At 38.2% G+C, this 144179-nt stretch overlaps 4 protein-coding genes across 4 annotated transcripts; all 4 read left to right on the top strand.

Moving 5' to 3' along the window:
• The first annotated feature begins 11483 nt into the window (after positions 1-11483).
• LOC128999599 (uncharacterized) lies at positions 11484-13127 on the top strand. The gene has a single exon (XM_054426186.1). It carries the CDS (start codon positions 11484-11486, stop codon positions 13125-13127), a length of 1644 nt encoding a protein of 547 aa, XP_054282161.1.
• A 14845-nt stretch (positions 13128-27972) lies between these two features.
• On the top strand, positions 27973-32163 carry LOC128999589 (uncharacterized). The gene has a single exon (XM_054426176.1). It carries the CDS (start codon positions 27973-27975, stop codon positions 32161-32163), a length of 4191 nt encoding a protein of 1396 aa, XP_054282151.1.
• Positions 32164-35588: 3425 nt separating this feature from the next.
• On the top strand, positions 35589-36755 carry LOC128999580 (ATP-dependent DNA helicase PIF1-like). The gene has a single exon (XM_054426166.1). The coding sequence runs from the start codon at positions 35589-35591 to the stop codon at positions 36753-36755; it is 1167 nt and encodes a 388-aa protein (XP_054282141.1).
• Positions 36756-66647: 29892 nt separating this feature from the next.
• Positions 66648-143063, top strand: LOC128999567 (uncharacterized). Its single transcript, XM_054426144.1, has 6 exons — positions 66648-66715; positions 74438-74731; positions 113495-114109; positions 114417-115312; positions 142562-142725; positions 142884-143063. The coding sequence occupies exons 1-6, from the start codon at positions 66696-66698 to the stop codon at positions 143061-143063; spliced, it is 2169 nt and encodes a 722-aa protein (XP_054282119.1). The 5' UTR covers positions 66648-66695.
• Positions 143064-144179: the final 1116 nt, after the last annotated feature.

The following is a 144179-nucleotide window of genomic DNA, read 5'->3' as shown; positions in this document are numbered from 1 at the left end:
TTTGTAGAGCTTAAAAAAACAAATAATTTAGAATATTGAAGCGTTATTATGCGCCTAATGGTTACGGAGAGAATTTCAAAAAATTGTAAATTTAAAATTCCCATGTTATTCTTATGGAGAATAAGTAAACTGTTGTAGTTTGCTTGTTTATGAACATATTTTGATCGAATTTGGAAAATTTTTTATTTCTTACTAACTATTAGCATTTTACAAAAAAAAAAAAAAAAACAGTTTTACCCTCCCTGATGCAGCAAACCTAAGTACTTTTTAAACTAATTCTATTTAAATCTGGAATAAATGTTAAATTTTTAAGTAGACATTTCAGTGTAAATCCAATCAGTCAAATGGAAATTCGCTTAGTCTGCAGGTTTGCTGCGGCGGGGGTATTTTAACCTTGCATTAGCCCGTCCACATAGACTAAGCGCCCGTGCGTGGATCGTTTACAGCAAAGCAAGGGGTGAGCCGGTACAGGACAAAGGTGAACTGTACTGATAAAATTTAGTGGCAGTGACCAGGATCCGAACCCACGACATCACTGCCTTGGGCCCGAAGTCTGCGTGACGCTACCGACTGAGCCAACGACTCACCATTATTTGCCCCGACTCATGGGTTGATTTGCCCATACAAATAACATTATTGTGTTCACCAGTGACACCGGTAAGTATGCTAGGTGTGGGTGGACTGCTGGACTCTTTCATTATTGCGCTCATGTTCACTCATCCCGTTACGCGCAGAATAAGCGTACTACTAGTATAAATATATATGTGTAAATATATATATATATATTATGAATTTGAATGGATGGTGTTTGGGCCTCTAGTGACCTCAAAACAAAAAAGTAAATCGGTCTTGGGTCCAGGTCTTACAATGAGACCTACAGTAATAGTTTATTCCCTATTATGGGGAATTTGCTAAAACGCTGTTCTCACCATCGATATATAACTACTGGATTGCGCGCTGTCCATAAGCACTGTGGTTTGAAATCCGGTCGCACACACGAGTGTGATGCGAGAGAGTATCCATAGACGCGCAGGTGCTGACTGGGCAAGAACTGAGCGACAACCATGCGACTACATACAAACACTGGAAGTTTTTTTTAATATGATTGGATTAATAATTATGATGCGTAATGTAATTAGATTGTTTTTAAGTTTCCTTTGTTGTAAATGATTACTTTTATTGAAATGCCTTTACAAGTTTACTTAATTATCCTCCTTCATTTCCCACATTTAATTTCCCGCCTTTTAATGCCACATGCTAATCGTCAGACGCGCGAATGTGTGATTTGGCACCCTGGCTGTTTGTATTGGCGTCTACTACGAGAAAGACTAAGTTTTTGAAATACATGTGATAACTAGTGCCTAGTTTGTTTTTAAGTTTCAAAATGTTAATAAAATACAATGGTTAAGAGTTGCGCTGCATACAATTGAACGTAAAGATGGAGTAGAGGTTGCAACCTTTCTTTTTACAAGTAAGTATTAAATATTAATTTGGAATTGAATACTTGGAAATTCTCTCTTAAAGCATATGAATTTTTATTTATTTATGTTATTGTTACGAATCTGCCAAACAAATAGAGATAACTTTTACTAAATCAATCCAAGTATCTTTTAATTAACTTAAAAAATACGTTAACAACAATTCTTTGCACAAAAACACTACTCTATCTTGCAACCTTGCTAGATGCACCAATTTTTTTGAAATAACAGTGGATCATAAATTAACCTGGAAAACTCACTTAAAAACCGTCATCAAAAAGCTAAATAAAGCATATTTTGTAACTCATTCATTCTAGAACAGCTGATATTTCCACTCTTATGATGGTATACTATGGATATGTGTATCCTTATCTTAATTACGGAATAATATTTTGAGGGAATTCCGACAAAAGGGAAAAAATTTTTAAATAGCAAAAAAGAATCATTAGAACAATTTAGGCCTACTCTATCAAAGCTAGGGGTTCTTGTGAAAATACATTTAAAAGCAACAATATTCTTACCTTTCCCAGTCTGTACATCTATAGTTTGTTAATATTTATGAAACAAAATATTTCCAAATTTTCTGTTAATTCGGACAGTCATAAATATAATACCCGACACAAAAGCTGCATTTTATACCCTAAACACAAATCTTCAACTTTAAAATCTTCTCCCCACTGGTGTTATTCTGGTGTTGTTTTACGAATAAATCTGCAGCTTCCCTTAAATCGTTTAAAAAGCAGTTATTTAAGTTTTAATGCAATAAATGCTGTTTTAAGGTAAATGATTTTTTCCACTGACTCTTGTACAGTATTTTTAAGATATGTTTTGTCACTATTATTGTATTGACACTATTCTTGTATTTATGTGCAAAATGAATAAAGGATAATTTGATTTGATATTCCTAAAAGGAGACAAGAAATTAATTGTTGCATATGGAATAACTACAAGTACAGACCGTTTCACCGTGCTTGGCGTGTAGGGGAGGCACTGCGAGAGAGACAGAAAAATACAAAAACGTAAACATAAAGCAAACTAATTTGACAGCTGATGCTAGTTCACAACTTCAGTATTTGAACGTGACTGTACCGTACATCGAGGCGTAGTGGGGGAAAGCTCTCAATGCGCATGCTCCAGCGAGGCGCCACGCACCGTGACACTATCTGTATGTCGGTATGTGTGTACGGTACAAGTATGTATGTAATTAGGCCTACATTTTTTTTTTTTCAAGATCACCTTGCAAAAGGGAAACGGTAGAAAGAACAAAAAAGTCAAACTTGGGATAAAGGTAAAAATTGACAAAGACCATTTTGTTTTGTAACATGTGATCTGTGTGAGCGTTTAGTAATCGTTATAAAGACAGTTATGTTAAATAAACACTGGTTTTGTATTCAATTTTTGTTATTTCATCCTACTGCCATACAAAATTATATAAGTGATTGCAGCCACAGAAAACATACTACTATAACCCAGAATGCCAACCGCATGGTAAAAAACCATGCACTCAGCATAGCAACGCTGGTGGCGCTGCCTACGAATTGACAGGCAAAGCTCTCTCAAAACACTTTTTACACTTAATGCTTTTTACCATGCGGTTGGCATTCTGGGTTATAGTAGGTAGTATGTTTTCTGTGTTGCAACCCATGTTTACACAGATTTAATAAACAAGCAGAATCTAGTTGATAAACAATATCATCTTGTTAAATACGGAAGAAACCCTTAAGAATAATTAATTGTTAGTACTACTGTTATGTTTACTCATTACATTGATTATGATTGTGTAACGAGCCTTTTTCCTAGGGGGGTAAATATTTGCTATTTGGCCGCGCACCGATTGTTGAGGTAAGCAAGCGGCGGCGGCGAAACTGGCTAGCACCCTTTGACCCGGCTTATCAGTTCGGATAAGCTTGGGTATCCTGGGACTACCGGATAGCCGAGCAGGACATTCGAGTCGTGGATCCAGGACAGTGAGGTTAGCGTGTGTCTAGTGAGACGTCCAGTGATTTGGGTGACATCGGTGTCGTGTGAGATTGGTGCTCAAGGTGTGTTGGTGTCAAGTTGGGTAGTGAGTCAGTGACCCACTTGGGGTGAGTGGACGACTTGATATTATTAGTTTGAGAATATTAATATCTGATTTATTTGCGAGAGTTAGAGTTGTAACCGTGCTGGTCAAAGCCTGACGGTAGTTAGGATTTATATTAGTCAGGAACAATATTAAAGTGTATTCCTGACGGTTCTGGGCAGGTGCTAGAGCGCAAATAATATAATTTAATTGACTGTAGTAGATATTATTTTGTGTTGTACCTAGAGTTAGTTATATTACTAATAACTCTGAGGCCCGACAAACCTAGGCTGCACGATTTAGCGTGCGTAGTTGGATCAAGCACGAGGCCAGTAGGCTAGTAGCTAGTTTTATTAGCCTATTAACAGAAGCCCGGCTAAGCAATATAACGTTGATATAGTAGCAGTAGTGGTAGTAGCAGTAGGGTTGGTATTGATTAATCATTTAATTATTTTAATTTAACCTGAACAGCTTGCTTAGTAATCCAACACGTTAGCTTGGTAGCTTGGATAGCGGAGTACCGGCTATCAGATAATATGTTTATCTAGTGTTTGGAACGTATTTAATATTTATTTATCTGCTACTAAGTAGCTCAATATTTTAATAGTGCAATTGCCATTTAGTTTTGCTTGTTTGGCTTGGTATTTATTGAGACCAGCTACTAGTAGTGTAGTCACTCTACCTATAGGGTACTTGTATATTATTATGTGGTACGATTATTGAGTGAACTGTTTGATTCTTAGCTTGGGCATTAGAGTTGTGTATTGGACTATAGTGGCCTAGTAGACCCCGCCTGGTGATAACACGCGTTGTGGTTTTTATTGGCAAGTCGTCGTGTAACTCACCGTGTTTTAGGCACTCTGGGCTTAACTATTGGATAGTTAGGACGAAGCCCGAGTTGCGTAGTCAGCAACGACCCCCTAGGAGTGTGGAGAATCGGCGTAGGCCTGGTAGTGATTATTGCACGTTTGTTTTGGTGACTTGTTTTTGACTTGTTCACAGTGCCCGTGTATGAGCCAGTCCTATACCGGTTAGACCCGGCTTTTGGCCTAGTGGTTTCCCTGACCTTATCGCAGACCCTGGAACTTTACCCAGCCATCGTAGGCCGCGTTGCAAGATGGCGCCTGCGAACAGGGACTGAGGTTGGCAGTGGTGCCGAGTTGCTGACGTATTAACGGCGCCCGAACAAAATAATTTTATTTGTGCAGATTTGCTGCGGACTTGTGCAGATTGGCTGCGGACCTGAGCTGTTGAGCAGAGTTTCAGGCAGACCTGCTGTGATTTTATAGTCGGTTGGGTAGGCCTAACCTGTTTTCTGTTACATTAAATACATTGTTACAATAACTATACAGCCCGATGTGTAACTCACTCACTCACTCACTCACGGGGGATACAAATGTTTGAGCACTTCTAGAATAGCTAGAGATCTGAAATTTGGCACACTTGTAGGTCTTGGGCCCCAACCCACGGGAAAATCCTAAAAAGTTGCATTTTTTAACATTAACCCCCCCGTAATCTCGAATTTCCCCCCCATGTTATTCTTATGGGAAATAGCATTGAAAATTGCCAACATTAGTAAGATAAAATAAACCTCTTAGAAACGTGCTAGAGACTTGAAACTAGGTAGTATTGTAGTATGGGATCTTAAACTAACGGTGATATTCGCAAAAGTCCCATTTTCAAGTTTTAACCACCCTAAAAATCCAAAATGGCGGACCTCTGAAAACGACAAAACACGTTTTTTTCCAAGGGCTATAGCTCGAAAACGGTAAGAGATAGAAAAGATTTGAAAGTATATCCAGGAACAGGAATTAAATTTTATACAAAACCCTCTTAGGCGTTTTCCGAAAATCGCACTCCTTAACCCTCAAAAAACGCCCTACTTTCAAAATTTGGTAAATTTCTTTCAAATCTTTACCGGTTTTCGCTATTTTTTCATACTTAAATAATTAATTTTTTCAAATATTATTATTGCTTTGTATTCTCCTTTCTTTACTTTAAATTTTACTCATTACAGGTTTTTCGTAACTTTACTCCTTAACCACCAAAACTTAGGTTTAATGTCAAAATTTGAAAGTTTTTACGAGCCCTATGTTATTCTTATGGAGAATAAAATTGAAATTTAATGACTTTGTTATGGTCATCCGAATCGTATAGAAACGCGCTAGAGACGTGTAATATGGTAGTATTGTAGTATGGGATCCTAAATTAATAGTTAAATTTGCAAAAATCTCATTTTCAAATTTTACTCCCCAAAATTTGGCAAATTTATTTCTAACCTTTAATGTTTTTCTCACTTTTCTTTCCTCCGTAATTTTTTTTTCTTCAAATATTATTAATGCTTTGTATTGTCCTTAGATTACTTTTTATTTTACTCATTTCCCCCAAAAAATTAATAATGGCTGATTATTGGTAAAGCAGTACATCTAGTTGGTTCTCGCTCTTATTTCTGCTACCAAATTTGACTATACCTGGTGGGTAATGCAGTACAATGAGTTGGTTCTCGCTCTTATTTTTGCTACCAAATTTGACTATACCTGTTATAATCCAGTAACCTAACGCATTTTACCTTGCATGAAATGGGGTAGTAGGTTTCTTTTTTTATGTTGTTTGTAATAGTACCGAGTTGCTAAATCCAAATTTTCGACCTCGGCGACCATCCGGATCACCTCCAAAAAGCTTAAAAATCGGTAGAATTACGCACTATTTTTACGTTTGTCCGATTTTGACCCTGAAGCATCACTTTTTCATAAAGAACAACCACAATCATTTTTAAATTATATTAAATTACCTATCATATAAGACCAAAATGGTTATTACAGGCCTAATAGTTTTCAAGAGATGACTCCGCAAACAACGGCTAAAATTACCAAATTTTGAATTTTTTTAAAGTTTGGCTAACGTTAACCCTTAAGCATAACTTTATCGTTATTTTTCATTAAAACAACCATAATTACTTTGGAACTGCATTAAATTACTCACAATTTAAGACCAAAATGGTGATTATAGGCCTAACACATTGAGAGATATGCCTCTTCAAGGTTCATAAAATCTCCCATAAATGTTTGTATTTTAAGATTCAAGTTGTTCAATTTGATCAAATTTTATAAAAGAAACATAATAAGATTATAAACAAATTTATTTCATTTGAACAACATATTATAAGTTTTTTATGGAAGAAATCTATTGTAATTAAAATGTTTATACAGTACTATCAAGAGGAATTGATATAAAGAATGAAGATGCAACAGTGAAAAAAGGTTTCAACTTTGCTGTCGTTCTGCCATGCAATATATTACTTCTTTTATGCTAGGATTTACTGGCACTCCTCAGGACCTCCTGTCCTGTCTGTGCTGTATGAATTGAGCAGTAGTGGGAGGAAGGACCAACTTGTTCAAACTACAGCACTGACACTAGAAGGACATGGGTATAGGTATCCTTACATGAGCGTGATAATAGATAAGGAACTCTTACACTGGATCTGCCTGCCTGCATGCTTATGAATTTTAACAATTTCTTGATAAGAATAAGACTAAACAACCTTTAGGTATGCTATACCTTTAAGCATTAAATCAAGAGGACAAATTGTAACAAATTTCGAGAATTTAATTGAAAATAAGACTAATAATATGATTTTTTGGGTGAAAAAAGTGGTCTCAATTTTAAATTTCAAAGTCCTATAACTTTTGAACGCTTCAACCCATCAGTATGGGATTAACTGAAGGATGTATATAATTCAAATATCTACAATATCTGACCAAAAACTGTATGTCATCATGAGTCATATCATGGTTGTTTGTAGGTAATAGTGACAGGTGTCCATAGTCCCCTTGGCACTCTGCGTGGTCTTTACCTCTTTCCTGTGTTAAAACTTAATTCTTGCGTAAACTATAGGTTTTTATTGGTATTTTTTGGTTTCTTACCTTGCTCCAACTAGTACTCTTTTGATATATGAGGTTTTAAAAAGTCAATAGTGATTAATTTGAAAAATATTAACAAGTAATGTATGGTTTGCACAACAAAACTCGCTTAAATTCTTGTAAATCTGACTTTGTTTTTTAATTATGAAGCAAACTATTGACTTTTTATAGTCTAAATTGGTTCTATACCATTAAGTATATAGTCCTTTAGTGTAATAAAGCATTTTCAAGCGTTAAAAATATATAAACTGCAAGGAAATAAACAAATAAAGTAAAATGTTAGTAAAAATAATTTGAGTATTTTGTTTACGTAATGTTTTTCACTCATTAAATATGATTTTTATTTCTAAGTAAGAATTGTATTCCATTTATATACTCTTTGTGTAATTTATAATACCATAATCCGATTCAAAATTATTAAATTTTAGCTTTTTTGCCATTTTAAAGTTGAAATCAGAAAATCTGTTACGCAAAATCAATGTTTACGTAATGTTTTTCACCTATTAAATGAGCTTTATTTGTATATCTTATAGTTGTATTCATTTTATACGCTTTTTATGCAATTAAAAAAGCCATAATTGTATTCAAAATTATAATATTTAAGCCAATTTTAAGCATTTCAAAGTTTAAGACACAAAATGTGTTAGGCCAAATTAATTAATTAAAGTAATGTTTTTGACCCCTTAAATGGGGTTTATTTGGAAAAAATACGATTGCAATCCTTTTATACAATCTTTATGCTATTACAAAAGCCATATCTGTATTAAAAATCATAGTATTTAAGCCGTTATTAGGTATTTCTATGTTGTAAACAGTTTAATTTAAAAGAAAGTTGAATCTTAAAATACCAACATTTATGGAAGATTTTATAAACCTTGAAGAGGCATATCTCTCAATGTGTTAGGCCTATAATCACCATTTTGGTCTTAAATTGTGAGTAATTTAATGCAGTTTCAAAGTAATTATGGTTGTTTTAATGAAAAATAACGATAAAGTTATGCTTAAAGGTTAACGTTAGCCAAACTTAAAAAAATTCAAAATTTGGTAATTTTAGCCGTTGTTTGCGGAGTCATATCTTGAAAACTATTAAGCCTGTAATAACCATTTTGGTCTTATATGATAGGTAATTTAATATACTTTAAAAATGATTATGGTTGTTCTTTATGAAAAAGTGATGCTTCAGGGTCAAAATCGGACAAACGTAAAAATATTGCGTAATTCTGCCGATTTTTTAGCTTTTTGGAGGTGATCCGGAAGGTCGCCGAGGTCGAAAATTTGGATTTAGCTTCTCTGTACTATTACAAACAACATAAAAAAAAGAAACCTACTACCCCATTTCATGCAAGGTAGACCCTGATTTTTATAACAAGGTTACTGGGTTATTAAAGATTCACCATCACTTAATCCTATTATTTGGACTTGTGCTTTTTGCCAATTTGCGATACACAATTATTTGTTTTAAATTGGTTTGAAAGCATGGATTACACTTGTGTAGCTGCTGGTTCTTTCCATCAGGGAGATCCACGATTCACTGATAGTAACAACGCTCAGTGCGTGGCCAATGCAGCTTGTGCCCTTGCCTGGCAAGTGTTCTGCGGAGGTTTCAGTTCATCCGCCATCGACGAAATACTCATGGCCGGCGATCGCCTATATGCGAAATCTCGCCGTGAGTTTTGCGTTGTTGACAGGTTCCTGTTCCCCGAGGAACTGTCCAGGACATTTGATATTGCGGAGAAACAGATTTCCATTGAGGAAATTACGCATGTTTCTAACGGGTTGTACCCGACTTGTGTTGATGGCTTGGATGAGGCGGTCAAGTCTTTATCATCCAGTTTGGAGAATGCCATGCCCGCTGATTCTCTCGACGGCGGGTTTCTTTTCACGGGGCAACTGGTGACTGTTGCATTTTGGCGTCACCAAGATCATTTCTATTTATTTGATTCACACGCCGTGAATGAAACCCGCCGTAGAGACATTGAATCGGATAAAAATAAGGCTAGGTTATTCGTATGTGGGAGTTTCCCTACACTAGCCTCACTTTTATTGGTGAATTGTGCGTTCGTCGGCGGACAGTACAGCATCATGAAACTTAGGTTTTCAATTGACTCCACTGTCCGGTCGATCGAACGTATCGATAATGATCCACAACCTATTCCCCCCTCCCAGACAGTTTCTGCCCCTAAAAAATGCCCCGGAAGACCTAAAAAAGCCAAACGTGGACGTCCGAAAACTTTGGAAACCACAAGGGAAGAGCAAGTGAATGCGGCTAAAAAGAAGTATAGGGAGACACACTCTGATCAAATCAGGGATGACAAAAAGCAATACTCCCAAGATCACCCTGAGGTAAATAGAGCGGCTGTTGGGCGTTACAGCCAAACGCACCCTGAGGTCAACAGGGCTGCAGTTGGCCGTTATAGCCAAACGCACCCTGAGGTCAACAGGGCTGCAGTTGGCCGTTATAGCCAAACGCACCCTGAGGTCAACAGGGCAGCTGTTGAGCGTTACAGCCAGAGTCACCCTGAGGTCAACAGAGAGGCGGTTGGTCGATATAGCCAACGAAATCCTGATGCCTCTCGACAAAGGGTGCAGATTTTCCGGCTACATAATCCTTTGTTTTCCGAACTTCGCCACTTGCCAGCTTCACTTGCTCGAAGCATTTCTGATCACGGTCCAATGGGGTCTTGGAAGGGGGACTTGTTAAATGATATCTCAGCTTACAGTCTTAAAATAATTAGTCTTTGGGACAGTGATATTTTCAAGTGCATACACTGTGGCGCTCCACTTTTTGAGGAGGAAAAGAGTAGGAAGAAGTGGTGTTGCGGACAAGGGGCATATAACGTCCTTGATCTAAGTCCCCTTGATGCAGTCTTCTATTCTGATCGTCGTTTTCTCGACAGGGCTCGTGCCTACAACGACCTGTTTGCGTTTAGTGCCTTAGAAGTATCTGGTGGGTACAGACACCCCAGTGGTCTGGCTTTCTTTAAAATCGAAGGTCGAATGTACCACCAGATATACAACCTGTCCGACCCCGGTCAAAAGTTCACCACCAAGACTGGGGACGTTCAGTTTGTGAATCGCTCCCGTCTTTACATCGACGACGGTGAAGAACGGCGGAATATTGCCTTGGGTAGATCACTTGACGGTGACGTTGTTGACTCGATCACTCGATACCTGTCACAGCAGAATCCATACGTCGCTCACTATCGGCGTTTGGGTAGTGAGCCAGCTGTGAACGCACACTTGGATTTCCAAGTGACAAGTAGATCTACCCATGGTCCCGTTCTAGGCGACAGGCAAACAGGCGTTGAGGTGCACGCTGTCATAAGCACCGACGATACAGTGTACGAGCCCCGCAAGCTTTCCGTTTGGAAAGTTGGATCCGGAAGACCCACTTCTATCAACCTTTTTAGTCCTCTCATGGAGCCCTTCCAGTACCCTCTGCTCTATCCTCAAGGAACTTTGGGCTGGCATATTGGACGCCGCGACAATTTTAACAATAAGTTGTCCCAGTATGACTACTCCCGTTGTCTTCTGCTGTCTGAGCCTCGTTTCTCACACCTCGGCCGACTGTCTCAAGCTTGGCAGGTTGAAATGTATGCCAGATACGAGGACGAGAAGCTCAACTACATCAAGTTCACGCAGACGAAGGCAGCTGAAAATGCCATGAGGATAGGGCCGTTGGATGAGATTGAAGCGGCGAATCGTGGTGGACGTCAGGTCCTCAACGACATTAACAATGACGAGACCGTTCAGGGGGAGGGTGGGGTACAAGCTGGAAAGGTTTACCTCCCAAGTTCGTTTACCGGGGGGCCGAGATACATGAAACTTCGATACGAGAATGCTATGGCATTGGTCTCACGTCTCGGCTTCCCCACATTTTTTCTCACATTCACGTATAGTGCGACTTGGGAGGAGAACAAAAAAGCCTGTCCTTGAAATAGCGGTCGCAGTGATCCCAGCACGGCCTGCAGAGTTTTCTATATCAAACTGCTGGAACTCCTCCGCGATCTGCGCAGCGGAGCTATGTTCGGTCGGTCTGTCTACATAGTCCACGTCATCGAGATGCAGATGCGGGGCCTTCCACATGCCCACATCGTGTTTAAAATCGAAGGCGATGGACCTGTGCAGGCTTCCGACATAGACTCCCTCATCCGCGCTGACATTCCATCTCCGGAGGAGGCAGGAGGCCGATTAAGGGCGTTGGTTCTGCGTCACATGATCCACGGACCTTGTGGTACGGATCACAGGACCGACTTCCCTTGCTGGGACACTGCCAAAGGCAGCTGTTCTAAATTTTTCCCCAAACCACCCTGTGAATCAACCCATGTAGACGAGAGGGGCTTTGTAAAATATCAACGTGATTATGGTAACGAGGGGAGTATAACTTCAAGAAACAAATCGATTCCTGTACATGACGGCTGGGTCGTGCCGTACAACTCGGCATTACTACTTAAATACGAGGCACACATCAACTTGGAGGTAGCTTCCACTCGTCGTGTGATCAAGTATCTGTTTAAATACCTCATGAAGGGTGGCTCGCTTCAGAACGTCAAAGTTACTCCTCTTAGTAAACAAGACGATGAAGTTGAGCACTACGTCACGAAGCGTATGGTGGGAGCCAGCGATGCATGCTGGCGTCTCTTGGACTTTCCCATCTCAAAGTCTGAGCCCACAGTCGATTGTCTCCCTGTCCACCTAGAGGGAAAACAGACTGTGTGCTTCCGCCCTAACAACTTGACACACGCCACTTCTGGAGCTACCTCTGACCTGCTCTTGTATTTCAATAGGCCTCTTGACTCGGTATTCGACGATTTAACCTACCAGTCTTTTTTCGAGCAGTACGTTATTCATAACAAACGCCCTAGTAATGCTGAGGTGTACGACCATCCAGACGGCAAGCATTTCCTTACCTCAAGAAAGCGTGGTCAAAAGATCTGTCGTCTCTTCTGGGTCTCGCCAAACAGAAGCGAGCAGTACTTTCTTAGGCTCCTTTTGATGGTCATTCCGTGCCGGGGATACGCCGACCTGCTTGCTCGTGGTGGTGATGGTTGCACGACATATCAACAGGTTGCGCGCACCCTCGGTTTGGTTGAGGACGAGGACGAGTACCACCAAGCCCTCAAGGAAGCAGCTCGCTTCATGGTCGGCCCGAGGCTCCGCTCTTTCTTTGTCCTTCTGTGCAACATGGGAGCTCCTGCGGCCCTCTTGTGGGATGCTTTCCGTGACGCATTGTGCGAAGACCATTTGGAGCGGAATCCTCTTGATCACGAGGTTGCGTACAAGCTGGCTCTGATTGAGATCGATCGAAGCCTTCGACGTCAGGGATCCTGCTTGGCCGATCACGGTCTCCCTACTGTAGACGACGACACGACCGAACTGGGGAGGGAACTTCTCATCTACGGTGAAAATCGTCAGAGATCACTTGTAGATGAGTGGGAACCTAAACTTTCCCGCGACCAGAGGGCGGTCTTCGATTATGTTCGGTCTCTACTACAGGGCCAAGTCGATCGTCGATCAACAAAATTGATCTTCCTTGACGGACCCGGAGGCTACGGCAAGACATTCCTAATACACGTAATCCTCGCTTATGTCCGTAGTCGTAACCAGGTCGCTATTGTAACGGTCGTATTCCCCTTGGAATACGTACTGTTACTTTGGGTGACGTAGCTCAGGAATGAAACTCAGCACTCGCTTACAAAACCCAATTTTATTAAATACTCAAAACAACACAAAGAACACAAAGGTAGAGTAGACTGGAACTGTATAAATAATTTAGTAACTTAAACCCCAATTTGGAAAAGACACTAAACCCCAATTTTGAAAACCCTTAACATTTTCTTACCTGGACCCAAAGCCAAGGGCCTTGGGCTCCAGCTCCCCAGCAGGACCCTGTCCTCCGGTGCACCTCACAAACACTACCCACCAAAACTGACCCCTTGATCAAGTGCACTGGCCTACTTAAAGCAACAGCCTTCAGTAGGTCAGCACAACAAGTTATTGTTTAACAACACTACCAGCCTACTCACACAACATTGCCAAACACTTCCTCTTTACAATATTCGATCCCTTCCATTACATCCCCCCATTTCCTCCAGACGATGTCCCCAGCGTCTCAACTACATAGATACATCCACTCAGAGAGAAAAAAAAATTAATAACAAAAACTGATTAAAATCTTTTAAAATTGTACCTAAACAAAATTAAAATAAGGTTTAGGAGGGGAAGAACTGACCAACTGTTCGCGGACTTCCTCAGCAGTTGCGTCGATAAAGCCTCCTCGAACAGTCGTTGGTCTTCAGATGTTTGACCACAGCCATGTCTTCTGCGATGTCTCCCACTTCGGTGTCGATAGTCTGTAGTCCATCCAGCGTTCCTTGACAACATTGATGATGAATCGACTTTGGTTGACGATGATGTTGGACTGCTTTTGCCATTGATTGAGTGTACTGCAGCCTGAAGTGCTCCTCTTCTTAAAAGCCCTTGCCACCAGCTGCTTTTCCCCAGTATTCATTGAGTTTGACAAAGTCTCTTCCTCGGATCACGATGTTGAAGATAAAACAGCAAATCATGAAGTTCTTGTAGCCTTGTATACAGTTGGTCAGTGGGGATGGGTAAATAGGAAGCCTACACAAACATATAACTCACAAATACAACATATAATTTATAAAAAAACCCTAGACTTTTAAAGAAATTCTCAAACTCACATTAAGAACAAAACAACACAACCAACATTAAAACAAAAATTATTGAAACTAAGAGAAGTGTTTGGAATGTGTTACCTTAACAAATCATAGGCCTATACGATGAAATAACAAAACATTATAAATAATTTCAGATTGATTTACTTCAAATTCTTCAAATATAACCTTTTTCAAAGTATTTAAAACAATAAATGATGGAACAGTCTTTCATTTCTAGTATAATTTAATTTAATTCTGAATAAACAAAAATATTCAATTTGTCTCCCATTTAAGTCCCTGATAATTAAAAATCTAAACAACAAAATATATCTCAATAAAATATTCTTTTAATACATAATCTGTCTTTGTCTTTAAATTTTGTGAGACTATTAAATTCACTAAAGGACACTATTGCAACATTTAAAACATTATTTCCCAATACAGTTATTTTCGGGGAGTCATGCGATTTATCTCTTACCTAACAAAACAAAATCATCTCCCGAATCAAATTCAATTTTCCTTAGTATCTTTAAAAACACAACTAAAATTTATTACTATAAAAAATAATAGCTAAACAAACATTTCAAATCACTCCCTACTTTGCTTTGGTGTTAAAACAAGTGAAACATTTTACTTCAGTAGGCTACATTTTTAAATCACATACTTCAAAAACTTAAAAGGCAATACATAAATTCAGAAAATGAACTTGAAAAATTGCATGTGTAATTCTCTGATAAAAATTCAAAAACATGATTGCTGAAAAAAAAATGATTTGGGCCCAAATCGTTACAAACTAACCCATAAGCAAAACCAATTTCCCTTTTAAAATTTATCCAACAATCTATCACCTGTAAAAACAAAAATTTGTTCCCAAAATAAAACATTCATGCATTGCTGATTTCCCAAAGCAAACTCTAGAGCATCCGTATTAAAAGGTAAACATTGTAACAAAACACGGCCAGCACTCAGCAAGGTCAGGTCACAGAGAGGCCATTTACACCACACTCAGCATTCCTCAGCCTACAAACATGCTGACTTCTCTCACCGCAACTTTGCTCGTGCTATACTCTGAAATATCAACATGAACACCTACTCTAATCATTAACAGTATTAACCATTTGTAAAAATCCCCATCTGAAAAAAAATATATTACTATCAAATTAAAGTCTAAGCTCAAATATATTTCTAAAACAATACACCATAATACACTACAAATAATTAATTATCCCTCATACTACTTCTACAAAATATAATCTATTGATCCATTATTCACTGCATCTACTGCGCATAAAGAGCTGAAACAGACTAGTTTGACAACATGTGTCTGCCACATTATTCGCACAATATACACTCTAGAGTGGAAATAGCAGGTCTGCAACCAAAGAATCGCATCTTCGAGAAACCTGGGAACTACAAGATCCCAGATTCAACACAAATTTAACCAGGCAAATACACACACTTGTGCACAGCAACAACATCTGAAACACACATTACACATGTGCATCCAGCACAGGACCAATAAAAACCTTGTACAGCTAGCACATAGCATACAGCACCAAAATACATTATGCACTCAGCACATAACAAAAATTCATCTTGTGCTCCCAGCACATAACAAATGAAAACCCTGTGCAGCCAGCACAACACATAATACCTCGTGCATCCAGCACGTAACGCAATAACTCTCGTGCTTCCAAACACGACACACAATAAACTCAAGGAACACATATCGAACTCACGTGCAACCCGCACATGACGCAAAGAACACTCGTGTAACCCAACACAAACACATATCGAACTCACGTGCAACCCGCACATGACACATAGAACACTCGTGTAACCCAACACGAACACATATCGAACTCACGTGCAACCCGCACATGACGCAAAGAACACTCGTGTAACCGAACACAAACACATATCGAACTCACGTGCAACCCGCACTTGACGCTTAGAACAATCGTGTAACCGAACACGAACACATATCGAACTCACATGCAACCCGCACATGACGCATAGAACACTCGTGTAACCAAACACGAACACATATCGAACTCACGTGCAACCCGCACATGACGCATCGAACACTCGTGTAACCAAACACGAACACATATCGAACTCACGTGCAACCCGCACATGACGCATAGACTCACACAAAATAACACTGAAAAACTTCACATTTACGGCATTTTAGCCCTTCACTGATGTCCCAAAAACACTGAACCCCCAAATAGAACTGATTAAAAACTGCACCAAAGTGGTGATTACAAATAAAAAAAAAATATATTCAAAAACCAAATTTTTCTTCACTTACTGAACCCCAAAAAATAAAGCCAATTATCTTTTCTAAGAGGCTGTCGCTAGCTCCGGCATTGCCGCTGGTAATCTGCCTGGTGGCACGACAGCACATAGCATGTTTCGGCTACCACTCGATCTCGGCGATGGCACTGGATATTGGAACTTGACCAACGGATCTCAGCGGGCAGAACTCATCAGAGCCGCACAGCTCATAGTTTTTGATGAGGCCCCGATGGCTCACCGGTACATTTTTGAAATCATCGACAGATCTCTGCGTGACCTCATGAATTCACCTGAGCCATTCGGGAATAAGATCTTTATCTGCTGCGGAGATTTCCGTCAGATCGCACCAGTTGTTGCCAAGGCTCGTACTCCGGCCGACATTGCCTGTGTATCACTTTGTGCGTCATCTCTGTGGTCAAGTTTCAAAATCTTTTCTCTCTCCACTCCTCACCGGACTTCTGGGTCCACTGCCTACTCTGACTTCCTCCTTCAAGTAGGCAATGGAACAATTACATCTGTTCCTTTTGGGGAAGGCCGTGACTCTGTTTCCCTGATCCCACTGTCCGGTGTAAAATACGTGACATCCCTTCCCGACTTGATCGAGTTTGTGTTCCCTGCTTGTGACCTACAACACACAGACAGAATTGCTGGCAGGTCCATTCTTTCAACCATGAACGCCAATGTCCAGCAGATCAACAACACCGTTCTCAACCTGATGGACGGCGTCGTTCATGAGTTGAGGAGTGCGGATTCCGTCGACAAGGAGAACGACGATGGTATGGATGTAGACGTTCACTTGTTGAACCAAGCTACTGGCAAGGGTGTACCAGACCATGTCCTGCGACTCAAGATTGGCTCCGTGTGTCTCGTCATGAGGAACTTGAACATTGACAGCGGACTCGTAAACGGCACTAAAGTGATCGTGACTGCAATAAGACCTCGTCTGATCACAGTGCGACTCCCTGGACAACATGATCCGATTTGTATTCCCGGATTCAATTCGTTTTCCCGTTCGTCGAGGGGTCACCGCTTCGTGTCCGCCGTCTTCAGTTTCCTCTCATGCTGGCATATTCCATGACTGGCCACAAAAGCCAGGGCCAGACGATTGATCGCGTCGGAGTCGATCTTCGCAGTGACTGTTTCACTCATGGTCAGTTGTACGTCCTGCTCAGTAGAGTCAGGCATCCAGACCATATAGTCGTCCTTGTCCGTCCCGACCGTGTCCAAGGTGGAATCGCATACGCGAAGAATATCGTGTATGACGATCTCCTCCTCTAACCCTGACTTGACTTTCCCTGACTTGACTTTAGCTGTAGGTTGTTGTATATATTTTCTTTTGGTTTTTTCTTTAGAAATAAGTCGTTTTTCGTGTGTTTTTAGTATTTTAGTTTGGCAGTACGATAGGGGGCCTGCCTTATCAAAAGTCCCCGTTGTTGTATATATTTTTTTCTTCTTTTTATTAGTTAGTTAAGTTTTTGTTTATATTTCTTTAGGTACCTAGTTAGTAACGTTTACTAACTTGTACATTTGTAAATAATTGTAAATATGGTTCCGACGTTTCCTGGCCTCCTCGTGGCGGAACTGGATATGCCATAAAGTTTATGGCTAACCGACAGGGAAACAAACATTACTTGATCTATTTTCATAAATATATACATGAATATCTACTATAATCTATTTTATTAATATAACACTTTACTATTATCAACTTATTCACTTATCAATCTACTTATCTTATACAAAATTTTACTGACTTGTACATGTGTTAATAATTGTAAATATGGTTCCGACGTTTCCTGGCCTCCTCGTGGCGGAACTGGATATGCCTTGCAGTTTATGGCTAACCGACAGGGAAACAAACATTACTTGATCTATTTTCATTAATAAATTTATAAATATTTACTAACATCTCTTTACTTGAAATACTATAACTGTTAATATAAATAATTGTAAATTAATATGGTTCCTACGTTTCCTGGCCTCCCCGTGGCGGAACTGGATATGCCATACAGTTTGTAACTAACTGACAGGGAAACAAAAATAACTTCATCTATTTTCATAAACATATACATGAATATTTACGATGAACTATTTACTTAATATAATGCTTAACTATTCTCTACTTATCAATCTACTCGAATATTTTGTGAAATGGTTATTACTTCAATATCGATTTTCGCTATTACAACCCCACAAAGAATTTATAGATGCGGAGAGTGCTTTCTAGACCACTTCTAGGTGTGCTACGGGCTTGAAATTTCTCCGGCTTCTTGGTGATGGCCTCTCACCCCTTCCTAAATTTCTGAATGACGACTAACAGCTAGGGGGCCTGGGGGCGGAGCCCCCAGCGAGCCAAAGGCGAGTATATATATATATATATATGTGTCCGTTAGCACGATAACTCGAGCAAAAATGATCCGATTTTGATGAAATTTGGTACAAACGTGTAAACCTACGTTTATTCGAACGAGTTCGCGATCCAGCATGATCGGACCATGGAAACGGGGGTTTATGGGGGGTTTTATGGGGTAAAAATAGGTTTTTCCCATTTTTGACTCAAAAAACATAAAATTTTGCAATTTCTTTCTAAACCATTTTGTAGAGCTTAAAAAAACAAATAATTTAGAATATTGAAGCGTTATTATGCGCCTAATGGTTACGGAGAGAATTTCAAAAAATTGTAAATTTAAAATTCCCATGTTATTCTTATGGAGAATAAGTAAACTGTTGTAGTTTGCTTGTTTATGAACATATTTTGATCGAATTTGGAAAATTTTTTATTTCTTACTAACTATTAGCATTTTACAAAAAAAAAAAAAAAAACAGTTTTACCCTCCCTGATGCAGCAAACCTAAGTACTTTTTAAACTAATTCTATTTAAATCTGGAATAAATGTTAAATTTTTAAGTAGACATTTCAGTGTAAATCCAATCAGTCAAATGGAAATTCGCTTAGTCTGCAGGTTTGCTGCGGCGGGGGTATTTTAACCTTGCATTAGCCCGTCCACATAGACTAAGCGCCCGTGCGTGGATCGTTTACAGCAAAGCAAGGGGTGAGCCGGTACAGGACAAAGGTGAACTGTACTGATAAAATTTAGTGGCAGTGACCAGGATCCGAACCCACGACATCACTGCCTTGGGCCCGAAGTCTGCGTGACGCTACCGACTGAGCCAACGACTCACCATTATTTGCCCCGACTCATGGGTTGATTTGCCCATACAAATAACATTATTGTGTTCACCAGTGACACCGGTAAGTATGCTAGGTGTGGGTGGACTGCTGGACTCTTTCATTATTGCGCTCATGTTCACTCATCCCGTTACGCGCAGAATAAGCGTACTACTAGTATAAATATATATGTGTAAATATATATATATATATTATGAATTTGAATGGATGGTGTTTGGGCCTCTAGTGACCTCAAAACAAAAAAGTAAATCGGTCTTGGGTCCAGGTCTTACAATGAGACCTACAGTAATAGTTTATTCCCTATTATGGGGAATTTGCTAAAACGCTGTTCTCACCATCGATATATAACTACTGGATTGCGCGCTGTCCATAAGCACTGTGGTTTGAAATCCGGTCGCACACACGAGTGTGATGCGAGAGAGTATCCATAGACGCGCAGGTGCTGACTGGGCAAGAACTGAGCGACAACCATGCGACTACATACAAACACTGGAAGTTTTTTTTAATATGATTGGATTAATAATTATGATGCGTAATGTAATTAGATTGTTTTTAAGTTTCCTTTGTTGTAAATGATTACTTTTATTGAAATGCCTTTACAAGTTTACTTAATTATCCTCCTTCATTTCCCACATTTAATTTCCCGCCTTTTAATGCCACATGCTAATCGTCAGACGCGCGAATGTGTGATTTGGCACCCTGGCTGTTTGTATTGGCGTCTACTACGAGAAAGACTAAGTTTTTGAAATACATGTGATAACTAGTGCCTAGTTTGTTTTTAAGTTTTAAAATGTTAATAAAATACAATGGTTAAGAGTTGCGCTGCATACAATTGAACGTAAAGATGGAGTAGAGGTTGCAACCTTTCTTTTTACAAGTAAGTATTAAATATTAATTTGGAATTGAATACTTGGAAATTCTCTCTTAAAGCATATGAATTTTTATTTATTTATGTTATTGTTACGAATCTGCCAAACAAATAGAGATAACTTTTACTAAATCAATCCAAGTATCTTTTAATTAACTTAAAAAATACGTTAACAACAATTCTTTGCACAAAAACACTACTCTATCTTGCAACCTTGCTAGATGCACCAATTTTTTTGAAATAACAGTGGATCATAAATTAACCTGGAAAACTCACTTAAAAACCGTCATCAAAAAGCTAAATAAAGCATATTTTGTAACTCATTCATTCTAGAACAGCTGATATTTCCACTCTTATGATGGTATACTATGGATATGTGTATCCTTATCTTAATTACGGAATAATATTTTGAGGGAATTCCGACAAAAGGGAAAAAATTTTTAAATAGCAAAAAAGAATCATTAGAACAATTTAGGCCTACTCTATCAAAGCTAGGGGTTCTTGTGAAAATACATTTAAAAGCAACAATATTCTTACCTTTCCCAGTCTGTACATCTATAGTTTGTTAATATTTATGAAACAAAATATTTCCAAATTTTCTGTTAATTCGGACAGTCATAAATATAATACCCGACACAAAAGCTGCATTTTATACCCTAAACACAAATCTTCAACTTTAAAATCTTCTCCCCACTGGTGTTATTCTGGTGTTGTTTTACGAATAAATCTGCAGCTTCCCTTAAATCGTTTAAAAAGCAGTTATTTAAGTTTTAATGCAATAAATGCTGTTTTAAGGTAAATGATTTTTTCCACTGACTCTTGTACAGTATTTTTAAGATATGTTTTGTCACTATTATTGTATTGACACTATTCTTGTATTTATGTGCAAAATGAATAAAGGATAATTTGATTTGATATTCCTAAAAGGAGACAAGAAATTAATTGTTGCATATGGAATAACTACAAGTACAGACCGTTTCACCGTGCTTGGCGTGTAGGGGAGGCACTGCGAGAGAGACAGAAAAATACAAAAACGTAAACATAAAGCAAACTAATTTGACAGCTGATGCTAGTTCACAACTTCAGTATTTGAACGTGACTGTACCGTACATCGAGGCGTAGTGGGGGAAAGCTCTCAATGCGCATGCTCCAGCGAGGCGCCACGCACCGTGACACTATCTGTATGTCGGTATGTGTGTACGGTACAAGTATGTATGTAATTAGGCCTACATTTTTTTTTTTTCAAGATCACCTTGCAAAAGGGAAACGGTAGAAAGAACAAAAAAGTCAAACTTGGGATAAAGGTAAAAATTGACAAAGACCATTTTGTTTTGTAACATGTGATCTGTGTGAGCGTTTAGTAATCGTTATAAAGACAGTTATGTTAAATAAACACTGGTTTTGTATTCAATTTTTGTTATTTCATCCTACTGCCATACAAAATTATATAAGTGATTGCAGCCACAGAAAACATACTACTATAACCCAGAATGCCAACCGCATGGTAAAAAACCATGCACTCAGCATAGCAACGCTGGTGGCGCTGCCTACGAATTGACAGGCAAAGCTCTCTCAAAACACTTTTTACACTTAATGCTTTTTACCATGCGGTTGGCATTCTGGGTTATAGTAGGTAGTATGTTTTCTGTGTTGCAACCCATGTTTACACAGATTTAATAAACAAGCAGAATCTAGTTGATAAACAATATCATCTTGTTAAATACGGAAGAAACCCTTAAGAATAATTAATTGTTAGTACTACTGTTATGTTTACTCATTACATTGATTATGATTGTGTAACGAGCCTTTTTCCTAGGGGGGTAAATATTTGCTATTTGGCCGCGCACCGATTGTTGAGGTAAGCAAGCGGCGGCGGCGAAACTGGCTAGCACCCTTTGACCCGGCTTATCAGTTCGGATAAGCTTGGGTATCCTGGGACTACCGGATAGCCGAGCAGGACATTCGAGTCGTGGATCCAGGACAGTGAGGTTAGCGTGTGTCTAGTGAGACGTCCAGTGATTTGGGTGACATCGGTGTCGTGTGAGATTGGTGCTCAAGGTGTGTTGGTGTCAAGTTGGGTAGTGAGTCAGTGACCCACTTGGGGTGAGTGGACGACTTGATATTATTAGTTTGAGAATATTAATATCTGATTTATTTGCGAGAGTTAGAGTTGTAACCGTGCTGGTCAAAGCCTGACGGTAGTTAGGATTTATATTAGTCAGGAACAATATTAAAGTGTATTCCTGACGGTTCTGGGCAGGTGCTAGAGCGCAAATAATATAATTTAATTGACTGTAGTAGATATTATTTTGTGTTGTACCTAGAGTTAGTTATATTACTAATAACTCTGAGGCCCGACAAACCTAGGCTGCACGATTTAGCGTGCGTAGTTGGATCAAGCACGAGGCCAGTAGGCTAGTAGCTAGTTTTATTAGCCTATTAACAGAAGCCCGGCTAAGCAATATAACGTTGATATAGTAGCAGTAGTGGTAGTAGCAGTAGGGTTGGTATTGATTAATCATTTAATTATTTTAATTTAACCTGAACAGCTTGCTTAGTAATCCAACACGTTAGCTTGGTAGCTTGGATAGCGGAGTACCGGCTATCAGATAATATGTTTATCTAGTGTTTGGAACGTATTTAATATTTATTTATCTGCTACTAAGTAGCTCAATATTTTAATAGTGCAATTGCCATTTAGTTTTGCTTGTTTGGCTTGGTATTTATTGAGACCAGCTACTAGTAGTGTAGTCACTCTACCTATAGGGTACTTGTATATTATTATGTGGTACGATTATTGAGTGAACTGTTTGATTCTTAGCTTGGGCATTAGAGTTGTGTATTGGACTATAGTGGCCTAGTAGACCCCGCCTGGTGATAACACGCGTTGTGGTTTTTATTGGCAAGTCGTCGTGTAACTCACCGTGTTTTAGGCACTCTGGGCTTAACTATTGGATAGTTAGGACGAAGCCCGAGTTGCGTAGTCAGCAACGACCCCCTAGGAGTGTGGAGAATCGGCGTAGGCCTGGTAGTGATTATTGCACGTTTGTTTTGGTGACTTGTTTTTGACTTGTTCACAGTGCCCGTGTATGAGCCAGTCCTATACCGGTTAGACCCGGCTTTTGGCCTAGTGGTTTCCCTGACCTTATCGCAGACCCTGGAACTTTACCCAGCCATCGTAGGCCGCGTTGCAAGATGGCGCCTGCGAACAGGGACTGAGGTTGGCAGTGGTGCCGAGTTGCTGACGTATTAACGGCGCCCGAACAAAATAATTTTATTTGTGCAGATTTGCTGCGGACTTGTGCAGATTGGCTGCGGACCTGAGCTGTTGAGCAGAGTTTCAGGCAGACCTGCTGTGATTTTATAGTCGGTTGGGTAGGCCTAACCTGTTTTCTGTTACATTAAATACATTGTTACAATAACTATACAGCCCGATGTGTAACTCACTCACTCACTCACTCACGGGGGATACAAATGTTTGAGCACTTCTAGAATAGCTAGAGATCTGAAATTTGGCACACTTGTAGGTCTTGGGCCCCAACCCACGGGAAAATCCTAAAAAGTTGCATTTTTTAACATTAACCCCCCCGTAATCTCGAATTTCCCCCCCATGTTATTCTTATGGGAAATAGCATTGAAAATTGCCAACATTAGTAAGATAAAATAAACCTCTTAGAAACGTGCTAGAGACTTGAAACTAGGTAGTATTGTAGTATGGGATCTTAAACTAACGGTGATATTCGCAAAAGTCCCATTTTCAAGTTTTAACCACCCTAAAAATCCAAAATGGCGGACCTCTGAAAACGACAAAACACGTTTTTTTCCAAGGGCTATAGCTCGAAAACGGTAAGAGATAGAAAAGATTTGAAAGTATATCCAGGAACAGGAATTAAATTTTATACAAAACCCTCTTAGGCGTTTTCCGAAAATCGCACTCCTTAACCCTCAAAAAACGCCCTACTTTCAAAATTTGGTAAATTTCTTTCAAATCTTTACCGGTTTTCGCTATTTTTTCATACTTAAATAATTAATTTTTTCAAATATTATTATTGCTTTGTATTCTCCTTTCTTTACTTTAAATTTTACTCATTACAGGTTTTTCGTAACTTTACTCCTTAACCACCAAAACTTAGGTTTAATGTCAAAATTTGAAAGTTTTTACGAGCCCTATGTTATTCTTATGGAGAATAAAATTGAAATTTAATGACTTTGTTATGGTCATCCGAATCGTATAGAAACGCGCTAGAGACGTGTAATATGGTAGTATTGTAGTATGGGATCCTAAATTAATAGTTAAATTTGCAAAAATCTCATTTTCAAATTTTACTCCCCAAAATTTGGCAAATTTATTTCTAACCTTTAATGTTTTTCTCACTTTTCTTTCCTCCGTAATTTTTTTTTCTTCAAATATTATTAATGCTTTGTATTGTCCTTAGATTACTTTTTATTTTACTCATTTCCCCCAAAAAATTAATAATGGCTGATTATTGGTAAAGCAGTACATCTAGTTGGTTCTCGCTCTTATTTCTGCTACCAAATTTGACTATACCTGGTGGGTAATGCAGTACAATGAGTTGGTTCTCGCTCTTATTTTTGCTACCAAATTTGACTATACCTGTTATAATCCAGTAACCTAACGCATTTTACCTTGCATGAAATGGGGTAGTAGGTTTCTTTTTTTATGTTGTTTGTAATAGTACCGAGTTGCTAAATCCAAATTTTCGACCTCGGCGACCATCCGGATCACCTCCAAAAAGCTTAAAAATCGGTAGAATTACGCACTATTTTTACGTTTGTCCGATTTTGACCCTGAAGCATCACTTTTTCATAAAGAACAACCACAATCATTTTTAAATTATATTAAATTACCTATCATATAAGACCAAAATGGTTATTACAGGCCTAATAGTTTTCAAGAGATGACTCCGCAAACAACGGCTAAAATTACCAAATTTTGAATTTTTTTAAAGTTTGGCTAACGTTAACCCTTAAGCATAACTTTATCGTTATTTTTCATTAAAACAACCATAATTACTTTGGAACTGCATTAAATTACTCACAATTTAAGACCAAAATGGTGATTATAGGCCTAACACATTGAGAGATATGCCTCTTCAAGGTTCATAAAATCTCCCATAAATGTTTGTATTTTAAGATTCAAGTTGTTCAATTTGATCAAATTTTATAAAAGAAACATAATAAGATTATAAACAAATTTATTTCATTTGAACAACATATTATAAGTTTTTTATGGAAGAAATCTATTGTAATTAAAATGTTTATACAGTACTATCAAGAGGAATTGATATAAAGAATGAAGATGCAACAGTGAAAAAAGGTTTCAACTTTGCTGTCGTTCTGCCATGCAATATATTACTTCTTTTATGCTAGGATTTACTGGCACTCCTCAGGACCTCCTGTCCTGTCTGTGCTGTATGAATTGAGCAGTAGTGGGAGGAAGGACCAACTTGTTCAAACTACAGCACTGACACTAGAAGGACATGGGTATAGGTATCCTTACATGAGCGTGATAATAGATAAGGAACTCTTACACTGGATCTGCCTGCCTGCATGCTTATGAATTTTAACAATTTCTTGATAAGAATAAGACTAAACAACCTTTAGGTATGCTATACCTTTAAGCATTAAATCAAGAGGACAAATTGTAACAAATTTCGAGAATTTAATTGAAAATAAGACTAATAATATGATTTTTTGGGTGAAAAAAGTGGTCTCAATTTTAAATTTCAAAGTCCTATAACTTTTGAACGCTTCAACCCATCAGTATGGGATTAACTGAAGGATGTATATAATTCAAATATCTACAATATCTGACCAAAAACTGTATGTCATCATGAGTCATATCATGGTTGTTTGTAGGTAATAGTGACAGGTGTCCATAGTCCCCTTGGCACTCTGCGTGGTCTTTACCTCTTTCCTGTGTTAAAACTTAATTCTTGCGTAAACTATAGGTTTTTATTGGTATTTTTTGGTTTCTTACCTTGCTCCAACTAGTACTCTTTTGATATATGAGGTTTTAAAAAGTCAATAGTGATTAATTTGAAAAATATTAACAAGTAATGTATGGTTTGCACAACAAAACTCGCTTAAATTCTTGTAAATCTGACTTTGTTTTTTAATTATGAAGCAAACTATTGACTTTTTATAGTCTAAATTGGTTCTATACCATTAAGTATATAGTCCTTTAGTGTAATAAAGCATTTTCAAGCGTTAAAAATATATAAACTGCAAGGAAATAAACAAATAAAGTAAAATGTTAGTAAAAATAATTTGAGTATTTTGTTTACGTAATGTTTTTCACTCATTAAATATGATTTTTATTTCTAAGTAAGAATTGTATTCCATTTATATACTCTTTGTGTAATTTATAATACCATAATCCGATTCAAAATTATTAAATTTTAGCTTTTTTGCCATTTTAAAGTTGAAATCAGAAAATCTGTTACGCAAAATCAATGTTTACGTAATGTTTTTCACCTATTAAATGAGCTTTATTTGTATATCTTATAGTTGTATTCATTTTATACGCTTTTTATGCAATTAAAAAAGCCATAATTGTATTCAAAATTATAATATTTAAGCCAATTTTAAGCATTTCAAAGTTTAAGACACAAAATGTGTTAGGCCAAATTAATTAATTAAAGTAATGTTTTTGACCCCTTAAATGGGGTTTATTTGGAAAAAATACGATTGCAATCCTTTTATACAATCTTTATGCTATTACAAAAGCCATATCTGTATTAAAAATCATAGTATTTAAGCCGTTATTAGGTATTTCTATGTTGTAAACAGTTTAATTTAAAAGAAAGTTGAATCTTAAAATACCAACATTTATGGAAGATTTTATAAACCTTGAAGAGGCATATCTCTCAATGTGTTAGGCCTATAATCACCATTTTGGTCTTAAATTGTGAGTAATTTAATGCAGTTTCAAAGTAATTATGGTTGTTTTAATGAAAAATAACGATAAAGTTATGCTTAAAGGTTAACGTTAGCCAAACTTAAAAAAATTCAAAATTTGGTAATTTTAGCCGTTGTTTGCGGAGTCATATCTTGAAAACTATTAAGCCTGTAATAACCATTTTGGTCTTATATGATAGGTAATTTAATATACTTTAAAAATGATTATGGTTGTTCTTTATGAAAAAGTGATGCTTCAGGGTCAAAATCGGACAAACGTAAAAATATTGCGTAATTCTGCCGATTTTTTAGCTTTTTGGAGGTGATCCGGAAGGTCGCCGAGGTCGAAAATTTGGATTTAGCTTCTCTGTACTATTACAAACAACATAAAAAAAAGAAACCTACTACCCCATTTCATGCAAGGTAGACCCTGATTTTTATAACAAGGTTACTGGGTTATTAAAGATTCACCATCACTTAATCCTATTATTTGGACTTGTGCTTTTTGCCAATTTGCGATACACAATTATTTGTTTTAAATTGGTTTGAAAGCATGGATTACACTTGTGTAGCTGCTGGTTCTTTCCATCAGGGAGATCCACGATTCACTGATAGTAACAACGCTCAGTGCGTGGCCAATGCAGCTTGTGCCCTTGCCTGGCAAGTGTTCTGCGGAGGTTTCAGTTCATCCGCCATCGACGAAATACTCATGGCCGGCGATCGCCTATATGCGAAATCTCGCCGTGAGTTTTGCGTTGTTGACAGGTTCCTGTTCCCCGAGGAACTGTCCAGGACATTTGATATTGCGGAGAAACAGATTTCCATTGAGGAAATTACGCATGTTTCTAACGGGTTGTACCCGACTTGTGTTGATGGCTTGGATGAGGCGGTCAAGTCTTTATCATCCAGTTTGGAGAATGCCATGCCCGCTGATTCTCTCGACGGCGGGTTTCTTTTCACGGGGCAACTGGTGACTGTTGCATTTTGGCGTCACCAAGATCATTTCTATTTATTTGATTCACACGCCGTGAATGAAACCCGCCGTAGAGACATTGAATCGGATAAAAATAAGGCTAGGTTATTCGTATGTGGGAGTTTCCCTACACTAGCCTCACTTTTATTGGTGAATTGTGCGTTCGTCGGCGGACAGTACAGCATCATGAAACTTAGGTTTTCAATTGACTCCACTGTCCGGTCGATCGAACGTATCGATAATGATCCACAACCTATTCCCCCCTCCCAGACAGTTTCTGCCCCTAAAAAATGCCCCGGAAGACCTAAAAAAGCCAAACGTGGACGTCCGAAAACTTTGGAAACCACAAGGGAAGAGCAAGTGAATGCGGCTAAAAAGAAGTATAGGGAGACACACTCTGATCAAATCAGGGATGACAAAAAGCAATACTCCCAAGATCACCCTGAGGTAAATAGAGCGGCTGTTGGGCGTTACAGCCAAACGCACCCTGAGGTCAACAGGGCTGCAGTTGGCCGTTATAGCCAAACGCACCCTGAGGTCAACAGGGCTGCAGTTGGCCGTTATAGCCAAACGCACCCTGAGGTCAACAGGGCAGCTGTTGAGCGTTACAGCCAGAGTCACCCTGAGGTCAACAGAGAGGCGGTTGGTCGATATAGCCAACGAAATCCTGATGCCTCTCGACAAAGGGTGCAGATTTTCCGGCTACATAATCCTTTGTTTTCCGAACTTCGCCACTTGCCAGCTTCACTTGCTCGAAGCATTTCTGATCACGGTCCAATGGGGTCTTGGAAGGGGGACTTGTTAAATGATATCTCAGCTTACAGTCTTAAAATAATTAGTCTTTGGGACAGTGATATTTTCAAGTGCATACACTGTGGCGCTCCACTTTTTGAGGAGGAAAAGAGTAGGAAGAAGTGGTGTTGCGGACAAGGGGCATATAACGTCCTTGATCTAAGTCCCCTTGATGCAGTCTTCTATTCTGATCGTCGTTTTCTCGACAGGGCTCGTGCCTACAACGACCTGTTTGCGTTTAGTGCCTTAGAAGTATCTGGTGGGTACAGACACCCCAGTGGTCTGGCTTTCTTTAAAATCGAAGGTCGAATGTACCACCAGATATACAACCTGTCCGACCCCGGTCAAAAGTTCACCACCAAGACTGGGGACGTTCAGTTTGTGAATCGCTCCCGTCTTTACATCGACGACGGTGAAGAACGGCGGAATATTGCCTTGGGTAGATCACTTGACGGTGACGTTGTTGACTCGATCACTCGATACCTGTCACAGCAGAATCCATACGTCGCTCACTATCGGCGTTTGGGTAGTGAGCCAGCTGTGAACGCACACTTGGATTTCCAAGTGACAAGTAGATCTACCCATGGTCCCGTTCTAGGCGACAGGCAAACAGGCGTTGAGGTGCACGCTGTCATAAGCACCGACGATACAGTGTACGAGCCCCGCAAGCTTTCCGTTTGGAAAGTTGGATCCGGAAGACCCACTTCTATCAACCTTTTTAGTCCTCTCATGGAGCCCTTCCAGTACCCTCTGCTCTATCCTCAAGGAACTTTGGGCTGGCATATTGGACGCCGCGACAATTTTAACAATAAGTTGTCCCAGTATGACTACTCCCGTTGTCTTCTGCTGTCTGAGCCTCGTTTCTCACACCTCGGCCGACTGTCTCAAGCTTGGCAGGTTGAAATGTATGCCAGATACGAGGACGAGAAGCTCAACTACATCAAGTTCACGCAGACGAAGGCAGCTGAAAATGCCATGAGGATAGGGCCGTTGGATGAGATTGAAGCGGCGAATCGTGGTGGACGTCAGGTCCTCAACGACATTAACAATGACGAGACCGTTCAGGGGGAGGGTGGGGTACAAGCTGGAAAGGTTTACCTCCCAAGTTCGTTTACCGGGGGGCCGAGATACATGAAACTTCGATACGAGAATGCTATGGCATTGGTCTCACGTCTCGGCTTCCCCACATTTTTTCTCACATTCACGTATAGTGCGACTTGGGAGGAGAACAAAAAAGCCTGTCCTCGAAATAGCGGTCGCAGTGATCCCAGCACGGCCTGCAGAGTTTTCTATATCAAACTGCTGGAACTCCTCCGCGATCTGCGCAGCGGAGCTATGTTCGGTCGGTCTGTCTACATAGTCCACGTCATCGAGATGCAGATGCGGGGCCTTCCACATGCCCACATCGTGTTTAAAATCGAAGGCGATGGACCTGTGCAGGCTTCCGACATAGACTCCCTCATCCGCGCTGACATTCCATCTCCGGAGGAGGCAGGAGGCCGATTAAGGGCGTTGGTTCTGCGTCACATGATCCACGGACCTTGTGGTACGGATCACAGGACCGACTTCCCTTGCTGGGACACTGCCAAAGGCAGCTGTTCTAAATTTTTCCCCAAACCACCCTGTGAATCAACCCATGTAGACGAGAGGGGCTTTGTAAAATATCAACGTGATTATGGTAACGAGGGGAGTATAACTTCAAGAAACAAATCGATTCCTGTACATGACGGCTGGGTCGTGCCGTACAACTCGGCATTACTACTTAAATACGAGGCACACATCAACTTGGAGGTAGCTTCCACTCGTCGTGTGATCAAGTATCTGTTTAAATACCTCATGAAGGGTGGCTCGCTTCAGAACGTCAAAGTTACTCCTCTTAGTAAACAAGACGATGAAGTTGAGCACTACGTCACGAAGCGTATGGTGGGAGCCAGCGATGCATGCTGGCGTCTCTTGGACTTTCCCATCTCAAAGTCTGAGCCCACAGTCGATTGTCTCCCTGTCCACCTAGAGGGAAAACAGACTGTGTGCTTCCGCCCTAACAACTTGACACACGCCACTTCTGGAGCTACCTCTGACCTGCTCTTGTATTTCAATAGGCCTCTTGACTCAGTATTCGACGATTTAACCTACCAGTCTTTTTTCGAGCAGTACGTTATTCATAACAAACGCCCTAGTAATGCTGAGGTGTACGACCATCCAGACGGCAAGCATTTCCTTACCTCAAGAAAGCGTGGTCAAAAGATCTGTCGTCTCTTCTGGGTCTCGCCAAACAGAAGCGAGCAGTACTTTCTTAGGCTCCTTTTGATGGTCATTCCGTGCCGGGGATACGCCGACCTGCTTGCTCGTGGTGGTGATGGTTGCACGACATATCAACAGGTTGCGCGCACCCTCGGTTTGGTTGAGGACGAGGACGAGTACCACCAAGCCCTCAAGGAAGCAGCTCGCTTCATGGTCGGCCCGAGGCTCCGCTCTTTCTTTGTCCTTCTGTGCAACATGGGAGCTCCTGCGGCCCTCTTGTGGGATGCTTTCCGTGACGCATTGTGCGAAGACCATTTGGAGCGGAATCCTCTTGATCACGAGGTTGCGTACAAGCTGGCTCTGATTGAGATCGATCGAAGCCTTCGACGTCAGGGATCCTGCTTGGCCGATCACGGTCTCCCTACTGTAGACGACGACACGACCGAACTGGGGAGGGAACTTCTCATGTACGGTGAAAATCGTCAGAGATCACTTGTAGATGAGTGGGAACCTAAACTTTCCCGCGACCAGAGGGCGGTCTTCGATTATGTTCGGTCTCTACTACAGGGCCAAGTCGATCGTCGATCAACAAAATTGATCTTCCTTGACGGACCCGGAGGCTACGGCAAGACATTCCTAATACACGTAATCCTCGCTTACGTCCGTAGTCGTAACCAGGTCGCTATTGTAACGGTCGTATTCCCCTTGGAATACGTACTGTTACTTTGGGTGACGTAGCTCAGGAATGAAACTCAGCACTCGCTTACAAAACCCAATTTTATTAAATACTCAAAACAACACAAAGAACACAAAGGTAGAGTAGACTGGAACTGTATAAATAATTTAGTAACTTAAACCCCAATTTGGAAAAGACACTAAACCCCAATTTTGAAAACCCTTAACATTTTCTTACCTGGACCCAAAGCCAAGGGCCTTGGGCTCCAGCTCCCCAGCAGGACCCTGTCCTCCGGTGCACCTCACAAACACTACCCACCAAAACTGACCCCTTGATCAAGTGCACTGGCCTACTTAAAGCAACAGCCTTCAGTAGGTCAGCACAACAAGTTATTGTTTAACAACACTACCAGCCTACTCACACAACATTGCCAAACACTTCCTCTTTACAATATTCGATCCCTTCCATTACATCCCCCCATTTCCTCCAGACGATGTCCCCAGCGTCTCAACTACATAGATACATCCACTCAGAGAGAAAAAAAAATTAATAACAAAAACTGATTAAAATCTTTTAAAATTGTACCTAAACAAAATTAAAATAAGGTTTAGGAGGGGAAGAACTGACCAACTGTTCGCGGACTTCCTCAGCAGTTGCGTCGATAAAGCCTCCTCGAACAGTCGTTGGTCTTCAGATGTTTGACCACAGCCATGTCTTCTGCGATGTCTCCCACTTCGGTGTCGATAGTCTGTAGTCCATCCAGCGTTCCTTGACAACATTGATGATGAATCGACTTTGGTTGACGATGATGTTGGACTGCTTTTGCCATTGATTGAGTGTACTGCAGCCTGAAGTGCTCCTCTTCTTAAAAGCCCTTGCCACCAGCTGCTTTTCCCCAGTATTCATTGAGTTTGACAAAGTCTCTTCCTCGGATCACGATGTTGAAGATAAAACAGCAAATCATGAAGTTCTTGTAGCCTTGTATACAGTTGGTCAGTGGGGATGGGTAAATAGGAAGCCTACACAAACATATAACTCACAAATACAACATATAATTTATAAAAAAACCCTAGACTTTTAAAGAAATTCTCAAACTCACATTAAGAACAAAACAACACAACCAACATTAAAACAAAAATTATTGAAACTAAGAGAAGTGTTTGGAATGTGTTACCTTAACAAATCATAGGCCTATACGATGAAATAACAAAACATTATAAATAATTTCAGATTGATTTACTTCAAATTCTTCAAATATAACCTTTTTCAAAGTATTTAAAACAATAAATGATGGAACAGTCTTTCATTTCTAGTATAATTTAATTTAATTCTGAATAAACAAAAATATTCAATTTGTCTCCCATTTAAGTCCCTGATAATTAAAAATCTAAACAACAAAATATATCTCAATAAAATATTCTTTTAATACATAATCTGTCTTTGTCTTTAAATTTTGTGAGACTATTAAATTCACTAAAGGACACTATTGCAACATTTAAAACATTATTTCCCAATACAGTTATTTTCGGGGAGTCATGCGATTTATCTCTTACCTAACAAAACAAAATCATCTCCCGAATCAAATTCAATTTTCCTTAGTATCTTTAAAAACACAACTAAAATTTATTACTATAAAAAATAATAGCTAAACAAACATTTCAAATCACTCCCTACTTTGCTTTGGTGTTAAAACAAGTGAAACATTTTACTTCAGTAGGCTACATTTTTAAATCACATACTTCAAAAACTTAAAAGGCAATACATAAATTCAGAAAATGAACTTGAAAAATTGCATGTGTAATTCTCTGATAAAAATTCAAAAACATGATTGCTGAAAAAAAAATGATTTGGGCCCAAATCGTTACAAACTAACCCATAAGCAAAACCAATTTCCCTTTTAAAATTTATCCAACAATCTATCACCTGTAAAAACAAAAATTTGTTCCCAAAATAAAACATTCATGCATTGCTGATTTCCCAAAGCAAACTCTAGAGCATCCGTATTAAAAGGTAAACATTGTAACAAAACACGGCCAGCACTCAGCAAGGTCAGGTCACAGAGAGGCCATTTACACCACACTCAGCATTCCTCAGCCTACAAACATGCTGACTTCTCTCACCGCAACTTTGCTCGTGCTATACTCTGAAATATCAACATGAACACCTACTCTAATCATTAACAGTATTAACCATTTGTAAAAATCCCCATCTGAAAAAAAATATATTACTATCAAATTAAAGTCTAAGCTCAAATATATTTCTAAAACAATACACCATAATACACTACAAATAATTAATTATCCCTCATACTACTTCTACAAAATATAATCTATTGATCCATTATTCACTGCATCTACTGCGCATAAAGAGCTGAAACAGACTAGTTTGACAACATGTGTCTGCCACATTATTCGCACAATATACACTCTAGAGTGGAAATAGCAGGTCTGCAACCAAAGAATCGCATCTTCGAGAAACCTGGGAACTACAAGATCCCAGATTCAACACAAATTTAACCAGGCAAATACACACACTTGTGCACAGCAACAACATCTGAAACACACATTACACATGTGCATCCAGCACAGGACCAATAAAAACCTTGTACAGCTAGCACATAGCATACAGCACCAAAATACATTATGCACTCAGCACATAACAAAAATTCATCTTGTGCTCCCAGCACATAACAAATGAAAACCCTGTGCAGCCAGCACAACACATAATACCTCGTGCATCCAGCACGTAACGCAATAACTCTCGTGCTTCCAAACACGACACACAATAAACTCAAGGAACACATATCGAACTCACGTGCAACCCGCACATGACGCATAGAACACTCGTGTAACCCAACACAAACACATATCGAACTCACGTGCAACCCGCACATGACACATAGAACACTCGTGTAACCCAACACGAACACATATCGAACTCACGTGCAACCCGCACATGACGCAAAGAACACTCGTGTAACCGAACACAAACACATATCGAACTCACGTGCAACCCGCACTTGACGCTTAGAACAATCGTGTAACCGAACACGGACACATATCGAACTCACATGCAACCCGCACATGACGCATAGAACACTCGTGTAACCAAACACGAACACATATCGAACTCACGTGCAACCCGCACATGACGCATCGAACACTCGTGTAACCAAACACGAACACATATCGAACTCACGTGCAACCCGCACATGACGCATAGACTCACACAAAATAACACTGAAAAACTTCACATTTACGGCATTTTAGCCCTTCACTGATGTCCCAAAAACACTGAACCCCCAAATAGAACTGATTAAAAACTGCACCAAAGTGGTGATTACAAATAAAAAAAAATATATTCAAAAACCAAATTTTTCTTCACTTACTGAACCCCAAAAAATAAAGCCAATTATCTTTTCTAAGAGGCTGTCGCTAGCTCCGGCATTGCCGCTGGTAATCTGCCTGGTGGCACGACAGCACATAGCATGTTTCGGCTACCACTCGATCTCGGCGATGGCACTGGATATTGGAACTTGACCAACGGATCTCAGCGGGCAGAACTCATCAGAGCCGCACAGCTCATAGTTTTTGATGAGGCCCCGATGGCTCACCGGTACATTTTTGAAATCATCGACAGATCTCTGCGTGACCTCATGAATTCACCTGAGCCATTCGGGAATAAGATCTTTATCTGCTGCGGAGATTTCCGTCAGATCGCACCAGTTGTTGCCAAGGCTCGTACTCCGGCCGACATTGCCTGTGTATCACTTTGTGCGTCATCTCTGTGGTCAAGTTTCAAAATCTTTTCTCTCTCCACTCCTCACCGGACTTCTGGGTCCACTGCCTACTCTGACTTCCTCCTTCAAGTAGGCAATGGAACAATTACATCTGTTCCTTTTAGGGAAGGCCGTGACTCTGTTTCCCTGATCCCACTGTCCGGTGTAAAATACGTGACATCCCTTCCCGACTTGATCGAGTTTGTGTTCCCTGCTTGTGACCTACAACACACAGACAGAATTGCTGGCAGGTCCATTCTTTCAACCATGAACGCCAATGTCCAGCAGATCAACAACACCGTTCTCAACCTGATGGACGGCGTCGTTCATGAGTTGAGGAGTGCGGATTCCGTCGACAAGGAGAACGACGATGGTATGGATGTAGACGTTCACTTGTTGAACCAAGCTACTGGCAAGGGTGTACCAGACCATGTCCTGCGACTCAAGATTGGCTCCGTGTGTCTCGTCATGAGGAACTTGAACATTGACAGCGGACTCGTAAACGGCACTAAAGTGATCGTGACTGCAATAAGACCTCGTCTGATCACAGTGCGACTCCCTGGACAACATGATCCGATTTGTATTCCCCGGATTCAATTCGTTTTCCCGTTCGTCGAGGGGTCACCGCTTCGTGTCCGCCGTCTTCAGTTTCCTCTCATGCTGGCATATTCCATGACTGGCCACAAAAGCCAGGGCCAGACGATTGATCGCGTCGGAGTCGATCTTCGCAGTGACTGTTTCACTCATGGTCAGTTGTACGTCCTGCTCAGTAGAGTCAGGCATCCAGACCATATAGTCGTCCTTGTCCGTCCCGACCGTGTCCAAGGTGGAATCGCATACGCGAAGAATATCGTGTATGACGATCTCCTCCTCTAACCCTGACTTGACTTTCCCTGACTTGACTTTAGCTGTAGGTTGTTGTATATATTTTCTTTTGGTTTTTTCTTTAGAAATAAGTCGTTTTTCGTGTGTTTTTAGTATTTTAGTTTGGCAGTATGATAGGGGGCCTGCCTTATCAAAAGTCCCCGTTGTTGTATATATTTTTTTCTTCTTTTTATTAGTTAGTTAAGTTTTTGTTTATATTTCTTTAGGTACCTAGTTAGTAACGTTTACTAACTTGTACATTTGTAAATAATTGTAAATATGGTTCCGACGTTTCCTGGCCTCCTCGTGGCGGAACTGGATATGCCATAAAGTTTATGGCTAACCGACAGGGAAACAAACATTACTTGATCTATTTTCATAAATATATACATGAATATCTACTATAATCTATTTTATTAATATAACACTTTACTATTATCAACTTATTCACTTATCAATCTACTTATCTTATACAAAATTTTACTGACTTGTACATGTGTTAATAATTGTAAATATGGTTCCGACGTTTCCTGGCCTCCTCGTGGCGGAACTGGATATGCCTTGCAGTTTATGGCTAACCGACAGGGAAACAAACATTACTTGATCTATTTTCATTAATAAATTTATAAATATTTACTAACATCTCTTTACTTGAAATACTATAACTGTTAATATAAATAATTGTAAATTAATATGGTTCCTACGTTTCCTGGCCTCCCCGTGGCGGAACTGGATATGCCATACAGTTTGTAACTAACTGACAGGGAAACAAAAATAACTTCATCTATTTTCATAAACATATACATGAATATTTACGATGAACTATTTACTTAATATAATGCTTAACTATTCTCTACTTATCAATCTACTCGAATATTTTGTGAAATGGTTATTACTTCAATATCGATTTTCGCTATTACAACCCCACAAAGAATTTATAGATGCGGAGAGTGCTTTCTAGACCACTTCTAGGTGTGCTACGGGCTTGAAATTTCTCCGGCTTCTTGGTGATGGCCTCTCACCCCTTCCTAAATTTCTGAATGACGACTAACAGCTAGGGGGCCTGGGGGCGGAGCCCCCAGCGAGCCAAAGGCGAGTATATATATATATATATATGTGTCCGTTAGCACGATAACTCGAGCAAAAATGATCCGATTTTGATGAAATTTGGTACAAACGTGTAAACCTACGTTTATTCGAACGAGTTCGCGATCCAGCATGATCGGACCATGGAAACGGGGGTTTATGGGGGGTTTTATGGGGTAAAAATAGGTTTTTCCCATTTTTGACTCAAAAAACATAAAATTTTGCAATTTCTTTCTAAACCATTTTGTAGAGCTTAAAAAAACAAATAATTTAGAATATTGAAGCGTTATTATGCGCCTAATGGTTACGGAGAGAATTTCAAAAAATTGTAAATTTAAAATTCCCATGTTATTCTTATGGAGAATAAGTAAACTGTTGTAGTTTGCTTGTTTATGAACATATTTTGATCGAATTTGGAAAATTTTTTATTTCTTACTAACTATTAGCATTTTACAAAAAAAAAAAAACAAAAACAGTTTTACCCTCCCTGATGCAGCAAACCTAAGTACTTTTTAAACTAATTCTATTTAAATCGGGAATAAATGTTAAATTTTTAAGTAGACATTTCAGTGTAAATCCAATCAGTCAAATGGAAATTCGCTTAGTCTGCAGGTTTGCTGCGGCGGGGGTATTTTAACCTTGCATTAGCCCGTCCACATAGACTAAGCGCCCGTGCGTGGATCGTTTACAGCAAAGCAAGGGGTGAGCCGGTACAGGACAAAGGTGAACTGTACTGATAAAATTTAGTGGCAGTGACCAGGATCCGAACCCACGACATCACTGCCTTGGGCCCGAAGTCTGCGTGACGCTACCGACTGAGCCAACGACTCACCATTATTTGCCCCGACTCATGGGTTGATTTGCCCATACAAATAACATTATTGTGTTCACCAGTGACACCGGTAAGTATGCTAGGTGTGGGTGGACTGCTGGACTCTTTCATTATTGCGCTCATGTTCACTCATCCCGTTACGCGCAGAATAAGCGTACTACTAGTATAAATATATATGTGTAAATATATATATATATATTATGAATTTGAATGGATGGTGTTTTGGCCTCTAGTGACCTCAAAACAAAAAAGTAAATCGGTCTTGGGTCCAGGTCTTACAATGAGACCTACAGTAATAGTTTATTCCCTATTATGGGGAATTTGCTAAAACGCTGTTCTCACCATCGATATATAACTACTGGATTGCGCGCTGTCCATAAGCACTGTGGTTTGAAATCCGGTCGCACACACGAGTGTGATGCGAGAGAGTATCCATAGACGCGCAGGTGCTGACTGGGCAAGAACTGAGCAACAACCATGCGACTACATACAAACACTGGAAGTTTTTTTTAATATGATTGGATTAATAATTATGATGCGTAATGTAATTAGATTGTTTTTAAGTTTCCTTTGTTGTAAATGATTACTTTTATTGAAATGCCTTTACAAGTTTACTTAATTATCCTCCTTCATTTCCCACATTTAATTTCCCGCCTTTTAATGCCACATGCTAATCGTCAGACGCGCGAATGTGTGATTTGGCACCCTGGCTGTTTGTATTGGCGTCTACTACGAGAAAGACTAAGTTTTTGAAATACATGTGATAACTAGTGCCTAGTTTGTTTTTAAGTTTCAAAATGTTAATAAAATACAATGGTTAAGAGTTGCGCTGCATACAATTGAACGTAAAGATGGAGTAGAGGTTGCAACCTTTCTTTTTACAAGTAAGTATTAAATATTAATTTGGAATTGAATACTTGGAAATTCTCTCTTAAAGCATATGAATTTTTATTTATTTATGTTATTGTTACGAATCTGCCAAACAAATAGAGATAACTTTTACTAAATCAATCCAAGTATCTTTTAATTAACTTAAAAAATACGTTAACAACAATTCTTTGCACAAAAACACTACTCTATCTTGCAACCTTGCTAGATGCACCAATTTTTTTGAAATAACAGTGGATCATAAATTAACCTGGAAAACTCACTTAAAAACCGTCATCAAAAAGCTAAATAAAGCATATTTTGTAACTCATTCATTCTAGAACAGCTGATATTTCCACTCTTATGATGGTATACTATGGATATGTGTATCCTTATCTTAATTACGGAATAATATTTTGAGGGAATTCCGACAAAAGGGAAAAAATTTTTAAATAGCAAAAAAGAATCATTAGAACAATTTAGGCCTACTCTATCAAAGCTAGGGGTTCTTGTGAAAATACATTTAAAAGCAACAATATTCTTACCTTTCCCAGTCTGTACATCTATAGTTTGTTAATATTTATGAAACAAAATATTTCCAAATTTTCTGTTAATTCGGACAGTCATAAATATAATACCCGACACAAAAGCTGCATTTTATACCCTAAACACAAATCTTCAACTTTAAAATCTTCTCCCCACTGGTGTTATTCTGGTGTTGTTTTACGAATAAATCTGCAGCTTCCCTTAAATCGTTTAAAAAGCAGTTATTTAAGTTTTAATGCAATAAATGCTGTTTTAAGGTAAATGATTTTTTCCACTGACTCTTGTACAGTATTTTTAAGATATGTTTTGTCACTATTATTGTATTGACACTATTCTTGTATTTATGTGCAAAATGAATAAAGGATAATTTGATTTGATATTCCTAAAAGGAGACAAGAAATTAATTGTTGCATATGGAATAACTACAAGTACAGACCGTTTCACCGTGCTTGGCGTGTAGGGGAGGCACTGCGAGAGAGACAGAAAAATACAAAAACGTAAACATAAAGCAAACTAATTTGACAGCTGATGCTAGTTCACAACTTCAGTATTTGAACGTGACTGTACCGTACATCGAGGCGTAGTGGGGGAAAGCTCTCAATGCGCATGCTCCAGCGAGGCGCCACGCACCGTGACACTATCTGTATGTCGGTATGTGTGTACGGTACAAGTATGTATGTAATTAGGCCTACATTTTTTTTTTCAAGATCACCTTGCAAAAGGGAAACGGTAGAAAGAACAAAAAAGTCAAACTTGGGATAAAGGTAAAAATTGACAAAGACCATTTTGTTTTGTAACATGTGATCTGTGTGAGCGTTTAGTAATCGTTATAAAGACAGTTATGTTAAATAAACACTGGTTTTGTATTCAATTTTTGTTATTTCATCCTACTGCCATACAAAATTATATAAGTGATTGCAGCCACAGAAAACATACTACTATAACCCAGAATGCCAACCGCATGGTAAAAAACCATGCACTCAGCATAGCAACGCTGGTGGCGCTGCCTACGAATTGACAGGCAAAGCTCTCTCAAAACACTTTTTACACTTAATGCTTTTTACCATGCGGTTGGCATTCTGGGTTATAGTAGGTAGTATGTTTTCTGTGTTGCAACCCATGTTTACACAGATTTAATAAACAAGCAGAATCTAGTTGATAAACAATATCATCTTGTTAAATACGGAAGAAACCCTTAAGAATAATTAATTGTTAGTACTACTGTTATGTTTACTCATTACATTGATTATGATTGTGTAACGAGCCTTTTTCCTAGGGGGGTAAATATTTGCTATTTGGCCGCGCACCGATTGTTGAGGTAAGCAAGCGGCGGCGGCGAAACTGGCTAGCACCCTTTGACCCGGCTTATCAGTTCGGATAAGCTTGGGTATCCTGGGACTACCGGATAGCCGAGCAGGACATTCGAGTCGTGGATCCAGGACAGTGAGGTTAGCGTGTGTCTAGTGAGACGTCCAGTGATTTGGGTGACATCGGTGTCGTGTGAGATTGGTGCTCAAGGTGTGTTGGTGTCAAGTTGGGTAGTGAGTCAGTGACCCACTTGGGGTGAGTGGACGACTTGATATTATTAGTTTGAGAATATTAATATCTGATTTATTTGCGAGAGTTAGAGTTGTAACCGTGCTGGTCAAAGCCTGACGGTAGTTAGGATTTATATTAGTCAGGAACAATATTAAAGTGTATTCCTGACGGTTCTGGGCAGGTGCTAGAGCGCAAATAATATAATTTAATTGACTGTAGTAGATATTATTTTGTGTTGTACCTAGAGTTAGTTATATTACTAATAACTCTGAGGCCCGACAAACCTAGGCTGCACGATTTAGCGTGCGTAGTTGGATCAAGCACGAGGCCAGTAGGCTAGTAGCTAGTTTTATTAGCCTATTAACAGAAGCCCGGCTAAGCAATATAACGTTGATATAGTAGCAGTAGTGGTAGTAGCAGTAGGGTTGGTATTGATTAATCATTTAATTATTTTAATTTAACCTGAACAGCTTGCTTAGTAATCCAACACGTTAGCTTGGTAGCTTGGATAGCGGAGTACCGGCTATCAGATAATATGTTTATCTAGTGTTTGGAACGTATTTAATATTTATTTATCTGCTACTAAGTAGCTCAATATTTTAATAGTGCAATTGCCATTTAGTTTTGCTTGTTTGGCTTGGTATTTATTGAGACCAGCTACTAGTAGTGTAGTCACTCTACCTATAGATAGATAGATAGATAGATAGATAACAGTGCTTTATTTTTCTGAATCGTTTACAAATTTACAGATTGTATTATTTTTATGCACAAAAGACAATAGTCATTTGACCGTCTGTCTGGTTGGCAAAGTCCACTTCCACTATCTAAATAAAATCAACACTGCACTGATATAAAAAATAATAAACATAAAAGCACTCACTTAAAAGCTAAAATAAAATTTAAACTAATTTACATTCATTCCAATTTTTTGAACTGCACCAAGGATTCTAATCTATTGCCTACACATACTAATACACATACCTACACATCATACTAGGCTATACTGTAAATACATACATACACACATACACTCTACCTATAGGGTACTTGTATATTATTATGTGGTACGATTATTGAGTGAACTGTTTGATTCTTAGCTTGGGCATTAGAGTTGTGTATTGGACTATAGTGGCCTAGTAGACCCCGCCTGGTGATAACACGCGTTGTGGTTTTTATTGGCAAGTCGTCGTGTAACTCACCGTGTTTTAGGCACTCTGGGCTTAACTATTGGATAGTTAGGACGAAGCCCGAGTTGCGTAGTCAGCAACGACCCCCTAGGAGTGTGGAGAATCGGCGTAGGCCTGGTAGTGATTATTGCACGTTTGTTTTGGTGACTTGTTTTTGACTTGTTCACAGTGCCCGTGTATGAGCCAGTCCTATACCGGTTAGACCCGGCTTTTGGCCTAGTGGTTTCCCTGACCTTATCGCAGACCCTGGAACTTTACCCAGCCATCGTAGGCCGCGTTGCAAGATGGCGCCTGCGAACAGGGACTGAGGTTGGCAGTGGTGCCGAGTTGCTGACGTATTAACGGCGCCCGAACAAAATAATTTTATTTGTGCAGATTTGCTGCGGACTTGTGCAGATTGGCTGCGGACCTGAGCTGTTGAGCAGAGTTTCAGGCAGACCTGCTGTGATTTTATAGTCGGTTGGGTAGGCCTAACCTGTTTTCTGTTACAGCGTGGTGTGTTGTGAACCCTAATTTATTTAGTGGTTGTATACATAGATATTAGTTAGTAATTTTAATTTTGCTAATTAATTGAGCCTTATCATTGAATATTATTTGAGTAAGAACCCTTATTGTGTATTTGTGGTTTGACTTTCACACCCATAATTGGTTTGATTTATTATTTTGCTAATTAATTGAGCTTTATCATTGAATATTATTTGAGTGAGAACCCTTATTGTGTATTTGTAGTTTGACTTTCACACCTATATTTGGTTTGATTTATTATAACGGTGTTAAATATATTTTAATTGGTTTCGCTCTTATTTTTGGCGGATTAGTCGTGGTATTTGGATTTTAAATATGGTTGTGACTACGAGTACGACGTCTGTGCTAGGCGGTACGCCTATCACGTCTGCTATTGTTACAACTAGTTCTGGGGCTAGCTCGGAACTGTCGGTGATGACGACGTCGTCATTGTGGCCTGCGTCTTCGCCTGTTTGGCCGACTATTTCATCGGTCGTGGGTACGACGGTGACAACGTCTCTGACTTATTCCGCGCCAGCGACTATGTCCTTGGGGTCGCAGCCCCGGGACGGTCGTGTGGGTTGGATATATGACCTCTCGAAAGGGGAGCTCATGAGGACGATGGACCAGTATGGTTTGGTGACCACTGGGACTGCTGCAGAATTACGGCAGAGATTCTCGTCGTTTTGGAAGCAGCGGAATGCCCGTCGGTACAGCGATGACAGGCTGTGTACGGCTGGGGCTGCTGCACCGACATATGTACCGCCGGCTATTACCACTATGGGACTTCCTGACCCCCCGAGAACCGTACCCCAGGTACTGGGTAGTACTGAATCGGACCAAAGAGAGATATTCGGACTTAGCAGTGAGTTAGAGGCGATTAAAGAGATCCTTGGGTTGTCTTCGGAGACCGATACCCGGACTCTTAGAGAACATCTGGCATTGGTGGTGCGACAGGCGAGAGGCTCGCCGAGTAATGAGGTCGGCTATGGGTTCGAAAGACCCGCCAACCCTACGTCCCCTGTTGTGGCTGCTCCCATGCCAACCTTTGGGTTACCAAGTAGACCCGAGGGATGGCAGCGACCTAGTGATCATGCGGAGAGACCAGTCCGTCCTTCTAGCGTGGAGGTGCCACGTGGATCGGATATGCTCTCGAATGAGGCCAGCAGGGCGGAGCCGAAGGACTGCTCCAAGATATGTGACATGGTCCGAAAGTGGGGTTTGAAGTTTGATGGCCGTAGAGACCCTGTATCATTCCTGGAGCGTCTTGAAGAGCTGATGGGGTCCTATTCCATATCATCAGAGGACCTGCTCAGAGCGCTACCGGAGCTGCTGCAAGGTTCAGCACTTCTTTGGTACAGGAACTGCAAGGAGCTCCTGTATTCCTTCGAAGCTTTCCGGTATCAATTTGAGGTCCAGTTCTTCCCACCAGGATATTGGAGGAACTTGGATGAGGAGATCCGGAAAAGGACACAGGGTGAAGGCGAACACTTCCGAGATTATGTCGTGGCCATAAGTACCTTGCTTAGGCGTAGTGGTACGTTGTCGGAGCATGGTAGATTGGACTCGATCTACAACAATATGCGTCCCGAGTACAAGCTGATGGTACGCCGGCGTGATTTCAGCAACCTGGCCGAGATGGTGGAGTTGGCTGAAGACTACGAGGCCTATTTGCGAGAGAAGGCCGCCTTCCGACCTCCTCCTTCACCAAACGTAGCGCTGGTTTTGGAAACCGCCTATGTTCCCAAGAAGAAGGCTGAGAAGTGTTTTGAAACGGCCGCGGTTGAAAGACATAATTTTCAGAGGCCATCCCTTGAGGCCAAGTCGATTGGGCAGGAAGTGCATTTTAACGATAACTTGATCCGTGAACAAAGGCCCGTAATGGCTGGGAAAGTGGTAGATGGTGCAAAGGATGTACGTTGTTTTAGGTGCCAGGAGATTGGTCACTTTGCCAGAGGCTGTGGCAAACTGAGGACCGTCTCCTGTTTTGGGTGTGGGAAACCCGGTCTTACTGTGAACCAGTGTGGATGTCGTGCGGGAAACGGGAGGCCAGCTCAGACATCAGGAGGTCAACTGGGCAAGGCCACCGAAAACGAACGACCTCAGAAGAGTGGGCTCGGAAAACTAAACAGCCTGGTTGGTGGAGTAGACGAGGACCGGCTGACTTTGGACTCTAGGCCCTTCGTTGAAGTTGTGCTGATGGGCAGCGTTTTTTTGGCGTTACTGGACACTGGGTCCGTCGTCAACTTGGTTGGGCGAGGAGTCGCCGAACATCTTCAACGCCAGGGGATAGAGCCATGTAAGATTACCGCTCCTCTGAGGATGGCAGATGGGACACGGTCGAAGGCTGAGTATTCGTTTCGGCTAGCAGGAGAAGCTGCGAGAAGACGGTGGATAGGAGATGCCTTGTACGTCCCCACTCTCACCACAGACATGATTCTGGGTATGGATGTCATCCGAAACCTCGGATTGGTGACATGTGGGACCGAGGTAGTAAGAATGGGCGTGGGTGATGACTGTTCTGGCCAAGGTGGCCGCATAGACAGTGTCAAAATTGGTGACGAAGACCCCGAAGGCCCTTGCAATGGAAATCCCCGTCTGGTTCCTGATACCAAATCATTCAGCTCCATGTTAGCTGGTAGTGGCTAGTAGAAGAGTTTTTATTTGTTTTGAGTTTGAGACCTGTGGTGTAGGGTTCACCATTGGGTTAGAGGTTGGAGTATTTTGTTTTGGCCGAAGTTTAAGATTTTTTTTCTTTTTGGCCGTTTTCTTTTTTTTCATCCCGATGTAAGTGGGGGATGTAACGAGCCTTTTTCCTAGGGGGGTAAATATTTGCTATTTGGCCGCGCACCGATTGTTGAGGTAAGCAAGCGGCGGCGGCGAAACTGGCTAGCACCCTTTGACCCGGCTTATCAGTTCGGATAAGCTTGGGTATCCTGGGACTACCGGATAGCCGAGCAGGACATTCGAGTCGTGGATCCAGGACAGTGAGGTTAGCGTGTGTCTAGTGAGACGTCCAGTGATTTGGGTGACATCGGTGTCGTGTGAGATTGGTGCTCAAGGTGTGTTGGTGTCAAGTTGGGTAGTGAGTCAGTGACCCACTTGGGGTGAGTGGACGACTTGATATTATTAGTTTGAGAATATTAATATCTGATTTATTTGCGAGAGTTAGAGTTGTAACCGTGCTGGTCAAAGCCTGACGGTAGTTAGGATTTATATTAGTCAGGAACAATATTAAAGTGTATTCCTGACGGTTCTGGGCAGGTGCTAGAGCGCAAATAATATAATTTAATTGACTGTAGTAGATATTATTTTGTGTTGTACCTAGAGTTAGTTATATTACTAATAACTCTGAGGCCCGACAAACCTAGGCTGCACGATTTAGCGTGCGTAGTTGGATCAAGCACGAGGCCAGTAGGCTAGTAGCTAGTTTTATTAGCCTATTAACAGAAGCCCGGCTAAGCAATATAACGTTGATATAGTAGCAGTAGTGGTAGTAGCAGTAGGGTTGGTATTGATTAATCATTTAATTATTTTAATTTAACCTGAACAGCTTGCTTAGTAATCCAACACGTTAGCTTGGTAGCTTGGATAGCGGAGTACCGGCTATCAGATAATATGTTTATCTAGTGTTTGGAACGTATTTAATATTTATTTATCTGCTACTAAGTAGCTCAATATTTTAATAGTGCAATTGCCATTTAGTTTTGCTTGTTTGGCTTGGTATTTATTGAGACCAGCTACTAGTAGTGTAGTCACTCTACCTATAGGGTACTTGTATATTATTATGTGGTACGATTATTGAGTGAACTGTTTGATTCTTAGCTTGGGCATTAGAGTTGTGTATTGGACTATAGTGGCCTAGTAGACCCCGCCTGGTGATAACACGCGTTGTGGTTTTTATTGGCAAGTCGTCGTGTAACTCACCGTGTTTTAGGCACTCTGGGCTTAACTATTGGATAGTTAGGACGAAGCCCGAGTTGCGTAGTCAGCAACGACCCCCTAGGAGTGTGGAGAATCGGCGTAGGCCTGGTAGTGATTATTGCACGTTTGTTTTGGTGACTTGTTTTTGACTTGTTCACAGTGCCCGTGTATGAGCCAGTCCTATACCGGTTAGACCCGGCTTTTGGCCTAGTGGTTTCCCTGACCTTATCGCAGACCCTGGAACTTTACCCAGCCATCGTAGGCTGAGCTATCCCCGGCAAACGGTTGCGATTGCGACTGCACTTTTAATTTTTTTTTCCAGTGCAGAAAGTAGGTAGCGTCGCAATTGAGCATGTCAAGAAGATAAATGATTTGAAAAAAGAAGTCTCTTAAAACCTGTTTTTTAGGTGTATAACAGGTTAACATATGCCGCGACAATGCAGAAGCAATACGCTGCGTTGCGCTTTTGCCCACCCTTACCCTTCATTTCCTTGAACGCAACCACTGCGGGCGGCTCGGGCAGCGGAGCGGAGCTGCCGATCCAGTAGTTATATATCGATGGTTCTCACTGAACGATCATGCTGGTTCACAATCTTGTTTAAATAAACGTAGGTTCCCATTTTTGTACCAAATTTCATCTAAATCAGGATTTTTCTTTAGTTGTCGTGCTAACGTACACATATGTGTGTGTGTGTGTATTTTACAACCAGGTTTAACCACGAGACCTATGGTAATAGCTTATTCCCAATGTTGGAAATTCACTAAAACAACAGTTTGATCCACGTTATACAGAATCTGCATCTGTTTGTTGAAAATATAATCATGATGGATAAAGAAAGAGGCAGTGCTTAGAGAGGAGGTAAGTAAGCATTTAAACCAATCTTAAAACTTTAGGTAAGAGAAGGTATTAGCTGGCTTAGTGAAAGCAAATCTGTTGTTTTTAGTAAGAATTTACTGAGTCTATGTGTAACTGTTGGTTTTATTGGGCAAGGGGACATTCAAACAATACAATTCTTAAAATTCAGTAACTGATATTTAGTTTGTATTTTAGAAGCCTAGTTTGGTTTGAAATTTGTTTTTTTACCTGGGTAATTAATTTATTTGAATCACCAAATTCTAATAGATCCTTACCTCCATTAATTTAAGTTAAGATAATTGAAGTTATAATTACTCATATTAACTTTTATTCTATAAATCCAGGGCATGCACTTACTAATAAGAGACCCTACAATGTTCATTGTGATTGGCTTTCAAAAACTAAGGAAATAGGTTGGATTGGACCTTTTTTCTAAAATATGTATATTGTAGTAAAGGCTTATCAGTTTTCTTATTATGTTACTAGCTGTTGTGCCCGTGCTTTGCAACGGGAAGAGGACACAAAATAGAAACATTTTAATCTTTACATCTTCTTCATAGTGTTGCCAAATGGCTAAATCATTATACAAAATTAACTAATCACACAGTTTTTTTTAAAAAGCTCTATATTTCGGCATTAGCCTTCTTCAGGAACAAACAAACAAATATAAGTATTTACCACTCTGTGTCAGATGATTTAGTAAAAATCCAAAATACATATCTATCTATCTATCTATCTATACTATTATAAAAAAGAGGTGGTGTCTGTGTGTATGGGAAAAGTAAACGCGAAAACTACTGGTCGGATCGGGCTGAAATTCGGCATGATGATAGCTCATATTCCCGATTAACATATAGGCATATTCTTATTTCAAAAATCCTTTCGGGCTCCGCCCCAGTGGCTCAAACTCGAAAAATACTGGTCGGATTGGGCTGAAATTTGGCATGATGATAGCTCACATTCCCGATTAACATATAGGCATATTCTTATTTCAAAAATCCTTTCGGGCTCCGCCCCAGTGGCTCTGGAGTTTCCCATGTTAACCTTATGAGAAATGAAATTATTGAATCTTAACAGCTGTTTCAATTAAACAAGTTGGTTCTGTTCTGTGATGTTCAATAGCATTAAAGTTACAAGGATTACCAACAGGGTGCAGCACTAGCACTATTATTTCTTTTACATTTATAACAACAGCTAATTTGCAACCAAAAGGTGAGTGAGCGTAGCGAACGAACTTGAACCTGGAGGCGAGTGAGCGTAGCGAACGAGCTAACCTGAAGGCAAGTGAGCGTAGCAAACGAGCTAACCTGAAGGAAAGTGAGCGCAGCGAACGAGCTCCAACCTAAAGGTGAGTGAGCGTAGCGAACGAACTTCAAAAAGAATCGAAATTTCTTAAACCATGTCCTCACTCATAACTGCTATAAGCATTTGATACTTATATGCCAACCCCGTACGAAGGACGGGTACTCTGCTAGTACTATTATAAAAAAGAGGTGGTTGCTGTATGTGTGTATGTGTGTATGGGAAAAGTAAACTCGAAAAATACTGGTCGGATTGGGCTGAAATTTGGCATGATGATAGCTCACATTCCCGATTAACATATAGGCATATTCTTATTTCAAAAATCCTTTCGGGCTCCGCCCCAGTGGCTCTGGAGTTTCCCATGTTAACCTTATGAGAAATGGAATTATTGAATCTTAACAGCTGTTTCAATTAAACAAGTTGGTTCTGTTCTATGATGTTCAATAGCATTAAAGTTACAAGGATTACCAACAGGGTGCAGCACTATTATTTCTTTTACATTTATGACAACAGCTAATTTGCAACCAAAAGGTGAGTGAGCGTAGCGAACGAACTGCAACCTGGAGGCGAGTTAGCGTAGCGAACGAGCTAACCTGAAGGCAAGTGAGCGCAGCGAACGAGCTCCAACCTAAAGGTGAGTGAGCGTAGCGAACGAGCTCCAACTTAAAGGTGAGTGAGCGTAGCGAACGAGCTCCAACCTAAAGGTGAGTGAGCGTAGCGAACAAACTTCAACCTGGACGTGATTGAGCCATGCGAACGAGATAATCTTGAAAATTAAGAAGTTAAACGGGGCAAAGCCCGCGGGTTACAGCTAGTCATTTATAAAGAAGTAAAAAAATTTGGATAGAAAGTAAAAAAGAAAATATTTGTTATATACTACTCAAATTTAGACCAGATGGTGTTTTAGATTTAAGTATTAATTGATGAGCTTTCTCAAGCTGTTTAAATTTTAAGTCTGATGCTTCTTTTGCCAATTTTCTTATTCCTTTTAATGAATAACGTTGTTGAAAATTTTGAGAATGCTCTCTCGCATGAATAGCCACGGGTTTTTGTAATCAGGATGGTTTACATCATATCTGTGGCAATTCATACAAACTCTCCAAGCATTTGTGGTTTTGCCAATGTAGTCCTTAGGACAGTTTTTGCAGGAAATTTGGTAAATTACATTGGTAGAATCACAAGTGATGTTACTATTTATGTTACAAGATCTTTTAGTTTGGCTGCTAGTGAAGGTTTTCAATGGAATGATTGATTTACAAGTGGTTTGTGGCATTGATTACAGCCCGAAGGTTTTGCTGATGGTTGGTATTTTGTATAATCCTGTTGCATATAAAAGTTACACATCCGCCAACGCTTTTAGACACAAAATTTAACTTTTATGGCCTTAATAGAAACGTTAAAGTTATGACTTTTAAATCTGGTAAGTAGTGGATACCATCATTTTGGTTTTGATTAATTTTAAATCTTGTGTAGGCTGATATGAAAAAAACTTACCAAATCTTCGAATACAACTTTCACATACATGATTTACCTTCATCTGACTTAATTAAGTATGGTTTGCTCAAAGATACTGGAAATGTGAACAATACTGGCCTAAGGTGTAAATATTTAAAACTGAAATGTCAATATAAAAACTGTTTAAATGAAGCAAAGCTAGAAAAAAATGTTAAGTACATAGAAGAAAGTAATAACAGATGTAAAGCCGCATGGGAGGTAACAAAAAATAACTGTGAAATTAAAAAAACAGCTGATTTGCAAATTGAGCCAAATACTTTCAATCGTTTTTTTCTTGACAGTGTAGACAAGATCAAACAAAGTATTAAGACTCCAGGTATAATCACTTCTTATAATGAATTTTTAAAAAAATATGAAATTGATAGTTGTAATAAATTTTGTTGGTCAGCCATCATACCTAGTGATATTCTTAGTGCCACTAAAAGGATGAAAAGATCAGCTAGTGTGGATGTGTACAATATGTCAAACAACATATTAAAAGTAATTATTGACTCTTTGGCTAATCCATTGGCAATATGCATAAATAATCTTTTATCAGAAGGGGTTTTTCCTGATTTACTCAAAGTCTCTCGAGTCTGTCCCTTTTACAAAAAAGGCGCTAAGGACCAACCTCAGAGCTATAGACCAGTTCCAATTATACCTGTATTGGGAAAACTAATGGAAATAATTATTTACGATCAAATCAGAAATTATTTTGAAATACACAACATCTTTAACAACAATCAATACGGTTTTAGAAAAGGAAAATCTACTCTCAATGCATTGGACGATCTAGTCAGGCAAGTTCATCTCTCTTTTGAAAATAAAACTTATGCGCAGGCCACCTTCTGTGACCTCAGTAAAGCATTCGACTCTGTTGACAGCTATATTCTCATCTCTAAATTACAGTACTATGGATTTGATGGCCCTCCATTATCTTTTTTAAGAAGCTACTTGCAAAATCGGAAACAAGCAGTTTGTATAAAAGGAAGATGGTCAGATGAAGTGTCAGGGGGGAGTACCACAGGGTTCAGTCCTTGGCCCCCTTCTTTTCTTAATCTATATAAATGATCTACCCTCTTCTGTTGATTGTAAAACCATTCTGTACACAGACGATTCTACTTTTTTATGTACAAGTAAAAACTATAAAGAACTTGAAAAATTGGCTGATGAAACATTAAATAATGCACGAAATTGGTTTCATAGTAATGGACTTTTGCTTAACAAAGAAAAATCACAAAAATTAATATTTTCCTTAAATAATAATTTAAGAGAGTTGTTTGAGAACAGTGATAAGGTTAATACAGTTTTTTCAGCAAAGTTCTTGGGAATATACGTAGATAGTCAGCTAACATGGGATTCACATATAGACTATTTAAATACCAGACTTCCTCGTGTAATATTTTTACTAGGCCGTCTGAAAAAATGCATTCCACTAAATTATGTCCGAACAGCATATTTTTCATATTTTCAATCCATTTTCAGGTTATGGGCTGATTTTTTGGGGCAATTGTGCTAGGGTAGAGGAAATTCTTGTTTGGCAAAAGAAAGCGGTTAGAGTTATCTCTAATAAAGGCTCGAGAGACCACAGCAAACCACTTTTTAAAAATCTTCAAATTCCTACTATTATTAACGTGTATATTTATGACTTAATAGTTTATATCTTGGAAAATCAACATCTTTTAAAATTTAGACACAATACTCATAATCATAATACCAGAAATAAGAACCATACCTCAATAGAATTCCATCGTTTAAGTAAAACTCTAAATAGTCACATAGTTTTGTCACTTAAAGTGTATAACTTTCTTGAATCCATAATTAAATTATATACTATAAAGGATTTCAAGAATAAATTTTATTGTTGGCTGACCAATAACCCATTTTATAGTTTGGAAGATTTTTTTAACAATAAGATTCTTCAGTTGTAATTTGTTTTTTGTTTTGTTAACAAGTATTGTAGGCCTATATGTCTCCTTTTTTTAGTTAGCTATAAGTATTTAATAGATGAGTGAACGAAGTGAACGAATCTATGTATCGTGTATAGCGGAGTCGGAGAAAAGTTGTCCGCTGGAGTATGTGTGTGTGTGTGTGTGTTCGCACCTAAAACTCAAGAACCGTTGCACTTATAGCGTTCAAATTTTGCACAAATAGTTATGACACCAGTGTAAAGACACCATTAAAATTCTAGACGATTCCGCTCAGTAGTAATTATAAAATACTTAAAAAACATTTTTAAATTTGTCCCATAAGAATAACATTAGGAGCTACCTTCTTCTTCTTTTTATTTGTTTACGTTTTGCGACCAACAATTTTGTTGTCTACTTAAGACAGAGAGAACGACTTTTACTCTAAGCTCTTTCATTCATGGAGTAAACAGTTTGGCGTCTATGAATATATATCATTATAATTTCACAGCTTTCAGAATAATGTTATTTAAGCTAATTAAATCTCACAACTTTCATAATAATAAATTGAACTTAACAATATACCGTTTATGTTCAGTATTAAAATTTTGCCTTTTAATTAAAAGTATATAGGTATGTATGTACTTAGAACAAAGCAGCTTTTTACATTATTCAATTTAATGTTGGCATTGAATATTAAATATTCAAAAATGTTGGTATATTTTTATACTAAAATGCTATGCGAAGGGGGGGGGGCAGGTCCCCGACGTAGAGAGTAGTAAAGGAAGCGGAAAGGTGAGCAGTGAAAAGAAAGGAGTACGGAAACCCTTTAAGACTGTTAAATTAACGTATCTGTAATACTTAAATGCTATGGAAAGATAGGGAAACAGGTCTACGATGTAGGAAGTAGTGAAGGAAGTAGTCAAGGCGAGCGCTGCGGAGTGTGGGGGGCCTTTATGACAGTTAGAATAATGTATCTGCAATTCTAAAAATGCTATGGGAAGGGAGAGAAACAGGTCCACGACGTAGGAAGTGGTGAAGGAAGTAGTCAAAGTGAGCAAACCGGAGTGTGGGAAGCCTTTGTGACAAATAGAATAATGTATCTGCAATTCTAAAAATGCTATAAGAAGGGAGGGAAACTGGTTCACGACACTTAAAGTGGTGAAGGAAGTAGTCAAGGCGAGCATTCCGGAGTGTGGGAACCCTTTGTGGCAGTTAGATTAATGTATCTGCCATAATAAAATGCTATAGGAAGGGAGGGAAACAGGACCACGACGTAAGAAGCGGTGATGGAAGTAGTCAAGGTGAGCAGTCCGGAGTGTAGAAACCCTTTGTGGCAGTTAGAATAATATAACTGCAATTCTAAATCCAATAGGAAGGGAAGGAAACAGGTCCACGACGTCGGAAGCGGTGATGGAAGTAGTCAAGGCGAGCAGTCCGGAGTGTCGAAACCCTTTGTGACAGTTAGATTAATATACCTGCAATACTAAAATGCTATAGGAAGGGAGGGAAACAGGTCCACGACGTAGGAAGTGGTAATGGAAGTAGTCGAAGCAAGCATTCTGGAGTGTACAAACCCTTTGTGGCAGTTAGATTAGTGTAACTGCAATTCTACAATGCTATGGGAAGGGAGAGAAACAGGTCCATGACGTAGGAAGCGGTGATGGAAGTAGTCAAGGCGAGCAGTCCGGAGTGTAGAAACCCTTTGTGACAGTTAGATTAATATACCTGCAATACTAAAATGCTATAGGAAGGGAGGGAAACAGGTCCACGACGTAGGAAGTGGTAATGGAAGTAGTCGAAGCTAACATTCTGGAGTGTAGAAACCCTTTGTGGCAGTTAGTTTAGTGTAACTGCAATTCTACAATGCTATGGGAAGGGAGAGAAACAGGTCCATGACGTAGGAAGCGGTGATGGAAGTAGTCAAGGCGAGCAGGCCTGAGTGTAGAAACCCTTTGTGACAGTTAGATTAAAATACCTGCAATACTAAAATGCTATAGGAAGGGAGGGAAACAGGTCCATGACGTAGGAAGCGGTGATGGAAATAGTCAAGGCGAGCAGTCCGGAGTGTAGAAACCCTTTGTGGCAGTTAGATTAGTGTAACTGCAATTCTACAATGCTATGGGAAGGGAGAGAAACAGGTTCATGACGTAGGAAGCGGTGATGGAAATAGTCAAGGCGAGCAGTCTGGAGTGTAGAAACCCTTTGTGACAGTTAGAATTATATACCTGCAATACTAAAATGCTATAGGAAGGGAGGGAAACAGGTCCACGACGTAGGAAGTGGTAATGGAAGTAGTCGAGGTGAGCATTCTGGAGTGTAGAAACCCATTGTGACAGTTAGATTAGTGTAACTGCAATTCGAAAATGCTATGGGAAGGGAGGGAAACAGGTCCACGACGAAGGAAGCGGTGATGGAAGTAGTCAAGGCGAGCAGTCCGGAGAGTAGAAACCCTTTGTGACAGTTAGATTAATATACCTGCAAAACTAAAATGCTATAGGAAGGGAGGGAAACCGGTCCATGACGTCGGAAGTGGTGAAGGAAGTAGTCAATGTGAGCAGTCCGGAGTGTCGGAAACCTTTGTGACAATTAGAATAATGTATATGCAATTCTAAAAATGCTATGGAAAGGGAGGGAAACAGGTTCACGACACTTAGGAAGTGGTGAAGGAAGTAGTCAAGGCGAGCATTCCGGAGTGTGGGAACCCTTTGTGGCAGTTAGATTAATGTATCTGCCATAATGAAATGCTATAGAAAGGGAGGGAAAAAGGTCCACGACGTAGGAAGCGGTAAAGGAAGTAGTCATGGCGAGCAGTCCGGAGTGTAGAAACCCTTTGTGGCAGTTAGATTAATATACCTGCAATACTAAAATGCTATAGGAAGGGAGGGAAACAGGTCCACGATGTAGGAAGTGGTAATGGAAGTAGTCGAGGTGAGCATTCTGGAGTGTAAAACCCCTTTGAGAAAGTTAGATTAGTGTAACTGCAATTCTAAAATGCTATGGGAAGGGAGGCAAACAGGTCCACGACGTAGGAAGCGGTAATGGAAGTAGTCGAGGCGAGCATTCTAAAGTGTAGAAACCCTTTGTGACAGTTAGATTAGTGTAACTGCAATTCTAAAATGCTATAGGAAGGGAGGAAAACAGGTCCACGACGTAGGAAGTGGTATTGGAAGTAGTCGAGCCGAGCAGTCCGGAGTGTAGAAACCCTTTGTGACAGTTAGATTAATATACCTGCAATACTAAAATGCTATAGGAAGGGAGGGAAACAGGTCCACTACGTAGGAAGTGGTAATGGAAGTAGTCGAGGTGAGCATTCTGGAGTGTAGAAACCCTTTGTGAAAGTTAGATTAGTGTTACTGCAATTCTAAAATGCTATGGGAAGGGAGGGAATCAGGTCCACGACGTAGGAAGCGGTGAAGGATGTAGTCAAGGTGAGCAGTCCAGAGTTTTGGAACCCTTTGTAAAAGTTAAATTAATCTATTTGAAATTCTAAAATGCTCTAGGAAGGGAGGGAAACAGGTCCACGACGTAGGAAGTGGTGAAGGATGTAGTCAAGGTGAATAGTCCGGAGTGTGTGAACCCTTTTTGAAAGTTAAATTAATCTATTTGAAATTCTAAAATGCTATAGGAAGGGAGGGAAACAGGTCTACGACGTAGGAAGTGGTGAAGGAAATAGTCGAGGCGAGCATTCCGGAGTGTAGAAACCCTTTGTAATAATTAGAATAATGTACAGTATCTGCAATTCTAAAAATGCTATGGGAAGGGAGGGAAACAGGTCCACGAGGTAGGAATGGTGAAGGGAGTAGTTGAGGCGAGGAGTCCGGAGTGTGGCAACCCTTTGTGACAGTTAGATTAATGTATCTGCAATAATAAAATGCTATGAGAAGAGAGGGAAACAGGTCCACGACGTAGGAAGTGGTAAAGGAAGTAGTCAAGGTGAACAGTCCAGAGTGTGGGAACTCTTTGTGACAGTTAGATTAACGTATCTGCAATAATAAAATGCTATGAGAAGAGAGGGAAACAGGAAATACATTACGTATATTACCAATTACTTTGGTTAATTAATGGACGAGAAGTTAGGATTGTTGTTGACTGAGATTTGGTTTTTTTAAGAGGTTGGTCCAGCCTCTTTTAACCTCGTCCGTGCCTGGATCGTTTACAGCAAAGCAATTGGTGAGCCGGTACAGTACAAAGGTGAACTGTACTGATAAAATTTAGTGGCAGTGACCAGGATCCGAACTCACGACATCGCTGCCTTGGGCCCGAAGTTCGCGTGACGCTACCGACTTGAGTCACCGACTTACCATTATTTGCCCCGACTCATGGGTTGATTTGCCCATACAAATAACATTATTGTGTACACCAGTGACACCGGTAAGTGTGCTAGGTGTGGGTGGACTCTTTCATTATTGCGCTCATGTTCACTCATCCTGTTACGCGCAAAATAAGCGTACTACTAGTTAATTATTACTGACTGTGCTATAAGTTTGTTTAGCTGTATCATGACGTTGTCAATAATTTGTTAAAATTCAAAAGACAATAAAGCATACTGTATTTCATTTCATTTCATATTTCATTTCATTTCATTTACATATCTTTTTTCTGTATTTTTTGACATTTTAAATTTCAATTTTGAAGTTGCAAAAATACTAATTATTAAATTTAAATGAACATTGTTTTAATTGCATTAAATCACAAATCCTTCAGTTTCTTCACTCAAAATAAATCATTAGCAAAACTAAGTCAGCTGTTATAAACTTTAGAAATATTGTTGTGCCTTATCAATAGTCTTTTGAAATATTAAAGAAACAATATCTATACTATAAAAAATGTTAAACAAATAATTTAGCATTAAAGACAGCAGACAAAACTAATATGATTATCAAAGCATCAAGGACTAAAAAATGTAATAGCAAATACAGTATATGTATGACGAAATTTTAGGTTGAGAGACAAAATAAGATTTTTTAAATACGTAATAGTCGTCTCACCTGAAATTTGGTCACACCTTAAAATTTGTCCAGATAGCCTAGCCTGCAATGAGATAGTCCAGGACTCTAACGTGTTCGTTAGTTAATTATCGTTTTGAGTTTATTGGCTCAGAATATTAATTACAACACTGCTAACAACGTTTAGCTTTACTTTTAACAAGTGGTCATCACAGCCACTCGCAAAGATAATCTAAGCTAAATTTGGAATTTTGAATAAACTATCGTAGATGCGAATAACCCTAATTAATTAAATTGGAAACTTAAATAAGACGTGTTTCATTCGTTATACAATCACCAAAGTAAACGTGTCGGGAAAATTAGACTCGGTCGAACACCAGAGTCGATAAGGGGTTTCTTAGATTAAATTAACTAAGATTGTTCGGGGTAATAGAATAAGTTGTACGTAAACCGTTCTGGCAACTCAAATGATTTCCGAAGCTAGTAAGAGTCAAAAGGCTGTGTTCTCGTTCGTAAAAAAGGGTGCTGGGTGGGCGCGACTGCGGCACAATAAAATAAAAATTATAAAACTTCTCTAAAAATGAGATTAAACCAAATAAATTTGGTAGCATACTAACCTGATGCCTTAGGATTATACCAGGAATGGGGGAAATCTTTAACTGACCAGAATTTAGTAAGTTATGACTTTTGGATTTATCTCCAAACAGCAAGCGTATTGACGGTTCGGTAGCGGGTGGACAACTCATCCTGAGCTCTGCTCTTCTGGCCCTTCATCGCCATCGCCCCTGGCGGCGGGGTAGGTAACTAGCGTCCTCCCTTCTGCGATGACGTGGAACCGCTCCTAGCCTGCACCTACGATGCAACTGTCAGCGCAGGCGCGGTTTAGCCCAAACGTAGAAAATTATATTATCTTAAAATGAAACTTTAAAAATCTGATTTTTACCCCTCGCCGGGGTTTTTTTTTCGTTACATATGTTCCTTTGCATCTCCGATTCTACTCTACAAATAATATATCGACAAAAACTTAATATACAAACCAGTTCTTTTAATCAGTTCCATAGTCCGTTTTATCTGCCTTTACATTTTCACACTTACCATTAAGTAAACATAGTAACAGATATTTCATTGATTTTAGAAACAAAAGAACATGTGTACTGCTTAGTTTTATTATATTTTCCTTGGTTTAATTTAATCAGGGGTGTGGCAAAACAAATAATAAATTTATCAAATAAAGTATATGTGAACTGAAAGCTATATTAGGATAAAATAAGAGTATTTTGTATTACCATTTGATAATTAAATATAGTTACACATATACAACAGATTTTAGAACACAACAACCAACGACGTAAAGTTTAGTTATTGGTGATATTCTTTAGTTTAATTTAAGCATAGGTTTAGCAAAACACAATAACTAAATTTACCTAAATATACATGTATAAAAAACCCAAGTTATGTTAAGTAAATCTAACACATGTTAAGCAGTTCCAATTTATTTAAAGTAGCCTCCAAATTTATACAAAACATCTATACATTGTAATTTTCTTACTGTTTCCATGAAAATATCAATAAAACTTGTGTTATGAAACTAAGAATATTTTCATAACACTTTAAAAATTGAAAGCAGAGCCTGAGTTTGATACAGAAACGCTTTTAGGATATATTTTTATTTCTATAATCATTGACATAGTTTTTTTATGAATGATCTTTGATAAATTTTTAGATTAAATAAACCAACCACATAATTGTGTAAAATATTATATTTAACTAGCTGGCCCGACCGACGTTGTCCTGTCCTAATGTGGTTTTATGTCAAATGCTCGTTCATTTTTAAGATGAGCTCGTTCGCATGGCTCAATCACGTCCTGGTTGAAGTTTGTTCGCTACGCTCACTCACCTTTAGGTTGGAGCTCGTTCGCTGCGCTCACTTGCCTGCAGGTTAGCTCGTTCGCTACGCTAACTCGCCTCCATGTTGAAGTTCGTTCGCTACGCTCACTCACCTTTTGGTTGCAAATTAGCTGTTGTCATAAATTTAAAAAATAATACAGTAGTGCTGCACCCTGTTGGTAAATCTATTAACTTTTTATGCTATTGAACATCACAGAATCAAATAGTTTAGTTGAACCAGCTGTTAAGATTCTTTAATTCCATTTAAATATGAGTACTCATAAGGTTAACATGGGAAACTCCAGAGCCACTGGGGTGGAGTCCTTTTGACGGATCTGCACCAAACTTCACACAAGCTATCCTTGAATAATACTTAATAATGCCTGAAAGTTTCATTACAATCTGTCGAGCGGTTTTGGAGTCCATAAAGGACAAACAAACAAACATACATACATACAAACAAACATACATTGGATTATATATATATACTAGCTGACCCGGCGAACTTCGTATCGCCTAAGTTATAGGTTTCCCCTAAGACAGACCGATGGAAAGAAAGTACCGTTACGTTTAATTTTCAAGATGATCTCGTTCGCATCGCTCAATCACGTCCTGGTTGAAGTTCGTTCGCTACGCTCACTCACCTTTGGGTTGGAGCTCGTTCGCTACGCTCACTCACCTTTAGGTTGGAGCTCGTTCGCTGCGCTCACTTGCCTTCAGGTTAGCTCGTTCGCTACACTCACTCGCCTCCAGGTTGAAGTTCGTTCGCTACGCTCACTCACCTTTAGGTTGGAGCTCGTTTGCTGCGCTCACTTGCCTTCAGGTTAGCTCGTTCGCTACGCTAACTCGCCTCCAGGTTGAAGTTCGTTCGCTACGCTCACTCACCTTTTGGTTGCAAATTAGCTGTTGTCATAAATGTAAAAGAAATACTAGTGCTGCACCCTGTTGGTAATCCTTGTAACTTTAATGCTATTGAACATCATAGAACAGAACCAACTTGTTTAATTGAAACAGCTGTTAAGATTCATTAATTCCATTTCTCATAAGGTTAACATGGGAAACTCCAGAGCCACTGGGGCGGAGCCCTTTTAAGAATTTCGAAACGGGAAATAGTTTACGTCCAATTCGCATACCTACAGAATTTACACACCAAATTTCATAACGATCGGTGAAGTCGTTCCGGAGGAGTTTGCAGACAAACACTGTGACACGAGAATTTTATATATTAGATAGATTCATTGGATCAGCTGCCTTAAATAATTGTGAAATATGCAATTTGGCAGTTCTTCTTGATTACATTGAAACGTCAAATCAAATGTAAACATTGTGAGTACAGTAGAGTCTCGCAAACTCGGCGTAATGTGGACTGGAAGGGTGCCGAGTTTGTGAAATGCCGTGTTATCGGGAACTAGGGTTAAAAATAAGAAAGAACAATAAAATTTTTAAGATTTTTAACGGCCTTTTTATTTATATTTATATTACGTATTTATTATTACGGCTCAGGTCCGCAATCCTAGAACCTGCATTTGGACTAGTAATGACACCATTTGTGTGCCGGTTTTGGAATTTTGTTCCAGAGACATCACGACAGTTGAGACCAAATGCAAGGAGTCCGGACGGCGTCTTCTACTTGCATCAGTGTATATGCCGCAAGATGAGCCCACGCAGCCTCCGCAAGAAGAAGTCAGGAAGCTGGTCGAGCACTCGGCCAGAACCGGTGACGACCTTGTGCTGGGTTGTGACACCAACTCCCACAACACTGCTTGGGGATGTAGGGATAACAATGCAAGAGGTAAGGCACTTCTTGAATACTTAGCCTCTAGTGGTCTAATGATTGCTAATGTCGGTTCAGAACCAACTTTTCATAGCAGGGTTGGGGAATCTGTAATAGATCTTACTATAGCCAATGTGGGGATCAGTCACATAATTCTGGATTGGAGGGTATCCCAGGAACCTTCCCTCTCTGACCACAGACATATCATGTTCAACATTGCCAACTTTTCCTTGGAAAAGATTGAGTTTAGGAATCCCAGAAAGGCGGATTGGGATATGTACAGATCAACTCTTAAAGAGCGCATTAAATGCTTTGACACACAGTTCACTTGGGTCAGAGACACCAACACGCTAGACCTTGCCTCTGGATGCTTAGGTGAGGCCATTGACTCGTCCTTTGACGAGAGCTGCCCGCTAACGGTGAGGAAGCAGGGTAAAGTGAATTGGTGGACTACAGAGCTTGCCAGCCTGAAAAAGAGAGTCAGGACTCAATTTAGGTGGGCGAAGAGGACAAATAATTGGGATGGCTACCATAGATTGCTAACCCAATATAATATTGCAGTAAGGAGGGCCAATAGGCTCTCATGGAAACATTTCTGTAGCAAGCTGGAAAGTGTTAGAGATACATTCAGGATATACACTGTCCTAACAAAGGACAACTCCTCCAAGCTAGGCCCCCTCAAGGAGCCTGGGGGAGACATGCTGTATGCACCTAAGGAAGTGCTAAAGCTCATGGCGGCCACCCACTTCCCTGGTTGCATCATCCCAAGTGAGCCAATGGAGCCGGAGGATGAGGAACAAGCTGTTGCAAGGGCAAACAACACTCGGTGGAGGGTTGCGTGCCACATTGTGACACACAGTCGTGTGAGAGGGGCCATAAGGTCACTCATCCCATACAAATCACCTGGACCTGATGAGGTAAGACCTGTCTGTCTCCAGCAAGGTATTGATATATTACTTCCGGCAATGAGCAAGTTGTTCAGGGCCAGCTTGGCTATGGGACACATTCCTCCGGCCTGGAGCATTTCAAGGGTGGTCTTCATCCCTAAACCTGGTAAGGCTAGTTACACGGATCCCAAGTCCTTCCGTCCCATCTCTCTGTCCTCATTCCTGTTGAAGACCCTAGAGAAACTGGTGCTTAGGTATGTGGGGGACACAGTCCTCAGAGTCAATCCCCTACATAGAAATCAGCATGCCTATACCCCAGGAAGATCCTATGACTCTGCCCTACATCACCTGGTAAGCAGAATCGACAAGGCGTTTGAGTTCAAGGAGATTGCCCTCGGGGCGTTCCTTGACATCCAGGGCGCCTTTGACAACACTGAAACCCAGGCTGTCATCAATGCTGCCAGAGCTCGTGGATTCCATGAGGTGGTGTGCAGGTGGGTAGAGTCTCTACTTAGGAGGAGGAAGGTAAGACTCTCTCTTCACAATGAGGTTCTGGAGGCCAGGACCACACGAGGGTGTCCACAGGGTGGTGTACTCTCTCCTCTTCTCTGGAACCTTGTTGTGGATGACTTAATTAGATCTCTCAGTGACAGTGGTGTATTCGTTTAAGGATACGCGGATGACATTGTGATACTGGTCATGGGTAAATTCAACAACACGGTCTCCGACCTCATGAACACAGCCTTGAGGTCATTTGGACAATGGTGCACAGAGGTAGGCCTTTCTATCAACCCCTCCAAAGTGGCGGTTATCCCCTTCACGAGGAGGCGCGATCTAAATGGCATAGGATCTCTGAGACTACAAGACACAGTGCTTGAAATGCAGAATCAGGTAAAGTACCTGGGTGTGGTATTGGACCGAAAGCTGCAATGGGGGCCACAACTCCAAAAGGTCATTGATCGAGGTAATTGGTCACTCATGGCTTGCAGACGGATGGTGGGAGGAACCTGAGGGCTCAAGCCGGTGCTCATGCACTGGCTATTTGTCTCCGTGGTAAGGCCCCCCATGACATACGGCTCACTCGTGTGGTGGCCCAAGATGGACTCGGTGTGGGCGGTGAGAGATCTGGCTGCCGTCCAAAGACTCGCCTGTCTCATCATCACGGGCGCAATGAGCAGCTGTCCGGGAGCCTCACTGGACTGCCTTCTCAACCTCACTCCGATTGACCTGTATGTCAAGGTCACTGCGAGGAGGACTGCCTACAGACTCCAGTGTGAAAACCTTTGGTTGGATGTTGGAGGATCCCGAGGTCACTTTTGGATCACTCAGCAGGTAAGAGGGGAGGTAATGGACATGCCCTCGGATCACATGCCGACTCGATTCTTCTTCGCCAGACCATTCACTGTCCTTCTTCCGTCCAGGGATGAGTGGATGTCCGGTGGGAATCCTCTTCCACAAGGCGACCTTTAATGGTATACTGATGGTTCAAAGGTAAGAAGTGGGACTGGGGCTGGAATTCATGGAGTGCAGAACGGGGTGGACATTTGTCTTATTATGGGCACTCACCCAACTGTGTTCCAGGCCGAAATGACTGCGATAATGGTATGTGCTAGGGAAAACCTGAGGCTAGGCTTCAGGGACATCAACATTTCCATTTTTACAGATAGCCAGGCTGCGCTCAAAGCGCTCGACTCCTATGAATTCAATTCTAAGGTGGACTGCCTTTCTGCGGTATGTGACCTGGGCAGGCGCAACAAGGTAACACTCTGTTGGGTTCCTGGGCACTCAGGGATAGAAGGGAATGAGGTGGCTGACAGGCTAGCAAATGTCGCATCAGCCTCAGACTTCGTGGGACCACAGCCTTTCTGTGGAATCTCTCGTGGGCATGCATGTCACTCAGTCATGTCATGGGCTCAGGAGGAACACAGGAAAAGATGGGTTAGGCTTCAGCACCATAGGGTCAGTAAGCTCACCCTCTTCTCCCCTTCCCAGACGGTCGCCTCCAATGCTCTATGTTTAGACAGGAAGCAACTCAGACAGATCACAGGAAGGTCACTGGACATGGCTTCCTGAAATTGCACCTGCATCGCTTGAGGATCCACAATGGTGACACTGCGTGTAGGAAATGTGGGCAATCAGAGGAGACTGCTGATCACCTACTCTACGACTGCACAGCTCTGAATGAGGTAAGGGACAGTACTCTTGGTGCAATGACAAGGGGGAGACACCTTCCTCAGGAGGAGCTCATAGACAGGATGCTGGAGTTCATTAAGCAACTCAGGTTTGACAGACTCTGAAGTACCATGTGGGGAGTGCAAAAAGCACATCAGTGGCTGACGTGCAACAGGACAAGGTCCGCCCCTACAGAATCAATCAATCAATCAATCAATTATTACGACTTATTATTTATTAAGTCAGTATTAACATAGATAAAACATACTCCCTTAGTAGATTTCTCATCCTTATGAAACTGCTGAAGACAATTTTATTGTTAGTTCTGTACGGTTTATGTAGAGGTCGTGTTTTGTTTACAATGTGTTTCCCGTTATTACAGTCATTTAAAACCTCATTTAACCAATTAATACGATCTAATCATAAACAATAACTTGTCCCCTAGTTATATAACCATACAGTATTGTACAAATCAAGAAATTAACCCTAAAATTATAAAAACAACATTTCATTGACACTAGCGCCCAGTGTCAACGTACATGAACTAGACACGAAAAACGTGCTTCAAAATTTACAATGAGACGAGAAGTCTACTTGTGTTGTTTAGTTTATGGTATTTAGTCATCAGATATAGTACAACAAATCCTTGGTACGAGTTGCGAATGATTTGACTTGAGCTGGCTTGCATCCATGTTTAACTCGGACTCAAAAAATCCAGAGCCAGGTGATGGCCGAGCTATCCAGACTGCCGGGTTATCGAGTGCCGAGTTTGAGGGGCTCTACTGTATTCTCATTGCTAGCAGCCATGGAGACCAATCAATATTTACTTTTAAAATCCTCACCTCAGAACTTTTAAAGCCAAAGGGGCAAAGCCCACGGTCAGTATCGAAGTGTGAATAGTCCTATAATGGTCCTTGGTATAGTAGCTATATTTTTTTTAAATTTAAGCCCAGTTGGTTCAGTAGGTTTTGCACCTATTAGTAATACACATACAGACAGACACCATTAGATTTTAGCGAATTTCCCATATAGGGAATAAGCTATTACCGTAGGTCTCATGGTAAGACCTGGACTCGGGACCGATTTACTTTTTCATTTTGATGTCCCCAGAGGCCAAAAACACCATCCGTTCAAATTCATATATATATATATATAAATATATTTATATATATATGTGTCCGTCAACTCGAACAAAAATTATCTGATTTTGATGAAATTTGGTATAAACGTGTAAACCTACATTGATTTGAACGAGTTCGCGAACCAGCATGATCGGACCATGGGAACAGGGGTTTATGGGGGGTTTTCGGGGGTAGAAATGGGTTTTACCCATTTTTAACCCTAAAAACATAAAATTTTGGAATTTTTTCTCAACCATTTCGTAGAGCTTAAAAAAGTAAATAATTTAGTATATTGAAGCATTGTTGTATGCCTAATAGTTACGGTGAAAATTCAAAAAAGTGCAAATTTAAAATTCCCATGTTATTCTTATGGAGAAAATGAAAACTGTTGTGGTTTACTTGTTTATGGATATTGATAAAATTTGGCAAATTTATTTATTTCATCCTATACTATTGACTTAGGATATGGTCGAAAAACGCTTTTTACCTTCCCTGTAGCAGCAAACCTAAGCACTCGTTAAATCTAATGTTATTTAAATTGAGAATAAATATGTCTTATATATGGAAATATTTTAGTAAAAATGTAATCAGACAAGTTGAAATTTGCTTAGTCTGCAGGTTTGCTGCGGCGGGGGTATTTATATAATAGTATGGATAAGGTTCTTAAGATTCAAACCCCACAATCTACAAAAAAAACAATCTACGTTAATTTAAGCTTTAATTTTTTAAATTATTTTTGTTTAATTGGTCTTGAATTAAAAGAATTCAAAACTAATTTGACATAAATAACAATGTTATTTGTATTATTTTCTTTTACGAATTAGTTAGAAAACACACTAGAATTTCAGTATGTTTCTATAATTGATCATTTACAGTATCAAATAGAACCCCCCTGTTATAAGCTATGCTCTACTTACTGTGACAGCAACATGATGATCATTGTGGCAGGGCAGGAAGGTTCCTCCATCCATGTCAAGGGCTTCTAATTGCACAGTTGGATATTGCTACTGTATTTGGTGTGGGCTCCATCATTTTATGCTTTCTCTTTACTTGTGTAATTCAATTGTACAGAGCTGTGGTAAAGTAGTATTACACAAGCTGTTAATTGTGAATGTTGGATGTCCCAAGAGAAACAAAAGTAAGTGATGATAAGCAAAGTAAACCACACTCTAGAGATTTAATTTATGTTTCCTTTGATGCAGAGTGGTGCATTTACTTCATGAGTGTTTAATAGATTTAATTCATCTAGGTTTTTATCTGAGTTCAGGGGATCTGGCTAACCCCTTAAAATTCTGTTCAATCCTTGAGCTATTGCCTGATTTGTTTACTGTGTTTTCACACTTATTGTTGAACAGCTGTTAATTAAAGAATATTGTTGGAGCGATAAAAATACAACCAAAGCGCAGTTTCACTAAAAATATAAGTTCAAGAAATCGCCTTTTGCTTTTTTTGGACAAACAGGTGAAGTGTTTTACATGATATTTGCCTTTGGTAACGTTATAGAAGCAGTTAGACAATTTCAGGTTGAACCCAGGAGTTGAACTGTCTAGTGATCCAACAAAAACTAAATGGGCAAATATTATAACGAAGGTAGTGTTAATAAAAATTGTGCAACTGCTTCTGTTACTTTAAAAATAAGTATATTTACCGCACAACACTTCACTTTTTGTTTAACATTAAAGTAATTCTTTGAACTTTATCTTGATTAAAACTGCACTTCTTAAAAAGATTACGTTGTGGTAATCTTTTTATGGTTCAAGCAATATTTTCCAAAAAGCTGTTCAGCAATAAGTGTAAAAACGTACAAAGTAGTAATCAAACCAGGTAATAGAAAATAGCTCTTCAAAGTAATTAGGAGCCAAATTGGTAAAATACTTTCAATGAGCCACCATTTTATTTCTATTAGGTTTGAAAATCTGTGATTTCCACAAAATATTTACAAAAACCTATCTTTAAAAATTGTGTAAAGTTTCAAAGCTTTCAGTGCATAAATGGGCTAGTAATATAAAAGCAAAAGCATACTTTTAAACTCTTTGTGGGACAAATATACTAGACAACCTTGCAGTTTATTCACTGAAAGTATGTCTTATAAGAATTAAGATTTTTCTGTTTATAAAATGGGGCTAATTAATGACAACTAGTATACATGTTGCTTGAATTTGAGCAATTGCAAAGTATTACAGGAGTTATTTCAAAACGAATAACAGTCATATTTACAATGAGTTTAAAAAAGTCAACTCAAAGATTACCGGTGTGTAACTCAGACCATGTTTATCTTCGTTATTAATAAACCTAAAGCATTCCGGCCGGTTTTTTCCTTCTCAAAATGCCTCGCTGTACAGGCATCGATCTCTATTATTTGTACAGGCAACACAGGTCATTGATAGAGGGCAAATTGAGAACGAAAAGTCGTTTTGGGGTAGTGTTAGGGTGCATTTGTAACCTAATAGTTGAGATTGTCTAGGGTCAGGTGCTGACTGTGATGAGTTAAGAGTTAAGCCTATTACGTGCCACTGTTCTGTAGCTGCGGTCGTTATCACGATTACGCCTCCTATCTATGTTTCGTTGTCGACGCGTCGGAGGCATTTAAAATAAAAAAAACATCAAATAAACAAATTATAGCTACACAAAACAACGATAAATGCACAAATTTAAGTTACAATCATGCTAACTCGATCCGTCATATAAACACAAAACAACGATAAATACACAAATTTAAGATACAACCATGCTAACACGATCCGTCTTGGGGATTATGTTTACACAAACTCAAATAGTAAATAAATGTACTCAATGTGTTTCATTGAATTGAAAAATAAATAACAGCAATTAAATTATACAGCTGATCAAAATGTAAACAATTATGTTCTTCATAAGGATAACATGGGGACTTTCAAAGCCACTGGGGCAGAGCCCAAGGGACTTTATCAAAAATGTAAGGCCAGTTTGCAAATCTACGCAACACACTCTTTCCAATGAGACGCCAATGGATAAAATCGGTTAAGAAATGGCGGAGGAGTTCAACCGACAAAGTTTCATGTAGCGTATTAATCATATAGATAGTTGTAGTTAACTCAAGGAATTCTTTCCTGGAGTACGAGGGATTAACTATGTCATAAAGCTGTTAAAGTATATAATCATCCCTCCCCCCTAGGAATTAGGCTAAAATGTCAGTCAGCTAAATAAATAAAGATAACACACTAACATCCTAGTGAGTTGGGAAAATAGTTAATCAGCTATCCATCTTAACCAGTTTCAAGTTCAGCAATTTTATTTTTTGTTGATTGAAAATGAATAAGAGGGTCCACTATATTCACTTTTTCTAAATTTATGTACTTAGGCGTTGTTACTGATATAAATAATTAATTACTATTCGGATACAATCTGATTGATTATTATAAGAATTCAAAACTCTTAGTATACATTTTATAAATGCTAAACATTCAACCTAGTTGGTAAAGTAAACAAAGCAGAACCAAACAATCATGATGTCCCCTCTCCGTTTCCTATGACAATCAGTCTCGGTCCCTTCAACAATGAAGGCCAGAACCAATCTAGACTCATACCATCAAGAAGTAAGTGAATTCATTCCAGGTGAATATTATTTTTTGTTATTGTTATTGTGCAGGTGCTCATTTTATTTCTTATTATTTTAATTTTGTAAAGTTTTAATAGTAGGCCTAATATAGTAAACAAGTGAAAATTTTGAAACGTACGTTTTAATGTCCCTGGCCTTTTACTTCGTAGATACTGTATTTGTAGTACATTATTATGTAGTGTTTTAATATTTTTTGGGACGGGGGCAACATGTTACACACATTTATTTGGTTTTAAGTAGGTTCTAGGTATTTTTTTTTTTTTTTGTATTTTTAAAGTCTCAAAATTCATGACCATCACGTGTCCCTAGGGTACATTTTTCAACTTTGACGCTGTTTTTAGACTAAATATGCATGCCGAAATATATCAAGCCATATTTTTATGTCATCAATAGCTATTTAACTTACAAAATTGAGACTATAATAATTTTGTTTTCATTGCAAACTGGCTACCATGACAAAATAGGTCTGTCCCTCGATTTGACGTCCCGACCATAATGGCAAAATTTGCAACTTTGGAACACGACAGTGGCAATCTTGGCAGCGATAACGTCAGTTGGTTTTAGAGACTGGTTCAGGATGTGTGTTAGTTATGTTGTGTCGGTGGTTTTGCAGTAAAAAAATGAAGTAGAAGATTAATATAGGTAAAGTTGTGCTTTTTGTAATTTTGGTGTGTCCGCGACCGTACGTAGTCATGTAATAAAGTAGACATGGTGTTAATTTTTGTTGATATGATATTTTAATTGCTACGTTAACTTAGAAATCCACTTTGCCTAATCAAACATGAGGTGTAAGGCTGCCACCAGAACAGAGCCAAATAATGTGTGATTTCACAACCATCACAAGTTTTTTCACGTCAAAAATAGCTTTATCAATTGTACTGTGTTATGGTCGTGAAAATAAATTTTAATATCATTGTAAATTGCACAGTTTAGTTTAATTGCAACACCAACTATTGTTAAAACAGTACAATTAATTGAAGGATGTAAACAAATTACATTTTTTACTATTTTTACATAGACAGGTATCTTTATTACCTCATATAAATTAAAGCTTATAGTGTATAGGATTATGAGTAAAACAATTACATTTAAAAAAATTAATTATGGTTTATCAAGTCTTGTGGAATATTATAATAATAAGAGTAGTGGAAGGAAAACCTAAATATACAATATAGTGATTCTCGTTAATCGCCAATTCCAGACCATAACACTTGACCCTGACCACAACGTTGATGATTTGGATCATATTTTAAAATTGATATATCATCATATTCCAATGTTTTATACACACAAGAACGAGGCCTCTTTAAAAACATAAAGGTTTTTTCATATATCGGGAAGGTTTGTTCGGAACTATACAAACTTAAAAAGATTTTTTTAGCTTTTAGCGAATTTCCCATACAGGGAATAAGCTATTACCGTAGTACTCATGGTAAGACCTGGAATCGGGACCGATTTAATTTTTCATTTTGAGGTCCCTAGAGGCCAAAAACACCATCCATTCAAATTCATATATATATATATATATATTTATATCCTATACTCTAATACGAGCAATGTTTGCTTGTATGTATGTATGCTTGGTTGCTTGCTTGCTTGCAGAAAGATCTTGAAAACGGCTCCGACAATTTTCTTCAAATCTTGTAAATAGTTTATTTCTGGCCTAAAAACGAGTTTACTGCTGTTACCAACAAAAATCTAATTACGTAGAAAAATGAAACTGAAATTCACATTTTTTTAACATTAGTCTTATGGGTTGCTAAGTAACCATCTTGGCTGAATTAAATAACAAGGAAAAAGTAAACAAAAGACTTGTGAGTTGACTATCAACAGTATACTTGCAAAACACAAACAGTACAAAACGAAAAACATCAGTTGTTACTATTGAGCAAAGATTATACTGAAGATTACTCGATACATTGTAGTCAAGGGTAGCAGTATGGAGTGTGGGATCTGTTTATGACGATTAGATTACGGTATCTGCAATCCTTAAATGGTATGAGAAGGGAAGGAAACAGGTCCGCAACGTAGGAAGTGATGAAGGAAGTAGTAAAGGTGAGTAGTCCGGAGTGTGGGAACTGTTTATGACGATTAGATTAAGGTGTATCTGCAATCTTAAAATGCTAAGGGAAGGGAGGGAAACAGGTTTGCGACGTAGGAAGTGGTGAAGGAAGTAGTCAAGGCGAGTAGTCCGGAGTGTGGGGACTGTTTATGACGATTAGATTAAGGTATCTGCAATCTTAAAATGCTATGGGAAGGGAGGGAAACAGGTCCGCGACGTAGGAAATGGTGAAGGAAGTAGTCAAGGCAAGTAGTCCGGAGTGTGGGAACAGTTTATGACGATTATATTAAGGTATCTGCAATCTTGAAATGCTATGGGAAGGGAGGAAAACAGGTCCGTGACGTAGGAAGTGGTAAAGGAAGTAGTCAAGGCGAGTAGTCCGGAGTGTGAGAACTGTTTATGACGATTAGATTAAGGTATCTGCAATCTTAAAATGCTATGAGAAGGGAGGGAAACAGGTCCGCGACGCAGGAAGTGGTGAAGGAAGTAGTCAAGGTGAGTAGTCCGGAGTGTGGGAACTGTTTATGACAATTAGATTAAGGTATCTGCAATCTTAAAATGCTATGAGAAGGGAGGGAATCAGGTCCGCGACGTAGGAAGTGGTGAAGGAAGTAGTCAAGGCGAGTAGTCCGGAGTGTGGGGACTGTTTATGATGATTTGATTAAGGTATCTGCAATCTTAAAATGCTATGGGAAGGGAGGGAAACAGGTCCGCGACGTAGGAAGTGATGAAGGAAGTAGTAAAGGCGAGTAGTCTGGAGTGTGGGGACTGTTTATGACGATTAGATTAAGGTATCTGCAATCTTAAAATGCTATGGGAAGGGAGGGAAACAGGTCCGTGACGTAGGAAGTGGTGAAGGAAGTAGTCAAGGCGAGTAGTCCGGAGTGCGGGAACTGTTTATGACGATTAAATTAAAGTATCTGCAATCTTAAAATGCTATGGGAAAGGAAGGAAACAGGCCCACGACGTAGAAAGTGGTGAAGGAAGTAGTACAGGTGAGCAGTGCGGAGTTTGGGAATGGATTAATGTATCTGCAATACTAAGACTGCTTTCATAGTAAACTAATGATTTTACCCGAGCAAAGCTCGGTCCCCAGGTACTATATATTTATATATATATATTTATAAATATATATATATATGTGTCCGTTAGCGCGATAACTCAAGCAAAAATGATCCGATTTTGATTAAATTTGGTTCAAACATGTAATCCTACGTTCTTCCGAACGAGTTCGCGATCCAGCATAATCGGACCATCGGAACGGGGGTTTATGGGGGGTTTTATGGGGTAAAAATGGGGTTTTCCCATTTTTGACCCTAAAAACAAAAGATTTTGCAATTTATTTTTAAACTATTTTGTAGAGCTTAAAAAAAGAAATAATTTAGTATATTATGAAGCGCTATTTTATGCCTAACGGTCACGGAGTAAATTAAAAAATAGTGTACTTTAAAATTTCCATGTTATTCTTATGGAGAAAATGAAAATTGATGTAGTTTACTTGTTTATGGTTATATATTGATAACATTTGGCAAACTTATTTATTTCATCCTATACTATTGACATATGGTAAAAAACACTTTTTGCCTTCCCCGTAGCAGCAAACCTAAGCACTTGTTAAATCTCATGTTATTTAAATAGGGAATAAATATGTCTTATTTATGGAAATATTTTAGTAAAAATGTAATCAGACAAGTTGAAATTTGCTTAGTCTGCAAGTTTGCTGCGGCGGGGATATTTTCAATTCTTTTATTTTTTTCAATTCTTTTAGTTTTTTGATTTTTTTTAATACCAAATATACCAAAAGCTTTGTAAGCTGTTTCTTGCAAAATGGCCCTAAAACTAAATCTATTTACAGCAAAACATATTTATAAAAATACCATACACTATATTTTTAATAGGCTATTCATTTTTACGTTCCTTATGGTCGTGACAGAATGTTTTGTTTTTCCGTCAAAGATGATGCAATTATAAAAAACCACCAAAAGATATTGCGTTACCGGTATTTACTCAGGGGAGGAATAGAAGAGGCTACGATGACAGCTGTGGGCTTCTTATTAGCTGAGGGAACGCCATTACCGTAACAAAACTGTTGATAGCCATCGGCCTCGGTGGTCTAATGGTTAGCGTTCCGGGCTGATATTCTGTAGGTCCCGGGTTCGAATCCCACTAGTAGTATTAACTTTTTGTCCAAGAGTTTTTTATTATCAGCAAGTTTGGTTGGTTTGGTTCGGTTATTACAGTTTAATTTTATTATTAAGTCATTATAAAATTTTAATTGAGCAATTTCTAGTTTTATTTAATAAACAGAATTATTTTTCCGATTACTAAACTTTTTGTTATATTATTTCTTTATCAGCAAGTTTGGTTGGTTCGGTTAGGTTATGATAGTTTAATTCTATAATTAAAAAATAATAAAATTGAATTTGAGGCATTTATAATTTTATTTCATGAACAGAACTATTTTTGCGATTAGTAAACCTTCATTGCCAAAGTGCTCTCTACTACAGCGCTGTTCACGGAGGAATTTTGAACTAAATGCCTCATTCGTACCTCCCCTAAGTCAGACCCTTGCGTTACCATGGACATTTTATGAAACTTCAAATGGCAATGAAATAAAATTTTAAAAAGTTCAGAAAAGGCGAAAAAAATTATTATAAAGTGCTTTTCTTGAAAACGTACGTTTTTAAATTTTCACTCAAATGATGCTAAATAAATTTGTCCTAGGAGGGTGGATTTGTTCTATTCTTCCTGTTTTTGAGATGCTGATTATTCAAATATTAACTTTGCTATCACTGGTTGGGTTCAAACTCAAACCTTGTAATATCAAGCAGTCGCATATGCGTGGTGGATACTTGTAGGCATACTGTCTTTGTTCACTGACCTAAGCGAGGGATGGTTGGTGTGTATATAATGTAAATAGAACATCTCTACAATCTCCCTGAAGATGCCACACACTGTGGCGAAATGTATTTGAAAAAAAAACAACAAACTCAAGAACAAAGATACTAAAGAAGGTAATTTAAATAATTCAGCTTTTGACGATTCTTTATAAATAAACAAATTAGTATCCTACTCCTACATCAGTTGATGTTTTCAAATCGACTAATATGAATTCATATGGTTCCTTTCTACTCTGTCAGTGAAACCTTAATCAGTAAAAAATCATTATATACTTAGATGTTTGTTTTATTTTTTTACAGGATAATGGTGCTTGTCATCCTCAGCTTAGGATATACAACACTTGTGTTCTTTTACATTGACCAAGTCACCAGTTATCCTCAAAACAAAGTTCAAAACTCTCGTCCACTCCAGGTAGATTGTACAGTCAGTCGTCGGCCAGTCTCAGAGGTGGACTGTACCTGTGTTCCATACTACATGTGTAACAACAACCTGACCATGGACATGGCAGTTGGAGTCCTGTCAGGAGTTGGTTTAGTGTCCAGTCCACCCTACCAGTCTTGTCCCTGCTCAAAAGCAATTTCTGAGCCAAAACCGTGAGAATTTTTTTAAATATGATTTTTCTATGTACTCATATACTGGTTTAACCTTCAGTCTCCAGATCAAAATAAGTCAGTTACTGCGACCTAGGTTTTAGCACTAAGTTGTGCTATCATCAAGCAATCCAGTTTGAAATAGTCAGTACAGTGGACTTTGTTTAGTTAAAAATACATACGACACAAACACACACACTAACAAATATAATTTACCGATCGGTACTTAAAAAAGAAAATTAATAAATTTGAGCTGTGGTGGATTTGGTCGTTCAACAAAACTTTAGGTATACAAGTTCAAATGTGGCGATTGTAAGCAATATTATATCGGTCCTTTGCAACCCGATTGAAAAAAGACAAACCAAACACTCGATTCACCCAACAAAAATCTACATTCGCTCATCACATAATTGAAATTTACTATAGAATAGGAAAATTAATTGGGCATAATGTTGCTATTCTCTCTGCAAAAAAGGAATTTTATTAGATACGTTAGAAGAGCATCACGTTTGAGTGAAAATTTAAAAACGTACGTTTTCAGGAAAAGCACTTTGAAATTTTTTTCCCCTTTTTTCAAAACTTTTATTATTATTTTTATTTCAATAACATTTGAAGTTTCATAAAGTGTCCATGGTAACGAAATATCTTTGGTAGTTTTTTTTAAAAAAGAGCATCTTTAGTGGAAAAACACAAAATCCTGTCACGACCATAACAGACGTTTAAATGAATATTAAAAATAGTTAATATTATTTCTATAACTATGTTTTGCTATAAACTAATTTACTTTTATGACCATTATACAATAAAAAGGTCACTGAGCTTTTGGTATATTTGGTCTTTCTAAAAAAAAATAAAAAAACTCAAAAAATTGAAAAAAAGCCAATAAAATCTTTTTAAGTTTGTATAACTCCGAAAAAACATACCTGAGACCCGAACAATCGTTATGTTTGTTTAGAGGTGTGCTTCTTTTGTGTATAAAACATTGAAATATGACGATATTTTAATTTTTGAAATATTTATGATAGAAATCATAAACGTGATGGTCAGGGACAACCGGTACGGTCGTGAATTTTCTGAAATAATCTAAATCTTTCCAAACAATCCTTCAATTATACTGTTAGTTATAATAAAAATATGTGTTTCAATTGAACTAAACTGTTCAAATTACAATTATATTAAAGTTATTGTCACGACCAAACACACTATAATCCATAAGGCTGGATTGGTCGTGAAAAAACCAGCGATGGTCGTGAAACTTTGGTCGTGAAATTACGTGTTATTTGGCTCTGTTCTGGTGGTAGCCCTGCACCTCATGTTCGAGGATACAAAGTGGACTTCTAGGTTAGTCTAGCAATTCAAATATCTTTTAAACAAAAATTAACACCATGTCTACTTCATCGAATGACTACGTACGGTCATGGACACACCAAAATTACAAAAAACACAATCTTTCCTTTATTAATCTTGTAATTCCTCCTTTCAACTCGAAACGACCGGCACTACAATCCTGACGTACACCCCTAACTAGTCTTTTAAACCAACTGACTCCATCGACGCCAGGCTTGCCACTGTCGTGCTCCAAAGTTGAAAATTTTTCCCAAATGGTTGTGACGCCAAATCGAGGGACAGACTTATTTTGTCATGCTAGTCAGTTTGCAATGAAAATAAAATTATAATATGCTCATTTTTTGTAAGTTTAATAACCACTGATGACATAAAAATATGGTTTTATATATTTCGGCATGAATAATTAGTCTAAAAACAGCGTGAAAGTTGGAAAATGTACCCTAGGGACACGTTATGGTCGTGAATTTCGAGACTTTAAAAATACGAAAAAAATACCAAGAACCTATTTAAAACCAAATAAATGTGTGTAACATGTTGCCCCCGTCCCAAAAAATATTAAAACACATAATAATAAACTACAAATCCAGTATCTACGAAGTAAAAGGCCAGGGACATGAAAACGTACGTTTTTAAATTTTCACTCGTTTACAAATCATTAAAAGAAGATGCTGACAACCTATATTGAACAACCAATTCCACCACAGCTCCAATTTTATTTTCAACAAAATAATTGAAACCCAAGCGACACTGACGCATCCTATTAGACAAGGATCGTGTTGAAACCTAGGTTGCAGTAACCGACCTATTTTGAACTGAAGACTGAAGGTAATCCAACCATTTCATTATATTAGTTCTTAACCATTTAAGGAGCGATTCCAGATCCCATTATGTCAAAAATAATTCTGTGAACTCGCTTTTGCTCTTAAAGATCTACAATATGAATTACGGTACTTCAAGAAGTAAAAATGAAAATAACAATCAACTCTCTGGCTCTCTGGAACAAAAAATTACAAGGTTTGAAGCTATTTTAGAAAAAGTATTGTTTATACAATACCTAGATATATCAGGAGAAAGTATTTTTTAGACAACCAGTGACATTTCCAATTCTTATTGAGAAACTTATAAAAACTAGTTGCTTTACCTGTGCTTTGCAACAGGGTGAGGATGTGGAAGAGAGAAATGTGGTTCTTTAAATCTACAGAAAACAGTTACACCTACTGTTGTTTATAGGGAAAAACTTAATTGTACCGCTTAATTTTATAAAATACTAGCTGTTGCCCGTCGGCTTCCCCCGACATACTTTTGAGTTTTGTTATGAACCGGTAGAAGTTGTGACTTCACCACGGGCTAACATGACCTTTTACATTATTATTCAGTATAGTAACAGTTATTAAGGATTAAATACATTCTTAATTCTTATATAGCCTAATCACGGAACCTAATTAGACATATGGGACTACTGAAATCAAACTAAGGGTGTATTCTGTCTAGTTGCTGTACCCATGCTTTCCCTTTGCAATAGGGGAAAAAATAATAGTGCTGCAATCTGTTGGTAAACTTTGTAACTAGTTAATGCTGTTGAACATCATATAACTTACCTCATTGGTTTATTTGAAACAGCTGTTAATAACATTCTTTGATTCTTTTTAAATAATCTTTCAAAGTTCCTGACATGGTTACCTTTAAGATGGGCCCAGGGGGCTAAGCCCTGGAAGTTATCACGAAATGAATTATGTATAAAAGTATTCCATGAAATTCTACATGTATGTAAGTTTTGTGGCCATCGGTCCAGCGGTGTCTGAGTTTATCACTGCCAAATATACATACAAACATCCTCTTTTATACTTATAGATACTTTTTGTCATACTGCAGCGAAAAAAGCTGTTACTACATGCATTGAAGTAGTCAGTGGCGGATCCAGGATATGCCAAAAGGGGGGGATAGGCGTTTCAGGGGGTGAAAGCACCGGGGTTCCTCTGGAAAAGTTAAAAAATTTAAGTGTAAAATCAAAATGACACATTTTTAGGCTATTTTTAACTCTTTACTAACCAGAGTTTAGAGGCAAGAAACTTTGGTTTGACTGAAGAATATTGACCAAATAATAAAATAATTTTGAAGCCAGCATAATGTTTTTGCATTAACATACCATAATCTGACCCTTTTACCATAAGAATTTGAAAATTGTAAATAAATAAATAAATATAAAGTCCAAAACCAAAGGACTTTTACAGTATCCTTTAATAAAATGATTGGTGTGTGTTGGGTTAGCCCATTTCACACTACAGTAGAACCTCGCTAATTCGAACCTCGATAATTCGAAAACCTCTATAATTAGAAACTTTTGTCTGTTCCCCTCAGAAAACCTCTAAAATTCGAAAAATAATCTTACTAATATTATAAATGTGAAAGTTTGTGTGTTTGTTTGTTTATTTGTTTGTTTGTTTGTTTGTTTGAAGTTCAATCAGGCATTAACTACTGGACGGATTGTGCTGAAATTTGGCATGATTATAGCTAACATCCCCGATTAACATATAGGCATATTCTTATCTCAAAAATCCTTTCGGGCTCCGCCCCAGTGGCTCTATGGTTCCCCATGTTAACCATATGAGTATTGATATTTAAAGGGAATAAAAGAATTTAGTCAGCTGTTTCAACTTAAAAAGTTGGTTCTATGGTATGCAAAAGCATTAAAAGTTATAAGATTTACCAACAGGGTGTGGCATTATTACTTTTTTGCATTAAACAGTTAATTTAAACTAAGCAACAACAAAAAACAAAGTAGGATTGTTTACAGTTAGTTACTTTTATGTTTTAAATTTCCTGAATGATATGTGATATTTTGTGAATCTTTTACAATTTATTTTTCTCATTGTTTAGGTGAAGTGGTAGAATATTATGGCTATGATAGATGTGTAATACTATAGTATACCGTAAATTTAAAGAGGTAAACGCAATGCTTGAGTATAACTGCAATAAGCATTTTATACTTATATGCCAATCCCGTACGAAGGACGGGTACTCTGCTAGTATACCGATAATTCGAAGTGATTTTTATGCTTTAGGCAGCCTCTATAATTCGAATTTGCACGTACTCAAGCCTCTACAATTCGAATTTATTGCCGTAATTCGAAGTGTTACCTCCACAATTCGAAGTCAACCTCTACAATTCGAACTGCGTTACCGTAAGCCTCTGCAATTCAAATTTATTGCCGTAATTCGAAGTGTTAGGGCCTACCTCCACAATTCGAAGTCAACCTCTACAATTCGAACTGCGTTACCGTAAGCCTCTGCAATTCGAATTTATTGCCGTAATTCGAAGTGTTACCTCCACAATTCGAAGTCAACCTCTACAATTCGAACTGCGTTACCGTAAGCCTCTGCAATTCGAATTCACAACAAAAAATTATCCTGTTGAAACATGAACTGATGCTCTTATTGATCTTCCCACAGTTAGCTCATCAGTCTCCAACAGTTTTATATGCAACGTAGACGTCTTTAATAGTCAGTCAGATTTTGCGGTGTTAGGCCTAATTGATTGTTAGTTGATGAGTGTTAGTGCGAGTGCAGTGAGCAAGAATGAGTGGTAAGAAGTACAAGTCCTTAACCTTGGCAGAAAAACTTAAAATAATCGATGAAGTGAACAGTGGTGGAAAACGTAAAAAGGATATAGCTGAAGAGTATGGTATCCCCGCCAGCACATTGTCTTCGATCCTTAAACAAGAGGAACTAGTTAGGCAACGAATGGAGGCAGGTAATTTAAACAATAAGAGAGTGCGTAAATCTGAATTTCCTGAAGTGGAGGAATGCTTAATAAAGTGGTTTAAGCAATGTAGGGACCATAACGTAAGTGTAGGGGGGCCAATCCTCAAAGAAAAAGCTGAAAGTTTTGCCAAATCATTAGGCCATGATAATTTTCGAGCAAGTAATGGTTGGTTGGAGAAATTCAAACAAAGAAATGACATTGTTTTTCGTAAGGTGTGTGGAGAGAGTGCAAGCGTTGATGACAATGTATGTAAAAACTGGAAAGAGGAACTAAAAACAATGTTGAAAGACTATGATCCTAAAAACATATTTAATGCGGATGAAACAGCCTTGTACTACCAATGTCTTCCCGATAAAACTTTAACTTTCAAAAACGAAAAATGTCATGGCGGTAAGAACAGTAAAGTTCGAGCAACACTTTTGCTTGCGAGTAATATGACAGGAACAGAAAAGTTCAGTGTTGGGGAAGCTACTTTTAAAATGTAGCTAGCTACAACTACTGCTACATTTCCAAAAAAGTAGCTTAGCTACAGCTACAGCTACAGTTCTGAAAAAGTAGTTAGCTACAACTACAACTACAATGAAATGTAGCTACAGCTACAATTTTAGCTACTTTTCCAAAGACGTTAATTTTCATTCCACGCACATTAGGTAAATGTAAAATTAATTGCAACTACATTTTTATTGAACAAACATTTAAAAAAATGTCAGTATTGTATCTACCATTACTTGGAAAACAAATTATTCCTAGATTGTATTTAATTTGTTGGCATTATAAACCTAACATTACAACAACAGAACCAAATAGTTGGGTGTCCCATTATATTTAGTAATTATTTTTAAATATTGCATTATTGTTAAGCATCTTAAAATGTAATTTTCATTAAGTTCAAAGGACATACAACCAAACTATATTTTAAAAGCTAATTTTATTAATTTAATATAGATTCATTTATAGATGTTTTTTATCAACAATTAAGACCAATAAAACTGCAAAAAGATTATTTAAAAATACTTTTTGTGTTACAGAGCCTAGCCTACTGAAATTTGAGTTTATTGCCTTTCTTTACTTTTAATGTTTTCAATGTCAAGAAATCGTCCTTTATTGTCATTATGCATAGGGCAAATTGTGCTTCAACCTAGTTGGTAGAGAAAAAAGTATTCAGCAACTTATCCTGAAATCGGCTTTTAATTTAAACATTATGAAATTTGTAAAGTAAAAATAACATGTAGGCCTACTTGGCTATGTAACAAGTTGGCTATAGTAGGCTTGTTCTTGCAAGGACTAAACAGATAATATATTCATAATAATTGAACTTAGTATTCGACTTAAACCATAGCCTCAGTCCTATACAAGGGCTGTTAGCAGGAGCAAACTATGCTATTTTTTCAATGTAAGTTTCATGTTGTATGGAGATTTTTTCATTACAATTATCATGTAGTCTAGGCATATCTTAAATCTCATCAGGTAATTTCCTCTTTGCTAATTTAGTAAACCTATGAAAAATCTTCGTAATCTAACCAAGGAAGGGCTTGTGAATAAAGTTAAAGCCGTTTATGATCGGTAAATACAAAAAGCCGAGATGTTTTGCTGGTGTTAAGTCATTTCCTTTTGAACATGACGCAAATCCAAAAGCATGGATGAATAGTTACCTTTTTGGGCAATGGTTGCTTAAGCTAGACAAACAGATGAAGAAGGAAAAACGTAAAATTCTTTTATTCATTGACAACTGTAGTGCCCATAATGACATCCCAAAGCTTGACGCAATCAAAGTTCAGTTCCTTCCTGCCAACACAACGTCAAAACTTCAACCGCTGGACCAGGGAATAATAAAAAATTTCAAGACTCTCTACAGGAAAGAAGTTGTAAGACATATTTTATCAAATATCGAAGAAGAGAAAGCCATCGTTCCAATCAACATCCTACAAGCGATGAGAATGGCAAACAAATCATGGGAAAATGTAACGCAAGAAACAATTGCTAATTGTTTTAAAACGTGTGGATTTGTAAATGGAGAAACTGAACCAGAAATCGTCACAGTTACACCAGATCCTGTTTAAGATCTAATCGAGAGCGAATGGAATGCCATAATGACTCACTGTAATGTAAATGACACAACATTTGAAGATTTTGTTGAAGTCGACAACGATGTAGCAGTCGCCGGAACGTTGACAGAAGACACGAGATAGTGGCGGCAGTGGCCGACAGGGACGAGGCAGAAGCAGACGACGATGGGTTGGGTGGCGCGAGCCTTTCAAGACCGGAAAATGCCGCGCTTCTGCGCATGCGCTAGTAACTGGTGGCGTAGCAGCAGCTATTTCAGAAAGTCACGGTCACTAACCACTAACTAGCGTCGTTGTCGTAGTATTTATCTTGACTGCACTGCAACTGCAACTAGTTCCTCATAATTATTTTTCATATCGTTTGTTATTCTTTATGTTATGATCGAGTTATGTCTGAGTTGAAGTTGGGGTTAGTTATTGATAGATTTTGATTGCTGCTGTGTTGCGGAGGTCATTTATCATCGATGATTTTGTGCTCCTTCTTCAATGCGAAAATTCTGAGAAAAACGAGTAATGGAAGACATCAACACTGGAGTACTTTGTAGTTTATGTGGAAAAGTTTATTTTTAGTTTATGGACGAGAAGTACAGAAGGATTCCAATTAATGAGCCAGCTATGTTCAACAAGGCAAGGCCAATAAAATAATTTGTTTTATTCACTAGCGCTTTTGAATGGAAACCTAGTTTCTGAAAGCGCTAGTGAATAAAATAAATTATTATGTATTAGCCTTGTTGAACATTTACATTTAGTTATACATTCCATTATAAGCAAGATGCCAATAATCCTCAAAAAGCTTAGACCATTAAAAATTAAATGAGAATTGGGATCTTCTCTTTTGGAAAACATGTTTGGATACAATTGAAGATAGATAAATAGATGATAACGGTAACGTAGCCCACAGAAGTTACTTAAAATTTATTTTATAAAATAAAGGAGGTGCCAGAGGTTACAGTAAGTAAAGTAACACATACATAAACATAATCTGTAAAATTCTTCATTCAGTTACAGTAATTAAATGGTTTGGAGTTTAGCGCGGGAGAACCGTTCCAGTTTCAAGTAGATTGTTGCAAGAGTTGCAGTGGAGATACTAGTGTGATTTTCTGAAACAGCTGCAGCTGTTACAAGTGTTACGAATAACGCTTACTTGCGCATGCGCAGACGCGCGGCATTTTCCGGTCTTGAAAGGCTCGCTGGGTGGCGACGACGAGACGGGAGCAGACGACCAGCTTCACTTCGTCACAATAAAGGAAGCGCGGCGTGCGGTAGACTAGAAACCATTCGCAATTTTATCGAACAATCAAGTGACACTGGTGGTAATGTTTTTTCAGCCATTGTAACCATTGAAAACAGTATTGATATTCAATGCAAAAGAGCCTTAAAACAGTCACGAATTACAGACTTTTTTAATACAGAATGAACAATGTTCAATTTCATTTTCTTTGATTTAATATGTCATTTTTAATACTGTAATTCAATATGTCCTGTACGGTAATGTATATAAACAGTATTTTGTCCAAGAGATGTGTGTTTGAATTGTATTCTGTTTAGCTTTTAAACAATAAACTTGGACCTCTGTAGTTCGAACTTTATCATTTTGACCTCTATAATTATTAAATTGTCAATTATCAAAGTAAAAAATAAGAGAATAGTCAATTTCAGTACATTTCAACAACTATTTATTTACTCATTATAACAATATTAAAACATGTGATAGTTAATCTTCACAAATTAAGTTATAGTACAAATATAAGGATTAATCAATGGTCATTGGTCATACATATGTATGAAATTAGTCATTAACATTCTTTCCCCTCCTCAGGTAGAATGGCAATATTAAATTGTCAATTATCAAAGTAAAAAATAAGAGAATAGTCAATTTCAGTACATTTCAACAACTATTTATTTACTCATTATAACAATATTAAAACATGTGATAGTTAATCTTCACAAATAAGTTATAGTACAAATATAAGGATTAATCAATGGTCATTGGTCATACATATGTATGAAATTAGTCATTAACATTCTTTCCCCTCCTCAGGGTAGAATGGCAATTTTTGTCATCGGACGCCGAAAAGTACCTTTTGGTGTTGTGATGTCAACAACTCTTACTTGTCCATCTCGACCGGGGTATAGGGCAGATATTCTTCCAAGGGGCCAGTTGTTACGTGCATTGTCTTCGTCTACGATTATTGCCAAGTCGTCGACTTCTGGCGGAACAGTTCTTTTATGCCATTTGCACCTCCTTGTCAAGCAGGGTAAATACTCATGAATCCACCTTTTCCAAAAGTTGTCTAGTAGGGTCTTAACTCGAGTTAGTTGCCTTCTGCAAAGTTTGTCTTCATTGATATCTATTTTGAAGGCTTCTCTAAGAAAATGGTTTGGAGTGAGCGGGTCTGGATCGAGTGGGTCAATTGGTACATTAGTCAGTGGTCTTGAATTGATGATAAATTCTATTCGAACAAGACAGGTTTGAAGTTCTTCATCCTTAGGATATTGGGAACGCATGACAAATTTTAATGCGGTTTTAACTGATCTGATAAGTCTCTCCCAGCATCCGCCCATATGTGGGGCTCGAGGAGGAATAAAGTTCCATTTGATACCTTGTCTGGATATGACCCTCTGAATGTGGACATTGTTTAAACACTTAGTAGCATTCCTGAGTTCTTTGTCACTCCCAACAAAGTTTGTCCCATTGTCCGAGAACATCTCCGATGGACAGGGTCTTCGGCTAATGAAACGTTGGATTGCCATGATACAACTTTCTGTGTTCAAAGAATGTGCAACTTCCAAGTGGACAGCTATAGTTGTCAAACATGTGAACAAAACTCCCCAACGTTTCTCGTGTCTCCTCCCTACAGTTACTTCTATCGGTCCGAAGTAATCTACTCCAGTGTAGAAGAACGGGTGGCTAGTTCTTGTTACTCTGAATGCTGGTAGAGGCGCCATTTGAGGGGGAACAGGTTTCGCAAAATTCAATCTACACCTCATGCATTCTTTCTTAATTTTCTTTAGAAGTGGTCGTAGATTCGTTATCCAGAATTTTTCTCTTATCTTGCACCCAACTGTCTCGAGACCTTGATGGAAACATTCATTATGATACATTTGTCCTATCAATCTCGAAGTAAAGTGTCGGCCATCCAATATTATAAGATTTTTCTGATCTTCTGTCAGTTCGGGTGAGTTTGAGGTTCTTGATGACATTCTTAAAATATTGTTACAATCCAAATATGGAGAGAATGAATAAATGCGGCTTGACTTCGGAATAGACTTCTTTCTCATCAAAAGTTCCCTTTCTTCACCAAAGGTTTCATCCTGTGCAGATTTCAAAAGAATTTCTTCGGCAGCTTTCAGTTCTTTAGGTTCCAGCTCGACGATGCTGTTGTAGTCTATTGGTCCAAATCGAAGTTGAGTTTTGTCGTTTGATTTGCACCTCGATTTTAAGTTATTGACATATCTCAAAATCCAAGCAACAATTCTAGTCGGTTTCTCCCATGATGAAAACTTTGAAATGTCAATTATTTTTGCTTCGACATCTGCATTTAAGCCGGTAAACTGGCGTTTCGTTTCATGGTCTTCTTTTACTTGTAGGTTCGGTGGTTGTGCGGGCCAGTGTTCACAGTTTAAAGATAGAAATTGGGGACCATGGAGCCATGTGTTTTGAATGTCAGAATTGAATCTTTTTATGCTTCTAGTCGCATAGTCGGCAGGGTTCAATTTTGTCGGGACCCATTTCCAGTCTTCTACCGAAGAAAGTTCTTGGATTTCTCCAATTCTATTAGAGACAAACTGTTTATAGTTTTTTGGATCTGACTTAATCCAGTGTAGGACTGTTTGAGAATCAGACCAATACGTTTTCTTTTGGATTGAAACACCCAAATCTTGTTCAGCAGCAGAAGCTACTCTACATCCTAAAACGGCAGCTTGGAGTTCCAGTCTAGGTATAGTCAGGTTCTTGATGGGTGCCACTTTGGCACGTGACATGATCAATGTCGTTTCGTAAGTGTCTTTGTTCTCCTGACGCAGATATGCAGCTGCAGCAAAAGCTTCTTCACTTGCGTCAACAAATATGTGAAGTTCAACTGAGTCACTGACTCGTGTGTTGAAGTAGCACCTTTGTATTTTCAGTGTTCGAAGACTTTTGACTTCATCCATCCAAGCTTTCCACTTCAGACTAAGTTCAGGTGTCACAACATCATCCCAACCTAGTTTTGTTCTCCATATATCCTGAACCAGTAGTCTCCCTTTTACTGTGGTAGGGGCAATCAGACCTAGAGGATCGAAAATTGACATAGCTGCTTTAAGAATCTCTCGTTTCGTCGGATACTCAGATTCGAGAAATTCAAGTTTTTCGACATTGCGATGGAACACAAAGCAGTCGGATTCAGCGTCCCACCATAATCCAAGTACTCGTTCTGTAGGAAGTCGAGTATCGGGCATCAAATGTTTAGCTTGGCTAGCTTTCAGGTTTTCAGGAATTTTCGAAAGTACTTGTTTTGAATTACACATCCAGTTACAAATTTGGAACCCTCCAGCTCTATGTATCTCAATTATTTCTTGAACACGTCGTTTAGCTTCCTCTTCTGTGTCGGTTGAATCTAGCAGGTCGTCCATATATTCTTTAGTCAGTATGGAATTACTAGCTTCAGGATACAAAGATTGAAACTGACTTGCATTGTGGTTTACAACAAACAGTGCAGAGCTTGGTGAACATGTTGCTCCGAAGGTCATCGCCTTCATTATGTAGGTATCTGGGGGTTTGGTTCTGTCTTTTCGCCACAGAAATCTTTGTGAGTCAACGTCTTCATCTCTTATATTTACTTGGTGAAACATCTCCTTTATATCTCCCACGATAGCAAATTTTCCTAACCGGAATTTCAAAAGCACAGATGGCATTGGATTCAAATAGTCAGGGCCGCTGAGTAGTGCATCATTGAACGAAACTCCGTGAGATTTAGCAGCAGCATCGAAAACCAATCTTATTTTGTTAGGTTTGTTCGGGTTCGATACTCCAAAGTGGGGTAGATAAAATGTTCGACCTGTTATGATAGCAGCTTTTTCAGGGCTGAGTTTGCTAATATAACCTTTTTCCATATATTCGTCAATCTTGGTTGTGTAAGCTTCTTTAAATTCCAGATTTCTTTCCATTTTCTTTTCAAGACTATTTAATCTTCTCAGAGCACTGTCATAGCTTGGAGGAAAATTAAATTCGTCATCTTTCCATAAAAGACCAACTTCGTAATGATCACCTGTTTTCTTTTTGGTATCCTCAAGGATTGATACTCCACGTTCTTCTTCTATGGACAATTTCAGGTTGTTTGATCTTGTTTCTCCATATTTCTCTAATTCAAAGGATTTCTTTACCATGTCATGAAGCGAAGATTCTTCATATGAGAGTAGGGTAAAATTCTCATCCACACGATCTCTGAATTGTGCACACTTCCCATGTAGAGTCCAACCAAGAAGGCACCATGACAGTACTGGGGCGTTAGTAGGACCTTCAATAATCTTACGGGTTAGAATAAGATTACAGTTGTCTTGGCCTATCAAGAGAGTGGGCCTGACACTCGCTATTGGAAGAGGTTGGTTGATAGAGTCTAAGTGTGGCCAGGTTTTCCTCAATTTGACACTGTCTATTTGTTGGTGTGGTAACTCTAAAGTGGACTGAGTTCTAACCCCTTTCAATGTAAAGATTTCATCCTCGTAAAATCCTTTTATTTTTAAATCTATTCTCTTTGATTGAGATTCAAAGTGTCTTGTGTTGTTAGACCAACATGTTGTCAAAGGAACAATCTCACCTTTGATACCAAGTTCATCGGCAATTGATGAATCCAGAAGTGATACAGTCGAGCCGTCGTCTAAAAGGGCATAAGTATCTACCTGGGACTTGGGACCGTACAACGTGACAGGACAAACACGAAGCAAAACACGGTTTGATATGTTATTCTCAAAATGATTACCGATTACTTCATCTCTAGATTTTAACTCTCCCTCATTTCTTTTCATTGGAGGTCTTTCAAGATTGGAGTTATGTAAGAGACGGTGATGGTACAGCTTACAACCGTTCATACCACAAGCTCTTTTAGATTTACAAAATTTAAGTTGATGTCGTTTGAAACATGAAAAGCATAGCTTTTTCTCACCTACCATTTTCCACCTTTCGGAAATATCAGCTTTCCGAAGTATAGAGCATTTGTCATTATCGTGCTTACCACCACAGAACATGCAGGTAAGTGGGTCAACTGCGGGAACTGCTGCTTTTGAAGAGTTGGTCAACACAGGTTTGAAGTCATTTTTCTTTCTAGTCGGGACGTCCTTGTTTGGATGAAAATAGATACTCATGATGGAACATTGTCTCTCTAACCAATCTGAAAAATCACTTAGGCTAGGTCTAGTTAAACACATACTGCTCACATGTTGAGCCCAATGGTATTTCATTTGATAAGGCAATTTTCTTAACAGTTCACTGAGTAGTTGGGGGTTTGTCATGTAGTACTCCATATGAAGAGACTCAGCTGTCGAGGTAAAGTTAAGAATGGTTGTAGAAAACTCAATGAGGCCAACAATATCATCTTCAGTTACAGGGGCTAGCATTCTAGTTTGGTTCATCATAGACTCAATGATAAACTCGGGCCTACCGAAACGCATCTGTAACGTTTTAATTATGGCATGCAAGTTTTTACTGGAAACAAAAAGAGGTTTCACCATTTTGAAGGCTTCGCCTTCAAGACAGTTTCTAAGTCTAGCTAGATTGTCATCATCAGAATACAATTTTACGGTATTTTCAAATGCAGAAAAGAACATAGGCCACTCATCTGGTCTACCACTAAAGTTTGGTAGCTGTTGGCGGCAAAGAGAGGTTGGTTGAATAACTTTTTTGACTGAATCTGCTAGTAATTGTGCAGCCGTGGTCATAGCGGTTGATGAACACTGATGAACTGTCGGTTCATTATCATTCAGCCACTTTACGACTTTACTCTCAGATTCTCTCTTCTCTCTCTGAGATATTAAGCTTTGACTTATGCTTACCTCAGATCCGCAGACTTGACTACCATTTGCCGATAGTGATTTCATAGAAGTCCTTATTTCCAGCATTTGTTTACGTCGCTCTAGTTCCCTCTCGTCTCTCAGCCGTTGTCGCTCCATTTCCTTCTCCAACCGTTGTCGCTCCATTTCCTTCTCCAGCTCCAGTCTTTGTAGCTCCATCTCCTTCTCCTCCATCAGTCTTTGTCTTTCCAGCTCCTTTTCTTCATTTTCTCGTTCCAGTTTTTGTATTTCCTCCAACTTTTCAAGTTCTATTTCCATTTGTCTCCTGCTGCTTGATGTTGCTGATTTACTTTTTGTTTTCCTTGAATTACTAGAAGTAATGCTGGTTTGTCTCAATGCTACTCCTTGAGTGTCATTGTTTCCATTCTCAGAAACATTCTTTGATAATTTGTCAGTATCATTATTTTCTTTCTGATCAGGGGTATACCTTTTTGGAGGTTTAACTTCCCTATTACTTTTTCTGTAAGACATGGTTCTTTTTTAGTTTCGGCACCAATATTAAATTGTCAATTATCAAAGTAAAAAATAAGAGAATAGTCAATTTCAGTACATTTCAACAACTATTTATTTACTCATTATAACAATATTAAAACATGTGATAGTTAATCTTCACAAATAAGTTATAGTACAAATATAAGGATTAATCAATGGTCATTGGTCATACATATGTATGAAATTAGTCATTAACAATAATTCAAACTCCCCACACATAAAACTGGGACCTCCATAATTCGAATTTTATTCATTCTGACCTCTATAATTCAAACTCTCTATATTTCAAACTTCCTATAATTCGAAGTATATTGACATTGACTTTCCTGTGAAATTCGAATTAGCGAGGTTCTACTGTATGAGGTATTTCTGTACCTTTTAGCGAATTTCCCATATAGAGAATAACCTATTACCGTAGTACTCATGGTAAGATCTGGACCCGGGACGGAGCCCAAAAACACCATCCGTTCAAACTCATATATATATTTATTTATACATACCTATATATTTTTTATACATATAAATATATTTTTTATTAATATATCTTACTAATATTATAAATGTAAAAGTTTGTGTGTGTGTTTGTTGTATGAAGTTCAATCACGCATTAACTACTGAACGGATTGGGCTGAAACTTGGCATGATGATTGCTCACATTCCCGATTAACATAATTACCAACAGGGTGCAGCACTAATATTTTTGTTCGCATTTATGACAACAGGTAATTTGAACTAAGAAGAAACATAAAGCTGTAATACACATAATGAGAACTGTTGAATTAGGATTGTTTACAGTTATGTTGTTTTTTTATTTAATGAATAATTTGTGATATTGTGCGAATGTTTGATTATTTATTTTCTTCTTTAGGTGCAGTGATAGAATATTATGGCCATGGTAGATGTGTAATACTATATTATACCATAAATTTAAAGAAGCAAATTATATCAAACTGTGTCCTCCCCGATTGCAAACCCAAAGCTTGAGTATAACTGCAATAAGCATTTTATACTTATATGCCAACTCCGTACGACGGAAGGACGGGTACTCTGCTAGTATATATTTATTTATATATATGTTAAGAAAACTGTAGTGATTAGGGCTACTATTTTGATATACCGTACAAATGCATTATTAAAAACTAAGTACCCTTTTTTGAAATTAATTTTATTTAACAACGACTAGTTTCGACGATTATGTCATAGTCATGTTGTTTTTATATCTAACCTTTATAAAAATTATATATATATGTGTGTCCGTTAGCACGAAAATTTGAACGAAAATAATCCTATTTTGATGAAATTTGGTAAAAATTAGTTGGCAAACTAGCATGATCGGACTATGGGAACGGTGGTTTATGGGGGGTTTTATGGGGTAAAAATTGGTTTTTCCCATTTTTGATCCTAAAAACTTAAAATTTTGCAATTTCTTTCCAAACCATTTTATAGAGCTAAAAAAAAATAATTTAGAAGCGTTGTTATGCGCCTAATAGTTACAGAGAAAAATTAACAAATATTGTAAATTTAAAATTCTCATGTTATTCTTATGGAGAATAAGTAGACTGTTGTAGTTTTCTTGTTTATGAACATATTTTGATCAAATTTGGAAAATGCATTTATTTCATACTAAACTATTAACATTAAAAAAACAAACACTTTTACCCTCCCTGTTGCAGCAAACTTAAGTACGGTACTTGTTAAACTGATGTTATTTAAATAGGGAATAAATGTGATATTTTTAAAGAGATATTATAGTGTAAATTCAAATGGGAAGTGGAAATTCACTTAGTCTGCAGGTTAGCTGAGGCGTATTTATTTAAAGTACGGAAATACTTTTAGTACCGATTTTATTATATTTCAAATGATTTAAGTTTTTAAAATAAACCTATACAAGCTACTATACCCGTGCTTTGAAACGGGAAGAAAATGTGACCTAGACAGCCATTAAAGTTTATAAGTGGTGCAGAGGTATTTTAAAAGAGCATCTTTAGTGGAAAAACACAAAATCCTGTCACGACCATAACGGACGTTTAAATGAATATTAAAAAAAATTAATATTATTTTTATATATGTTTTGCTATAAACTAATTTACTTTTATGACCATTATACAATAAAAAACACTGTGCTTTTGATATATTTGGTCTTTCTAGAAAAAAATAAAAAAAACTCAAAAAATTGAAAAAAAGCCAATAAAATCTTTTTAAGTTTGTATAACTCTAAAAAAACTTACCTGAGACCCGAAAAATCGTTATGTTTGTATAGAGGTGTGCTTCTTTTGTGTATAAAACATTGAAATATGACGATATTCTAATTGTTGAAATTTTATGATAGAAATCATAAACGTGATGGTCAGGGACAAGCGGTACGGTCGTGAATTGTCTGAAATAATCTGAATCTTTCTAAACAAATACTTCAATTATCCTGTTAGTTATAATAAAAGTATGTGTTTCAATTGAACTAAACTGTTCAATTTACAATTATGTTAAAGTTATTGTCACGACCAAACACACTATAATCCATAAGGCTGAATTGGTCGTGAAAAAACCCGTGATGGTCGTGAAACTATGGTCGTGAAATTACGTGTTATTTGGCTCTGTTCTGGCGGTAGCCCTGCACCTCATGTTCGAGGATACAAAGTGGACTTCTAGGTTAATCTAGCAATTGAAATATCTTATAAACAAAAATTAACACCATGTCTACTTCATCGAATGACTACGTACGGTCATGGACACACCAAAATTACAAAAAACACAAACTTTCCTTTATTAATCTTGTAATTCCTCCTTTCAACTTGAAACGACCGGCACTACAATCCTGACGTACACCCCGAACTAGTCTCTAAAACCAACTGACTCCATCGACGCCAGGCTTGCCACTGTCGTGCTCCAAAGTTGAAAATTTTTCCCAAATGGTCGTGACGCCAAATCGAGGGACAGACTTATTTTGTCATGGTAGTCAGTTTGCAATGACAATAAAATCATAATAAGCTCCTTTTTTGTAAGTTTAATAACCATTGATGACATAAAAATATGGCTTTATATATTTCGGCATGAATAATTAGTCTAAAAACAGCGTGAAAGTTGAAAAATGTACCCTAGGGACACGTCATGGTCGTGAATTTCGAGACTTAAAAAATACGAAAAAAATACCTAGAACCTATTTAAAACCAAATAAATGTGTGTAACATGTTGCCCCCGTCCCAAAAAATATTATAACACATAATAATAAACTACAAATCCAGTATCTACGAAGTAAAAGGCCAGGGACATGAAAACGTACGTTTTAAAATTTTCACTCCTATACTTTTGATGTTAATATATCCAAAAGAATATAAAAACTATCTTAGTGTAGTTTTAAAAAAATTATTCAATGCCTCTTTACATGTAGCTTACTATATAAAATTACAAAATGAAACTTTGAGCAATCCTTTACAAAACTTATGCTACCTTTCTTTAAAACCAAACATAAGAGCCTTATTATGCACGGCCACTCGAGTCGCGCGCGACCGCGACTGCCAGTCGCTTGGGGTAGCCACAGGTGTGGCTTGGGGTAGCGACAGGTGTGGCGAGGCCACGCGACTCACTGAATTTTTACAGACATACATGTAGTTTCTCAGAGTGAATAAGTAAAGAAGCTGAACTATTTATTTTACTTTTACTTAAGCGTCGTAAACGTAGACGAAACAAAATTATTGGGAGGCAATCCGTTACTAAAAGTAAGACCTCAGAGGTAATTTTCAGTTTTTATATGATAATTTCAGAGATGACGACAAGATGTATTTTGGTTGTTTCCGGGAGACGAGACGTTCTTTTTATAACCTTTTAGGAAGGATAGAAGGCGACTTATCCGTATTGCATAATAAAATGAATAATTTTATTTCAGCTAAGAGAGGCAATTTGATATATATTTTAATATATATATATATATATAATAATTACATGATATATAATATTCAGCTAAAGTAGGGTCCAATTAAAACCCCAAGCCACACCTGTGGCTACCCCAAGCGACTGGCAGTCGCGGTCGCGCGCGACTCGAGTGGCCGTGCATAATAAGGCTCTTATGTTTGGTTTTAAAGAAAGGTAGCATAAGTTTTGTATTACCTTAAATTAAATATTATAATGGTTTTGACTTGATTTAATCATAATATTAATACAATATTAGCAGCAAAACTCGGCGTTGCCCGGGTCAACATAGTATTCACAATAACGGTAATAATTGAGTAATACAGACAGTATCTTTAACTTAACTGATTCAAATGTTCAACATCTCAAATAATAGCCTTTGTTTTGAGGGGTAGTCCTGTTTTAAGACTAAGACATGTAAAATAACTACAAATGGAGTTTTGTATCATTGATTGCAGATAAGTGTTAAAATAATAATTATTATTGTTGATTCGTGATTCAGTAGCGTTCTTCACGTACGTCCGATCTTAATAATGAATAGCTCAAAATTAAATCTGGCATTTTACTGAATGTTCTTAGTGCAAAACATATAGGATAATGTAATCAGAACTGGCGAAATAGGCTTTAATTGAAAAAAGTCGGATTTATTTTTTTGGTCGAGAAATACAGTAGATACATGAATGATGATGCTTGGTGGCAAATATGTTCGTGAATACCTTTAATTTAAGACTAGTATGATGAAAATCGGTCAGGTAGAAGAGTCAAACCGACTCGGAAAAGAAAACCAATATTTATAAATATATAGATAATACAATTAATATAATAAAATGCTGAAACAAAAATAAGGACTGATGCGAGGGTAGAGAGTAGGGTCCAATGTGGCCCGCGACTGTGGCTGCGCGTAATAAACAGCATATGATAACATAAACATGGCCCGCTGGTGGTGCGACAGTCGCGTGAGCTCGCGACTAGTAGCGAGGGTGCGCGACTGGAGTGGCCAGTCGCGGCGACTGTCGCGTGCCTCGCCACCGCAGTCGCGTCGCTTAATAAGCTCCATATGATAAAATGGCCCGCTAAAAGTGGCCTTTGAGCAGTCGCGGTCGCGCGCGACTCGAGTGGCCGTGCATAATAAGGCTCTAAGTAATTCACATTATTTCCTCAATCTACATAAATTATCACAAACATCTTTTTCGGGTAAAAAAACAAACACCAGTTTATTGCATTGACCAGCTGTTTCATGAAATAAATTAAATCATATAAACTTTGGAAGCATGCCAGGTGTAGGTAGTCCTTTGGAAATCAGCCTGTGGGGCAGAACCCTTAGGAAATCCGTCCATACTCCGACTAACGGAGTAACTACTACTGTAACTGGTATTCTGGTAATGACACACTGACTAGACTACTGATAGTGCTCGTCTAGCGTCTAGGGTCTAGATACTCGACTCAGAGCTCAGAGCAACGAGTCGGCTCACCGGAGCAAATGTGGTGGTGGGGAGCGGGGAGAAACGATGACGTCATTACTTAATTCAAACCTTCACCATGGGTAGCGCTCTTAGTGGTTAGCTGTCTGCTAGCCCTGTAGCGAGTCCGAATTCCGAATGTGGTAAACCCATCGGGTAAACCAAATGAAAATGGCAAATAGATTTTTAGCGATTGGTTGGAATAAACGTTAAACAGAAAGGACTAAAGTTGTTCAAAGAATGATTGTTTATGTCATCTTATAATATGGAATCGTAATTATAGAAATAACAACATATTATATATTGTTGTAAATCTATCTACCTATCTATGCTGTAACATAACTTATTGGTAGCCTATTTTTGAATAATTACTAGCGTCTAAATTCTCAGATTTATCTTACGATTAACATATTTTTAGTAATTGAAGTTATTAGGTTGAAGAATTCATGATAAACCCTTCACAGGTTTATTCTCTGGCTTATGCACAAGCTGTTGATTCAAAATGATTTAAGATTAGATAATCAAAATAGATTCATGAAATCTGGAACTATGCTCAAATTGTATGGTAAATAAGTCCAACATAAACGTTGAAATCAATTCTATGATATCTGTAGGTTAACTGGTTTATCAACCGAGAGCCAAATTTAGTGTCACATCACCTTTTGTCATCGTTCCTCCCAGCTCCACACCACACGACTGTTGCTCCGGTGAGCCGACTCGTTGCTCTGAGCATCTAGACGCTAGTATAGTGCTCGCTACTACTACTCCCAGTCTATATTATGTCTGCATCTGCACGTCGGGACATGAACGTGAGTCATCTTCACCGATCGATAATCACCTGGCGCCCGCCGCCACGCACGCCGCCCGTCCCGTAGTCGTGCCGCCCGTCACGTTCCCCGCTGCCTGCCGCGGCCCGGCCAGATGCCCTTCAACGCATGCTTCAACGGCGAGGGCTGGCGCCCCTAGGCACGTGCCTAGTCGCCTAGTGTGCCTTATGGTAAATCCGCCACTGGTGCTTCCATGGCGGTTGTGTAAAGTAAAAAATCACAACTGCAGTGGGTGATTGTAACAGAGGTTTACAGATGATGATAAACTCGCTTTTCCAATGACTGTCACTTTCTGTTCCTACTAACCGTGTGATGCAATAGCTGGACCCTACAGGTCATAGCCCATCTCTTGGGTACGAATTATAAATTACCAATCTAAATCGTCTATAGTACTTTAAGCCGTCATTTCGACAGAAATTTCGGGTCATCTCCAAACTAAGCAAATATAAATTGTTATGATAAAATTTGACGAGATTAACAAAGATTACATAAATACTTATTTTATAGGTATTTAATTTGTTAGGTATGCTTAAAGCATAGCAAATTCCCTAATTAAATTCTGTATTTTTTTGTATATGTCTGTTGGTGACGCATTAATGTCTCGACGCAGACGTTTCTCTTTGTTAACTATGCATCAGGTGAACGGGATTTTGGTAAATAATAGAAAATCTCAATAACTAACGGTACCAAATGTTGTCATGGTGAAGTGTTGTTTAAGAAATAAAACATTTCTTTACTGACACTAATATATTTCAATCCTCCAGCAGTGCTTGCTAAACAGAGGATGAGGATACTGTCCATCACATTACTAGAACTTAAGTAAAAAAATATTTATACTACTTGAATTTACATGCTACATCAGTGACACACTTTTGTCATTTATATATTTAGATAAAAAGATACATTTATGATATTATACGTTCCAAACAAATTAAAATATTGTAATTTTAAATTTCATGTAGTTTCCTGCTTCAACGCGAGGTCCGATATAAATTGTCGTTTTCATTCGTTTATGATTTTCAATTTTGATAACTTGAGCGGAGTGATTGATTACATCATCTTTGAGTTGACTCTTTCAAGTCATCGGAAATTATTACTGTTATTCGTTTTGAAATAATGCCTGAAATGCTTTGCAATGCTCGAATACGAGCAACAGAAGCACTAGTTTAAAATAATAGTTGTTAGCGCTGCAACGCGCACCCGTAGAGTATTATAGGCCTACATCGATGCGCGCACCGGGTAACTGCTAGTAATACATAAATATTTAAACAAAAACTGTATGGATCATAAACATAAATAAATGGTGTCGCTTGCCGAAATGTAATAGTAATTTTCATTACCCTACACACGAAAGTACCTACACTTTTTGAGGTCGATTCACACATAACAGTTACGACACGTCACAGTTCAGATGTATCAGTCACGTCACAGTTAGCCAAAATATTCTTTAATGGATTTTCTATTGCTTTATATACACTCATCCGGCGCAAATCCGTCAGTCGCTCTCTCGGCGTCCGTCAGTCAATTCCAGATTTCTTTCTACCGACATTTTTGGTTTTCGGCCTCCTGTCGGACGTGTTTGAGATTCACTGTAACATCACTGTAAATATAGTAACGCAAGTCCGACTGAAACCAAATGAATGACCCTGACAATCCACAACACATTAATTTATGTTACAGTCGATGGTAAAATTACTCGTTCCTATACTCTATACTTATATAATTTGACTGAGAAATTTTGGATTCAACTGAGACTGAACTGTGACTGGTCTGTGGTGGAACTGTGACGGAACTGATATAAATGAACTAAGAAAATACAGTAGGTTATTTCCGCTACTGCAGCAAAATTACATAACGTTAACTTTCTGTGCATTTGTGGTGCACGGAACGTAACCGGTATGGGATTTTGCTGTGCAGACCCCATATTGAATAAACAAAGGTATTCGTATTGTTTACAAGTTTTTCGATATCGTAATGAAAAATAATGTTAAATACTCATCTGAAAAGTGCCATTGCGGGTTCGAAAGCTTTTTCCAAACAAATAAATCTGGCTAATACGGTAATTATCATAAAATTTGGTAACTTATGGATGATAAGCATAAACAAATGACGGAACTGAACGAATCTTATACTAACTAGCAACACCGGGGGTGATAGAAACTCTTTGCCATATTCTCATAATTGCTTGTTTAAAGTACTACAAGAACCTCGCCATTTAACTTACAGCTTTCCAAGTCTGGAGACCTGTTGTAAATTTTGTAGTGGCTCACACTAGGAAAACTAAACTCTACACACCTTTTTGGCATGTTATGAATTACTTTTTAAGCCTAATATCCACTTGCTTACCAAACCCAAAATGGGGGATTTTGGGGGAAACTCAAAAGTTTTAAAAGATAAGCCCCATCGAGTGACCCCTCATTTTGAAGGTTCTGGTAAACGAAAACTAACAACGCAAACTAGAGGTTCCTATCTCAATCCAGTAAAAAATGGAAGCTGATTGAAATCTTTAGAAATTGGAAATATCTTGTAATTTTATATTCAATTAGCTGCCATATTTTACTGTGTTAAGATAGAAACCTATAGTTTGCGTTGTTACTTTTCTTTTATTATGACCTTCAAAATGAGGGGTCACTCGATGGGGCTTATCATTTAAAATTTTTGAGTTTCCCCCAAATCCCCCATTTTGGGTTTGGGAACTTATGAGAATTTCAATTGGCTGCCATTTTTTACTGAACTGAGATAGAGACCTCTAGTTTGCGTTGTTGGTTTTCTTTTACCAGGACCTTCAAAATGAGGGGTCACTCGATGGGTCTTTGTATTTGAAATTTTTTAGTTTCCCCCAAAATCCCCCATTTTGGGGATGAACGCCAAGTTAAGTTATGCCCAAAAAGTACTTCATAACATGCCATAATGGTGTGCCAAGTTTAGTTTTTCTAGTATGGGCCGTTAAAAAAATAACAGGGGGACTCCACACTTTTTACTAACCCTGTATATATATACATATATAAACATTTGAACGAATGGTGTTTTTGGCCTCTGGGGACATCAAAATGAAAAAGTAAATCGGTCCCGGGCCTAAGTGTTACCATGAGACCTACGGTAATAGCTACTTCCCTATAGGGAAATTCGCTAAAACTATTGATTGGTTAAGTTAAGATGAAATAAACAAAACAGAATACAGTAATGGTAATACAAACAAATAATAACAGCTGGGGTATTTTTAACATTAGGTAAATGGAAAGTTCCCTTTGCAAAGCAATGACGACCTTATAGGGCAATTTATGAAATAATGGATAATTTTGCGCAAGGTTTCTCGTCATGACGAACATTTTAAGTATATGGTTTGTGGGGGTGTGACTTGTAGTTTTCTCAAAAGTTCATGGGTACTTTTGGCTTTATATATAGATATAATCAAATGACGACACTAGCTTGAGGTCCGTGACGAAGGAAGTGGTGAAGGAAGTAGTCAAGGCGAGCTGTTCGGGGTATGGGATCTGTTTATGACCATTAGATTAAGGTATTTGCAATCCTATGATGCTATGGGATGGGAGGGAAACAGGTCCGTGACGTAGGAAGTGGTGAAGAAAGTAGTCAAGGTGAGCTGTCCGGAGTGTGGGAGAGTGAAAATTTAAAAACGTACGTTTTCATGTCCCTGGCCTTTTACTTCGTAGATACTGGATTTCTAGTTTATTATTATGTGTTTTAATATTTTTTGGGACGGGGGCAACATGTTACACACATTTATTTGGCTTTAAATAGGTTCTAGGTATTTTTTTCATATTTTTAAAGTCTCGAAATTCACGACCATGACGTGTCCCTAGGGTACATTTTCCAACTTTCACGCTGTTTTTAGACTAATTATTCATGCCGAAATATATAAAGCCATATTTTTATGTCATCAATGGTTATTAAACTTACAAAAAAGGAGCATATTATAATTTTATTGTCATTGCAAACTGACTACCATGACAAAATAAGTCTGTCCCTCGATTTGTCGTCACGACCATTTGGGAAAAATGTTCAACTTTGGAGCACGACAGTGGCAAGCCTGGCGTCGATGGAGTCAGTTGGTTTTAGAGACTAGTTCGGGGTGTACGTCAGGATTGTAGTGCCGGTCGTTTCGAGTTGAAAGGAGGAATTACAAGATTAATAAAGGAAAGATTGTGTTTTTTGTAATTTTGGTGTGTCCATGACCGTACGTAGTCATTTGATGAAGTAGACATGGTGTTAATTTTTGTTTATAAGATATTTCAATTGCTAGATTAACCTAGAAGTCCACTTTGTATCCTCGAACATGAGGTGCAGGGCTACCGCCAGAACAGAGCCAAATAACACGTAATTTCACGACCAAAGTTTCACGACCATCGCGGGTTTTTTCACGACCAATCCAGCCTTATGGATTATACTGTGTTTGGTCGTGACAATAACTTTAATATAATTGTATTTTAAACAGTTTAGTTCAATTGAAACACTTATTTTTATTATAACTAACAGTATAATTGAAGGATTGTTTAGAAAGATTTAGATTATTTCAGAAAATTCACGACCGTACCACTTGTCCCTGACCATCACGTTTATGATTTCTATCATAAAAATTTCAAAAATTAAAATATCGTCATATTTCAATGTTTTATAAACAAAAGAAGCACACCTCTATACAAACATAACGATTTTTCGGGTCTAAGGTAAGTTTTTTCGGAGTTATACAAACTTAAAAAGATTTTATTGGCTTTTTTTCAATTTTTTGGGTTTTTTTATTTTTTTCTAGAAAGACCAAATATACCAAAAGCTCAGTGACCTTTTTATTGTATAATGGTCATAAAAGTAAATTAATTTATAGCAAAACATAGTTATAAAAATAATATTAACTATTTTTAATATTCATTTAAACGTCTGTTATGGTAGTGACAGGATTTTGTGTTTTTCCACTAAAGATGCTCTTTAAAAAAAAAAATACCAAAGATATTGCGTTACCATGGACATTTTATGAAACTTCAAATGTTAATGAAATAAAAAAAATAATAAAAGTGTTGAAAAAAGGGGAAAAAATTTGCAAAGTGCTTTCCCTGAAAACGTACGTTTTTAAATTTTCACTCGGGAACTGTTTATGACGATTAGATTAAGGTATCTGCAATCCTAAAATGCTATGGAAAGGGAGGGAAACAGGTCCGTGACGTAGGAAGTGGTTGATGAAGTAGTAAAGGCGAGCAGTCTGGAGTTTGGGAACTTTTTATGACTATTAGATTAAGGTATCTGCAATCCTAAAATGCTATGGGAAGGGAAGGAAACAGGTCCGTGGCGTAGAAAGTAGTGTAGGATGTAGTAAATGCGAGCAGTCCGGAGTGTGGGAACTGTTTATGACGATTAGATTAAGGGATCTGCAAACCTAAAATGGGAAGGGATGGAAACAGGTCCTAGACGTAGGAAGTTATGAAGGAAATAGTCAAGGCGAGCTGTCCGGAGTGTTGGCACTGTTTATGACGATTAGATTAAGGTATCTACAATCTTAAAACTCTATGGGAAGAGAGGGAAACAGGTCCACGACGTAAGAAGAGGTGAAGGAAGTAGTAAGGTGAACAGTGTGGAGTGTGGGAACTGGAAACCGTTTGTAGCAGTTAGATTAATATATCTGCAATGATGAAATGCTATGAGAAGGGATTGAAGCATCCCCACGACATAGAAAATGGTGAAGAAGTAGTAAAGGATAGCAGTGTGGAGTGCGGGGAATGTTTGTGGCAATTAGATTAATTAACTTATCTAAAATACTAAAATGCTATGGAAAGTGATGAAAACAGGTCCATGATGTAGGAAGTGACTTAGTAAGTAGTAAAGTATGAGCATAGTGTGAGAACCGTCTGTGGCATTTAGATTAATGTATCTTTAATCCTAAAATGCAATGAGAAGGGAAGGAAACAGGCCCCACGACGTAGGAAGTGGTGAAGGAAGTAGTAAATGCTGGCAGTGCAGAGTGGGGTAACCGTTTGGGCAGTTAGATAAATGTATCCAATACTTAAATGCTATGAGAAGGGAAGGAAACAGGCCCCACGACGTATGAAATGGTGAAGGAAGTAGTAAGGCTTGCAGTGCAGAGTGTGGGAACCGTCTTTGGCAATTACATTAATGTATCTGCAATCCTAAAATGCTATGAGAAGAGAGGGAAACAGGTCCACGACATAGGGGGTGGTGAAAAGGAAGTAGTAAAGGTGAGCAGTTTTGAGTGTGCGAATGGATTAATGTATCTGCAATGCTAAAATGCTATGGGAAGACTCGGGAAGAGACTGTAGACTGTAGGTTAAAATGATTACGAATAACGAATCGATACATATTTCGATACATGCAATCTTTTACAATATAAATTTACAACAGAGTTGACAACAGCTGATTTTTACTCCATAGATGCTAAAAACGATTTTTACTTCCTAAAGAGTAAAAATGTTACTTTAGACCGCATGCATTAAAAACTAATGTTTTTACTGCAGTTTGACAAAAACGATATAATATAAACCCTTGATGACTCCGCTTAATTTTGTGGATGCCTCTGCGAACGCCACCTAGTATTTTTGCCAGCATATCTGAAAATATGCAAACCAACTGCTGTTCATAAGAAGGTTTCAACTGAATACTTTAAGAGCCCCGTGCATAGAACGGGCTCAAAGCTAGTAAACAATAAAAGGTATGGCAATGGCTTAATACTTTTATCTTTTGTTGTTTACCCACCCAACCTAGCATAAACTATTAAGTGAATAATAATCACAAGTATATTCAAATACAGGACCTCCCAATTTGTCATTAACCCACCACATTACTGTCATTAAAAGAAGGAACTGAAATAATAGGCCTACTAATACTATTTATCGTAAAGAGCAAATTATAATTTAAAATAATAGTTGTTAGCGCAGTAACGCGCGCCGAGTAACTGCTAGTTAAATATATAAAAAATATGTTTTTGAATCTATTAAATATTAAAAAAATATGTTCAAATAATATATTTTAGTGAGTATAATATTTAAATAAAAAATGAATATAGTGTCACTTCCATCCATCCCATGGGGCCTAAACATAAAAACACAAAATAATAAAGATTTAGTATGAAAAGCACAATTATCAGTTGAGTAAATTGATTAAATAGTTCATAAAAACAAATTTTGAAAAAAAAAACTAGAAAATTTATTTTGCTCAGTTGGGTCTCGAACCTGGTTCCTTCGACTTATGAGCCTCTTCCCTTACCTCTGAGCCATCTGTGGTTGTTGATAATATTAGTTTTCAAAGGGTGAAAGAGTAGCCGACAGTTGCAATGGTTGCAATGCAATACTTAAAATATTTTTGATACTACAGTATAATATGATTCTGTTTAGGCATCAATTTAGTTGAGTTGAATAGTGTTGTAGTGAATAGTGAGTAGTGCCCACAAATACAAATACGGTACAGTAAAAAAAAATTCCTACAGTCACCCGACAAAGTTGGCTTCCTTGTACTGTTTATAGTACAGAAAGCTGCTAATTGCTGCATATTTATACTTTGTCGTACGGTTTATACTTTGTCGTACGGTTTATACTTTGTCGTACGGTTTATACTTTGGCGCACATCAGGATTCCAACGAAACAACACAAAACAGCGTGGTTCTATTATGCACATAATCCGTGTACGCTTGGAAATAGGTTGGCAACACTTAAAGATAATAATACTATGAGCAGCTGATTGACTATTATAACTACGATTTAACCTCTCATTTCTTGTTTATAGTTTCGGTTTTTCTGAACTTTCGGGACTTTTCTTTTAAACGTTTTTAAAACATTTCTACGATCTTAATAAACAAGAAAATACCTTTAAAGCATTTTTTAGGCGCGGAAACCACTGCAAATTACAAAAATATACTGAACTATTTTCTCAAGTCGCGGAGCACATTGCTTGCCGAGGAAAAAATAGCGGAGTCATACGGACCGGGGACTACTTTCTCTAGGGCACCTATTTATGTTACCAGCTGAACCAAAACTTGTGTTGTATAGTGTTTGAAAGACTAATTATTTATATGATTTATAGTGACTGTAGAAATGCAGCTTACTGGTCAGTTTTCTGGAGACCTACTACTCCGGTTGACATTTTCATTACAAAAAATGTGTACTGTATGCAGTCATACTTATATTCAAACATCTAGAAAAAATGTATACACACGTAAACCACTTATATCTTAAAGGATTAAGCAATTATACTTAGACAGATTGCATTTATGACAAAACTTGATTATACGTTTAAAATGTTTAGTTAAAAACTACACAATATCCTGATAACATAGATCTTTTATGGTAGGAAATAAACTGCATTTTAAAGTGAAACGAGAGGTCGTCCAGTGGTCGAAACTCGACCAAAAATATGTAATGTAAACTTACTCACTTCTCTATTTTCACCCCACACTGTAAATAAAACATGTGATTGGAGTTTCTTCCATTTGTTTTGATTTTCTGTTTATATTTCGTTGTTATTTTGTCACCAGCATGGCAACGCATAAGATCCATGTTAATTTTTTCAAATTTTTAAACTCATTTTTTTTTCTTATCTTTGAGCCTATTTAAATTATATAGGGATTCTGCACACCTACAGGAAAATAGCTTTCTAACGGTATGCGTAGATTTACCCCACGATGCACACGAGCTGAGAAAAAAGGTTTTAAAGAAACATGCTTGCCTATTAATATATAGATAGATAGATAGATAGTGTCTAGGCAAACTCTGACGATCAATATTTTTGTAAACAAACAACTTGTAACATAAACATTTCAATGACAGTTAGAAACCAGCTGTTAGTTAAACCACCACTAAAACGACTTAAACTCGTCCGTCGGCTGCTATACTTTTTGAAAATTAAACTTAATTTTTAAAAAACTGAAACCCTAAACTAAAATTATGGCTTCGACATTCCCTAGTTCTCAAAAGTATCTTTCTTTCAACACAAAAATCATAAAAATCCGTCAAGTGGTTGATTTAGAATCGTGAAATAAAAAAACCTTGTTTCGTTTTAATATATAGGACGAGGTGTTAGCCCGTCCTACGTACGGGAATTCAGTAGTCAGTTAAAACCGTGTACAATTCAGATCAGCTAGTTTTCACAAATAAAGGCAAAGTTTCTTGTAGTTTTAATGTGAAAAATCATCTTGTAAACAAATGTTGTGTGACCAAATATGTTTTTATTCCATCATAGGCCTATACGATATGCATTTTAAATCCGATAATTTTACAATAAAACAGCAATTCTGCAATTTTTACGATGGGAAAAGCGTTGAAATGGGATTTGCAGCCGATTCGCACAGACGCACACTGATTATAAGTAGCCTACGGTATAGAGAGTAATAGCATAGATTAAACATACTCCCGTTTAATCTATGGTAATAGTCAATTGAGAAGTGTATAGACCTAGTCAACGATACCACCTTCAATAGCATACCTGCCTCTTCCGTAATTATTATCATTCAAAATACAACTACTATACACAATTTCCAGTAGGTCTGAATAGAAACGACCTAAAATAAAACGATAATATCCAATCAAATTCACAGTACACATAATTTAACTTTGGTGTCCTAACATCAAAACTAATCGTCACACCTATCCTTTATATCAATTTCACTGCATTAATTGCTGAATAAATAAGTGTAAACAAAGAAAAGTAAAAACAATAACAGTTTGTTTTGAAACAGCTGTTTGGTTTAAATAACATTCATTTGAAAATAGAACTGGTCACATGTAGCAGGAATAAAAAAAGTAAACACGCTAGTAAAGCTAATGACGTAATTGTCAATGTTTATTATCCATGCCGTCCGTTATCAGTTCTATCCTTGATAATTACCCACCCTCATTGGATAAACGTACATCGTAATTTCCCATATTAGTTAATTTAAACTACATTCATAGTTAAAATAAAAGTGATATTTTCACGTTTGGGGGCGCTGATATAGGCGCCCCTAAACGTAACCACAACTGAACACGATTTCATAAAAGGACGGTTTGTCTAATTGCAGTATCCTAGGTCAATGTTGACGTTGTGTTCAATCTATGTCATCCATCTCTGTTTATCTTTGCATAAAACCCGGCTGAGGTTGTGGTGGTAATTTAAAATCGTGATTCCTAATTATTCTTGATCTTCTTTTTATGACATCAATATTTCCGGGCCTAATCTAAACAAAGTTAAAGCAGACAAACATTAATTGTAAACAAAAAGCTACCATTAAGAATTAAAACATGTAAACATTGTTATTTTCCTAATCTTTCCTTGAAAAGTGGAGCAGTAAAATAATTTGCATTTATCCTTTTTTATTAAGACTCGTGTACAGAGCCTCGTTTTTTACTGTGGTTTAATTTATTTGGGTTAAAACTGTGGTTTAAACTGTGGTCTAATTATCTCTACTAATCCTATAATCAATGAAAAATAAGAGTAAATAAAATAACCTCATAGTTCCATAGTTTATATTTAACCAGCTGTTAGTTAAAACAAATTATATTGCTCTAAAACAAATCGAAGATTACAATGATTGCTTTAAAAAATAATTTGAACATCCTAGTATTTTACTATGTATATTTAATTATATTGTAATCCTCTTACCGAAGAATTGAACGTATCAATGATTAGCATTACATATAGTATAAATAAGTCAACCCTAAGTATGTCTTTACATTTTTATCCAAATGCTGAATTTGTGGCACAAAAGCTGAATGTTTACAGCTGTTATGTTAAGCAAATTGTTTTATGCCAAAAGCTAGTTTAGAATCTTAGCGTCGGCTGCTAGACTTTTTAAAAATTAAAATTTAATTTCTAAAAAACTGGGACCCTAAACTAAAATTATGGCTTCGACATTCCCTAGTTCTCAAAATTATCTTTCTTTCAACACAAAAATCATGAAAATCCGTCGAGTGGTTGATTCAGAATCGTGAAATAAAAAAACACTGTTTCGTTTTAATATTATAGACGAGGTGTTAGCCCGTCCTACGTACAGGAATTCAGTAGTCAGTTAAAACCGTGTACAATTCAGATCAGCTAGTTTTCACAAATAAAGGCAAAGTTTCTTGTAGTTTTAATGTGAAAAATCATCTTGTAAACAAATGTTGTGTGACCAAATATGTTTTTATTCCATCATAGGCCTATACGATATGCATTTTAAATCCGATAATTTTACAATAAAACAGCAATTCTGCAATTTTTACGATGGGAAAAGCGTTGAAATGGGATTTGCAGCCGATTCGCACAGACGCACACTGATTATAAGTAGCCTACGGTATAGAGAGTAATAGCACAGATTAAACATACTCCCGTTTAATCTATGGTAATAGTCAATTGAGAAGTGTATAGACCTAGTCAACGATACCACCTTCAATAGCATACCTGCCTCTTCCGTAATTATTATCATTCAAAATACAACTACTATACACAATTTCCAGTAGGTCTGAATAGAAACGACCTAAAATAAAACGATAATACCCAATCAAATTCACAGTACACATAATTTAACTTTGGTGTCCTAACATCAAAACTAATCGTCACACCTATCCTTTATATCAATTTCACTGCATTAATTGCTGAATAAATAAGTGTAAACAAAGAAAAGTAAAAACAATAACAGTTTGTTTTGAAACAGCTGTTTGGTTTAAATAACATTCATTTGAAAAAAGAACTGGTCACATGTAGCAGGAATAAAAAAAGTAAACACGCTAGTAAAGCTAATGACGTAATTGTCAATGTTTATTATCCATGCCGTCCGTTATCAGTTCTATCCTTGATAATTACCCACCCTCATTGGATAAACGTACATCGTAATTTCCCATATTAGTTAATTTAAACTACATTCATAGTTAAAATAAAAGTGATATTTTCACGTTTGGGGGCGCTGATATAGGCGCCCCTAAACGTAACCACAACTGAACACGATTTCATAAAAGGACGGTTTGTCTAATTGCAGTATCCTAGGTCAATGTTGACGTTGTGTTCAATCTATGTCATCCATCTCTGTTTATCTTTGCATAAAACCCGGCTGAGGTTGTGGTGGTAATTTAAAATCGTGATTCCTAATTATTCTTGATCTTCTTTTTATGACATCAATATTTCCGGGCCTACTAAACAAAGTTAAAGCAGACAAACATTAATTGTAAACAAAAAGCTACCATTAAGAATTAAAACATGTAAACATTGTTATTTTCCTAATCTTTCCTTGAAAAGTGGAGCAGTAAAATAATTTGCATTTATCCTTTTTTATTAAGACTCGTGTACAGAGCCTCGATTTGTACTGTGGTTTAATTTATTTGGGTTAAAACTGTGGTTTAAACTGTGGTCTAATTATCTCTACTAATCCTATAATCAATGAAAAATAAGAGTAAATAAAATAACCTCATAGTTCCATAGTTTATATTTAACCAGCTGTTAGTTAAAACAAATTATATTGCTCTAAAACAAATCGAAGATTTCAAAGATTGCTTTAAAAAATAATTTGTACATCATAGTATTTTACTATGTATATTTAATTAATCCGTCATCCTCTTACAGAAGAATTGAACGTATCAATGAGTAGCATTACACATAGTATAAATAAGTCAACCCTAAGTATGTCTTTACATTTTTATCCAAATGCTGAATTTGTGGCACAAAAGCTGAATGTTTACAGCTGTTATGTTAAGCAAATTGTTTTATGCCAAAAGCTAGTTTAGAATCTTAGCGTCGGCTGCTAGACTTTTTAAAAATTAAAATTTAATTTCTAAAAAACTGGGACCCTAAACTAAAATTATGGCTTCGACATTCCCTAGTTCTCAAAATTATCTTTCTTTCAACACAAAAATCATGAAAATCCGTCGAGTGGTTGATTCAGAATCGTGAAATAAAAAAACACTGTTTCGTTTTAATATTATAGATTGCATTGTCATCCATTCGTGAGCTATGTTTCAAATTTCAAGTCTCTAGCTCATCGGGAACTTCGTTTAAAATTGATATCAAAATTTGTAGGAAAGCGAGCTAACAAAAACATACCCATGGGTCGTAGCCCAAGGAAAATGTGAAAATTAAATGATATAATATTGTCGCTTTATTGCATTGTCATCCATTTGTGAGCTACGTTTCAAATTTCAAGTCTCTAGCTCATCGGGAACTTCGTTTAAAATTGATATCAAAATTTGTAGGAAAGCGAGCTAACAAAAACATACCCATGGGGCGTAGCCCAAGGAAAATGTGAAAATTAAATGATATAATATTGCATTGTCATCCATTTGTGACCTATGTTTCAAGTTTCAAGTCTCTAGCTCATCGGGAAGTATCAAAATTTGCAAGAAAGCGAGTTAATAAAAACAAGCCCATGGGGCGTAGCCCAAGGGAAATATGAAAATTAAGAGGGTTCCCTACCCCCGCCGAAAAACGTCAGAAAACCGCTTCGCGCGGTATCATATAGCGATTCCAGTTTAAACATTTAAATTGTGAACCATACACCATTTTGTATACAGGGTGTCCCGGAACTCTCTACCAATATTTTAGGGCATTGTTCCTGGGTAAGAATCGTATCTAAATATCATATTTAAATTGTCCGGAAGTCCTTATTTACTCAGATAGCCGCCATTTTGTTTTTTTCACTTATTAATTTTTTTCTGAAAATTGGTTAAACATACGAAGTTGAAACTTTGCAACAACATTTATGACAACTAGACAAAGCTACAAAAAAATTATGACGATTTTTCAAATTCATAAAACAAAATGGCGGCTGTTTAAAATTTTGTTTCTTAAATTACTTGAAAACCGTTGATTTTACAAAAATTTTACAAGAATAATTTTTTTTTATGGCAATTTTATTAAAAATCGATCGACACCTTAATCTTTAAGATCGGACGAGTAATAACTGAGATATGGCATTTTTAGTGATACGTGACCGCCGGATATTAGTTGCAGCGCATGCTGAAAGCGGTCACGTATCACTAAAACTGCCATATCTCAGTTAATACTCGTCCGATCTTAAAGATTAAGGTGTCGATCGATTTTTAATAAAATTGCCTTAAAAAAGTTATTCTTGTAAAATTTTTGTAAAATCAACGGTTTTCGAGATATCTAAGAAACAAAATTTTAATCAGCCGCCATTTTGTTTTATGAATTTGAAAAATCGTCATAATTATTTTGTAGCTTTGTCTAGTTGTCATTAATGTTTGTGCAAAGTTTCAACTTCGTATGTTTAACCAATCTTCAGAAAAAAATTAATAAGTGAAAAAAACAAAATGGCGGCTATCTGAGTAAATAAGGACTTCCGGACAATTTAAATATGATATTTAGATATGTTTCTTACCCAGGAACAATGCCCTAAAATATTGGTAGAGAGTTCCGGGACACCCTGTATAAAGAGTGGTTCTACTAAGTTTGCTTTTTAAAAAATGTCTGTGCTTACGCAATCAAGGGCTACGGCTTGTCAAAGTTAGTGAACTTTACAGTTGAATAATAATATCTTTTTTTGAAATTATCGATTTTTAATAAAGCAATATTAGTGCGAAATTTAACTAAAAATATCAAGTCACTTTTAGTTTCAAGAAAAGATTATTTTTTGTATGTGCAAAATGAAACCGCGTAAAACCTTGCACGGCGAAAAGTGCTACGATTCTGACGGACTCTAGCGGCCTTTATCGAAACTACTGTCTCGCGGAGTGATACCAATTTTACACATTCTTCATTCATAATATTTCCCCCAAGATTTATCCATGACACATAATAACATTATATTAATTATTATAAACCAGTTAAGCAGTATAAATAAATATAGCCAAGAACCTGTTGATAATATAAATACCCCCGCCACAGCAAACCTGCAGACTAAGCGAATTTCAATTTAACTGATTGGATTTACACTAAAATGTCTACTTAAAAATATAACATTTATTCCCTATTTAAATAGAATTAGTTTAACAAGTACTTAGGTTTGCTGCATTAGGGAGGGTAAAACTGTTTTTTTTTTGTAAAATGTTAATAGTTAGTAAGAAATACAAACATTTTCCAAATTTGATCAAAATATGTTCATAAACAAGCAAACTACAACAGTTTACCTATTTCCAAAAGAATAACATGGGAATTTAAAATTTACAATTTTTTTGGAATTTTCTCCGTAACCATTAGGCGCATAATAACGCTTCAATATACTAAATTATTTCTTTTTTTAAGCTCTACAAAATGGTTTGGAAATAAATTGCTAAATTTTATGTTTTTTGGGTCAAAAATGGTAAAAACCTATTTTTACCCCATAAAACCCCCCGTAAACCCCCGTTCCCATGGTCCGATCATGCTGGATCGCGTACTCGTTCGAATAAACGTAGGTTTACACGTTTGTACCGAATTTCATCAAAATCGGATCATTTCTGCTCGAGTTATCGTGCTAACGGACACACACACACATATATATATATATATATATAAATATATATATATGAATTTGAACGGATGGTGTTTTTGGCCTCTAGGGACCTCAAAACGAAAAAAAAATCGGTCCCACGTCCAGGTCTTACCATGAGTACTACGGTAATAGCTTATTCCCTATATGGGAAATTCGCTAAAACGTTCAGCCATATACGTTGTAGCATATTTGTTAAACGAAAAGGTTTCAAATTAATATTTCATTTTAATAAATGAATCTTAGAACTGGAGCAAATAAGTTCCAAGATGTAGCGTTTTTCAACCTTGCCAAATGCAAAACCTGTGTGACGCGCTGTGGTGTGATCCTAGGGCGGCAGGCGCGGCGCGGCAGAGGAATTCCCTAGAAATGAGTGAAGGGTTGTAAAACTTTGGGCTCTTTTATTGGTTGTTTGCAATCGGTTTCTCTTTTCCGCCTAGATAGATATTTCGGCATTAGTTGTTTGGACGGCAAACGAACAAACTTTGCTAAGAAAAGGTCGTATCAAGCTAGATTCGCTGCTGCAGTCGTGAGCCACAATAGCGGTACTGTACACTGCATTACAAGTTGCACAAAGCTATGTACGAATGCAGCCCTGGAAAATATTCCAAGTCATATGAAATAAGGCGAAAAAAAATAATCAAACGTGCACAGTTGCGGGTGAAGACTCCAAAAGTAGGCACCGACTACTCGTAGGAAACACCAATAAGTCAGATCCACATTATGGCGAAAACGCCCAAAGGCCAGACCTTGGTGAAGATGAGTATAAAATGAAAACCAAGGAGTTCTTGAACAGCTTGAAAAAAACTGAAGAAGAAGTGAAAATAATTGAGGCCAACACGAAACTGCAGCAAGAGGTAGCCCGTTGTCGCCAGTCGCCGAGGGTTGTAAAAGAGAGAGAGGGAACTAGGGGAGAAAGTGAAAGTGATCGAGTGCACTGCTGGGGCGGGTTTACTAGGATGGGCCTACTTCCACTGTTCCACTGCGGGCGGAGGCGTCCTGGCGGTGACACGACCAGCAGACAGCAATCTTGGGGAATATTTTGTCGTCTTGTAGTTCCAACTAAACTCACCAGGGTCGCAGAAAATTGAAAACAGTCCGAGGTAGGGAACCCCCTTAAATGATATAATACTAGCTGTACCCGCGGGCTTTGCCCCGTTTAACTTAATAAGTGAGCTCGTTCGCATGGCTCAATCACGTCCTGGTTGAAGTTCGTTTGCTACGCTCACTCACTTTTAGGTTGGAGCTCGTTCGCTGTGCTCACTTGCCTTCAGGTTAGCTCGTTCACTACGCTAACTCGCCTCCAGGTTGAAGTTCATTCGCTACGCTCACTCGCCTTTTGGTTGCAAATTAGCTGTTGTCATAAATGTAAAAGAAATAATAGTGCTGCACCCTGTTGGTAATCCTTGTAACTTTAATGCTATTGAACATTATAGAACAGAACCAACTTGTTTAATTGAAACAGCTGTTAAGATTCATTAATTCCATTTAAATATGAGTACTCATAAGGTTAACATGGGAAACTCCAGAGCCACTGGGGCGGAGGCGGAGCCCGAGAGTCCGATCAGAATAAAAACAGCTTAGTTTTCCTATTTAATGCCTAAAGAATCAGTGTAGGTACCAAATTTCAGCCTCCTAGGTAAATGGGAAGTAAGAGAATTAGTGATGAGTGAGTGAGTCAGTCAGTCAGTGAGTCAGTGAGGGCTTTGCCTTTTATATATATATATATAGATTGCATTGTCTTCCATTTGTGAGCTAAGTTTCAAGTTTCAAGTCTCTAGCTCATCAGGAAGTTAGTATAAAATTGATTGCAAAATTTGTACCGGACAAGAAAGCGAGCTAATAAAAACGTTTTAAAAAGTAGTGACGAATTATCCATATGGCCATAATGTAAACAAATCTGGGAAGGGAATTTTAAAGGCCTCTGGTGCAGAGCCCCAATGGAATTTACTTCGTTTTTCTTTTGAAGGCTCATCTACAGACTTGAGATCTTTCTTGGGACACATCTGCCAAGTTTCTACGCCCAGCTGTTCTCTCAAATTAGTGGAGACAAAGTTTCCAATTAAATATTTAGATTCCCCCATGTTAATCTTATGGGAAAAACCGAACTTTGATGGAAGATCCTGCCCAAACTAATAAAGATTTCAAAATATGAAAAACACTTTGCAAAACTACAGATCTGGGCGATTTTTTGACACTTTAATCATCAAAATTGGTTCAAAAATAAGGTAGGAGTTCTGTTCACAAAAATCGGATTAGCGTATTATATATATAGAAGATATAGATGACCAGACTATTGCCCTACAGGGAAGGGTAACAGCCACTCCGATTTGAACTAGCTGGTTTGGTTGTGAAGGGAGACCTAAACTTTTTAATAATCCTTGTGTTTTTTAAATTGTGGATACGGGTAAAATATTGTCATTTGTTCCGTTCAGTAGCTATATTATTGCTATTTTAAAAGTTTTTTTTTACTTTTTAGGAATAATATCGGAGTCTGTCCCTACTTTCTGGATGTTTGCTGTATCCTACAACCACAAGTCTTGTCTGATGAATATCCAGACAATCAACATGTGTTGAATGGTAATTTTTCAGAGAACCCTCCACCATGGCTAACTATTCCTGGAGGTTATCCATCTTGGTTTAATAACTACACAACAATGTTTCATTCCTGGAATGAATCTTCATCTAGTTTCAACCCTCCATGGAATAACGAGATCCCAGGAGATTCTCATCCGTGGAATAAAAGACCCACCGTAACCGAGCATTCTTGGAATGGTGATAAAAATAGGAAACCAACCACTTGGAACAACAATATACCTTGGAATAATAATTCACCAGAAATAGCACCTTCTAAATCTCAGTCATTGGGTGATTCACGACCATGGAAAGAAAAATATCCTTCTTGTGGAAGCTACTTGTCAAGTGGATTAAATTTGGAAAATTGGCAAGAAAATGGGAATAATAACTTACCAGGGATGATTGCAGTTTTTGGAGATAAAATTGTGAACGGAGTAAACAGAAGAATGGTGTTTCTGTGTGGAGGTTCCTTGATCAGCCCTAGTGTGGTACTTACAGCTGCACACTGTGTCAAAGGGTAAGATGATACTATTGTTGTGATGTAAAAAGCCAATGATTCTATAGCCTCATTAACAAGTCATGTTAAAGTTAAGTTTTAAAACATTGTAAAGCAACAATCAAGGATTTTTGGTGCCTGATCAACATAACTTAAAAGTTTATTGTTTCGTTTATAACCCTAACACTTCCAGACAAATGACAGATACATCCCCAAAATGGTTAAATATGTTGTGGATGGATAGTAGGTATATTTGCGCCATTTTCTTGGAGTAAATAAAATATTTATGCACATAAGTAACAATTTTAAAATTGTTTTGTGAGTGCAGGAAAAGCGATCTGATGGTTCGAACTGGTAAATGGAGCACAGAAGGAGGTGGGGAAGAACAGATTGTCCACCACATAAAGATCCATGAACAGTATTATGGAGGGGCACTATACAATGATATTGCGCTGCTGTACCTTAACCGGCACCTTGGACCAGGTCCTGATGTTGGGACAATGTGCCTGTCTGACCCAGGAGAAGCAGTCAACCTAAGTGACTGTGTTGTCAGTGGATGGGGAACCCGGGTGTTTGGTGAGTACTACACAGTCTCAGTAAACAATGATATTGCGCTGCTGTACCTTAACCGGCACCTTGGACCAGGTCCTGATGTTGGGACAATGTGCCTGTCTGACCCAGGAGAAGCAGTCAACCTAAGTGACTGTGTTGTCAGTGGATGGGGTACCCGGGTGTTTGGTGAGTACTACACAGTCTCAGTAAACAATGATATTGCGCTGCTGTACCTTAACCGGCACCTTGGACCAGGTCCTGATGTTGGGACAATGTGCCTGTCTGACCCAGGAGAAGCAGTCAACCTAAGTGACTGTGTTGTCAGTGGATGGGGTACTCGGGTGTTTGGTGAGTACTACACAGTCTCAGTAAACAATGATATTGCGCTGCTGTACCTTAACCGGCACCTTGGACCAGGTCCTGATGTTGGGACAATGTGCCTGTCTGACCCAGGAGAAGCAGTCAACCTAAGTGACTGTGTTGTCAGTGGATGGGGAACCCGGGTGTTTGGTGAGTACTACACAGTCTCAGTAAACAATGATATTGCGCTGCTGTACCTTAACCGGCACCTTGGACCAGGTCCTGATGTTGGGACAATGTGCCTGTCTGACCCAGGAGAAGCAGTCAACCTAAATGACTGTGTTGTCAGTGGATGGGGTACCCGGGTGTTTGGTGAGTACTACACAGTCTCAGTCAGGGCCGCGTTAAGGGTCAGTGGCGCCCTGGGCAAACCCAAAAGCAGCGCCCCCTGTATGGAGGGGAAGAGGGAAGGGGGGTTGACTCACCAGTTCGCCGAAATTCACTGCAGGTGGGTTGGGGGTTGGGGTGAGTGCACGAATACTAGAAAATTCGTGGGTGAGTGCAATGAACTTGACAGTAGTTGCTATGCGAATGCCTCTTGCCCTGCGCCAATAGCTTAATGCACTACGCAGTGATTTGATTACTGTTCAGTACAGTACAGTGTGCAGTTCATTGTATTACACACGTATTGAACGAGATTCCACTAAGGAGTATGTTTTTTCCATGGTTCTACTATAGGCCTATGCATATATATATTTATACATTAACGTGTTTTTTTACCCGTTTTGTTTCGGGAGGGAGTTTTCAATTCCGTATCAATGGAAATACTGGTTAATACATGTCACTTTCTTTATAACTGCTTCTTGAGTTTGTTTTCTTTGAGCCAACCGAATGCGGCTCTCGGCTGCACTAGGTTTTTTATGCATTTTTCACTGTTTATAGGCCTACTTACTTGTATCAACACTACTCTATTTATTTATTACTGGTTCACTAACTGCAGTGTGAGTGTCAACACTGACTAGTGACTGTCACAGTTTAGGTTGTGTTGTGACTGATTTTAGTACTGTGCAGCAGGCACAACACGAACACAACCTACTGACTACTGAGGGAGGAGTATGCTGTACTACTGTACTGGACTGGACTGGCGCCACACGGTAGTTGGTTTTTTTTTCTAGTTGTGACTTGTGGGGATGGGGGTGGGACAATTTGACAATTTCTTTATTTACCCTGGTCTGGTTTGGACCATAGGTCCACTCTTACACCTGTGAGGGAGAGGAAGGGCACGTCAACCGTAGGCCTGTAGACTACAGCTGGCCTACATGCTATTCCCGTAATTTGCTGACGTCACCCAAATTGCAAACAAAATCAGCTGATGTAGGCCTATTGCCATAAAAGTATATATTTGTTTTGATTTGATTGTTATTGTTTTACAATTTTTCTAAATGGTAAAATGGTGTTTGCAATCTGAGTGACGTCAGCATATGATGGGAATAGCACACCTATGTATTTCCTTCCACCATGCAGGCCTCCCTGCCTCTGATAGTATAGTGAGTGCGCCCGGTTCACACTGCTGCCTGCCTTTTCCTGACTACACGAGGTATAAACTTCAGGTCGAGTATTTTCAATTTTGTTGTATTTATTTACTTTAGCAATAAGGAAAAATCACTTAACTAGAAGTTGAAATCACCCATTTAATTTTTTAAATCCCGGCTGATGAAACCCTTTTTTTCCTAGTGCGGGCGGTGGTTCAGGGCGCCCCTCGGGCGCCCCCCAACCACCGGCGCCCCTGGGCATATGCCCAGTCTGCCCGTTTATAAAAGTGGGCCTGGTCTCAGTAAACAATGATATTGTGCTGCTGTACCTGGGAAAGACCCTAGAACCTGAAACTGGTGATGGGAAACTCGTGTGTTTGGTGAGTACTACACAGTGTCAATGTATAATGATACTAGCAGAGTACCCGTGCCCTTCGTACGGGGTTGGCGTATAAGTATAAAATGCTTATTGCAGTCATACTCGTGCTTTGCGTTTGCAATGGGAGAGGACACGTACGTTATAAGAAAATTTGGTTTTACTATAATTTACTGTATACTAGAGTATAGCACATCTACAATATCCATAATGTTCTACCACTGCACCTAAACAAAAGAAAAACATAAAGTTCTCACAGCTTTTTGTTGCTGTTTGGTTCAAATTAGCTAAATTGTTGTACGGTCTTTAACGGAAAGCCGTACGGCGGTTTGAACAACAAAATTAATTCTGGTGCTACCGTTACCTTGTCGGATGTCTTGAAGGTGGATGATGTCCGTCTCGTCCAAGGTAGTGGATAGTCCAGGGGATGGAAGCGGTGTAGACAGCAGCGGTGTAGACCAAGGGTGCGGGGGCAACAACAAGGGAAATGACTAGCACTGGTGAAGTTAAAAAATGACTGGTATAATGAACAAAACTTAAAATTGACAGAAATGAAGTTAATTGATAAATAAATGAAAATGAGAGTCTATGTAAAGTTATGTAGGAAAATGTAGCGGACGTCTGCCCATGACGCCGTCGGCAATGCTAGTGAGGAGCGTTTCCAGTAGTCGGAGTGGGGACGGTTCGCCGTAGATAACGTTGGGCAAGGACCAATTGGGCAAGGGTAGCACCAATCTAGGGACTTTAAATAAGTACCGAACATTCCCCCCACCCAAAAAAGCAATTTTTGAGAAAATATTAAAGAACATTAAAGAAACTGTAAATCTTTAAAACAAAAACCTTGGATAATAACCGTCATCATGAAACAAACCTGTTACCTGACTATAAAGATAATACAAAATGTTATGTACAAAGAGACAAAGGTAACACTATCTAAACCATAGGGAGAGGAATTAACTTATTTACAGGGCGTGTTACAATACCTACAGGGGTTTTGACTTTAACAACTCTTACAACTTGGTCAGATCCTGGCATAACCTGAATTATCCTACCTAGGGGCCAAGTCAAAGGGTCAGTATTATTAGAGTACATTAAAACTAAGTCTCCTTCCTTAAGGTTGATGGTTTTCTCAGTCCATTTGGGGCGTTGGATAAGAGTATGGAGATAATCTCTTCTCCAGCTCTTCCAGAAGTGTTGAGAGGCACGAGAAACTAGCTGCCAGCGTGAGAGTAGGTTTAAGGGTTCTCCCGAGATGTCTTCTTCCGGTCGTGCTAGCAGGAGGTCTCCTGTGAGGAAGTGGCCAGGAGACAAGTAGTTAAAGTCGTCATCAGGTGACGATGAGAGTGCGCAAAGCGGCCTGGAGTTCAGTACAGCTTCAACACGGCACAGGAATGTGGTGAATTCTTCAGCCGTGAAATTATGGTTTTGCCTTTTAAGATGGTGTTTGGTCGACTTCACTGCAGCCTCCCAGAGGCCTCCGAAGTTTGGGGCATATGGCGGGTTAAAGTTCCAAGTTATTTCTCGTTGAGCCAAATGTTCTGAGATCTGTGAGGTTGAGTTCTTCAGGAGAGAGTAGATTTCTTGTAGTTGGCGTGCAGCACCGACGAAGTTGCGACCTTGATCAGAGTAAATGTTTCGGCAGATTCCTCTCCGAGCGATAAATCTGTCTATAGCGGCTAAACAAGATTCAGTAGAGAGTGAATGCACTAACTCAAGATGGACAGCTTTGACTGCCATACACACAAATACGGCAATGTAGCACTTTGATAGTTTTGCATTTCGTCTCGTGCTTTCTTTAACGAGAAAAGGGCCAGCAAAATCTAACCCGACATTAATAAAGCATCGGGTCTGTTGAAATCGTGAGGGTGGAAGATCCGCCATAAGAGGTTGCGTGGGTTTAGCTTTCATTTTGTAGCAAGTGATACATCGAAATAATCGTTTTCTTATCAGATTTCTTGCACCAATAATCCAGAAGCGTCTTTGAATTAATGCTTGTACTAGTTTTGGACCACCATGTAGAGAATACAAGTGATAGTAATCACATAAAAGGTTTGCCAAATGACACTGAGAGGGTATCAATACAGGGTGTTTTGATGATTCAGGCAAAGGAGCTAATTTCAATCTACCCCCCACCATGAGGGTGTCCGAGGATAGAAATGGAGAAAGTTTTCTTAGTGATGAAGAACAAGGCTTGGATAGTTTTAGAGCTTTTATTTCTTCAGAATAGTGCTGGGTTTGTACTAATTTTATACAACATTCCAGAGCGGCATCTCGTTCCGAAACTGATAACGAGCCATAGCGTTTATCACATTGATTAGATCATGAGTTATGGATAAATCTCAGTACATAGCCCATGGTGTTTTGAAGTTTAATGAGTGATGAAAACCTATTCATCCATTGATAAAGATCATTTTGCGGAACAGTGTTAGTTGTTAAGGTGTTCTTCGTGGGAGTTTGTTGAGGCTCAATAACATCCAAAGGAAAGTTTGAAGGCGGTAGAGTCCAAGATGAGATATCATTGTGGATAAAAGAGGGTCCATGCCACCAAAGAGGATGACTCAACAGACTATTCGGCATTAAACCTCTAGTGCCACAGTCAGAAGGGTTTTCATCTCCTGATATATGACGCCAAACATCAACAGGGGTGATTTCTGTTATTTTACAGACACGGTTTGAGACAAAGGTTTCTAGGAGGTGTGGTGGTGTATTTAACCAACCAAGAACATTCATGGAGTCTGTGAATAGAAAGATGTTTGATATTTGAAGTTTGTTAATAAGTGGTTGGTTCGCTTTTACTAACTCAGAGAGGAGAAGAGCGGCACACAATTCTAAACGAGGGATCGTAAGTGTTTTCAGAGGAGCGACTTTAGTTTTGGATTGCAGGAGGTTGCATTCTACACTCTTATCTTCACATTCAATACGCAGATACAAGGAGGCGCACATGCCTATTTTGGAAGCATCAGAGAAACCAATCAGCTGAGCGGTTAAGTAGTTACTGAGAATGTAGCGAGGTATTTTGAACTGTGTCATAAAGGGTAGTTCTTTGATGAATTTATCCCAAACATTTTGAAAAGATTGAGGGAGAGGGTCGTCCCAGTTGAGTTTTTCAATCCAAATCTGTTGAAGTAGATGTTTTAAGGTGAAAATAATTGGACTAATAAAGCCGTTTACATCGTAAACTCGAGCAACTTGAGACAATACATTGCGTTTGGTTGGCGTACTATTGACAGGTGAAATAGAGTAGCGGAAACAGTCAGTAGTCGGGTCCCATTCAAGTCCTAGTACTTTAATCGAGTGTGTAGATCCTAACGGATGGGGTGTTTCTCGACGGTCGGCGGGAATGTGGCGAGGACGGAGCTACTTGAACTTGACCATTTATGAAGTTCGAAACCACCTGATGAGCAAAGTTGCGTGATTTCATCGTAAAGCTTAAGAGCCAAAGTCTCGGTTGGAGCGCCAAAAACAATATCATCAATATAACAAGAGGAGCTTAGAATATCAGCCGCATTTGGGTACTTAGCGCCGTCATCAAGCACTAGTTGCTTTAAAGTTCGTTGTGCAATATAAGGACTGCACGAGAGACCAAAGGTTAGTCTTTGTAATTCCCATTCCTGTACAGGGCCCGTGAGGTCAGAGCGCCAAAACAAATGTTGATATTTACAATCAGCCGGTGTTATACGAATAGCTCGATACATTTGTTTGAAGTCACAAGTCATAGCAATCTGGTGCAATCTGAAGTTTGTGATAATAGTTCCAATATCAGCTTGAAGCTTAGGTCCAGTTAAGAGTGATTTATTAAGAGACTGATTTGTGTCACTTAATTCAGAAGCGTTGAACACAATACGAAGCGGGGAGGATGTAGAAGATTCTTTAACGACACCGTGATGAGTAAGAATGTATGGAGAGGGCGCAGGGGCCAAACACATATGACCTAGGTCAACATAGTTCTGCATGTGAGTCATGTATTGAAAACGAATATCTGGATTCTTGTGAAATCTTGTCTCTTGTTGGAGATACTTGCGAAGAGCTATTTTTCTAGTGGAGCCTAAGTCAGGTTTAACGTCTTTAAAGGGTAAGGAGGCCACGTAACGTCCGGTATTATCTCTCTGGATAGTGGACTGATAGTGGTCTTCACATGCCTGATCAGAGGGACTTAAGGGTTTTGGTAAATTTATTTCTTCCATTTCCCAGAACTTTTCTAAGAGCCTATCAGTGCTTTGAGATGAAACAAACAAAGAATTTAGTTCGTGTTGTTGCATTGGCTGTGTGGGAACATCACCCATAAGGATCCATCCAAATATTGTACTGAGGGCGCTTGGTTTGCCTTTAATAAGCGCAAAACCATCCGAAAGAATCTCAGTGAAAGCCTGTGCTCCGAACAAAATATCAACCTTGGCAGGGCGGTGAAAATCAGGGTCAGCCAGTTGTATAGAATTGAAACGATTTATCAATGATTCGGGAATAGGTGCAGCCGGAAGTACAGAAGAGATTTGAGGAATTATTACTGCGTCCATTTGAATACCATCGTCTCTGTTATAGCGGGAAGCAACAACGCGGGAAGCGGGTTTACAAGTGACAAGTCCTTTTGCGGTTAAATCAGATTGTTGGCCAATTTCAGAAATGTTAACATTACATTTTCTGATTGGTAAACGTAATGTCTGGGCTAGTGATTGAGTAACAAAATTAATCTGACTACCTCCGTCAATAACAGCACGGCAAACTTGCCAGTAGCCTAGAACATCTTGAACCAACACTTGAGCGGTACCTAGCAGGGTAGAATTACTCATTGAATTGTGCTGAAACTGACAGGATAAAGTTTGAGCAGGTGTAGTGTTAACAGAAGTAGTAGACGCGGGGTTGACGGTGGTTGAGGGCGGTGAATGCGCATCGGAGGTTTGAGGTAGGTCAGGATTCACATTTGGCTTAGGCAGCGGTGCGGTGACTCGGCTTGGTTCATGGAGTAGAGAGTGATGTCTGTTACTTCTGCAAACCCGACAGCTCGACTTAGAAGTGCACATGGAAATGAGGTGGGAACCGAGACATGCGAAACAACGATTGAATGAACGTACTGTAGAATAACGTTTGTGCGGGGCCAAAGCGAGGAATTGATCACATCGGTACAGTTGGTGTTCACCTTTACACATAGGACCACTGATAGCGGGGCGATAAGATGACTGGGTTGCTGTGTGATCAGACTGAGTTGTACTGCGTTGAGATGAGTGAGATGAGAACAATGTTTTGCGAGTATGAGGGATTTGTGACTTGGGCAAAACTAAAGTAGATTTGTGAGATTCTTTAGTGAGTTCATAGACACAGCACTGAGCACGAAGAAATTCCATAAGGTCTTCTAAGGTAGGAAATTGCTTAGATTTAAATTCTAACTCAAATGCTTTCCTTGTACTATTGTCTAAATTACGTAGCGCTAACTGTAGCAACATGAAATCTGACAAATCATCTACTTTTAGGCTTTTCAACGCTTGGACATTAATATGAAACACATCAAGAACTTGTCTTAAACTACTTAGACTAGGGGTCTTTACAGGTTGCTGATCTAGTATTTTATTGAGATAAAAACAAGCCAAGATACGGGGATTGGTGTAGCGTTCAACCAAAGAGTCATAAGCTAACTTATAGTTGTCTGGATCGAATAGTATGCCTTCAACAATTGACAAAGCGGGGCCTTCCAGTAAGCTCTTTAAATAACTAAACTTCTCCATTGGGGCCAAAGAAGTATTGTGAATCAAGTAATCGTACAAAGCTTTAAACGAGTTAAATTGTTCCAACTGTCCACCAAACTTACTTATATCTATCTGGGGTAGTTTAGGTTTAGGCTGAACTGCGGGTGATGGTTCAACATTGACATTTGAAGGTGGATCAGAGGCAACAATCTTGTTGTAGGCAGCCATACATTTATAGTACATGTCATCAAACTGTTTAAAAGGCGCGCTAGTATCTACCCTAACCTAACGCTAACATCAGTTATTTCAAGATTGAGGTTATCCATTTCTTCGGAAAGAGATTCAAATGATGAGTACACATTAGACAAATTAGAATACCTAGCAATAAAACTATCTTTTTGTTGTGGCAATTCTTTTACAAGATCGTAACATAATTGTAACTTATAAAAATACCTTTCTCTTTTCTTAACACACTTTTCAAGACTCTTAGCAGCCATTGTGAAATGTATACTATTAATATCTCTTTAACAAAAATAAAATAAAATAAAAATTACAACTATTATAAATGCAGTATTAATCTAGACAAGTAGTGGACATATCAATCATATCATTGTGAAAGTGAGTACAAGGAAATAAATTCAGTAAAATAAAATATAGAGGTAGAATATTTCCAGTTAGATCAGCTGATTGATAAAGCGAATATTCGGTGCGGTTACGTCAGAGCTATTTTTGGAATGGATACCAATACAAAGCAAAATATTGTGGTGCGTTAGTTGACCTTGAGACATAGAAACTAGGATAACGGTCAATTTATCAGCGCATAGCTACAAGCCAAAACTTTACAAAACTATTCCTGTCTGTCTGTTCACTGTACAAGGTTATTGAACTCAAACTAAACAACAATTTATAACTACATATAAAATTATTGCAAGGTTTGTTTCATGAGGAGAGAAATTATCTGAGAATAAGTTGAGATGTTTACGTGGACTGTATTTGCGGTTATTAAATTAAGGTGCATAGTACGAAATCATATCCGTGGGAAGAAGGGCCAAATTGTGTACGGTCTTTAACGGAAAGCCGTACGGCGGTTTGAACAACAAAATTAATTCTGGTGCTACCGTTACCTTGTTGGATGTCTTGAAGGTGGATGATGTCCGTCTCGTCCAAGGTAGTGGATAGTCCAGGGGATGGAAGCGGTGTAGACAGCAGCGGTGTAGACCAAGGGTGCGGGGGCAACAACAAGGGAAATGACTAGCACTGGTGAAGTTAAAAAATGACTGGTATAATGAACAAAACTTAAAATTGACAGAAATGAAGTTAATTGATAAATAAATGAAAATGAGAGTCTATGTAAAGTTATGTAGGAAAATGTAGCGGACGTCTGCCCATGACGCCGTCGGCAATGCTAGTGAGGAGCGTTTCCAGTAGTCGGAGTGGGGACGATTCGCCGTAGATAACGTTGGGCAAGGTTAGGGTAGCACCAATCTAGGGACTTTAAATAAGTACCGAACAATTGTTATAAATGCAAAAAGAAATTAATAGTGCTGCACCCTATTGGTAAACCTTATAACCTTTTAATGCAACTTAATTCATAGAACCAACTTGTGTAGTTGAAACAGCTGGAAACATTCTTTAATTCTTTTAAATATGAATACTCATAAGGTTAACATGGGAAATTCTAGAGCCACTGGGGCGGAGCCCTAAAGGATTTTTGAGATAAGAATATACCTATAAGTTAATCGGGAATGTGAGCTATCATCATACCAAATTTCAACTCAATCCGACCAGTAGTTAATGTGTGATTGAACTTCAAACAAACAAACACACAAACTTTCACATTTATAATATTAGTATGATTGTGCTGATGTATCTGAGCCAGACCCTAGAACCTGGATCTGATGATGGGGTGGGGTCTGTCTGACCCAGGAGATGCAGTCAACCTCATTGACTGTGTTGTCAGTGGATGGGGAACCCAGGTGTTTGGTGAGTACTACCATTGACTATACACAGAATAGACTTACCATGCGATATAAAAATTTGGTGCGTTCCTCTGTTCGTGCCTGGTCCTCCCCACGGCGCTGATAAATTGCTTTTCTCTCCGCCGCCAAAAGTTTGACGGGGATGACTCCAGCAACCACCAGGACGGCGGGTTCGGACACTGTTCGGTAGGCGGATGCTACTCTTAGTGCTGCCTGACGCTGCACTCGGGCGAGCCGCATCCTATACACCTCCTTATTGAGAGCGTCTGCCCACACCTCCGCACCATACAAGAGTACGGACTGGACAGATGACATTAACAGCCTTCTACGACTGGACCGAGGCCTTCCGACATTGGCCATCAACCGACTAAGAGAGGAAACTACCCTAGCGGCCTTGTCCGCCTTACGGAAAATCTGATCCCGCCAGCTAAGCTTGCTGTCCACCATAACCCCAAGGTACTTGGCAGTACGAACGGTCTGGACTTCGACAGCCCCCACCCTCTACGGCACTATGGTGTCAATCCGTTTTTTTGTTAATATCACGTTAACAGTTATCAGTTTTGCTCAAAGCAAGCGAGAGACCGTGGTCTGTCATCCACGCGTTTATGGTACGCGTAACTCGGTTCAGCTTTAGCTGAGCCAGCTCAACGCTACGTGCAGCTATCAAAGCTGCTCAATTTTTAACCCGACTAGTGCTGACCAGTTTCAGTTTGTGATCGTTTGCCTATAACCCAATTAATTATAGACTAATGTACCTGTTGCTCGAATTCGAGCAATTGCGAAGCATTACAGGCGACTCAAAGATTATGGAAATACTCACGATCTACACAACAGTTAGATATAATCAAAATCTTTTGTAAATATCTTATCTTTTTTCAAAAAGCTTATCTGGTTTTTTTAGTTTTCTACAAATGTTTCCCTCTCATAGTCGCATTAGGTTGTCTATGACAATGATTATAAATGAAAAAAAAAATTATTTCTATTTCTTCTACTTGGTTGTGTTCTATGACTTTTTCTATGTTTCCATTGTTTGCAAATCGATTATTTCAATGATTGCTCAAGAAATGTAGCACAGTGTTAATTCAGTTTTATTTTTAGTATATCAAATTGTCCAGGATTTCTCGCTTTTTTCAATTACACCAACCCAAATATCGTCTGCAATACGCCGAAGAATACTGTCTACGTGCAACACGCCTACGTAAAATTTCCAAGAAGTGGTAAAAAAGGCAGTAACCAATCCATACAATAGATATAAGTTAACTCCATAAGAAATAATTTTAAGAGTTTCTGTGATATCAGGATTTTCCACTGATTTGGTAATAGAACATTATATTGCAAAACATGACACGATGCAGAAGAAAATCCATTTTAAAAATCAGAAAAACCCATTGCAAATACTGTACTTCATTTTGACAAATTCAATAAATCACATTTTAAATATTAACAGCTGTTTCATTAAAAGTAGTGTAGAATTATGCATATGGTCGTGATGTAAACAAATAATCTGAAGAGGCAACTTTAAAGGCTTCTGGGGCAGAGCCCCAAGGGAATTTACCTCGTTCCTCTTTTGATGGATCATCTACAGACCAAGACCTTTCTTTAGAGACCCATACCAAGTTTTTACGCCCAGCCGTTCTCTCAAAAACCCCGTTTTCCTCCATAAGAATAACATGGGATGGGAATTCAAAGGCCACTGGGGCAGAGCCCCAAGGGAATTCACCATGTTTCTCTTTTGACGGATCATCTACAGACCAAGACCTTTCTTTAGACACCTCGACCGAGTTTCTACGCCCAGCAGTTCTCTCAAAATAGCTGTGACAAAGAAAAACAGTTTCAAATTAATATATAGATATATTTGGATCAAACTTGGCAAATCTATTTATTTTATACTAAGCTATTAATATTTTACTAAAAATCACACTTTATTACCCTCCCTGTAGGCAGCAAACCTAGTTACACGTTGAACCTGAATCAGGGCCGGATTTACCTTTATGCCGCCTGTAGGCTACAAGTCCTCATGCCGCCCCTTATATATGTATATATTTACTGCTGAAAACATATTTATAGGAAAACTACCCCCGCTCTACCTCGTGGTAATATTTGGTTATTCATGCGCACAGACTAATTTTTGCCGATCTGCACAGTACCGCTCGGTAGTCGGCGATCGAAAATACACGTGCAAACATAAAATATAACCTACGAATACTATTACTATATAATCATTCCACTCAATCATACCAATCAACTCCACCTGTATACTATACAAAATAACATGTATCATAAATTTTTGGATTTATAATGTTAATGTTACGTCAAATAAAATACATTTGAGATCATTCTTATATATAAGAAATGTATACATTTCTGTGCTATTGAATATCTTTTAATACTGGAAAATTGTTAAATTAAATTTAGATAGTTCTGCAAGGTGAAATTGCTAAAACAACTGATAAACACCGTGCCGCTTTGTGCACTACGCTACCCTGTACGACCGACTGACTGTATGGTAGTGTAAGTGTCAGCGGTGGGGAGGGGGCTGTCGGCTGTCACGTCGGCGTCGTGGCTGCCGCTCCTGGTCGTACATCCACCAGCTGCAGCCCGCCTGAGAGTCGCCAGCTTCCAGTGTTGCCAACACCAGATCGCAGCTTGCTGCGTGTTGGCGCAATGCGATTGTACTTATTAGATTGTGTAATAATACGTATGTCGAAATAGAAAATAAGAATGTTCTAAAAGCTTTATTTAAATGATATGTATACTTGAATTTGTAAGGAAAATAATATTGCATGTAAAAAAAAATTATTTTAATTTTTTGAATCTGCCGCCCTAAATTTTGCCGCTCTAGGCTGCAGCCTACTTAGCCTATTTAGAAATACGGCCCTGACCTGAATGTTATTTGAATAGATTTAATTGAAAATCTAATCAGGGAAATGGAAATTCGCTTCGTCTGCAGGTTTGCTGCGGCAGGGGTATTTGCTTCTACTTTGTACAAATTAGCTGTTGTCATAAATTTAAACAATTAATAGTGCTGCACCCTGTTGGTAAACCTATTAACTTATATTGAACATCACAGATCGAATCAAATTGTTTATAGTTGAAACAGCTGTTAGCCCAGTCAAATAAAACAAAAATTGCCATTAGAGTGAAAAATTTCCGGAGAGTTGGAAATTTCTTTAAACGTTCCTTTTGTTCATTAGATTGAAGAAAATAAAAGGTCCTGATGGGTGGGGTCAAGCTTGACTAAGGGAAGGGATTTTAATGTGACCTTTTATAGTTTTTCGCTTATATATCGGAATCTGTAGGACTAAGCAAGGCCCCACTAGAAAAACAGGCCATGCTGCAGGATCCATGACGTCACACTAGTGGATGGATTTCATTGATAAATTCATTTCCATATGTTTTAGGTAAATAAACAACCTGGCTGTTTGTAAGATTTTAATGGTAAGAGTTTAGTACAACTATCCACCACTGTGACGTAGTGTTGCGCTGCCCGTGCTGCAGCATGGCCTGTTTTTTCTAGTGGGGCCTTGGACTAAGTCATATTGAAAAGTGTTAAATACAAAAGTTAAAGCTGACTTTTTAAGCTAAAGGGTGAAGAAAATAACGGAATATTAAAATCCTGTTTTATTTGCTTTTTAGTTTTTAAAGCTAATATTACTCAAAAAAAATTAATGATTACAAACATTGGTCATATAGTTTAAACTAGGGGATACAGGGTTTCTTCAGTATCATCCTCATTTATTGGAATCGTCTGTGGAGTGTTTGAGTAAATTAATGAAAAATTAAGAGAGAAAAAATAAAAGTCATGTTTTCAAGAAGAACAGAAAGGAAGGAATGTTTATTTGTACAGTATGAATAATTTTTTAAATCATCAGCTGTTCGAAGTAAAGGCTAAAGAAAATTATTAAGTGATAGAACTTAACATACTCCCGGCCTTGAAGTGTCCTCACTTCAACAGTTAGTTAAGAATAAAACACATTAACACAGTTTGTCGTAGGCTGGCTATAGCAGTTGGTTGCTTTTTTCTACTTCTGCTTTTCAACCTAAGCCATCTTTGCTGGGGATACAATTTAAATACGTTTGCTGGAGACCACTGAAGTCCTAATACATTGAAATTATGATCATCAGAGTTTTGAAGACCCTTTGGAGTTTCATTATGAGACTGAAGAATATAAGTTAACAACAAGTCTTTAGAGTTCATAACACATTTCTTCAATTCAAAAAATACTTGTTTTAATAATTCAATGAGTTGTGATTGTAAGGTGAGTACTTTTTCTGTAGTTTGTAATGAAGAGTAGCTATTGGTCAGAGCTCCATCGGAAGATATAACCACTTGACTGGATTGCTGGACTGTCTTTACTGTAGTGTTGCACTGTGGGTTGGGTTAACGGCAGCACTGTCTGTCTTTTGGATAGCAACCCGGTCAGTAGGATGGGTGACAGCATTATCAGTAGGGTTTATAACAGCATGGTCACTTGGGATGACAGCAGTGTTGGTTGGATGAATAGTAGAGTGAAAATTTAAAAACGTACGTTTTCAGGAAAAGCACTTTGCAAATTCTTTTCCCCTTTTTTCAAAACTTTTATTATTTTTTTTATTTCATTAACATTTGAAGTTTCATAAAAAGTCCATGGTAACGCAATATCTTTGGTGGTTTCTTTTTAAAAGAGCATCTTTAGTTGAAAAACACAAAATCCTGTCACGACCATAACGGATGTTTAAATGAATATTAAAAATAGTTAATATTATTTTTATAACTATGTTTTGCTATAAACTAATTTACTTTTATGACCATTATCCAATAAAAAAGGTCACTGAGCTTTTGGTATATTTGGTCTTTCTAGAAAAAAATAAAAAAACTCAAAAAATTTAAAAAAAAGCCATTACATTTTTTTTAAGTTTGTATAACTCTGAAGAAACTTACCTGAGACCCGAAAAATCGTTATGTTTGTATAGAGGTGTGCTTCTTTTGTGTATAAAACATTGAAATATGACGATATTTTAATTTTTGAAATTTGTATGATAGAAATCATAAACGTGATGGTCAGGGACAAGCGGTACGGTCGTGAATTGTCTGAAATAATCTAAATCTTTCTAAACAATCCTTCAATTATCCTGTTATTTATAATAAAAATATGTGTTTCAATTGAACTAAACTGTTCAATTTACAATTATATTAAAGTTATTGTCACGACCAAACACACTATAATCCATAATGCTGGATTGGTCGTGAAAAAACCCGCGATGGTCGTGAAACTTTGGTCGTGAAATTACGTGTTATTTGGCTCTGTTCTGGCGGTAGCCCTGCACCTCATGTTCGAGGATACAAAGTGGACTTCTACGTTAATCTAGCAATTGAAATATCTTATAAACAAAAATTAACACCATGTCTACTTCATCGAATGACTACGTACGGTCATGGACACACCAAAATTACAAAAAACACAATCTTTCCTTTATTAATCTTGTAATTCCTCCTTTCAACTCGAAACGACCGGCACTACAATCCTGACGTACACCCCGAACTAGTCTCTAAAACCAACTGACTCCATCGACGCCAGGCTTGCCACTGTCGTGCTCCAAAGTTGAAAATTTTTCCCAAATGGTCGTGACGCCAAATCGAGGGACAGACTTATTTTGTCATGGTAGTCAGTTTTTAATGACAATAAAATTATAATATGCTCCTTTTTTGTAAGTTTAATAACCCTTGATGACATAAAAATATGGCTTTATATATTTCGGCATGAATAATTAGTCTAAAAACAGTGTGAAAGTTGGAAAATGTACCCTAGGGACACGTCATGGTCGTGAATTTCGAGACTTTAAAAATACGAAAAAAATACCTAGAACCTATTAAAACCCAAATAAATGTATGTAACATGTTGCCCCCGTCCCAAAAAATATTAAAACACATAATAATAAACTAAAAATCCAGTATCTACGAAGTAAAAGGCCAGGGACATGAAAACGTACGTTTTTAAATTTTCACTCAGTAGCACTGTCACTTGTCAAGGTAGTTGAGCTCACTGTTGTATCTGTCGGTTGAGGTTTTGTTAGTGTCACTGTGGTATTTCTAATTTTCGATTTTGCGAACTTAGGCATAGTGTTTGCCACCGACCTCTCTATTGTGATGAGTTTTGTTTCAGGTTGTTTAAGCTGGATGCCTTTGGTTTGAAACTCACTTGATGGGTTTGGTTTGGTTACATTCATTGCGGTGGTTCTCGGAGGTTGAGCTGGACTTGATGAGTTCGGGTTGGTTACATTCATTGCAGTTGTTCTCTGAGGTTGAGCTGGACTTGATGAGTTCGGGTTGATTACATGCACTGCAGTAGTTTTATGAGGTTGAGCTGAACTGCAATTAACCTTGGCCAAATAAGGGTTAGAACCAATTTTTGAAATCAGCACTTTTATGTAGCTGGTGATGTGGATGAATAGTTCACTGATTTTGGTCTTCATCTTCAGCTAAAGTTTCAATGTTCAAATCATCTTCACTTGATGTACTTACAATTCGATAAAAATAAGAATCAAAGTATTCTTTCTTCTTCTGGGTTTCTTGCACGAGAGTCTTTAAGGCTTCGTGTTGCACAACTGTTAATGTTTCTTCTTGTTCAACATGTTGATCTACGATGTTTCTTATTTCGTTGAGACGAGTTTTAATAAAAGATGTGAGTCGTGTATAAGTTTCAATTTTAAAATCACTATTTGCAGATGCCATTGTACAAAGATGATGAGATTAAATGTAAACATTCACAAAGTATAAATGAGAGAGTTAACAGTTTCAATATGGAAATAAGAGATCAGTTAGATAAGAGTTCAAAGGCACAGAAAACAATGGGTAAAATGAGGAAATATTAATGTAAGAAGAGTTTAGTGGATGTGTGTAATATTCCAAATCGCTTAAGTAATATCCGGCTCGAAGGACCATTAAATAATGTGGAGAGTTTGAGTAAATTAATGAAAAATTAAGAGAGAAAAAATAAAAGTCATGTTTTCAAGAAGAACAGAAAGGAAGGAATGTTTATTTGTACAGTATAAATCATTTTTTAAATCATCAGCTGTTCTAAGTAAAGGCTAAAGAAAATTATTAAGTGATAGAACTTAACAATCGTCGTCTACCGGAGGGCCATTGGTGCACACTCTCTCATAGTTCCGCACATTGCTGAGCAGTGGATCCTCGCTTTACGGCCCCCACAACAAGTTCCACAACCTTTTGTACAATTAATTGCAAAAGATTGCTGTGAGGATAGCGACCGGATTAGCAGGATCTAGGGATGTAAAGGGTTGTAGTTGTCCTTCGGTGCCTGTTGTCTAACCCCAATCAGTTGGGGGTTGTTTATTTCCTAGCCATTCTTGCACTTGCAAATATACTCTGTTCAATTGCTGCTGGGCAGAGCCTTTAGTTGGTGGCAGAGACGGGAGGTCTGCCTTCAGCCTAGTGGTGGATTTGATGAACGTGATGTATCGGTGTTTGTCCAGATCTTTTTCTCGGGATTTGTACATCACTAGGATCATCCACTCGCCAGCTATCGAGGCTTCCTTTTGCATCGAAGTCGGGCCGCAAAATACGTTGGAGATGGTATCGAGACTGCTATCCCTTCCAAACAATTTCACAACTAATGACTTCCCTTTTCTGAAAAATGACTAGGTGGTATCACATCCACTAAACCTGTAAATGAACGATATGCTTCTGGAAAAGTCACATTTCTGTAATTCAACAGAGGAATAATTTCTACTTTCTACTTTAGGCTACCTTTGTACTGGTTTGAAGAAGATAGTTTCTTGTTTGAGTGGCGCTAATGCAATCAGCAGGACCAGTAAATCTACATCTTCTCCAACGATAGCAACATGACCAGTGAATGCTGTTTTTTCCCCTGCACACCGCACAATTGTTGTATCAGCATTAGACTCATAACGTCCGACTTCTATACCCTCGGAGATTATTTTCTGAGAAAACATATTGATGAACCTGGTCTTATTTTTGTCATTACAAAGAAAGTTTTCTTGCTGTACTGTCACCGTAATTTCTTCAGTGAAATCAATGTCGACTGATCGATAGTGGCTCGTCGTTGCTATTTGGCATGTTTTGTGCTGTTGACAGAATCTGAGTAACCATTAAACGCAACAGTGCAGAATTAACCATAATGTTTTTTTATGTCCCTAATGTACGTCACATATTGGTTGATTACAACTGAGAAAGTTGAGTCTACGCCTCACTTAATGTGATGTAACAAGAAGCCACCATCAATAACATTAATTTAGAACTTAAGGTCTGGAGTTAACTGGTGAACATAGAAAAAGTCATATAAAGAAGACTTATTTGTCTTTCTCATCCCTCTTTCATCAAACAAAGCTATATGGGGAAAGGCGCAGCTCGTAGTGCAGAATGTCCTCTAGATCCTTGTAGTTTCTCTTTGAAATTAGAACTCGTTGAAATATGAGTAAAGTGGATCCACCACGCACTATATGTTATTAATTTTGATAGTGCTGCTCATTGAGGCCAATGATAAGACTTTGTCTTACGAGCTTGTTTCATCTCCCATGCAAATAAAAAAGGATTTTAATATACTGTTATTTCTTTCCCCCTTAAGCTTAAAATGGTTAAGTCCTATGGAAAGTGCATTCAGTCTTTTTTTAGGGAATTTTTTCAGCTTTAACTTTTGTATTTTATACTTTTCAATATTACTTACAGATTCCGATATATAAGCGAAAAACTAAAAAAAGTAACATTCAGCCCTTCCTTTAATCAAGCTCGACCCCCGCCCATCAGGACTTTTTATTTTCTTCAATCTAATGACCAAAAGGAACGTTTAAACAAATGTCCAACTCTCCGGGAGTTATTTACCCGATTAGTCTAATTTAACTTGGCTATATTAAGATTCTTTAATTCCATTTAAATACTAGGTGGCGTTCGCAGAGGCATCCACAAAATTGAGCGGAGCCATCAAGGGTTCATATTATATTGTTTTTGTCGTACTGCAGTAAAAACAGTCGTTTTTAATGCATGCGTTGCGGGTCTAAAGTAGCATTTTTACTCTTTTGGGAGTTAAAATCGTGTTTAGCCTCTATGGAGTAAAAATCAGCTGTTGTAAACTTGTTGTAAATTTCGATTTCAAATGATTGCATGTATCGAAAATATGTATCGATTCGTGCTTCGTAATCATTTTAACCTACAGTCTACAGTCTCTTCCCATAGCATTTTAGCATTGCAGATACATTAATCCATTCCCACACTCAACACTGCTAACCTTTACTACTTCTTTCACCACCCCCTACGTCGTGGACCTGTTTTCCTCTCTTCCCATAGCATTTTAGGATTGCAAATATATTAATGTAATTGCCAAAGACAGTTCCACACTCTGCACTGTTAGCCTTACTACTTCCTTCACCATTTCCTACTTCATAGACCTGTTTCCTTCCCTTCTAATAGCATGTAAGTACAGGGTGACTGCCGGGAACCGGACGTTTTTTAAATGAATAGTACAACCTTATTTTATATAGTCAAATTATTTAATTGTTGATTATATATTGGTGAAAACATACCATTTCAAATAAACATATGTTTTATGGAACCTTTTATCCTAGTTTGGGTTTATTTCTTAAAGATAATATCATGCATGTTATGGCCGTTAACCTGGATACAGGTTTCCAACCTCTGGAGAAAATCATTACGCACTCTCATCAACATGTCTTGTCCAATCAAATTCAGCTGCAATAATGTTCGTGGTTTGTGAACATAGACACGAGCTTTCAAATACCCCCATAAGAAATAGTCACAGGGCGACAAATCTGGTGACCTCGGCGGCCACGGCACGTCACCAAAACGTGAAATCAACTTGCCAGGGAACATCTTCTTCACAACTCGCATCGATGCAGCGGCAGTATGCGCTGTGGCCCCATCTTGTTGGAAGTAAACATTTTTCACGTTTATTCCTCGCCTCCGAAGTTGTGGCTTGAGATATGTTTCCAACATGTGAACATAGCGTGCAGAATTCACTGTCACTGTGACTCCATTTTCCTAAAAAAAAAAAAAAAAATACGGACCAATTATCCCAAAGTGGCCTACAGCACACCAAACCGTTACTTTTGGAGAGTGGAGTGGTTTTTCATGAAAGTTACATGGATTTTCAGGAGCCAAATATAGTAAGTTTTGTTTGTTCACTGAACCGTTTAAGTAGAAGTGAGCTTCGTCGCTCATTAACATCATTACATCAGGATTATCAGTAAACAACACTTGCATACGTACTACGAAATCTTCTCTTTGTCCATAGTCCCTCTCTTTCAGTTGCTGTACCACCTGATTTTGTAGGGATGAAATTTCAAATCTGATTTTAAAATTATTCTGACATAATCGCGCTTCATGTGTAGCTCTTGTGCGTGTCTTCGTGCAGAGCGACCCGGGCTCCTCATCAAAGCAGTTCTCACTGTGGCGATGTTGTATGGTGTTCTCACTGTTCTTGCTGGACCAGGTGGCTTTTTCTTTGATACTGTTCCTGTTGTTCTGAACTTGTGCACCTATCTTAGCAATGTATTCCGGCTTGGAACCGTGTCATTTCGCGCAATATTAAAGTGGCGTCGGAAGATATACTGTGTTTTGATAACGGATTCGCCATTTTTAATAAATGAGTCATATGCAAACACACGATGCTGAACTGACCACTAATCCATCGTGACTAAAATGGTAAAGCTCACTCAAAACAATGACATAACCTCAATCTCCCTAGCACGTGTAGCAACAATGTAACAGCTGTTGCAAATTCGTCCGGTTCCCGGCAGTCACCCGTTATTACAGATACATTTATCTAACTGCCAAAACGGTTCCCGCACTCTGCATCGGCCAGCCTTTACTACTTCCTTCACCTCTTCCTACGTCGTGGGACCTGTTTCCTTCCCTTCTCATAGCATTTTAGGATTGAAGATACATTAATCTAACTGCCACAGACAGTTCTCACACTATGCTCACATTCACTACTTCCTTCACCACTTCCTACGTCTCGGACCTATTTTTCTTCCTTCCCATAGCATTTTAGGATTGCAGATCCTTTAATCTAATCGTTATAAAAAGTTCACACACTCCGGACTGCTCGCCTTTACTACTTCCTTCACCACTTCCTACGTCACGGAACTGTTTCCCTCCCTTCCCTTAGCATCATTGGATTGCAAATATCTTAATGTATTGGCCATAAACGGATCCCACACTCTGGACAGCTCGCCTTGACTACTTCCTTCACCACTTCCTACATCACGGACCTGTTTTCCTCCCTTCCCATAGCATCTTAGGATTGTAGATAAATCTAAATCTAAATCTAATCGTCATGAACAGATCCCACACTCCGGACAGCTCGCCTTGACTACTTCCTTCACCACTTCCTACGTCACGGACCTGTTTCCCTCCCTTTCTATAGCATTTTAGGATTGCAGATACCTTAATCTAATCGTCATAAACAGTTCCTACACTCCGGTCAGTTCGCCTTGACTACTTCCTTCACCACTTCCTACATCGCGGACCTGTTTTCCTCCCTTCCCATAGCATTTTAGGATTGTAGATACCTTAATCTAATCGTCATAAACAGTTCCCACACTCCGAACAACTCGCCTTGACCACTTCCTTCACCACTTCCTACGTCGCGGACCTGTTTTCCTCCCTTCTTATAGCATTTTAGGATTGCAGATACCTTAATCTAATCGTCACAAACAGTTCCCACAGTCCGGACTGCTTGCCTTTACTAATTCCTTCACCACTTTCTACGACACGGACCAGTTTCCCTCCCTTCCCATAGCATCATAGTATTGCAAATACCCTTATCTAATGGTCATAAACAGATCCTATACCCCGAACAGCTCGCCTTTACTACTTCCTTCACCACTTCTTACGTCGTGGACCTGGTTCCTTCCCTTCCAATAGCATTTTATTATTGCAGGTACCTTAAAGTAATCGTCATAAGCAGTTCCCACACTCCGGAGAGCTCGCCTTGACTACTTCCTTCACCACTTCCTACGACGCGGACCTGTTTTCCTCCCTTCCCATAGAATTTTAGGAATGCAGATACCTTAATCTAATCGTCATAAACAGTTTCCACACTCCAGACTGCTCACCTTTACTACTTCCTTCACCACTTCCTACGTCACGGACCTCAAGCTAGTGTCGTCATTTGATTGAGCGGAGCGAGCGAAGCGAGCGAAGCGAGCGAAGCTCTTATACTACACTCCTGCTTTTTTATTACAAATACTCCTCCTGAACGGCTGAAGCGATCTGCATGAAATTTAACACAGTCATAGTAACCAACCATGGGAAGGTATAAATCTGAAACGGTACAAATCGGACCATAGGACTTTTCCCTACATGAATGCAAACTTTTGGAAATTTAACATGGGCCTTATGGGTTAATTGGTCGCCATGTCATTATTTGCGAGTAAACACCAAAAAGTAAACAAGAGCCTCAACATTAGTCAACAAATCTACCACATGATAAATACAGTACAAAAGAAAAAATTGGATAATACTAAAGAGCATATTATAGTATATTGTATGTAATACGAAATGATTAACAATCAGTTCTATATTGAGTGATTAAACTCCATGCCGTTTATATTTAATTGTAAAATGGTTCTGTTCTTTTTAACAACAATGAATAGTTAACTAATTAGGCCTAAGTTTATGTTGCTTGGAGAAGGAGAAGATAAAACGAGGTCATTAAAAAAACACTACAACATAATTATACCAACAAAAATCACACCGCCCTTGATTTGCAAGAAACTTTGTAAAAAATGTTCTTGTAGCTAAAAATACAAAATCGTTTTACGAAATGAAATCACAACCACGTGGTTTACAGGTAAGGTTTAAGACTAAATGGTGTAACTTAGACAATAAAATAGTTGTATTGATAAATTTTATTGCACAATAGGGAAATTTTGAAAGTGGTTGACGACAATTTCTTACTTTTAACTGCTAAAATAAAACTAGACCTAAGTTATAGGCCTATACTAAGTGAGGCTAACCCCAATCCCTCACAACAATAATACTGGTAAACAGTTATTGAGGTAATTGAATTGGTGAGTTTTATGAATGTTCAATGCAAATAAGTCTTCTGTACAAATAAATGATTCTTTTTTTAATAATGAAGAAAGAAGACATTGAAAAAAAAATAAAGAAAAGCAAATTCTACATACAATGGGTAATAATAATATAATAATAATCGTTATTGCCTTTTAATAATACAGGTATTGCTTAGGCCTACCATGATTCATTTGCAGTATCGAAATTATTGAGCGGAGTGAAGCGAAGCTCTTATACTACACTCACTGCCTTTGTTTTACAAATACAGGTCAGGCTCCACCTGACAGGCTTAAGCGATCTGCAGGAAATTTGGCACAGTCATGTAACCAACCATATGGGAAGGTATAAATCTGAAATGGTAATATTCGGACCACAGGACTTAAACCAATAATAAGGGTTGCCGGAATTAGGCTGATGCACCATATTGCGTTTGGAATCTGTAAATAACTTACAGCATTTTATGTGAGCAAGACGTGCAATTAATGTAGACTTTGAATATCTATCTGATTGGAACATGTTCAATTCCTATTTGCAGTCTACAAATAGGAATTCCACTAATGTGAACCAAATATAACACAATTCGTTGACTTGAACCCGACGTATCATTGACTTTGAATACTGCACATAGACATCCCATATAAGTGAAGCAGAAGTAGGCCTAAGCCTACCATTGACTTCGGATACTGCAATTAGGCATTTTATTTATGTGAACAAAATAAATGGACCATTGATTTATTGAGGATACTGCAAGTAGACTATTCATTTACATGTACCATTGGGTTTGGATACTACAAGTAAACAATCCGTCTACGTGAACCATACGTACTATTGACTTTAGAATCTGTAAATAGGCATTCCATTTATGCGAACCAAATATATCATTGGCATTGGATACTGCAAGTAGACATTTAATTTATGAGAACCAGATGAAACATAGAATACGGTTCCTGCAAGTAGACGATTCATTCACTTAATCCTGACTTATGATTGACTTTGGATACCTCTGCAAATAGGCATTCTATTTAAAATGCAAAAAAATCATTGATATTGAATATGCTGGCTCCGCTCAATATTGCAAGCAGACAACTGCATTGTACACCTAGTTATATTTATGATCCATACCGTTTCTGTTCTAATATCTGTGTAATAATTCTATCAGCTTTTTCCTTATCTACTGCATTCAAAAGTCAACAGCTGATCATATGTCTTTGTTTATGTGTCAAATACTGCTTCCATAAGGATTACATTGAAACTTTGAGACCCAGTGGGGCGGATTCCTGAGAGTATCTTTTAACGCCATATAGATGTTGGCACTCACCGATATGGTCTTTATCACCAAGCAAAATTTGAAAACGATCGATTCAGCCGTCTAGGAGGAGTTTGCGTATTACGAAATGCATAAGAGTCGACGTATAAGAGCTTCGCTCGCTTCGCTCGCTCCGCTCAATAAGTACACATAAGATTAACATGGGGAAACTCCAGAGCCACTGGGGCGGAGCCGTTTTGGACGGATCACGAAATTGATGGTGTATAAACCTAATCCATGAAATTCTACACGTATGTACCAAGTTTTGTGGCCATCGGTCCAGCGGTTTCTAAGATAATCACTGCCAAATATACAAACATACAAACAATCCAACATCTATATACTAATTACGTAAGGGGGTTCTTTGCATCAAAATTGAAGGCGACTGGGATGTTGTAGACCGACGGGAGAGGGCTGAAATTAAAGGTCTCTATCCCGTGACGGCGGGAAAAATAGTAGAATTCCCAAAATGTTAACAGAAATTTCCATAAGAATAGCATTGGAAGCCAAAATACAGCTGATTTTTGTTTACTTCAATACAGCTGGTCGTTATTTATCACTAAGCCAGTACGCAATATTAACTTTGGATTACTTATTTGCCAGTAAATTCTACAATGTATACTGTATATTATATAAAACCGGGGATAACGGCACACATAGGCTAGATAATTTTATACCGAGTTTGTTTGAATATTACAATAATTATATAGTTACATTTAAGCTTTTTAGGGACTTATGTACCTTCAAGCCACTAATCCTCTTTTATATATATATAGATTACTTACCAATAAATAGCTGAACTTTGAGCACACGCACCATGCACCTCACCGACATCCCACTCACAACTGACAAGGAACTGGAGCTCGGCCTGCCATATAACGGCTAGAAACTTAAATTACAAACCTTGCGACCGGCGCTACTTAATATTGTGGAGACCAAGTTTTAAAGCATTATATATAAGTTTACATATTAACTATGGTGTAATACTCACATTTAAACTTTAGGATATGTTATTTTGATAAATAGTAGGCAACTAAAGTTTATTGCATTAAATTGGGACAAACAGACAACTTTTTGAGTGAATCAAGACTGTACTGGGGACGTGCGACCGGTGCTACAAATTTGGAAGTTATTTATTATATACATATATCAAAAATTATTTTACTCAAAATAAGATACCCAGTTACAATGCACAGGGCATTCTGCCTTGTTTTCAATTTTTTTTAAATAGTTCAAACCAGATTCAATTTATTTCCTAAACAAGGACAGGACAGTGCGATTGTCCCGAAAAAACTTGTTTGTCCCTTAAGCCGGGTTTACACGCTACGATAAAACGTAACGATTTGTCTGCAACGACAAAACGTTCATTCAAGACGGAACGTGTAAACTGGAAGTCGTTACGTATTGTCTGAGTTGGAGTGAGGTTGGAAGGTTGGTGGAAATTTCCACCAATTTCTGGAGATCGTAGCGATTTTCTGTAGATCGTAGCGACAAGTCGTTGCCTGTAAATGGTGACTCATTCATCGTTGCAACCTGTAGACCCTCCGATGTCGCGTTGATCCAGTTAACTGTTGTGTAATTGTACTGTGTAGTACTGTTGTTTACCACTCTGTGGTATATTTTGACTGTGTAGTGTAGTGTGTAGTTTATCTTTACGGTTTTGTGTCACATTTGTCACTATGTCAGCATACGTCAAGCCTCTCGTGACTTTTTAATGAGTTCATTGAGTTAATAATAGTCCAGTCAGAGGGTTCGTTCCTCAACTCCTTTAGCAACTCCACATGAGACAACTGTTTTTTTCAGTAGCCAATGCCGACACCACTTACTTCTAGATTTTCTTATCCTCTTGAAACTTGTTGCAACACAAATAATGTAAACAGACTATAACAGTAACTCATCCATTTTCAAATATACAGGGAGCCTATCAACTACTTCACAACAAGATACATCTGGTAGAGATTTGAGAGCCAAAGTTAGAGAAAAAGACGGAACGTGTAAATGGTCCGCTCAACCTACGACAAAACGTAACGATTAGTCATTGCAGACAAGTCGTTATGTTTTATCGGAGCGTGAAAACCCGGCTTTAGATTTTCCATCCGATGTGTTTTAGCGAATTTCCCATATAGGGAATAAGCTATTACCGTAGTACTCATCGTAAGACCTGGACCTGGGACCGATATATTTTTTTTTTTTGAAGTCCCTAGAGGCCAAAAACACCATCCGTTTAAATTCATATATAAATTTGTGAGATATTGAGACTAACTCATATATCACAACCGGACACACACACACACACATATATATAAAGGGTGCGGCAGAAAGAACTCCCCTATTAGGAAAGCTAATAAAAACAAAACCAAGTAAGATATGACATTTTTATTGCTATTAACCAAAAACACACATTATGCCATTTAAAAAAATATAAAATTATAGTGTTTTAAATAAAATGTCGTTTTAATGATCGATAATTTAAAATTATCGTGTTTTAAATAAAATGTCATTTAAATGGCGGCCTCCAGTGTTAACACATTGGTTCAAACGTTCCCGGTAGTTGTCCATTACCTTTCGGGTCATGTCGGGTGAGTTGGCTGCAACTTCATGCCTTATTCTTTCCTTCAGGGCTTCCAAACTTTGAGGGCGATGTTCGTATACCTTAGACTTTCCATTTAAATGACATTTTATTTAAAACACGATAATTTTAAATTATCGATTATTAAAACGACATTTTATTTAAAGCACTATAATTTTATATTTTTTTAAATGGCATAATGTGTGTTTTTGGTTAATAGCAATAAAAATGTTATATCTTACTTGGTTTTGTTTTTATGAGCTTTCCTAATAGGGGAGTTCTTTCTGCCGCACCCTTTATATATATGTGTGTGTGTGTGTCCGGTAGCACGATAACTCGAGCAAAAATGATCCGATTTTGATGAAATTTGGTACAAACGTGTAAACCTACGTTTATTCAAACGAGTTCGCGAACCAGCATAATCGGACCATGGGAACGGGGGTTTATGGGGGGTTTTTTGGGGTAAAAATGGGTTTTTCCCATTTCTGACCTTAAAAGCAACAAATTTTGCAATTTCTTTTTAATCCGTTTTGTGGAGCTTAAAAAAAGAAATAATTTAGTATATTGAAGCGCTGTTGTATGCCAAACGGTCACAGAGAAAATTCAAAAATAGTGTAATTTAAAATTCCCATGTTATTCTTAAGGAGAAAATGAAAACTGTTGTAGTTTACTTGTTTATGGATATATGTTGATAAAATTTGACAAATTTATTTATTTCATCCTATACTATTGATGTATGGTCAAAAAACACTTTTTACCTTCCCCGTAGCAGCAAACCTAAGTCATCGTTAAATCTAATGTTATTTAAAATGGGAATAAATATGTCTTATTCATGGAAAATTTTTGTAATAATGTAATCAGACAGGTTGAAATTCGCTTAGTCTGCAGGTTTTCTGCGGCGGGGGTATTTGGTTATTTTGTGGTTATAAGTAAACCACTAACATTTTGTTAGGTTCTTTAATTACTTGTTGACAAATGGACCTTATAAGCAAATTATCTTTGCACACAACACTGCTCTCATCTGGTTGGATAACTATTGCCATCATCTATTTGTGGCTGAATATTTGCCAATTCAATTGAATGTATGTATATGGAACTATTCAGTAAAGTACTCTATCTCACAATTACAGGACTGGGTGAAAACTATGAATCAACTCTAAAGAAAATTGAGTCGCTGATTGTGCCAAGAAAGTTTTGTGAAGAAAAACTACAGACAACAAGGTTGGGAAGGCATTTCCACCTTCATGAAGGCTTCATCTGTGCTTTGGGCAAAAAAGGTCAAGATGCATGCACAGTAAGTATTTAAATCAATACTTATTTAGATGAGAAATAAGAAAACCAATTTTAATCCATTTTCATACGTATCTCCTTTATTACACTGTACTTCAGTTACATTGTTACTTTGTTGCTCTCGTATGACCTTTGACAGTTAAATATAAAACATGTTTGCAGGGCGATGGAGGAGGACCTCTTATGTGCTCCTCAATGGTTGAGTCTACCTTTTACGTCCAAGTAGGCATTGTCTCCTGGGGCATTGGTTGTGGCGGAGATATCCCTGGTGTCTATATCAATATCTCACATTTTAGACATTGGATTGACTCAGAAATGAAGATGTTAACACCAGATGATTGATTATAACAGTATCCTTATATATAATACGTGAAGGCGATTTCTTGAAAACACTACTCCTCCGTTAATAATGGACGGATTTTTACAAACGACGTGTCAAAATAAAGTATTTTTTGTGTAGACGCCCCCTTTCACCAATTCATGTAATAAAAATCCTCGAGCTTTGCCCCACAGGCCATCAAAGTTGGATTTTCTCCCATAAGATTAACATGGGGGAATTTAAATATTTAATTGGAAACTTTGTCCCCACTAATTTGAGAGAGCGGCTGGGCGTAGAAACTTGGTAGAGGTGTCCAAAGAAAGGTCTTGGTCTGTAGATGAGATATCAAAAGAAAAACTAAGCAAAATCCCTTAGGGCTCTGCCCCAGAAGCCTTTAAAGATCCCTCCACAGAGTTGTTTACATTTTGGCCATGTGAATAATACTTTTTAATAAAACAGCTGTTCATTTTTAAATTGCATTTCAAACAACACACATTTATTAATTGAGAGTTACTGAATTGTACCAAATAAGTATTTGCAATGTTATTTTCTGATTTTAAAATTAATTTTCCTCTTTATCATGTCATGTTTTGCAATATAACGTTCTATTACGAAATCAGTGGAAAATCCTTTGATAACAGAAATTCTTAAATTATTTCTTATTGAACTATCTTATATCTATTGTACGGGTTGGTGTCTGCCTTTTTCACCACTTTTGCCTAAATTTTATCATATTATTCTACACATATCAAATATTCATGTAGAAATATCTGCTCTTATCGTGTCTAATAAAATCCAAACATAGAAACATTGCCTAAAATTGTACCCATCTTGACAAATTATTTGCACCTGCCTATATTACGGACTTTGGCGCACTGGGTTGGTAACATCATTGAAAATAACACGACGTTTTGGCTGTAAAATATGGTACAAAGAGAAAATACTATTTTAGCAGCTACTGTCATGACAGAAAGGTCATATTCCTTTTAAACTAGACCTCATAATCCTTTATAAGATACGTTGATTTACAATATGTAAACGTCAATTCATACGCAACAGCCAATTTACAGTATTTTTTCTTTTTGGAAATGTCCCATTGCTATGTCATTTGCATTATTTGTTGTCAATGAAGCCGCAAG

The sequence above is a fragment of the Macrosteles quadrilineatus genome, unplaced genomic scaffold (genome assembly GCF_028750875.1).
Source record: "Macrosteles quadrilineatus isolate MER2022 unplaced genomic scaffold, UCM_ALF_1.0 Scaffold_1__1_contigs__length_201487025, whole genome shotgun sequence".
Classification (NCBI taxonomy): domain Eukaryota; kingdom Metazoa; phylum Arthropoda; class Insecta; order Hemiptera; family Cicadellidae; genus Macrosteles; species Macrosteles quadrilineatus.
Note: the sequence above shows the minus strand (reverse complement) of the source record. Positions and strands in the feature narration are given on the sequence as shown.

Excerpts from the sequence above, each read along its gene's own strand:
- LOC128999599 (XM_054426186.1), top strand. The coding sequence starts at position 11,484 with ATGTTCGGTCGGTCTGTCTACATAGTCCACGTCATCGAGATGCAGATG.
- LOC128999589 (XM_054426176.1), top strand. The coding sequence starts at position 27,973 with ATGGATTACACTTGTGTAGCTGCTGGTTCTTTCCATCAGGGAGATCCA.
- LOC128999580 (XM_054426166.1), top strand. The coding sequence starts at position 35,589 with ATGTTTCGGCTACCACTCGATCTCGGCGATGGCACTGGATATTGGAAC.
- LOC128999567 (XM_054426144.1), top strand. The coding sequence starts at position 66,696 with ATGTCCCAAGAGAAACAAAA. Across the intron at positions 74,732-113,494 it reads GCAATTTCTGAGCCAAAACC|GAATAATATCGGAGTCTGTC; the intron begins GTGAGAATTTTT and ends TTTACTTTTTAG. Across the intron at positions 142,726-142,883 it reads AAGGTCAAGATGCATGCACA|GGCGATGGAGGAGGACCTCT; the intron begins GTAAGTATTTAA and ends ACATGTTTGCAG.